This window comes from Anser brachyrhynchus, assembly GCF_964034855.1.
Source record: "Anser brachyrhynchus genome assembly, chromosome: 2".
NCBI lineage: Eukaryota > Metazoa > Chordata > Aves > Anseriformes > Anatidae > Anser > Anser brachyrhynchus.
In genome coordinates, this window is record NC_137695.1 from 93563978 (window position 1) to 93708156 (window position 144179).

Here is a 144179-nt window from a genome sequence, read left to right on the forward strand (position 1 = left end):
CGAGGAATATTTCCAAGCTCTCTGAATGATCTGTCATTATCTCTTACACTGTAGTCTCCATTAGGAAAGGGTAAACATTCATTGCCCATGTGGAAAGGAAGCACTCAGTTAGTTGTTTCTAACCAAAATCTCTTGATTGTGTTCTATTTACAGAAACCACTTGGCTAGCCAAACTAAATCATTGAAAATGGAAGTAGTGGAACTACTTCAAAACCGTGCTTCTGCTTCTAAGCAGAACTGCAATGCAGGTGGGGACATAGCAAGAGGACGTGTTCAAGCCAGGGTGGAATTGAAAGTCACTTGTCCAAGCCACAGAAAGAAGTCAGTGATTCCCAGTATGAGACTGTTGCTTGACTGGTAACACAGCAGCTGGAACGCTTCTGATTACTGCGGATGGATTCCCACGAATCAGCCAGTGATATAAGCTACGAGAACAACCGAAGCGATTTGAAGTTACGCTTCTCCCCCTTCTGCATTCAAGCTTGTGAACGAAAGAAGGAGGAGGAGAAGAGGGGAGAAGAGAAAAGGACAAGAGGGGAGGGAAGGGGAGGGAAGGGGAGGGAATGAAGGGAAAGGGAGGGAGGGGAATTGAGGGGAGGGGAGGGGAGGGAATGGGAGGGGGAGGGAATGGGAGGGGCGGGGAGTGCTACCATAAATAAAATGGCCAAATAAATGACATTTTGTCTCTGGAGCCAAATATTTATGTTGCCATTCATTCCGCAACCTGATTTATCACTGCAATCTGCATATTGCACAGTGCCATTAAAGGTTTGGCAAGCACAGAGGTGGCTGAGTATTTTCAGAAATAACCTTCCTTAATAAGTGAATCAAGACTTTTGCTGTAATGCAAAAGATCAGGTAACTGATTAACATAGGGATGGCAGCTGAGCAGGGGAAACCTCTTCAAACCTTCCAAACATTTTCTTTATACAGAACTACAACTCCTTCTTCTCTGCTCTCCGGCTATGAAAGTTTCTGTCACCTACTTAGTACGCAGAAGCAGTAAAATGGGATTTAGAGGATCCAGCTATAGCATAAGTGCCAGTTAGAGGAAGCAATCAATTTACGGGTAGTCCAGTGTTTGAAGAGAGTTTAACCGGCTTCCCAAGGAGCATATACTAGTGCAATATTCCTCTAAACAATTGCTTAAGCCAAGAAAAGTTGGGTAACCAAGAGGTCGTTTTGTTGCATAATTCTCAAAAACCCCAGGAGGTGTCATCTTGAACTACCTTATGTAGGATCTTGGTCTTTTCCAAATACATATATATATACATATATATATATATAGAGAGAGCAGTCTCAATTCGTCCTGCCTCATTTACATACATACAGCAACTACTATTTATTAAAGTGCATACTTCCCCTTGGGAGGCAAATAAAAGGTCTAGTGCCTAAAACGTTCTTATTGATTTGTTCTAGTTGCTTGCCCAAAGCTGTAATATGTTGTTGAAATATTGGTTTCCTACTTGTGTTAGATCTTCTCCTTCGTAGGGCATTTGGTAAGGCCTGCCACACAATATCTCAAAAGGGGCTTAGTTTTACCAATACATATTGGTTTCTTGAGAGATTTTACCAATCTGTTGTTTTATCAAATGGTTCATGGTTTTTCACTTGGCCACTTGCCTGTGGCCTATGTATGGAGTGTGGTATTGCCCATCAAGCCCCAGCACTTTGCTGGCTTGTTGGGTCAGTTCTGCAGTGAAGTGTGGTCCCCTGTCAGATGACATTACTGAGGGTACACCAAATCTCGGTATAATTTCATTCAACAGTACTTTGGACGCTTCTCTGGCTTTGTTAGTTCTACATGGAAATGCTCCTGGCCATCTGGAAAAGGTGTCTCGTAGTACCAGTAGGCATCTAAACCCCCCTTTTCTTGGGAGTTTGAAAGAAATCAAGTTGCCACTGTTTCCCAGGAACATTTCCCTTCCCTGTTGTTCCTCTTTGGGGTTTGATTCCTGTCTGAGGTTTACTTTTATGCCTGTCTAACAACGGTATACAAAGTAGGTCCTATCCATTTCCTACTTAAAAACTGTTATACTATTTCAGCTCCCCAGCATGCTTTCTTATGTTCTCCAATTACCCCCCGATATCATACGGTATCACAATTCTCCCATCAGTTATTTCTGTTAAACCTGTAGGTAACACTTTCCGTTTACATCTTCAATTAATTGCTTATCGATCTCAGAATCTTCTACTTCATTTTCTAAGACTTTTGTTAATGCCTGGTTTTCTGTTCCTGGTACTAGAGCCAAAATTTGACTCTCAGATGCCCATTCTGCTGCCCCTTTGGCTTCTGCGTCAGCCAATCTATTTCCTCTTTCAATGTCAGTATCCCCTGTTTGATGTCCTTTACAGTGCAAAATGGCAACTTTAGCTCTTCTGCATGTTTAATTGAGGATAAGAGTTCTCTCTCCTTCCAAATTGCCCCATGTGCGTGCCCCACACCAAAGGCATATTTCTAATCTGTCCAAATGTTAATTCTTTTCCCTTTTGCCAGCTCAAGACCTCTCACCAAGGCGATGATTTCAGCCGTTTGGGCTGACGTTTGCTACCGCATATCCTGTGAGGTACCGCATATCCCTGGCGGACGAAGGTGCTGCCGTCTGTACACCAGTCCTCTGCTTCTTCTAGGGGTGGTCGGCTGGAGTATACCGTGTCCATGGTCTTGATGCAATAAACTCTGTTACTAAGGAAAGAGGCTGGGTTCTCAGTATTAAAGCAAAAAAAATAAAATAAAATTTAAACTAACAGTCCATTCTACACATTCCTTTTCTTCTTGAGTAGCTATCAACAGGTCATTTACGTATTGCAAGTGTCCCCTTTCCCTGAAGGGGTTTTCCAAGCTTCAAGATTACAGGCTAGTTGGTTTCTGAATATGGTGGGGCAATTTCTGAACCCCTGTGGTAACACAGTGCAAGTAAGCTGAGTTTTTCGTCCTCTGTTAGGATTTTCTTATTCAATGGCAAAGAGTTTCTGGCTTTCAGGTGCCACAGGCAGGCAGAAAAAGGCATCCTTTAAATCCAGTACCGTGAACCAGTGTTCAACGGAGTGTTATATTGTGACTCACGTTCTACTCTTAGTAGATTAGTCCATAATCAAGAAAGTTATTGATTATTCCTGCCATTCCCCTTCTATCTTTCACCTTTAGTGGGTATTGCTTTTAGCATACCTTGGGAGCATTTTCCTTTAAATCCATTTTTTTTACAGGTACTACATTCTTTGCTCCCCCAGGTATTCCTGTAGCCCAAACTCCCAGACACACTTGGTTCATAATTACATCCATGCAGGGAGTCCTATCTGGAGCTTTCTCTGGGCTTGCCAGGGATAGATAGACTTCAGAGTTTAATGTGTTACTTTTATTTCCGTTTTCCCTTGGTCAAAAGAACTTTTTGCATTCAATTTTTCCAGCAAGTCCCTTCCTAAGAAGGGCCTTAGCAAACTGGGTAAGTATAAAAACTGATGTATTCCCATCATTTTTCCCCAATTCCAGTTTCCAGCATTGCAAAAAAATGCCTTTTCCTTTTGGCCAGTCGCTCCTACTACATTTACAGACCTAGTGCTTTTCCAGAATCAATTTTTGGATTAACACAGAGAAAGAAGCTCCCATATCCAACCTAAAATCCATGCCTCTCTCTTCATTCCCTAGCTTTCTTTCAACCAGGGGATCTGCTCGCATAGATGCCCCAGGTCCCCGTCATTCCTGCTCCGACTGTTGCAATTTTATCCTGCAACCTAAGATAATTTCCTTCTGATGCCAGGGGCCGATTGTCCTAGAAAGAGGCTAGCCAATTGCCTCTGTTTGTCTTCCGAAGCCAGGTCCAAATTGGTGTATTTTTTTTTCTTCATTGCATTTCAAAGCCGGTCCAAAAATTCCAAAGGGGTTTCTTTTGGACCTTGTTGGAACAGATTCTCAATTCCCAGTTTAACCAGAGTTTGGTATTTACCAGAGGCCCCAGAGGACTCACGCCTGCGATTTTGGTATCCTCTTTCCCTGCTCATGCCGCTTCAAACAGCTCTGTCAAATGCTACATGCCACACCTTTAGTACCTTCAATAACCCTTTTAACGCTTCTTTTGATCTTTCTCCAGCCTGTACTTTCACCAAAGGCTCAGTCAGGGGCCAACTTAATTCCATACCTTTTTCCCTCCAGGATGCTGAAGCAACATATCAGTATACAACATTTCATCCCATTTGCCTTCTCTCCTCAAAAGCAACACTAATTGCAGGATAGTGTTACAGCCGATTGCTCCATAAAGTGGCCATTTAGCTCCATCCTCAAGCTTGTATAGTGGCCACTATACTGGACTGCAGTACTTCAGGAGAGTCCTCTTGCTTTCTGTGCCCCCAGTTCCGACAGTATCCTTCCAATGTGGCAGTATGCACCCAAGGGGGCTTTTCTTTAAAACGTCTTTGTTCCGGGTATTGCCCATTTCCTTGATTTCCTATCCCCCTTTTTTTATCATTTCTATTCCTTATTAGTCACTGTCCCTTGTTGCAATTTCCACGCAAACCTTTTATTGCAGGTTTTTACCGTCTTCTCCCAATCTTCTTCCCAAACGTCCCAGTGATTTGTGTTAAACCTGTAGGTAACACTTTCCGTTTACATCTTCAATTAATTGCTTGTCGATCTCAGAATATTCTACTTCATTTTCTAAGACACAATTGTGCTAGCTAAGACCTAGGAATCGCCACCCTTTATCTTGTTCCCTGTCTCCCTACAGAGCTCACTCTAACATCCCTGTTGGAAGGAGAACGCTTTCTTACCTGGGAGGACTACTGTGCATGGCTGTCCTGTGTCTCCATTGGTCAGACTCACAGCAAAGTAAACCAAATGAGGATGAAACAGATGTACCTCTGGACGTATCATAGTATGTCTTGAAATGGGACCTGTAAGAACAAAGTGCATTCTCAAGTGAGTCCTTTCCCATTAATTTCCTCAGTCACTGGGAAACTCTTACAGAAAATTCAGGCAAACAACTTCCCTGCACGGAAACTTCATTTCATCTGTAGAACTAAGCATTTATCCCGGGATATTCAGTTTTTCGACACGGTATAAGCCTTCCTGCTCTCACTTCCCTTGGTTTTTCTTTTCTTCCTAAAGTTCATTTCTCTGGCAAAGCAATGCAATCTGAGAATTAAGACACCCGTGAAAAACTTAAGAAACTTCCTGGTCAATAACTTTCTTCAGACAGCGTCAACGATATCACAACAACCCAGACTTACTTAACTTTTTCTTTAAAATATCTAACACAGATTCTGTATCGTTCTCAAGCAGACCAATCCCCAGCTTGATCATCTAAACTGAATTTGTTGCATATTAAACAGATTTTCTTATCATTTTTATTACAGCAGATGAAAAAAGGGCTACCTCGACTGGTGCCTCCAGAATAGCATTGAGCTGCAAGCAGCCCTTTCGGGCTTTGATGGTCAATTAGATATACATATCCCTTCTCACAAATTGTTCACCTTTTATAATAATGTACAACTCGAGGTTAAACCCCTATATAGATGGCACCCTGTCCAAGGACAAACTGTATTCACTGATGGGTCGGGGCGAACGGGAAAAGCAGTAGTTACATGGGAACAAGGGGGCCAGTGGAATCACATAATGGGAAACATTCAAGGCTCCCCACAAATAGTAGAATTGCATGCAATAATATTGGCATTTAAACAATGGCATCAGGTCCCAGTGAATATTGTGTCAGATTCACAATATGCAGTGGAAGTGGTACAACAAATTGAACGATCTCAAATCAGGCACATTCAGAATGAAGCACTGTTTGCAAAATTCAAGGAATTGCTATTCCTTGTTGAGCAACGTACCTATCCATACTGCATAATTATCATAGAATCATAGAATCATAGAATATCCTGAGTTGGAAGGGACCCTTAAGGATCATCAAGTCCAACTCTTGATACCGCACAGGTCTACCCAAAAGTTCAGACCATGTGACTAAGTGCACAGTCCAATCTCTTCTTAAATTCAGACAGGCTCGGTGCAGTGACCACTTCCCTGGGGAGCCTGTTCCAGTGTGCAACCACCCTCTCTGTGAAGAACCCCCTCCTGATGTCGAGCCTAAATTTCCCCTGCCTCAGCTTAACCCCGTTCCCGCGGGTCCTGTCACTGGTGTTAATGGAGAAAAGGTCTCCTGCCTCTTGACACCCCCTTACGAGGAAGTTGTAGACTGTGATGAGGTCTCCCCTCAGCCGCCTCTTCTCCAGGCTGAACAGGCCAAGTGACCTCAGCCGCTCCTCGTACGTCTTCCCCTCCAGGCCTTTCACCATCTTCGTAGCCCTCCTCTGTACACTCTCCAACAGTTTCATGTCCTTTTTATACTGTGGTGCCCAGAACTGCACACAGTACTCGAGGTGAGGCCGCACCAGCGCAGAGTAAAGCGGGACAATCACCTCCCTTGACCGACTAGCGATGCCATGCTTGATGCACCCCAGGACACGGTTGGCCCTCCTGGCTGCCAGGGCACACTGCTGGCTCATATTCAACTTGCTGTCTACCACGACCCCCAGATCCCTCTCTTCTAGGCTGCTCTCCAGCGTCTCATCGCCCAGTCTGTACGTGCAGCCAGGGTTTCCCCGTCCCAGGTGCAGGACCCGGCACTTGCTCTTATTGAACTTCATGCGGTTGGTGATCACCCAGCTCTCCAACCTATCCAGATCCCTCTGCAAGGCCTTTCCACCCTCATTCGAGTCCACAACTCCTCCAAGTTTGGTGTCATCAGCAAACTTGCTCAAAATACCTTCTATTCCTACATCCAGATCGTTTATAAAAATATTGAAAAGTACCGGCCCTAAAATGGAGCCTTGAGGGACCCCACTGGTGACCGCCCGCCAGCCTGACGCAGCCCCATTTACCATAACCCTTTGGGCCCTGCCCGTTAGCCAATTGCTCACCCATTGTATGATGTTTTTATTTAGCTGTATGCTGGACATTTTGTCCAGTAGGATCCTATGGGAAACCGTGTCAAAAGCCTTGCTGAAGTCCAAAAAAATCACATCAGCTGGTTTCCCTTGGTCCATCATACGGGTGATCTTATCATAAAAGGAAATCAGGTTAGTTAGGCAGGACCTACCCTTCACAAACCCATGCTGGCTGGGACCAATGACTGCTTTGTCCCCCAGGTGCGCCTCAACAAGTTCGAGAACCATCTTCTCCATGATTTTACCAGGCACTGACGTGAGACTGACAGGCCTGTAATTGCTAGGGTCTTCTTTCTGACCCTTCTTGTAAATCGGCACAACATTTGCCAGCTTCCAGTCTACCAGGACCTCTCCAAATTCCCAGGATCGTTGAAAAATAATTGAGAGAGGTTCCGCGATGACGTCCACCAGCTCTTTCAGCACCCGGGGATGAATCCCGTCCGGACCCATGGACTTGTAGGGATCCAGGTGGAGTAGCAAATCCCGCACACGTTCAGGGTCGGTTAGGAGTTTGTCATCCCCACCATCCCGGTCCTCCAGCTCAGGGCACCCTGGGTCCCGAAGCCCATCATCGGCATTGAAGACAGAGGCAAAGAAGGCGTTAAGTGTCTCTGCTTTGCCTATGTCATTGTCTGTGAGGAGACCTTCCCTATGAAGGAGCGGCCCTATGTATTCTTTAGTTCTCCTTTTTCCATTCACATATCTGAAAAAGCCCTTTTTATTTTCTCTCACAGACACAGCCAGCTTCAACTCTAGGTGTGCTTTGGCCACACGAATTTTCTCCCTACAAACACGAACAGCATCCCTGTATTCTTTCCATGACACCTGGCCCTCCTTCCAGTAGCGAAACACTCTCTGTTTCCGCCTAATCTCCATTAGAATGTTCCTGGTCAGCCACGCCGGCCTCCTGCCCCGCCTGCCTGACTTGTGATATTTAGGAATTGCCTGATCTTGTGCTTCTAGGAGGCATCGCTTAAAGAATGACCAGCACTGGTGGACATCGAGGCCTTCAAGAGCAGTTTCCCAGGGGACCTTGCTGACTAGTTCCCTGAGCAGCCTGAAGTCCGCTTTCCCCATATCTAGGGATGAGGTTTTGGTGGCACTTTTCCTTCTGTCACCGTAAATTTTGAACTCAACCACTTCATGGTCGCTATGACCAAGGCGGCCACCAATCACCACATCTCCCACCAGACCCTCTCTGTTTTCTAGCAACAGGTCTAGGAGGGCACCTTTCCTAGTTGGCTCCGTTAGCACCTGCACCAAGAAGTTATCATCTAGGTGCTTCATGAACCTCCTGGACTTGCTCGTGTCAGCCGTGTGGCACTCCCAGTTAACGTCTGGCAAGTTGAAGTCCCCCATAAGGACAAGGGGAGTTAAATTTATTAATTTATTAATTTATTTAATTCATATTAGGAGTCATACCACCTTACCAGATTTCCTTACAGAGGGGAATGCCCAAGCCGACCACCTAGCTAACGTAACATTGCAAGTCCCAGTACCAAATACACTATCTCAGGCTCGTTTGTCACACCAATTCTTTCACCAGGCAGCAAAAGTATTGTCCAGACAATTTGCCATCCCTATAGGAGAGGCAAAAGTCATAGTCCAAGCCTGCCCAGATTGTCAACAGCAGACAGGCCCAGTGACTACCGTCAATCCTAGGGGCCTCTCCTCCCTCCAGATTTGGCAAACCGACATTACTCACATTCCCGAATTCGGAAGGTTAAAATATGTTCACGTATCCCTAGACACCTTTTCACATGCAATCTGGGCCACGGCTATGGCAGGCGAGACTAGACGCCATGTGCAAGCACATTTTTGTGCAGCCTTTGCCACCCTTGGCATCCCAAAAGAAATAAAAACAGATAATGGCCATGCATATGTCAGCTACTCTACAACGGCATTTTTCCACACTTGGGGTATCTCACACAAGACAGGCATCCCACACTCACCCACAGGACAAGCCATAGTAGAACGAGTATACCGCACAATAAAGGACCTGCTAGCAAAACAAAAACAGGGGGAGACCCAAGAGACACCACAGAATAGGTTAGCTAAAGTAATCTATGTTATGAATCATTTAACACTACCTTTTCAACACAAAGATTTACCACCCCTTAAGCATTTTAAAATAATGGAATCAGGACTAACATCAGTTAAAACAGGGAAAGCGATGGTTATGATGCGAAACTTGGATACCGGGGGAGTGGGAAGGACCACACCAGCTAGTAACTTGGGGGTGAGGGTACACTTGTGTCTCCACAGGACAAGGACCACGATGGGTGCCAGTCCGTGGCGTGCGGCCTTGGTTGGGACCACTGCCCTCCTCCACCTCTGCAGTTTCGGCGCCGCATGAGTCTCAATCCAGCCCAGACGATATTTCAACAACTTAAAAAACTGAATGAGTTGTCTGATAAGCTAACAACAAGCTCACTGGGATTGGAGTCTTGGCTAAAGGGATTAGGAATAATCGTGTGGCTAACAGAGTTGGTAAAAGATAATGATTATTTTGTTTATCGCGTTTGTTCCAATTATAATAGTTATACCATGCCTGTTGCAATGTTTGCAAAAAATGATTAAATGTTCGTTGCGCACGATTTGGCTTGTAGAAACAAAAAAAGGGGGAATTATGGGTGACCCGTTTGGTGACAAACTGGAGCTGATTGATACAGCAGTGCACTAAGGCATAGAGTGGTAACCAGGCTAGAATAAGAGAAAGTGGGAACCAATAAGAAGGAGTTGTTAGGCTCGGACAGGGCTATAGAGGGCTACGCATGATAAAAAGGAATGCACCAACCAGAAGTCTGTAACTATGTTTGGCAGCCACGTGCAGCGCGTGTAGGGGCTCAGAAAAACTATATAAGATCTGGCACTGGGACAATAAAGGGTCTCCATTTCTCAACTATCTTGGAGTCCGTGTCGTCATTCCCTTCAAATGGTGACCCTGACGTGATAAGGGGCAGAGCAACGCTGCACGAGCATCCGGAGGGAACCCAGCCGAACGGATCAAGCTCTCAGCTGGACTGCAGCTTCAACTCCGGGACATCGCCTGAAGGACAGGTGAGCGGCTGGGCATTCACAATGGGAGCCAATCTCTCAGGAGAAGAAGAAGCAATAGTAACATTATTAACGCAATTAACAACAAAAAGGTGTGTAAAATATGACCCATTTAAGATAAAGCTACTGTTAAAGTTTTTGCAAAAACAAGGGGTCACCTCGACGGCCTCAGTTATATTCGATGTAGAGACTTGGGAACAAGTGGGGGAGAAAGTGTGGGAGGCAGCATCAAGCGGGGATGCGACCGCCGCTGAGGTTACGACCACGTAGCGCCTGGTAATGGAGACTTTAAGAGCGTGGCAGGCAGAAAAGAAGGTACAGAGCGCCACCGCCCCGGCGATCCTGATAGCAGCTCCGGGATCGGAGTCTGATCAGCCACCACAGCATGACAATTTAACAGACCTGGGGGACGATCAAGAAGAGGGTCGCGAACCCGCACTGCTTAGCCTTACTCCGCGAGCCCCCTCGGCTCCCACATTGCCCCACCTTAACAATGGAGTTCGAGTTTTTGATACACGGGAGCGATGGGAGCAGGTGCGCTGGGAAGCATTAAAGGATGGGGACCCAATAGGAATGGCTTTCCCGGTAGAAGTGCGTGCCAACAGTCCAAATGAGTATCACACTTTTCAATGGGATTTAATTAAAGAATTACGAAAGACGGTGACTACGTACGGGTTGCACGCACCGTTTACACAGTCCTTGTTAGAGAACGTCATGACTGGTCAATTGTTAGTGCCCTACGACTGTCGCCAGATTGCCACAATGATTTTAACCCCAACACAAAAGTTGCTGTGGGAACAAAAGTGGAAAGAAGGCTGCGAAACAGCCGCCTTACAAAATCTGGAGAGACAGCCTGGCGACCCTCTTATGGGAGCCGGGATCCCACAACTAATGGGGACGGAGCCATTGCCGGACCCGAGATTGCAGGCTAGGCTCAATGATGCCGTCTTGCGGCAGTCTGCGTCTCTGGCTCTCCAGGCAATGTTGAAATTATCGGAAGTAGGAAAAGTTGAACCCTCATTTACGAATATTAAACAACAAGTAAGCGAACCGTACATGCAATTTATCGATAGATTGTGGGACGCTGTAGATAAACAGGTCGACAATCGCGAGGCAAAAGAGGCATTGATGTTAAAATTGGCTGTAGAAAACGCAGACACGGACTGTAAAAAGATACTCCAAGCGTTACCAGTTAATACTACGTTAGTGCAGATGATAGAGGCGTGTAACCGAGTTGGATCGGTGGAGCACCACACTGCCGCCTTAGCTGGAGCCTTTGCGGCAGCGCTTCAAATCATGGGTAAACGTTGTTTCCGCTGCCAAGCTACAGGACACCTTGCTGTTGAATGCCCTCAGTGGGGCACGGGGGGAGGCCGCGGTAACCCTGCTCCCCCCTCTGCTTGTCCCCGATGTGGAAAAGGGTGGCACTGGGCTAGCCAGTGTTGCTCGAGATGTAACACAGAAGGTCGGTCCCTGCAATCGCGGCAGGGAAACGGGAGGCGGAGTGCAGCGTGGGGCCGCGCGACGACACAAGTGCCCCGGTCCTTGACGGTGGGCAGGCCACCCTCATGGGACCCACCTCGAGTAATGATGACAGCCGGATCACAACAACAGCAGAGCACTGCTCCAGTGGCCTCGCCAAATATATTACCGTGGATTCCCTCACTGCCAAAACCCGAGGAAGCGCCTGTTTGGATGTCTCCACAGTAGAGGACTGCACCCTTTGGGACGCTCGGGTGCGCAAAATAATGCTGAACATTAAGGGACCAATAGGTAAAGGATATAGCGCGCTCCTGTTGGGGCGCTCAAGCACCACCTTGACAGGACTTTTTGTACTGCCTGGAGTTACTGATGCTGATTATGAAGGGGTCATACAAGCCATGGCATGGACTCCCTCGCCACCGGTGCTTGTGCCAAAGGATACCAGAATTGCCCAGTTAATATTATGTAAAGCAACGGTTCCCCAAGCACAACAGTGCGAGCGATGTGACAGGGCTTTTGGGTCAACAGGATCCCCATCAGTCTTCTGGGCCTCGACCATTGCCACCAAAAGACCTATATTGACCCTGACATTACATCACCCGACCATTGACCCCCTGAATGCCCCAGTCACGGTGTTAATGGATACAGGGGCAGATGTAACAGTAATAGCCCTAAAGGACTGGCCCAGCGGATGGTCATTGGATTCAACTGCAAAAGGCCTCATGGGGGTGGGTGGTGTTTCCAATACTTGCCAAAGTAAATATATGGTTACCATTAAAACTCACGAAGGTTCAGCATGCCATGTTCAGCCATATGCTGCCCCAATAGCTGTCAGCCTACTGGGGAGAGATGTGATGGGGCAGGGCAATTTCACCCTGAGCTCTCCAGAAAATTTTCGATAGTGGCCATTGACAAGTGACCACTCATGAAACTCACCTGGAAAACTGAGAAGCCAGTGTGGGTGGATCAATGGCCGCTTCCAGCAGAAAAGGTCGCTGTGCTCCAAGAACTTATTAAAGAGCAATTGAAATTAGGCCATATCGCCACCACAACTAGTCCTTGGAACTCACCAATATTTGTGATAAAAAGAAAAATGGAAATGACGACTGCTCCATGACCTGCGCCAGATAAACAACATCATGGAAGACATGGGAGCTCTCCAGCCTGGATTGCCTTCCCCTACTATACTCCCTCAAAATTGGAATATACTAATTATTGACTTGAAGGTTTGTTTTTTTACTATACCACTTCACTCTGAAGATGCTCCCCGATTTGCCTTTTCAGTCCCAAAAATCAACAGGAGTGAACCCATAGACAGATATCACTGGACTGTACTACCCCAAGGGATGAAAAATTCCCCAACTATATGCCAGACATACGTTGCAGAAGCTTTGCGCCTTGTGCGAAGGCAATTCCCTCACATGTACATTTATCACTATATGGACGATATATTGCTCTCCAGTCCATCCAAGAGCTTAGCGCAAGAAGTGCTGCCTGTTCTACAGCAGGAGTTGCAAAAAAGAGGGTTACAAATGCACCAGAAAAAATCCAGACGGAAGCACCTTGGAAATATTTAGTCTGGAAGATATTACAACAGAATATTCAACCCCAAAATGTAGCCATCACAACGGAAATCCGCATGCTGAATGATGTCCAGAAGCTTATAGGAAATATAAATTGGATACGAACGCTCTGCGGCATTGATAATCAAACCTTAGCACCATTGTTTGAACTTTTGAAGGGTTTTGAAGTTCCCCTGCGGCCTGTGCAGAGGCCCCTGGCGGAGCAGGCTGTCCCCCTGCAGCCCACGGGTCCCACACGGAGCAGATCTCCACGCTGCAGCCCGTGGAGGAGCCCCCGGTGGAGCAGGTGGATGTGGCCTGGAGGAGGCTGCGGCCCATGGAGAGCCCCCGCAGGAGCAGGCCCCGGGCCGGAGCTGCAGCCCGTGGAGAGGAGCCCACGCAGGAGCAGGGGGGCTGGGGGGAGCTGCCGCCCACCCGTGGGGGACCCGTGCTGGAGCAGTTTGCTCCTGGGGGATGGATGGAGCCCGTGGTAAGGACCCATATCTGGAGCAGTCCTTGAAGAGCTGCTGCCTGTGGGCAGCCCATGCCGGATCAGTTTGGGAAGGACGGCATCCCGTGGGAGGGACCCCGTGTGGAGCAGGGGCAGGGAGTGACTGTGAAGGAGCAGAGGAGATGAAGCGTCAGGGACTGACCGCAGCCTCCATTCCCCCGTGGTTCTTGGTGGGAGGACATAGAATAGAGTGGATGGGGGGGAAGGTGGTTTGATTTTGCTTTTAGTTTCTCAGTGCTGTATTCTGTTAGCAATAAACTAGAAATTATGTTAATCTCCCTTATGCTGAGTCTATTTTGCCCTTAACAGCAATGGGCAAGTCGTCTCCCTATTCTTATCTCAACTAATGAGCTTTTTTTTAATTGCACTTTCTTTTTCTCCTCGTTCTTTTGGGGAGGGGTAGTAAGAGAGCAGTGTGGAGGAACTCAGCTAGCCATCAGTGTGAAACCACCACAGAGAAGTTGAGAGGAAATCCATTTTCTGTGGCTCAGTCCCAACTCAATTACTGCTTTCTGAAAGCTCACACTGTGTTGACTTGCCTCTGTTCTTGCAGATGAGATTCCCAAGTGCTGAGACCTTCACACAAAATCATTCCCTCTGGCAAAGATCTCTTTGGAGCCCTGGCATGGTCTATCCCGCTGCTTCCAGACTTCAACTCTTACTAGAGTGCTGAAGATGCCTGCATCGTCCACCATTTGCATCCAAACTTGCTCTGCCTGAGTGCAGAATCTGTGACTGTAAGGTGGAAAGGGTGGAGCAGAAAACATTTGTACAGTTAACTCCCTAAAATTTTGATTTACCCAATAATTCACACCTCGCTGGGGTATTTTTTTTTTACTATGTGATTGCAGAATCTGCAGTACCAAGAGGTGAATTTAAACTTTTTTTGTTGTTCTTGTAAAAAAACCTCTTTGACTATCTTTTACACCTTGTAATCTGCATTTTCACCATATATGGGATGTTTTTCAAATGTATTCTGTTTCATTTTAGTGTCATAGAGTCATTCTGATTGAAATTTTCAGTTTGACCCTAAAAAAAGAGCTGGTAATTGGCAACTTCATTAGAGAAGGCAATATCTTTTCACTTCCCTGCTGAATCTTTCACAGCTCAGCCCCTAATACTGCAATGCCAGGACACAGTCCCAAGAAAGATACCTAACTACGTTAACCTAGGAAAAAAATGTTGGGGAAGAGTAATCTGAAAGAAGCAAGAGACACAATTCTGCTGGTAGTTGAATGTAAGAACTGTTCCTTGAGTGAAAACACCTGAATGAAATACCTGTTTTGTGTATGAACTCAATTAGCCTTTGTCACTGGGAGACTTTCAAAGACTGTGCTTTCTTTAGAAATGCAGAGGTCAGCAGAAAAGAGCGGCTTTTAAAAACTATTGTTGCAGCCTGAGAGTGGCTGTAACTGATTAACAGAAGACCCCAATCCTTTCCGAATTCCTGAGATATACGCCCAGATCCTGAGTGAGGGATTTCCCTGGCACTCCTACTAGAGGTATTTATAACCACTTGTTTAAAAATACAGTGCAACCAAGGAACATTTTCTTCCTTTCCCCTCTTCCATGCCCCAAAGGTGTGAATGCTTTTCTGTTCGCCTATTATAAGCAACAGCTGCTGCTTGAAATCTGAAGTCTCTGAAGCAACAAGTTGAAGAGGGCTGTAGTGAAGGACACGGACACTTGCAGAGTCTTGTATCTTCATGTCTGCTTTTCAAGCTGCTGTTCAGTGGTGGAGTTTGCTAGTAAGCAAACACATCCACAATGGGTTGCTGATCCTTGCACCTTTGGTTAGCTTAAGAGGATTATAGGTAGCTTACATGAGGCTACAGAGCGACGCTTCTTGCATGCCAAAAATAATGGAGTTAAGTTCTGTGATTAGAGTTTTTTTCAGATTTTTCAGATTGCATGTTCTCTGGCACAGATGTTCTGAGATCCCAAAGTTTAAATCAGAATAGGCTTGAAACAACAAAAAGTCCAGGTACAAGGTTTTTTCCTTCTATGTGTCTTTGCGACAACTTCTGGGGTGACGGAGTTCTCAAGCAAGGTGACGAAGAGTTTGTTGACTTACCAAGTGGAACACTGCTTACTTCTTTCTATTCCCACAGTCGGCACTAGGCAAGTGAAACACCTTATGATGGGGACTGAACAGGAGGTGTATCAGAAGTTGAGAGTCTCACTGTGGGAAACATAAATTAAGTTCCATTGGAAAAGTAGAGGTTATATTCCTGTAGTTCCTGTGGAAGTCAGCCCAAACTAGGTATGTATGGTATCTTTGCGATGAAGCTTGCAGGCGATGCAGATGTTGCGGGTCAGCAAGGAGGCAAAGCTTCCCATATAGGCGCTGCTGACTAGCATGAGCCCAGCATTGAGTGCTACACAGCACCGAGCTGGAGCTGTGCCAGGACTGATGTTCTGAGGGGAGTGAAAAGCATAGCTGCAATACCAAAGCGTATTCTCAAGGTCTCTTGCTTCAACAGCCAGGTGGTTAGCAGGGCCTGGGCATGCAAATGAACCATGGCAATGAAACATCTACCGAGCTTTAGGCTGCTCAACACCGACTAAGCTGAGACCGCTAGCGGCAATTAAAGTCTAATAAAAACAGATACAGTGAACTTTTCAAACTCCAAAATAGCCCCTAAGTCTTTGCAGGCTTGCAAGACCTCATTAGGGCAAGATCAGAAGGACAACAAAGCACCATAAAGACAACCCTCAGACAGCTCTCTGAAGTTGAGAAGGATTGTGGAGCTGTGGAGGACTGTGGAGAACATTAGGGGCCAGAAACTGAAAAGCTGGAACACACCATCCCCGAAAAGCTTCGAAGTTTTATGGGTACCATATGGTAAGGCCTAAAAGGACAGGGATCTGCCAAACAGAAAGCTGTGGAGAGAAGCTATCGTATTCAAAAGTTTTAATAACAGGTAGACAACATAAGCCAAAATTCCCCACTGTCAGTGTTTGTCTTTTGAATCTAAAGCATTTTATTCCCTCTGAAAGAGGTATATGCATCAAGGTTGAGGGGTTAGGTAAAAAAAAAAAAAAAAAACAATACAGGGCATTGGGGTACCCAATATTAAAAACAGCAGTAAGAAACATGGGAATTACGTAAAGAATAACTGCAGCAAACTGATTAGCTCCAGAATATCCTCAAGAAGCAGCAGTGGTATTTAACAGAGATGAATGAAACGTGGGAGTGACCACAGTGCCCTCTCTGTGCTATGAGCATTAAATGGGTCTGTAACCACTGGTAACTGGCCTTGATCCTCACAGATCCTCACCAAACTTCTCACTGGTGTAAGAAGTAAAGTAGTCAGAGATTGTCACTGGGCATCTGGGAAAGCTGGACTGACTCTGGTTTTATTTCTCAGCTCCTAGACCTAGATCAGTTCACTCACATGACTTCACACAGGATCATCAGGAAAACCTGATGAGTCTGTAAGGGAAGAAAAGATGCTGTGCTCGTACTGTATCCTCCTTGTACTGTATCCTCTTGAGGTCCTTTCCCACCTGAATTAGCCTAGTCTCATGACAATGAGAAGCAGTAAGCTGCAATATAAGGAGGATCAGCATTACTAGTAAATATGTTTCACTTAATCAAAATGATCTGATTTATCATCTGATGGAAAAAAATGGAAAATGCGATGCTTAAAAGCAAACAAACTCTACAGAATTATCTGTCAATACTTCTGGCACTGAGGTACAGATGCTGGAGCTCCTTAGAGAATCATGCTTGCTACATTACTGTATGCTATGAAGTGCTGTGCAAAGCTATATTCCAGAAGCACATGATTTTCCCAATAAACTCTTAAACAAAATAAAAACCTAAATCACTACTCTTTCAATTTTAAAACTTATTACATGCCTAATGAAGATAAGAATGTGAGATGGTCACCTAACTGCTTACCACAGTGAATCTTGCAAGGAAGTGTTTAAGTTACTCTTGAACTCTTCTATAGATAAGACTGATAATTCAGCATAAGCTGCAATACATTCAATGAAATTTTACCGAAGAAGTTTTTCTTCTGCCTTAACCACATACAAAACTCCGTATTTGTTTTAAGCTAACAATTTCCACAACTAAAGTTAAGACATTTTGTTTAATATCTCTAAAGTCACACTACTTACACAGTTTTCAGTAACATTCCAGCAACAAAAGATAACTCTCTTCCATATGCCAAGTCTTTTATTTGGAAATGGAATGCATAAAACAGTGAAAAAGGAAAGTCTCGTTCATTTTAAAGATTTAAAATTTTATATTCTTTATGACTACTGTATGGAATATTCTGAGGTTATTGTCACCAGAAATGCAAGACAGAAGATCAATAAACTCACTGTATGTAAAGTTGCAAGAGCGATTTTTCAACAGCTACGTACAAAAATAGATGCTGAAACATCAGAAATACCTGAATATGGTATTCTGGACTTTTAAAAGCCGATGACTTAATTGTTTTGAAATGGCACAAAAAAGGGAATGTGCTATATGCATCATTTGTATCAAGAAAAATTTTCACACATTTAATTACTATTATGAAATAGGAGTCCCAGAATAATTTGCTTAACAGCAAAGACCTTCTTCCAAACAAATCCAAAAAAGATACAAGATGTAGCAAATACAACCCCAGCTTTGCATAGGCTTATGCATGTTTAATGTTAACATCAACAGATCTACAGTCCTCCTTATTTACAATTAACAACATAAAGAGACCTTAAGATAAACATGAGTTAAATACTCACTTCAAGACTCCCTTCCATTGCCAGCAGCAAGTAAGAAGGACTTCAGGATAAGACAGACTATACTATGTCTGGGACTTCTTGAAGCTAGGCGCATTTCCATATTTTTTTGGGACTCAAGTATTTGTATGTTCAGACTTCTTCAGCATCAAAACTGGATAAAATCTACTTCATAAAGTAGTTAAAGACTACAGGAATAGAACTGTGTTCTTTGAAGTTACTTAATTAATATTTTCAATCAATGGCAAATTGAAGCTAAATAGCCTTGCACAAATAGGGTGCAATTTAATGAAGAAGCTTAAAAATCATTAGGATTAATCTGCAAACTTATTGACCAAACCATAACTAGAATTATGAACTAGAATTCTGCCTTTTGGATATCTCTTTCCTTTTTTTTTTTTGAATCACATTTTATTTGCTGTTGAAAGGAATGTATTATATATTTCACTCACTGTTGTCAAGAAAAGTGCTTTTTAGAAACAGAGCCATAATCTCTAGATATATCTGTGCAGTTTAGTTTAACAATTCAACTTCAAACTGATTATTTGGACTAATTTGATATAAATAGATGAAAATACCTCCCTTAATGAACTGTTCTCTTGGAATATGGGTTTTTAGTTGTTTGAAAGGAAGACATCTGTTCTTTACCAGGCTCTTTTCTTCTGCTTCCAGTTAGTTTGTTGAACTTGTATTGCATTCGAGAAAAGCCATTGCACCCAGATGATGTGTTTCATTGTATAAACAGAATAGAGAGAGAAGAGAAGGACCAAGGAATTACTCCACTTGAAGCCTGAAAGAATTGGCCTATTAGGTCAGCGGGATACCACATCATGAAGAATTTAAGATGTGTTAAGAGACTTTCCTAGCACATAATGATTTGCGTTACATGAATACCTGCTATGCCAAGAAATCATAAGGTTTGTCAACAACGCAGAAGGAATTATATAAACTTGGATACACATTGAAAGAAATTGTTATAGTTTTTTCACATCTTCATTCTGCTTAAGACAACTGATGCCCTCTGCCATGTTGTGGGCTAAGGACATGGCCACAATTTGAATTTTAACAATCCCATCTGTCTCATCCTTATTTCCAACAAAATTATCTTTAAGCTATGAACTTCAATCAAATGTCCACATACAACTTTTATAATAATCTCAATGATTTCCATTCTCAAACTAGAAAGAATTGTAATTAGTGTACAGTCCAGTAATTATACACTTTATTTTTGACAGCTTCCAGTTTGGCAGTAATGCTTGACTCTGCTGCAACACACTGGCTTGTTTTTTCACTTTTCGTAGTGGCATGGTACCACACTTCCACTTACCAAGTTGTCTTAAAAACACAGATTTGGATATTAATTACAATGGTCTAGACACTTAAGGTTTTCACTGAAGAGAAGATTAAATGCAGGAAGATTATCTAATGACATCTGGCAGACCGTGGACCTTGTGAGGACAAAACAGGATCTTCAAATAGGAGGATATCAAAACTAGATTTTGGCAATATAGAAGATGTATAGTCCATGTAGTTCTGTCATAAGCTTTAAAAATACTCTTATTAAATAAGTTTTTCCTTCCTTAGACCAGATAATACACGTAACCAGTAGGAGTCCAGGGGTCAGAATATTCTTCAATTCTTAATTATTCTCTATGAGCTTTTTTTTTTGGCTTTTCTTCATAAGATTCTCCATACTCATTCACTCTGCTCTTATCCACAGGATAAAGCCTGGCAGGAAAAAAAAGGAAGAAAAAAAAAGATTAGCTACATATAATACTATCTGCTACCAGGAGGATATTTAAGCAGTTCTGTACTACTTAATTTTAAAAGGGACTTCCTTTCTTATTGTATTCTCTATATCCATTTATGGCCTAAAAACACGACAGTCTTAAAAATTAGATACATTAGATACAGACACACAAACTTCTTCATACTAAGACTTAACCAGTTGTCTCGTAAAAAGGCCTCATGATTGCTTCCCTAAAGCTTGGCTGGAGTGTTAAGCAATCCAGGACACTTCTCCAACTTGAATCCAGGTTATAGCCCCTATCAGAAGTTGTTGTGCTTTTATTTTTTTTTTTTGGAAAAAATACCTTGGAAGGAGACCTATTTTACTACTTTTATGTGCAATCAGATAAACCTAAAAGTGAAGTTCACATTTAGAATTCTGGTATAATGTGAACTTAGCTTAGAATTCTTGTTAGCTCAGAGAAATATTTGTTCTTGGGAACAAGAATACACTTTCCGTAGCTTAACTTATGAATAATATTTTAATGACTACTGCGTATAGCCTTCTTCCCCATGTGAATTTACTTAAAGAATCAGAAACTTGCCAGATATTCAACTCACAAGAGAACCTGTTAACTTGTGTTTGGAAACTAGATAAAGAAGAAAACAAAGGAGGGCAATTCCTCACCAAAAAACATCCTTCATTAGCATTTCGCAACTTGGGAAGCGTGCCTCAGATACAGTAGACAAGTAGCCCCTCAGTGAGGATTAGAAGCTCGGAACTCCGAACCAGGTTTGTGAATACAATCTTAAGAATTGCTTTCCTCTGTCTTACTTCAGGTCTTCATTTCACAGGTTATTTATTTATTTTTACTTTTTTTTTTTTTCCTCCCAACTAGCAAACTATCTACTGCAAAGGAGGATTGCTGTTTTGGGGAGTAGGGGGGGAAAGGGGTAGCAGAAAAGAATTCTGTAAGTTCTGTGAAAAGAGGAATTTCTTACTTGACTACATTCTTTGCATGCTAGAAAGGGTCCAGAAAAATATATCAGTTATGGGAAGATGCTTTTGCTCCTCTTATTTTATTAAGTATTCTTTTCAGGCTTCCTTGCTCTAACACTCCCATTTGCTTGGCATTTGCTCAACTACCATTATCCAGACCATACTCTATACTAAAAATTCTATCCCAAACTATTTTTTTAGTTCTTATACCATTAAGACTGTAACCACCTACAGTGTTGAAAAACCTCTTATGCATATTAAAGAAAGGCATACCATCTTTGGTAAAGATAGACCAGGAACACAACATCATCTCTAAAGCACGCCAGCCTATGAGACGTTGGCATTGTGATGATAAAAGCAAATATATCATCAATAAAGGTGTTGAATGCCTACAAATAAAACAAAAGAACATTTTAATAGGCTCTGAAGAAATGAAATCATCTGTCATACAGTGATACAGGAAACAGGCTTCCTAGCGTTTTTCAGTAGGTACACAGGCTTTCATATTTATAAAGCTATTTGAGGGTTTTGCTGGAAAACTAACTATTGCAAACTTTAAGTGCTTTCCTTTAATGAAGGCCATACTGTCATACAGCACACCACTACTGTTACAAGTAAAAATGAATTATGTCTACTTCAGGTAAGTGAGTGTACTACTAAGCGAAGCGAAAAATACGGATTCAACTCCAGTGAGATCTTTACAAGAAACTGGCAAAAAACCTTTATGCAAATGATTTAAGATTTACAAAATGTTATAGGTCACCTTCATTTTCTGTGGGGAAATTGAAATTTGTGTAAAAACTTATTCATTTTATGTTCTTAAGAACATTAGCTTGGCAGCCTTGAGGAGATTTTAAAACATTTCCAGCACTCTCCTGGAAGCAATCATCCACCCCTTACCTGAGATGTAATTTTCTACGCCATTTTCACTCAACTAGGCATACTCTAGGCTCTATTTCTGAAGCAATTATGCAATATTTTCTCACTGCTTTTCCCTGAGTGAGAAAGTTTAAATTCACAGCCATTTGCTGGGAAAGCAGTGCAGAGGCTCTGAGCATGCAAAGATGACAATATTTTGACAGAGAAGGTAAGTGAAATAAAGAGTAGGGCAACTCCTCTGGACTGGTTTCTAGTCTACAAGGAAGGCTAGAAGTCAGTTCTTACAGCGTACCAGTTCCAGTACTCATCAGATGGTGCAATAACCTGATTTAACTCATTAAAAAACATTGGGAAAAAAAGTTCAGCAAAGAATATTCACTGTTGGGATAGCAAACAATCTCGTCACGAGTCAATCATAGGGCTTCTCCTTTCACTATTAGCAAGCTGTTACTTGGACTTCACTGTACATGAATCCATGCCACAAGAAGGGAAGAAAATCATGTATTCTCTAACCAGAAAAGGACTTGCTCCTGAAAATAAACACATGATGAAACAAAGCATCACTGGAACACTGGGGTGTTTGACAGTAAAAAGTTGTGATTAGTTACAACAGGAAAGTTGCCTCTGACAAGTCAAAACAAATTCATCAATCTGAAGTGATCAAAGAATACGGATGGCACTTCTCAAGCCTATGCAAAGATTTTTTGCGGAAAAAAAAAAACAAACTTGGCAAGCTGAAAAAGTAGGCCTTTCCAAGTTAGTGATCCTACCATGATGAAAGGAAGAAAAAGCTAAAGCCATCTTCCTTCAGGCATTAGGCAGTCCACAAACGCCACTGAAACTGAATACATCAAGGCAGCTCATCTAACAGTAGTAAGTCTAGCTAGTTTTCTTTTGAGATTACTTCATTTAAAGGTACACGTCATTGAAGTATACAGGGCATAAACGTAAAAGCTACAGAAAATGAAAATTTAGGAGGATTTTCATTTTTGCCAGTCTTAAAACAAAAAAAAAGTCTGAATTAGGGGAAAAAAACCTCTTATTTCAAAAACAAACAAACAAAACAAAAACCCAAATAGAACAAAACCAAAACACCACCACCAAAAATCCCAGAAAAGACCTCAGACTATCCTTTCTACAGGAAAGTGCGGAGAGCAAAGAACTTTAAATATCCACTAGGAAAAAGCAAATTACTCTCTCCAAAGCCCAAGAAGTTGAACATAATTGAAAACATCATACACTTTTTTCTACACACACAAAAGCTCTTGTTGTGGACGGCTTCTGGCATCTTTTAGCGGGAACCATAAACACTCTGCAAGAAAAGGCTGTTCAGCAAGAACGTTCTGCTTTGAAGGTGGTTGCCCATTGCTCGAACACTGTCCGTTTGTTACCTATTTAGCTGCTGATGTCTCTGCTCAGTTACTGTATTTTGTTGCCAACGCAGTATTGTGAAATTACTTCACTAATGTACCTTTTACTCCCCTTTATTAAGAGACATGCTAATTTGCCTAGTATCTGTCTAAAAAACTAGATGTTTATTTCCATATTGAATACCATTTAGTTGCTATTTTGCTATCAGCTATATTTCAATCTGTTTTTCTTAGATGCCTCATTATTCCTTAAAGATACTACAGCATCAGAAATTTGGTCTATTGCTGTAGGCTCACAGAAATGGAAAAGCTATGAAAGGTACTTCGTTTTATTTCTTTTGCCTCAGATTATCTGTTCAGAACTGGACAGTGTCCAGAGCAGCTTTTAACACTTTCTTTTAAAGTACTTATGTTCTGGAGAATTGCAATACATTGGCACAAATGTGTACTTTACTCCTGTCTCTGGTAGCTCCTGGAGCCTGCCAAAATAAGGTTTCTTAGTGGTCCTATTGGTTTGTTGAGAATTATGCTTTGTTGATATAACCCTTCTTTTGATGTAATAATGTATTAAACTGAGACAGGTGACAGCACAGAAAGCAGTATTACCTACATCCTAGATTGGATGAGATTCTCATTATATGGAAGTCATCATGTAAAATTGAAATTGTGGTTTGTTTTTTTTTTATTTTTAAGGACAGTTGCAAAAAAAACATTGATTTTACAGGCAGTTTAGTTCTTAATACAAGAAGAAAAGCACTCACAGCCTTAAGCTGTGTATTACTAAGCTGATCCACAGAAAAAATATTTCCGAAGTGACAGCAATAGCCTTCGAATGAGAGCTTTACTTACTTTGTATGTGAAAGCCTTCCATGGTAAGTGTGCAACAGATTTCATCTAGGATCAGAAAAATATCAGTTAGTAATAAAGTCTGCACAAAGAGACTAGAAAAGTTGTCTTTTATTGCTTTTCAACCTCACCTTGTAATTTACAAACAGCTGGGGCAGCATAAAGAGGAATCCAAAAGCATACACTCCTAAAGATAAAATAAGGAAAATTTTATAGACATACGCATAACAGAAGTACACCATGCAACTATACTTTCACAGTTAGAGATTTACACATAATCCTAAAAAGAAGATGCATCTAAATCCTTCTGTTTCGATTTTTCTTGGCTCTTCTCCCTTTCTCAATCACCACGATAATTTTGGAACCCACAGTCGAGTTATTGTTGTACTAGATTACACTGATCTAGCTGGTATCAGTGACTTCCTATTTTTGAGTCTTGGCCTCCATTTGAAGAAATATGAATAGTAGAGAAATAAGAAGGGACTCACCGTTGACAAAGCTGTTAATCAACCAGGAATACCAGCTACAAACAAGAAAGGCAGCCCAGTTACTTTTTCACCTCAGCCAAAAATATATGCCTGTCATACGTCCTCTACATGGCAGTATGCTGACTACTCCAAGAAGTGGCTACGTTGTGGATTACTTTATGCATGAACTAAATACTGCACTTCTCCCTTTGTTAGGGAGGGCTCCAGAGAAGCTGCTAACAGTTAAGAGATGGATGATTATCAGTGCATCCAGCAGTTCTGGAGAGCTTTATCAACTGCTTTTTATACTTTTTCAGAATGTTGTAAGACTTCTGCATGCAAATTGTCATCAGGTAATGTTGTGCACTGAACGCTGTCTCTGTTGATAGCACCATATTCTAAATAAAGACATATGACATGTAAATAAAGACACACAACACTGTAAGGAATTAAATTTCTGACAACAAATATTGTTCAGTGCAAACCACTATAGCAAGCACTTTAATAATAATAATAAAAAGAAGGCAAACGCAAGAAACCTACTTTTTTCTCTCCTTAAATCTAACAACCCCTCCCCAGACGTTCAACAAGGACAACCTTAGCTCCATTGTTAGTAGTGTTACAGATTGTCCAGATGGTCCCAATTCCCTACTTCTGCTTGCAGTAGTAAGAACAGCTAATAATCGTGATGCTCAGATTATATTATTTAAAACAAAAGTTGCACTGCTGCACTACTGACTTGTTAATAGCAACCTTACAGCCATAGCAGCATTTCACTAACTCACAAGCATCTACAAAATACATCAGAAGATGCCTGGAAGATTAAAGGATAATCCACTGTTAAGATTATCTGTTCCATCACATTCCCTTACGAAGAGATTTAACAGTGATAAACATTCTATGACATGTTTTCACTTCAAGCTACAGCTCCCAGAACACCTGGCATATAGCGTTTTGCAGTACCGAATGAAATTAAGAATTCTGCAAGAGAATCAGAATTTTAAAATGCTGTATGTTTGTCAACTTCTGAGACAAGAACCTTTTGAAAAAGCTATTTTTCTAATAGCCTGGATATTGCCCCAGTTTCTAGTACGAGTTCTACAGCCCATGTAGACAGCAACAGTTCTTTCTTGTTATTTTAAGGTACTGCACATTCTCCCTCTCATCTCTTCTGCGCCTAGAGACTCTGAAAAATATGCCTACACAGCCATCACCATGCTTGTGTTTGCAAGTTTGTTTTTTGAAACAAAGTTTCAGGTGTGTAATTTACTTCATTTACTTGTCTGTATCTCTCCAGTACAAAATGAACTAGCTATATTTTGAGTGAAAGTGGACAGGAGTTTCACCTTTTCCTGAAATGTGGAATCTTTAGTATTGTACCACAGTAAGCCCACGCCTCTAATGGAGCACAGGTTCCTTCTTTAAAAATGCTTTTGCTTTTTTGCCATCCTAGCCAACATATTTAGGAACAGGGTCCCTTCCAACTCGGGATATTCTATTCTATGATAAGAATCCCTTGGTGAGAGCAAATAATTTTGGGACAGTTTTTGCTTCTCTCCATTTTTGGAAAGGTTCAACCACTGTACACCTCTTCTCTCTCCTGTCATCTGATCTGTTCTTGAACATCAATAGCAGCCTTCTTCTGATTGACAGCTTAATCTTGTATGCAAGTTATTGAATACTACAGTAATATCAGATTAGTTCTGAAAAAGCACATGTTCCATAGCTTGAAACAGTTTGTAGCTTACAGGATGTTAAAAGACAGATAGATTTTAAAGCTTGAGATCCTATTGAATTTTTCAGTTCCTAGCTTAGAAATCACACAAACCGATTTCTGCATTCCATCATCTCCAATTAATTAATACAGAAAAAACGGGGAATGTTTCTATCCTGTTTAAGACTGTTTATAGATTTACAGTACCTTTTGTATTTGACATTCAGCAAGGAGTAACCTGCACCTCCAATACACAGTGGATAGAGCAAATATGACAAGTACTTCATAGCCTAATAGACAAAGAATATAGTTTGTTAGTTTACATTATAGATACAGTAGATCTCTCATGGCCTCAACTGGAGGCTACGTGTTTTTTTTCTCTGAAAATCTTTTCATATTTTTAAATGTCTACTATTATTTTCAGTATGCTTCTGTTTCAAGAGATAGTGAAAATTCCAACGCTGAGCCAAGGACCACCAAGGACTTTGGAGCATAAGCTGCAAGAAGCGCTATGAATATCAGTGTAAGAGTAGCTTAACACCAGTATTGCTAACTATGTTCAACTCATTCCACCATCATAAGTACAAATACTGATTTTCAAATTTGTAATGAAAATATAAAAATGGTAACCCTTTAAGATACTTCTCTTCAGGTAAGTCACTTACAATTCTATTTCTCAGAGAAATGTTTCAACCAGATTCTAGCTTCAAATTTCAAAATTTCTAGTCCTTGTTATGAATGCACCAATTCCTATATATGAACCATAGATCAAACTAATGTCATGACGTCTGAATCTTTCCAGTACAAAAAACAGATAGTGTTCCTTAAAACTGTGTAATTTCGAAACACTGAAGGCAAGGGATGCCACCCAGAGGGACCTGGACAGGCTTGAGAGCTGGGCCTGGGCAAACCTCATGAGGTTCAACAAGGCCAAGTGCAAGTCCCTGCATCTGGGCTGGGGCAATTCCAAGCACAAATACAGGCTGGGTGGAGAATGGATTGAGAGCAGCCCTGAGGAGAAGGGCCTGGGGGTGCTGGTTGATGAGAAGCTCAATGTGAGCTGGCAATGGGCGCTTACGGCCCAGAAACCCAAACATACCCTGGGCTACACTGACCCCAGCTGGAGCACTGCATTCAGCTCTGGGACCCCCACCCAGCACAAGCAGGACATGGAAGTATTAGAACAAGTCCAGAGGAGGGCCACAAAGATGACTGAGGGGCTGGAGCACCTCTCTTATGAAGGAAGGCTGAGGGAGTTGGGGTTGTTGAGCCTGGAGAAGAGAAGGCTCTGGGGAGACCTGATAGCAGCCTTCCAATACATAAAAGGGGTCTACAGGAAAGCTGGGGAGGGACTCTGTGTCAAGGAGTGTGGTGATATGACACGGGGGAATGGCTTTAAACTAAAAGAGAGTAGGTTTAGATTAGACACTACAAAGAAATTCTTTCCTATGAGGGTGGTGAGGCGCTGGCACAGGTTGCCCAGAGAAGCTGTGGATACCCCATCCCTGGAGGTGCTCAAGGCCAGGCTGGATGGGGCTTTGGGCAACCTGGTCTGGTGGAAAGTGTCCCTGCCCATGGCAGGGGGGGTGGAATTAGATGGTCTTTAAAGGTCCTTTCCAACCCAAACCATTCCATGATTCATTAGATAATTCTGCCACTTCTTTTTCTGATGATATCAATTGACCATGTTTTCTGTTCCATCAAGATAAAAAAAATATTATATATAAACTTGATATGATTGGTCAAAACATGACTTCCCCAATCTCAAGGCAGGTCCACCTACAAACTGTTATTAAGTAACTACTGTGCAATTCTTTTTATAACAATAGGCCTACTTTCTGAATAATAGAAGACTTCAGACGTCCCCAGGCAGAATGGCTAAACATAATTATTGAGAGGAACATGGAGACAATTTTGGGGGATCAAAAAGCCTGACTATCACGAAGCTTGCAAGAAGTCCAGCAACTTAAAAATAACACACAGGAGGCCAAAAAGAACTGAAGAACAAATTTCCAATGCCTGCCTCCCCTCCATCTCCATTTGTAAAGTTAATAGATGACGTCAAACAGAACTCAAAAGTGTAGGGAATCCCAGTAAAACTAAACAGATTCTTCACATCTGTCTTCAAGACATATTTCTTCATATATGACATTTATGACATGATTAAATATTAATCTAAAAATAATAAAGATAAATCATAGTGAAGTGTTTTTTTTTAATTTATTTTTTTTTTAGCCAAGGAGATCTGATGAATAACGAGCAAAATAAGTCAATCAGAAGACCAGATATATCGACTTTATAGATCAGAAGTCCCAGGATTCCTTCTTACCTGTGCATCATATTCTTCGGTTTTCTTTTCAGAGTCATTGTATGTACCAAACTGCAATACACATAAAACGTATAATTAAGTCAGAGCTGGGGGAAAAAAGCATTTGCTGTTTGACTCCCTAAGTTGAGATTTAAATAGCAAACTGAACTGCTCAGACAGTCAAAGTAACAGGAATAGTTCAAAGATCTCATCAGTTCTTCTATATAACTGAGTCATTCAAACGTCCAATGCAGCCTGCTAATACACAGTAGCCAAGAAGTTTAGTATTTTTCTTCATATTTTACAACAAACATCCTGGTCTTTTTAGCTTAGGAAAATGGTGCTGAGACAGCTCACCTTTTCAGTTTTGCTTTTCAAAGCAAAACCAGAGTCACATTGTGAAGAATTTGGAAGTTAGAGGAAGCAATTATTAAAAGACACTATCATTTCATGCATGAAGACATCAGCTATGGATTACCTCCTCTTAAATTCCACCTTCAACTACCGATTTACTAATAGTCTCCTCAAAGGTTAATAAAGAATTTAACATTTTATTTTTTTAAAGCAGCATTTTGATCAGAATTACAAAGAGTCCAACAATACTGTTTTTGAAAACACTGTTCACCACCTTTTAGGTAAAGGATCAACATTCAGCAAGTGCCAAGGTAGCTTGCAAAGTGCAACTACTGTGAAAATACCGCATCTTAAAAGAAAAACATCTGATGAATTGGTTTTTCTTATCCTGCAAGTTATTGTGTTTTGAGCATGCAGATGCTTTCAAATGGTAATATGAGTGCTAACCAATTTCTGTTTCCAGGCTGAAATAATATCGTTCTTAGCGACCTAGACAGGCAATTCAACAGTGTTCTTGTAGTCTTACAAAAAATGTCTGAATCTTAAAGAAAACAAACACATTTCCTTGAACAGGAACAAGGAGCAACCAGAGCTATCAGCTGCTTAAGATGTACAGATGTTAAGCAGCACAGAACTCTGTTCTTCTTACAAAGTAAACACTGCAGATTGTACAATTGTTTTTAATGTAAACAAACAAACAAACAAAAGGAACTATAATCTGCATTAATTTCAATCCCTGCTGCCACAGCATGCCCTGTAGACAGTCTTTAGACTTAAACTATTACTCAGAGGATTTGTAAAAGTCTGCCGCGTCCCCTGAACATGTCACAACATTCATTAGTTCCACAATGGAGAAGTTATGCCTACAGCTTCACAGAAAATTCAGTTCCTTAGTTCAAATCACAGTATCAGTTAAAGATTCCAACGCAGTGGTAGGAGCCCAGGTCTATCTGTCAAGATCTAGCAGGACAGACAGAGGAATTCTGAGATTTCTCAGATCACAAATACATACAAATTGCTGCTGCTTCTACAGAATTGATCGAAGAAATTCTTAAGTTTGAAACTATTCACCCAGTTTTTGTATTAAGCTATCCATAAAGAGATTTACACTGGAACCTTAAACAGTTTTTTAAATCTTCATATCACTGAAAGCCAAGTTGCACAGTACAGTACTCTACAGTAGCTACTGTAAGAGGCAGAAATCTCAACAGTGGTAACTGTTAAACCAATAAAGTACCTGAATTTTGGGCCATATGCCTTGCCACTTGACTGTCATTTTCAAAGCCTTCTTCACTTTCCAGAGCTGTGATTAACAAAAACAAAATGTATACGTAAAGAATTACCCAAAGGAAATTCTTACGCAAGATTCATAAAATCAGAAACAAGACCCTAGAATATATATTTTAAGCACCCTGTGTGTATAAAGCAGCAACAGCCCGATTGCAGCACCGTCTGCATGTCAATACAAACCACATGCTGTGTCACCAGATGAGTACAATATTGTGGAACTGCACTATTAAGTCCCCACACGAGCTGAGGTGAAATAACAGAGTCTTTCCACGACATCTGAACTGTGGTGCATTGGTGGGAGTCAGCTGCTCTCAGCATGCACCTTAGGGAAGGTGACTGGAGAACCCTCCAGTAACCACCCGCCAAGTAATTTTTTACATAGCATTGCTGTTTATAGTTTTTGCAAAAGCTTATTTTGTTTTATACACTAATTTTTAAGGGTCACCTTGTGGCTTTGTATTCAACAATTTAATTGCTATCTAAAAATTCAGAACTGTTTTGTGTTCACAGGGGCTATCTGCAACTACAACAGATGTGTAGTCAAAAAGTCCACCTGAAAGCCCCAAATATATTATTAAATACTGAGAAATACATAGATCTTCAAGCAGTATAGGTAGAGAGATCTCCCCTTCCTTACTGCTGACTTTGTCCCTCACTGCACATAAGCAGGCTCCTAAGCAGCATCTGCAGCCCACTGACTGGACACAGCCTGCCAGAGTAACCAGCACAGCCGTCAGGCCTTCCCTCTTCCTCAAGCACCTCAGGCATGGCCAGGGAGAAAATTGCAGACCTGAGGCATTGTCTGATGGTACATGGCCTGCTCTTTGACAAAGGGTTTTGTGAAAGGTTGCTGACACAACCTTTCACATGTATAAACATGCCTGGTCACAAGTGATGCATATCAGCTGATGTGACAGGAAGGAGCCTCAGCACAGCTCTGTGCTTGGTTTCCACCGTACCAGCTGGCCTGTCCCAGAAAAACCTGATACTCCCAGCTTAGTCGTTTGATAAAGGGACACTGACTTCTCTACCACTGAAAGCCACATGAACAATGCTGCTACAACACCATACTACTGCAGTGTTTTAACACTAACTACTTTAGCATTCCTTTTCTACAACAAGCCATGAAATAATCTGCTAAACAATGCTGGAAGACTCCAGACACAGGTGGTGGATGTTACTGAGAATATTGCTACTTGGCTCTAGAGCTGTAACAACTCACCTCAATCACGGCACCGATGCCTGCTGGGATCAGTACCAATAAACTTGTCTGTTCATCCAAAAGGAAAAGAAATATTACTACAGTACTAAAGCATCGCCAAAGTACTAGATGGGGAGAAAAAAAAGGAGATTATTAATATTTAAATGAACAGTTGAGATGACAGATGACTGTTGGCCTATTTATTGTAATTCCGTCCTAAGCAGTTTAAGCATGAACTTCTGTGGATACACATCTTGATATATCAAGCAGTCCTAGAAACAGACAGTGATCTATATATCCAGACAGATAAAATAAAGAGACAAATAAATACTGAATAAAAAAAAGAAATCTTCATCCCAAAAGATGGAAGGAAAATTGACAATTCAACCGTGTGTTTCTATTACTATGAACTAAGTTTATGAAAGCTGAAAGGCTGTGAGATAACGACAGTCTTTGAACCTCACACAACTAATTCAATGCTTGCAAATTTTAAGAACAGTATTTTAGGGTTATTTTTCAGGTTTTGCAAAATCCTGACTGCTTCTAAATGTCTACCAAGTAGTTCTTAGATTAGACTGAAGAGGGACTGGGAAGAGGAAGAGCTACAACACACTCAAACATCAACAATTACGCTGCACTATTTCAGAGCAATTGCCTGTCAGTTTTCACTCAGGGCAAGAGAGACATACAGAAAGGTGACTAAAGTTTGCTAATGAGAGAATGGAACCACCAATTACTCAAGACTGAAAGACTGACACTTTGATAGTAAGATTAGAAACCGCCTTGTCACCCAGTCTTTCCGATTTGACTTTACTCACTTATTTAACTGGCATTTAGAACTTAAATCTGAAATTCTCTGGTAGTTATCTACAAGGAACACACAGGACTTGCAGGACAAAATTACGTGACAGCACATTCTCTCCACCCACAGGATATTTCCACTCTCCTCATTCTTTTCTTAAAGCATTTTTCTGTTCCTTCAGCAAGGGAAATATGGTAACTGACTTAAACTTATTCTCTATTGCAAGACAGTCAAACCTTGGAAGTGACAGAAGTAATACTTGAGCATCACACTAACAAAGTTGGAACCAGCCTGCTAGCCATTGTCTTTTCATACATAGAACGAGTAAGAATAAAAACAGACAGTATATATTATACACACACATACCACTTTGCATGCTGGGCTATACCTGCTTTTGTAGACATCCCAATCATGCTCCTCTTCTTCTTCCAATAACTGATGTCATTTTTGAATGCAAGGAAATCAAAGAGAAGCTGCAAATAGCAAGAAAAATTCTCATTTGCTGAAAACAGACAGTAATAAAAGACTGTCAGCTGAACTGTTAAAAATGTTAATCTTAAATTTTTAAGATAGCCCCACAAGAGAAATGATTAAGTACTACAAATAAAAGCTAAAAAAGAAAAATTGTTTTAAAAGCCCAAAGCTTCAAAAGCGCTGTAAAAAGACAGGAGGAAGTGCATGTACTGCTACTACTACAATGCTGCACCCTGTAAGGAAAGTTATCTGACAGATTATGGACCACTGAGTGGTCCACCTGTCAAATTCATGTCTGTCCAATTTAGAAACAAGGATATCGTGAGGGACAGTGTCAAATACTTTGCACAGATCTATTCACTGACTTTAAAAAAAAAAAAAAAAGGCATCACAGATTCAAGAAATTCTTGGGTCAGTGAACTCTAATGAAAAAGCTTTTTTTCTTTTAAATTGGGTAAATGGTACACAAAATAAAAAATTTCAGAAAAAAAATTAGTCCCAAACTGCAGATATGTTACAATCTGATAACAGAGAAAAAAAAAAAGAATATGGCTGGGAAACGTATGACTTTCCAACCAAATTAATTTTATCTAATGGGAATATAAAGTAAAATAACATGCCCAGCAAATTCTCATCTCTCACAGACGACTGGAATTGTATTCCACATAACTGTAGATGACAAAAATGTTTAAAGTAAAACAATGAGGTCTAAAAAAATTGTTCACTGTAACAAAGAGTCACATTAAACCAACACACCCACAATGCCAATGGCAAGGGACACAGCAAGAAGAAACAACCATGCCCATAACCACAAGTTCCATGATTTACAGCAGTAAATTTGTGAAGTAATTTAGCTTGACTGATCTAAATTTCTGCTGGGGTTAGAAGTTAGAGATTCAAACCCTACTACTGGTGCTGCGTCTATGCAGCTGCAGTGGTACATCTTGTGAGAACTCTGCAGAAAGCTTGAACCACTGTTAACAGGTGATTAATTCTTAGGTCTCCGGTTGAACTCTGACTAAAAGATGTTATAATAAACTTAAATGTTGTATATTTCAGTCAAGACTGTTAGTTTATACCTAGTTATCTCACATTCCTATCTTCTATGAGATTTTTGTATTACTGGAAATAACAGCCGACTTGCACCAGACACCACTTCTATTGCTCTATTGAAATTACAACTCTTAAGAACAGTTCTCAATAAATGACAGAGCTGAAGTTCAAACACCCTCTTTTTTTCTTATATGCTATAGTATCTAAAATCCCAAGTTTTTCCACTTACATGGAATGCTGCTACGAAAAATGTCAAAGCCAGAAAGTAGAGGTTAGTATCAACAAAAATTCCTTTTACTTCATCTGCATCCTTTTCTGAAAACCCTAAGAGAAAGAACAAGTAATTATACAAGAAGTAGTTGACAGTTAATTGCTGTTAGGTCCAGTATGAAAGGAATCTTATTTCAACCTGCATGTGGTTTTGGTAAGAAAACAAATCCAGAACAAGATGGCAGCTTTACTGGTAGAACCCGATCTACATATATTTTGGCTAGTTATTTGGGTAGCCTTAAATAAAACCATCATTTACAAGCATACTGGTGTTCTCTTAACACGTTTTACAAATACAACCTAGGCTGAACAGAGACACAAATGGCAAGACACGGGAGGTCATTCTAGCCCAAGTAAGAAGAATAAGGATTACTCAACTTTCACTCTGAACTCTGAAGTTATGCAAGAAAAGTGAGCTTCACAATAAAGACTGAAAAATGAAAAAAGGAGTACACTGTGGAAGACAACAACGGTCAGTGAAAAACTTGGCCATATATGCAGCATTACAGACCCCAGAGAATGGATTAGGCATCAGCTCTTTTGCTGGCCCTCACTGAATTAACTTGGCAGCTTCTCCTTGATAAATGGTAAAAGGAAAAGCATCCTGCAGAAATCACAACCTGTAAGCTGCGTACATATTCTTTACCATCTTATCACATCAAAAAAGGAGGAATGTTGCCATCTTGTTACTTATTGGACGACCGCTAATTCAAAGAGTTAGAGCTGTCTGTGATAAATATGGTTGCCAGTATGAAGGACTGCGTTTTCCAAATGATACAGTATGCTTTTGATCTCTTTCAGTCAGCATTAAGATAGATCGCAGAACAGCTCTTGCGGCCAGCATCAGATTGTCAAGTTCCTGAAATCCATTTTGATCCCATGAGGGTCTTCTATTCCAATTATACCCTCCAGTCAGTTGCTGTGTTTGTCCAAGTTTCTTTTTCAGACCATAATGTAATGCTTTTTTGACATTTGAATAGTTTGCTCGAGTTATAACACTGTTGAGTTCAGCACCAATTTATTTTAACTTGTCACATCAGCTGTCCTCACAGCTTATTTATTTTTGGAATTTTGGATTTTGAATCAGAACATGTGTATGATATATATGACTGAATCAGAACACGTGTACGTATATATATAATATGTGTATCTATCTTTTTTTTTCAGGAATCAATGCAATGAATGTCATCCATCGTAAAATACTAACTCAGATCATGATTAACCAACTCCTCACTCTTACTAAAATGACTAAACTTTGGTGAACAAGAACATTGAGTAGTACAGATGCAGCAACACCCCTGTGTACATCACCTGGGAAACCAGCAAAATACCACACCTACCTGAATTATATACAAAAAGATGAATTGCAAAGGATTTAAGAATCACTAAGCTAATCCAGCATGGAAGCTTACAAGATCTCTTAGCCTGAAAAAAAAAGTTCAAGTTGCTGTCTAAAGAACTTAAAAAGCGATGATCAGGAAGAGCCCTACCATTTGCATACATCAACACCAGTTCAGTTTTCAGTTTTGATACAGTTCTTTACCCTAGCCTAAAGAAGCCAACCAGAGTCTAGTGAGAGAAAACTAAATCAGCGAAAATGACCTTGAAAATAAGATGTAGACTTTTAAGGAGGATGATTAGACTCCTAAAGGTCTGCATCAATGGAACAGGTATTTAAAGGCAGTAAAAGCTTTGCTACACCATCACTGACACAGAGTGTAAGAACTGCACAGTGAAAGCGTACACTTACTCCAGTAACTGGAAGCTGAAACAGTCTCTCTCTCTAGGTCTTTCCTTCATCTCTTTTTAGGAGTTTTGTTTTGTTTTAATTCAGCACAGATGCCCGTTACGATCAAAGTTGAGCTAACCAAATAAAATCAAAATGCAGTAAAAATTGTCCGACCAATTCACCTGTTAAAAAATCTAAAAAAATCCCCAACACCATCCAAATCCAAGCCATTCCATTTAAGCCAAATACAGAATTTAACAGTTTAGCCTCCAGTTTATCTGAATTATCCTATATATTTGTAACTGAGGTACTTGACCTGAGCCAAAGTGAGAGGAAAGCCAGTTCTGAAGTGTCAGAAGTAGTATGATTGCAACCAAGATTCTTTCCTTACACTCAGCTTGAGCCCAAAGTCTTTGCTATGCCTGGCTGTATTTCACCACAGGTATATGGCCAGAGTGACAGGCTATATATAGCTAATATAAAGCTTATATAACTCTGATACAGCTTTTCTGTTCCATGGATGATAGGGGAAACCTGTGGGTGAAATATTCTCCTCTATTTTGACCTGTTATGCTTTCACAGTAGTACTATCCAAATAAAATCGAAAGTTAATACTTAAACAAAAAGTTAATTAACTTCTGCACTCGTTTCCTACCACGTCAACACTTTATTTCCAACCTTACCTTATTAAGGTAAAGCAATTTAAGTTTTGTAGCACTAAATATTTTCACCAGCTAACCAAAAAACAGGCACAATTAAATGTCACCTGTATATGTACAAGAAAAAAAGGTGCTTTTTTTGATACCTAAACTCATTAAAGATGAAAACATACCAAACTGTTGGAGGGAGTACACGGCATCCTGCATGTGGATCCAAAATCGGAGTTTTCCAAGAGATATTTTGTCATATGACACTGTAAGAGGTAGCTCCGTTGTGGAACGATTTATAACCTGAATTTCAAAAAGAAATAGTTTATTTTTAATAGAAGAACCTTGCAACAATTATTTCCATTCATTCTTTCACACAACTTAAGAAGTTGACCTCTTTAAGTCTTGAAATCTTTGCTTTTGTTTTTTTTTCCAAGAGGTGCTAAATCAACAGTTTGTTCTGTTCAAGATCTTATAGCAACCTCACTGTTACTGTGTACATTAAGCTCCCTCTGCTGGTCTCAGCTAAAGTGGGAAAAGTGTGCTTAAGGTAGTTTTCCATTCTGATAGTTCTTCTCTGGATGTATATGATAAGATTATGATAAGGTAGAAGACAAGACAAGCAAAACATATTCTGAAGGCCCCAGTCACACCTTTACTAAATTTACTAATCTGTGGCTGTTTTTGAGAGAAGTGAAGATTATAACAATTCATACAAAAACAAAAGATGGTGAAGCAAGATGTTGCTGCCTGCTCAGAATGCTGAAAACACCACAGCTAAAGCTAAGCAGGATGCCCTGTGTGTAAAACATGACATACACAGTGTCACAAGTAAGTTTAACCTAATTCTCCTGTCTCATCTACCTTTTAATTACAATGAGAACTATCTGGGGACTCCTTAAGTTGAAAAAAAAGTCTTAAATTGCCACAGCTCCTTTTGTTGACTGTCTCTGAAATAGTTTTAAAACAAAAGAAAAAAATATTGTCCTTAGAGATGTTAGAACTCTCCACAGCTACTTAGGCACAAGATCACACAGTACGTGTTAAACTTTCAAGGATAGTTTAAGACTACAGACAGGCAGGCACTCTGAATGGTAACAGTTCAAGATGCTAATTACTACTCAATCATAATTCCCATTTCAGAATTGTTACTCTACACTGTGTATGTTTCTACAGTAATCAGTTAGCTGACGCTTATCAGAGATGAATGGGCTTCTTCTGATCCTAATGTTACTGAAAATGCTTTCAGCCTCCCCATACATCAGAGCCAGATGTGAATCGGGGATTTTGTTCACTCTCCCATTCCATTCCCTCTTCCCTCCAGTGTGTACAAATGATTCTTAATCTCATGACCCTATGGGGGGGGGGGGGTGGGAGGGGCAGAACACAAATGTATGTGAGGGAAAGAAATGGAAGTTGTGAGAGTTTTATAAATCCAGCAGAAAGAAAACTATCAGGCATCTCCAAACAGTCTGAAGAAAAACAGAATGAAAACAACTAGGTTAGAGCTGAAGGTTGAAGGTGCTAGCAAGATTCTAGTGCTCTTTATCAAAAGCTACGTGCAGGTCTTCCAGGCTTCTCCTTTTTAAAGGATGCCTGTAATCCCTCCATTCTCATTCCAGTTTCTCAGCCTATCAAAGTTAACATCAACATGTCTGGCAGAAAATGGAAAGAAATTTTATCTATTCAGGACAGACAGAACACACAAATTTTGCAAATACATAGGCAAGTAACATTCTGTGCACACAATGCACTACTAAGGAGATAGGAGTTGTGCAGGGAGACAACTAGATTGCCACGCAAGACAGAAATTCTTGAACACCAAAAGCAAATTAAATGAATTTGTCAAGATCAGAAGAATGAACTCTTTCTTAAGGAACAATTACAAGCCTACAAGTGTTGCCTCAACCTAGTTGAGGTGCGTGAGGCTTGCTAAGCCTTTGAAAACTAGGAAGTTTTCAATCCTCTGCAATACAACCTGTTCTTGGAGTAAGGCCTCAGAACATCACATATTACTTCTAGCACTCTATCAGTGCTACAAAGCAGTGTGTAAACAGAGCAAACAAGTTCTGCAGTATGAATTTTAATGCATTCCCTTTACTACTTCAGAATCCTGTGTAATCCCCAAACCCAGAGTACTGGGGAGAATGTGTAAGAACACAGCATCACAGAATATCCTGAGTAGGAAGGGATCCACAAGGATCACTGACTAACTGCTGGCTCTGCACAGGACTATGTAAACCATGTATCTAAGGGCATCGTTCAAACGCGTCTTGAACTCCAGCAGGCTCAGTGCCAGGACCATGTCCCTGGAGAGCCTGTTCCAGTGCCCGACCACCCTCTCGGTGAAGAACCTTTTCCTAACAACCAGCCTGACCCTCCCTGCGGCGACTATCTGCATGGACTCTTAGTGCGATGAAGTAAGAGTCTTTATTGCAACCTGGCTACATTCTTTTTATACACTTTCCTTCCAGATGTTTTCCTTCAAAAACCTTCCAACCCCTCTTTACAGTCCTTTGGTCCCTTTGTCTTGTCATCTGCTGATCTTTGTCTTGATGTATCTCTTGGGCTGTTACATACCTTTTTGCAACCCCCTGATCCTGTGCCTGGTTCTGGTACTGCTCTGTTACTTTTCTTTTCCCCTGGGCCTTGTAGCAGTCTTTGCTCTTATCTCGTTATTTATCTATGCCTCAGGCTCCACGGTGACTCTCATCCTCCACACCTCTTGTCTTCCAGAATTCCCTTCTTTGACTCTCACGTGGTCACAAGTCCTTCATCTATGTACACTGTTAATTAAACCTATTTTGTCTATAAGATTACAGATCTCACACTTCCCTCCCGTGTCCCAGCTCCATGCCGTTCCCTCGGGTCCTGTCGCTGTCCCCAGAGAGCAGAGCTCAGCGCCTGCCCCTCCGCTCCCCTCGTGAGGGAGCTGCAGGCCGCCATGAGGCCTCCCCTCAGCCTGCTCTGGGCTGGGCAAACCAAGGGACCTCAGCTGCTCCCCATACATCTCCCCTCTAGACACTTCACCATCTTTGTAGCCCCTCCTTTGGATGCTCTCTAATAGTTTCATGTCCTTCGTATATTGGGGCACCCAAAACGGTCCACAGAACTCGATGTGAGGCCGCACCAGTGCAGAGCAGAGCGGGACAATCCCTTCCCCTGACCGGCTGGCAGCGCTGTGCCTGAGGCACCCCAGGACTAAACCTGGCCCTTTGGGCTGCCATGGCACACTGCTGGCTCATGTTCAACTTGCCATTGACCAGAACCCCAGAACCCTCTCCACAGGGCTGCTCTCCAGCCTCTTGTCCCCCAGTCTGTACGTACAGCCAGGGTTGCTCCATCCCAGGTGCAGAAACTGGCACTTGCTCCTGTTAAATTTCATGCTGCTGCTGATTGCCCAGCCCTCTAGTTTGTCAAGATTTCTCTGTAAGGTCCCTCTACCCTCAAGGGAATCAACAGCTCCTCCTAATTTAGTATCACCTGCAATCTTCCTTAGTACACATTTGAGTCCTGCATCCAGGTTGTTTATAAAAACAGTGAAGAGAACTGGCCCTAAAATGGATCCCTCAGGAACCTCGCTAGTGACTGGCTGCCAGCCTGGTGTAACCCCAGTTAGTAAAACCTTCTGAGCCTGACCCATCAGCCCACTGTTCACTCACTGCATTATGTAGTAGTCAACATGAGAAACACAGTCATCATACTGTACTAAATTCTAGTACTTCTAAGACCTACAGCTGGGTGAAAATCATAGTCAGTTCAAAACCTACACAACTTAGCAGAACGAGGGAAAATCCATCTTCAGCACCATGACGAGGTCAGGCATACCAAGCAGATAACACACATACCCTATTTACAGTCAACTGCTGGCCTTACTCCACACACAAGCTGTATTACCTTCCTCCCTTATTCTTTCCTGTTCTTCAAATACCCCTCTCATTAACTCATGGGACACATAACATTAGACCAGACTTTCTGTAGGGCTTGCGAGCAGTTTGCCTCGCTACTGAAAAGTTACATAAGCCAGCGCTGAAGGGAAATTTTGCTAGTTTTGATAGATTAGTCTTCGCAGCACGTTCTCAAGATCTTTATCACTGCGAGTTGCAATAGCATTGACCATGACATGCATGACAGCTGTGGGAATGCTCTTAGCCACATGAGAACGTTGAGTTTATTTGTAAACAGGGCACATGACCGGTTGGAAACTCATATGAATGTACTGAACTTAACAATGAGCTGTGGTAAGAAACTCAAAACAAAGGACAGTGACTGCTTGTAAAGACATTACAAGAGTATCTAATGAAATACTGGACAGAACTATCTGGTACAAAAATTTGTAACTGAAATGCGGAGGAGTTTATTTTGCCAAACAAGGTTGGGATGGGGTAGAAATGTTCTTAAAGGATATTCTCCCCAGCATTCAGGAACAAAATTCTTTGTCTAAGCTGAAGTTTATGAATTGGAAAGGCGATTTATAAGGTCTATGGAAAGTTTGCATCTACCAAAGCTCCCACCTAGAAGATGCTGAATCCAGATATGCTCATTTAACAGTTCTGAGACATTCTTAAGCATTCAAGGTTTTTGTTCTCAGTCACTGATTCCTAATTTCTAGTCGGTGTAACTGAAAAACAAATGCAGAGCTTAACTAAAAGGTGCTGGATGAACATGGCTTAGATGCAGGGGGCTGCAATGTATGACTTGCAGTAACAAAACTGCATGATATCCTCCAACTGAAGAGTTGGGTAAAAGCTAAATAGAGAATTCAATTTAAATGTATGAAAAAACACCTGTTTTTACTGCAGGGATGAATGACCACTAGAACAGGTTGCCCGGAGATGTTGCTGAGTATTCATCCTTGGATATTATCCAAACCCCAAATGGACAAGGTCTTGCGCAACCTGCTCTTGGTGCCCCAGCTCTGAGCACGTATGCTGGACTAGAGACCTCCAGAGATCCCTAACAACCTCATCCTTCTGTGATTCTGTCACCGACATTTTCAAGTCCTGATCTGAGTGCATAAACTCGTTAGATGTACTGTTAGTGTATTGGCAGCAGGTATGCTCAAGTTACTCTAATATGATAGAGGGTACCACTGGAAAATTTAACCACAAGTGAATTTGTTTGAACTAAGTCAGTGGCTATTCTCTTACCCCCATGTTACTGCAGTACCAGCTGTATTCAGTGTGCTCATTTCCCTAGAAGATACTAGGAGTAGTTCTGGAACGCTAACACAACTTCATCAAACGGTTTAAAGAGTCAAACTGCTCATGTGCTTGCTCCCACCACAGCTGCTGCTGCAGATTTCCTTCATATCTACCCAAAAGGCAGGAGCGATGGAATCCAAATATCCTTTGACAGAACAGAAGGGAGCGTTTGGCAGATATTTCAAAATGCAGATTCCGACTCTGCAGTTGCCACAACTGACCACGTTAAGTTAAACAACAGTCATTGATAGTCCTTTCGTGACTTTATAGTTTTTCATTAAACAACCTATGAAGAAAATCTTAATTATAACAACATTGAAGATTACTGTTAAAACTATTAAATGTAATTAAAGGTTTTCTATTACTCACCATCAAATCTTTCACTCTGTTGCTTAGCTGATCAATAAATAATATTGGAAGGTAATGCACTGTCTTCCCCAACTGAACCCTAGGATGTTTAAACATGGATTTTATAACTGTAGTGATCTAAAAAGAAAACTACTTTTATTCAAGTTAGCACTCAATCAGCACTTTCAGATCTACCCGTGTAGGTATTTCCCACCATCTTTTCAGACACATTATTCTTTAACACACAGCATGAAAGAAGCAACTGCTAGCCTGGAATCTCTCATTGAGAGATGTCTGCATAAAAAGTGTGCGTGTTATATTTCTCTTTTCAGTTTGTTTTTACTTTTCAGTAGAAAGAATAAGCAAAAAAGAATGAAAGACAAATGAAATTAGCCGTGATGATGCTGAAGCTGTTGCATGAACAAGGGTAGAGGAAATTTAAAAGTTTGCCAAAGAGAAACACAATGAGGTTTACCACCATATATTTGTATCCTTTGTCTCAAGTATCCCTCTCCTCCTGCAATGACAACGTTCCACCATCTCCCCCCCTCCTCTCCAGCCCCAGTGACACCTACTAGCTCAGCAATAGCACATGCTCTACCTAGCATAGGACCATGTAAACACTGGCTGCTATGCACACAAGATGGCTAGATACTACTGATGAGAGTGCACAAGGAACATCTACATTCGCTGCCTTTTCCTGAAAAGAAACACTTGTTTGGATTGCTCTACCACCTCATCAGCCTGCACAAAACCAGTAATAACAACCTTTGAGGCCTTGACAAAATCGACCACTGGAAAATTGTTTTGTTGGTATTTTGGAAAAGTACTTAGCCTAGGGCCCTGAAAGAGACAAATTCTTAAAGCTCTTCACTAGAGAGGCAGCTATCTACACTATACTATACTCAGTAAGAGTCTGTGGAGCTAGCACAACTGAGCTTATTCAAGTCTGGAAATTGAATTTTAGTAGTTCACAAAAGGAAGAAGTCTCTATGTACGGTAACTACATAGTAAATACTCAAGGGGCAACAGTAATACAGAGAAGTATTAACTTGAGGATCAGAAATAGTTTGATTCTTCAACTGAAGAGAGTTCAATTTCTAGATAACAATTACAATCAAAGCTACTGCTAGTGGAATTGCAGCAGGCTATTTCACATCCAAACTACTTTCTGCATAATGCGATGATAAAACAGCACTGAAGAGCATCTAGATATGACCAGAAAAGATCCATCAACCCCTTCCTGTTTTAGGTCTGTCTCAGGAGTTGCTAAGTTTATCTATTCTGCTTGGGAAGCTATCCCAGAACCCCAGAGTCTGCTGACTAAGCAGCTGCTTCTGGATTTAACAGGATACTTGCAGAGAAAGGCATCAACATACGGCAGCACCAGCCAACACAGCGCTATTTATATGGTTAACACTGGAAGAAATTTAAGCAAGCTGTGAACAGAAGCTACTGCCTGCCTAAAATCTCGCTTTTTATGTTTTTCTTGAGAAAACTAAATTATGTAGGACAACGCATTGTCAAAGGGAAATAAAGCCAGTCATACAGGGGGGAAAAAGATGGGATGGGAGATCAGCCGTGCCACTTAAGCACTTGCTGTTTGGACACAACTGGATGTGAAGGTTAACTGCAAAGGTCAAGGAACAATAATTGCTTTAAAGGCCAGAAGTATGATTTGAGAACAAGAAGGTGTGAAACCTGCTGTAGCATTTTACTTGTGTCTTTGCAGTTCTGCTTTGTGTTACCCTGGTAACTCCCATACAAAAAGGTATTTTAAACTCTGAACTGCCCATAGCAAGACATTTCCAACAAGGCGTTCTAGCACATAATACCTTACTAACTGTCATTACTGAAATGCAGGCATTAAAGAGTGCCTATTTTTGTCTCCTAAGCTCCGATATAAAAATAAAATACTAAAGGAGGACAGGCAAGATTTTTGTAGGAAAGCCAATTAAGCTTATAATCTAGCAAAATTAAGTCATCAACTTACATCTTCATGTAACGGTGAACATCAGCTGGGAGGGATGATCCATCAAACACAAAATCTTCCACCATGACATTTAAGGTCAACCTTGACCTCCAGTGAGAGACGGGTTCATCTAAAGCGCTGGTCTGCTTTTCTGCTTCAATTTGCTTTAAAAATACAACAAACACACATACTGCTAAACAATACAGAATTTTGAACAGGATAATACTCTAACTCATAGAAACTACTGAGTCATTAGCTGTATCACAAAACAGACATTCATTAAGAAATACTTTACCTTAATTTAGACTAGACCAAGTATTTTGCTCAAATACAGCAGAACATATTGTAAATGCCAACCGTAATTTGATACTGAACAATTCATTGCCCATTCAAAGTGCCGTTCATCAAGAATGAATATTCAGTTTATTTATTTTAATTCCTTATGCATCTGCACGCTCTGAAAACAGTCACTTGAAAGTAAGAACAGTGGAGTATTCAGATATTACTTCAAAACAGTCAAAAGGATGATTGACTGTATTAATCTGGGGGAGTAAAAAGATCTGACCATTTGCTTTGAATTTCTGAGCCTCCAAATGCTGTGGAAAGCAGTGCTGAAACAGTTTCCGTAGCTTTCAGTAGATGCTTACCCCCCAAGGCATCCTACTCGCTTTTCCTTGGATGACCACCACCTGCTATCACCTTTTAATGCTGGACTCTAGCTTCAACTCGTTTTCAACTTTATTATAACAACATTTAGAAATAGCACTGATAGCTACAAGTGTATTTCAGATTCCAAAGAAGAGCAAGGTGAAATTCTCTAACTCCCCTTGAAAGTGAGATACAAGAGCCATTGCGTTTCGTTAAATAACACCGCATTTTTTCCTCCGGTGAGTTATTACAGCATTTGTCAAAGGATACTACTATCATATTCTCTTGAATTGAACTGGAAAGTAGGAACATCCGACAGAAAAAGAAGCAATCTACGCTTTGGTCACTCACCGATGTGAGTTAGTATCTCTATTTTACAAAAGCAAAGTAAATTATTTCACATGAATCTAACTCATTATAGAAAGCAGCATCATTCTGTTACAGAACAATACAGTATTTCTCCCACAAGGAGTGAATCCTTGAAGAAATTAATGTTAACTAGGGAAATGTTTTAATAGCAGACACTATTATAGAGGGCTCCACATTTGCTGTGCTGAAAGGTCTACTATTAGTGTACCAGCTGATAATCAAGCAAAAAGAGGTGTTTTGGTTGCGCCCTCCCCCCACTTTTTAAATATCATTATTACTCTAAAGATGCAAGCGCTGCAGCTGCTAAAACCACAAGTGTCTATAAAACTTGTATTAACTTGAGGATCAGAAACAGTTTGGTTCTTCAGTAAAACTATATGTATTTTTTCCCCAGTTTTTCTACAGATGGAAAACCCACGTACCTGTGTGGTTGATTCTCCCGTGAGCAAATTAATCTCTTCTGGTTTAGGGACCATGTATGTGGTCAGAGGGCTTACTATATGCACCTGCTTACCATCGTGCCAAGGCAAAACGCCAGCATGATGAAGAAATATATATGCATATAACGTGCCGTTATTTCGAGTCTTCTTTGGTACAGAGACGTTCACTGTCCTAAAACACAAAATAAGTACGTTACGAGGTGACATATGTTGGAATACCAAGCTGTTACATATGAGGATCGCTGAAGATGTTAAGATGTTCTGAAAGCAAGCAAGAACATGCTGGGGCTAATGTGCCCTACTGAGCCATGACCAGGTGGCTCAATTTATGTACTCTGGTATGTAACGTAATATTTGCATTACCAAAGTTTTACTGCTATCTTAAGACACTTTCATCTTTGTCCAATTCATCCTTTATTATCCTAAATAACACAGGACCGAGTTATCAGTTTTGTAACCCAGCCAACAGGTCATACTGCCAAATTATGACAGAACTTGTAGAAAATAACCTTCCACGCACTATGTCGACAGAGCGTATACATGATAAAAAAATTAGAAGGAAATTCAGTTATGCCAAGCACTTTGCATTAAGGACGATCTTCTCAGCTACGGCATGCCAAGCTCACAACTCTACAGAGCCTCCAACCACAAAGTCACTCCCCTTGTGCCTGCCAGGGAAGCACCCCGTTAATTTGATCAGGTTGATTTTGTCTGGATACTCTCACTGGCCCAGCAGACCGTCAGTAAAACAGTTCTATTTTCATGTCTGCCAGAGATCAAGTTTACCGTGACCTGCACTGCAGAAGTTCATGTTCTTTAATTATGAAACATGCAGAATGTGAAAGAGCCAGGGTGAACCTCTGACCTCAGATATGAGATAACAACTTTAAACAACAAAAAAAATGAAGCAGCTAATACAGAAGTTGTTCTAACCATCATGTGTGTCTCCTTATAATTAAAGAGTGCAGTGTTATATTCAGAAATTCATCTAAGGGCACAATCTTAGCACCACCATCCCTTCAGAAAATCTTGAAACAGTAAACCACCAGAAAAAGGTTTACTTTTACTATTGTCGGCACTGAAACAGTTATACCAAAGCACGTTGTTACAATACAAGAAGAGAGAACACGGGATCTACAACTTCCAGGTTCTATTCAGGGTCTGAAGCCACAGCTATTCTGGCTGCACGTTATTAGAGAAAGGTCTTAAAGATTTTCCAGACGTGTTGACTTACATCTTCACAAGGGAAAGCCACTTTTACTATCACAAGCAAAGCATGCTTCTGTAAAGTATTTGTTTGTATGATTTAAAACAGTACGTTGATTTAAACCAACCAACGCTAAAGTAATCTAGCACAGCTTGTAATACAAGTGTTTAGGGTGGGATCTGAAAGTTACAGTAGACAACAGATGACAGCATTCAAGGCCTGTAAGATATACGTGCGAGAAACATATTTCTTAGCACATCTTTGTTCAGCATAGATTTCTTTCTTGCCACTAAGAGACGATCATTCAACATAAGAGAAGTTTGTCTAAGAGGCTGCTCTTAGAACATAGTACACCGTTTCTGTCAATGCAGGTACTATACTGATCTGTGATACACGAAATATTCTAGGAATCTTCCATTAAGAAAACAAACAAACAAACAACTAGTTTTTATCTACCGTAGCGCTTTGTCCTTGGCTCCAAAGCTGAAGTCCAGCTGACAGCTTTCCTGCCTTGGCACTGAGAATATGGAAAACAAGTACAAACTGAATGGCCCACAGAGCGTGCAGCAATAGCTTCAACCCGGAACCAAAGAATGCAAAGACAACTCAGCTCCTTCAACGATACTGTCACCAAGAGTATACCTACTTACTTCATGCGTATTTCTATCTATGTGACTATCAATTTATGTACTTGATGTGAATGGCTATTATTTTGGCTACACACCCCAGAACTAACCAAAAAACTATCAGCACTGCCACTTACCTTTCGAATTTAGACTCGACATCAAAATCCTCCACGTTCAAAACCAGGTCTACGTTGCTCTCAGCTCCGATGTTCGACCGTGTGGTAGTGTAGACGCTTAGCTGGAATGAAGGAGAAGACGACCGGGAAATCAGGGCACGGAAACACAACGCTGGCACATCACCGAGGTGAGGGCAGAGCTTCGCGACCCAGCTCCACAAGCTGGGCAGGGCACCGGTGGGCTCAATAAACGGGGAAAACGCCCCGGTGCCTCCTCCTCGCCCCCCCCCCGTTACCGGCCGCCCCCCGCTCTCCCACCTGCAGCTTGGGCCGCCGCGCCAGGTAGGGCCAGACGCAGGCGGGGTGGGCGGCGGCGGCCCCCGCGGCCGGGCAGGGCCGCGTGTAGACGATGCCGTACATGACCCAGCCCGTGTGCGCCACGTAGAGGGCGAACAGCCCCACCGCCAGCCCGCTCAGCGAGCTGCGGCTCAGCATGTTGCCCGGCCGCCACCCCCCCGGCAACAACCGCAACCGCCCCGCCGCCGCCGCCGCCGCCCGCGCATCCCCCCCGCCGCCGGGGAAGGAAGGAAGGAAGCCGCTGCCCGCCCGTCACTTCCGGGAAGGGCGGAGGCGGAAGGGGCGGGGCGCCCCTGCCTAGCAACCGGCGCGGCGCTGCGGCCTGCCGGGGCCCACTACTCGGGCGATGATAGTTTTATAAAAACAAACAAATAAACAAAACAAAACACCAACCCCAAGCCTCTGTTTTCTTCAGGGTTTCCTTAAGCTTCTGTAAGCTTTAGCTGAAAGGAATAACTTCTTTACGGAAAGGGTTGTTAGGCATTGGAAGGGGCTGCCCAGGGAAGTGGTTGAGTCACCGTCCCTGGAGGTCTTTAAAAGATGTTTAGATGTAGAGCTTAGGGGTATGGTTTAGTGGAGGACTTGTTAGTGTTAGGTCAGAGGTTGGACTAGGTGATCTTGGAGGTCTCTTCCAGCCTAGATGATTCTGTGAAATACAGAGACCTTAAAGAAAACAGTGGAGATACCCCAGCAGATAGTTGGAGCAGTGCTGCCCTGCTTGCCTTCTTTTCCTTAACCTTTTATAGTGTAATCTACTCCTACAAGTATAAAACCAAAGCACTATTAATATAATCTACACCCACAAATATAAAAAACAAAGCACTATTAATATAATCTACACCCACAAGTATAAAACCAAAGCATTATTAATGTAATGCACTCCCACAAGAATAAAACAAATGCGTTATTTGCATATTGGAGCAAAAGGAAAGAAATATATTGAAGCAAAAAGGGTGTGAGGGAAAATGAAAAAAAATACATTCAAGCAAAAATGGTTCAGGTTTTAAAGCATTTCTTCATAACTAAATGTGTATGTCTATTAGGTTGTCACTGAAAAAATAAATTTTGTTTTGGACAAGTGATTATCAAAGTGTTTGATCTTTTTTCCTTTGAACAGGTTGACAATGCGTTTACTGCCCTCCACACTGTCTGTTTCTTCATGCATACTGCATGACTAACCCAGAGAACATTACTCAAAACCTGCATGCACACCATAAGTTGAAATTAGTGACTAATTTTAAGAAAAGCATTAACAAGTCTTCACTTGAACACTTCACGTCATTAAGAATGTGTCATTGGTAAACTTCACCTTTCCCTCATTCTCAAAAACATCCATAGGTTTAGTTCAAGCTTATATCCACTGGACCTAATTATACATTTTTTCCCCACCTTCTGTTATGCATTTCTCACATGTGTAGTAACTGCAGTGTCACCTCACCTCTTGCCTGTTCCCTGGATAATGAAGTAGCCTGAACTACTGCAGTGTAGTTTAGATAGTCTTGTTCTCCAAGCCTCTAGGAGCCCCTTTTCTGAATCTCTTTTGATCTTCCAATACTCTTCTTTAAGCACAGATGATAGATAGAATTGGATTCAATATATCTGTCATCCAAAGGGGAAAAAAGAGACACCCCCCCAAAAACAAAACAAAAAACAAACAAAAAAAAGAACTTAAAACCCTGCCTTTCTGTATTTCGTACTCCCACTTGTCAGGTAAATGTTGGTCTCCTGTACACGTGGCCAACAGAGGACATGCATCAATAAACCACATCTAAACTTGTATGGACTTGGTTTTATTCACAATTATGATTGTATCCTTTACCTTGGTGTTTATTGAAATAATGTCTAAGAACAAAATCCAAAGGAAACAGAGCATTTTTTTCTTTCATTTTTAATTTGGCTTCACGCTGAAAATTCAATTTACAAGCCAGTCATAAAGAAAATGTCCAGTTGGGCAGAACGAGCCGTGATTGTATACTGCAACATCAACACTTGTAGTGTATCATTTAGTTCCCTTTCAGTAAATCACACAGCTTACAGCAGAGTTGAAGCTTTTACGTCATTGCTATTTGGCTCAGTTAGTTCATCACACACTGTAGTCCATTTCAACTTATCAACAAAAACTAGCAAGAAAAGAATACTCAAATTGAGGTATTTCCTTTAAGAATTTACTGATCACTGGTATTCAGAGGTAATGTTAAATCATATAGTTTTAAACATTGAAAAATGTACAAAACCAAGTTCATCTTTTAAAAATATTATCCGTAGTCTTCCATGCATGTTAATAAAAAATATAAAAATCAAAATTTGTAGCACTGAAGCTATGCTTTGCGTTTTGTGAAAGTATTTCCACAATCGGAACCACAAGCTACAGTCATCTTTAGTACACTACCTGCCTTTCAGTTACAAAGTATAGTCAGCTCAGTGCAAAGACAGTCTATATACACATACCTTAGGAGCCATAGGAGGGAAATATACAGCAGAAAAAATGCATTCAGGTCGTTATCATCATCCAGTAGCACTATATATTGTTACAGGTTTACACTGCATATCCAAGGGCTATAAGAAAAAGCTTGCAGCCAATATGCATCTTTAAACCGACTGCTTGAGCAGCCTTGAAGTCAACAGGAGCTGTACCACTGATGGAACAAGCACATCATACCTTGCGAACGAGTTCCTACAAAACTGTACTTCCTGCTCTATCAGCACGGGTTTTCAACTAAAAGCATCCTCTTCATGGCAGTGCCTAACTTGGATTCAGGAGCGGAGAGAGAAAATCCCAAACTGTGATCATTAAAAGGTTAACTTTTTGTTTTTTTTTTTTGCATTTAAATTCTCAAGTGTGTTCAAAAACATAGCAATACTTTTTAAAAAATGTATAAATTATGTCCTCAATGCAAGTTTAACAGTAATTCAAGAGATCAAAAACTTCTTATGAATTATTTCTCAGCTTGTTGATATTGCATTTTATTCTTTCAGAAAAGATGAACTAGTACCTGTGATCAAATTAGAAATGTCTTGCACACCTGGGTAGGTGCTGGGAATTACAAAAACGTTTAGAAAGTGGTCCCATTGAACAGATGCCTGATACTTTCAACACGATGCTGAACACTGAAGTTATATAGTACATAATTAAACGTAAGCAGATGCTTAGTCTTGGTCCCCCTCCAGGATACAAAAAAAATCTATCACTTCTAGAGATTTACTTCTGACTTCTATTTCTAACATTACTGATTTACATGGAGCTCTTAATACCCTTAGAGCAATTACAGAAAGCAATATAACAAATCACCAACACAAACAACTATATAGACAAGCAGCCGCAACCGATGCGCTTTTTGTCTAAGTATATACAATCGCTAAGGAGAGATGTTTAAGTTAAGGGATTGTAATCCACATACTTAAAATACAATTTCACCTTTAGATGTTTACTTAAAAAAAAATGCTTTTGTAGTCTGGAAAGTACAGTAGGGGTTAACTTAAATTTCCCTTCTGAGATATAAGAAATATTTTGTTCAAACTTTATAATAAAAGAAAACATAGGAGAAAAATATATACTTAGGGCATACCGGGTTTTCACAAGTTTATTTCTTTAGTATTTAAAATAAAATTGTCTTGATGCGGGGTAGTGAATAGAAGACATGTGTTTCAGTTTTCCCCATACACATTCATAAACTTAGAAGTAACCTATCATCAGATAATTTCATTTCCAGTACCATGGTAGGATGAAAAGTGCCTAAACTTCAGCCTTCTTCAGTATCCGTGAGGAGAATTTGTTTACTAACACATTTCACATACTGCATTCTGAACTTAGAAGTAAACAGACACACTAAGAGTGACAGTCAGAAGTCAATGCAAATTAAGATTTCATCATACTGTATTTCTAAATTTAATGTCTTATTGTTCATAAAAACACTTGAAGTCTCCAAAGTACTAACAAACTTGCTAACACCTGGGCACCTTTGCAGTGGTTTGAGCATGCGCATGAGACAATGTGATCCTTTATCTAAAGGCAGACGCAAGCTAAAGCAGTACATGGAGCCTTAGCTTTGGGTGGCATTACCAGAATGCAAATTTAATGTTCGCCTGCCCTTTACTGGTCAGGTAAACGTGAATGGTCTGTGAATGTCACTTGATCTTAAGAGGTCTCCCTCATGCTGCACTCAGCCTACAAAGAACACGACAGAACAATGAAGAGCAAGGGATACCAAAAACTAAATTCTCCAGTCCAAGAGATGGAAAATATCCTTCTTCAGGGTGCAAAAAGACCAGCTGTACAGCGAAAGCTCTGCTGCTATGCTAGCCTTAATGAATTTACTACTTTCTAGTTCAGGACCAGAAGTTCATCTTGATTTTTCTCCAACAGGTTCTTTGGCTCTAGATTGGCAATCTGAAGTAACACCATTCATAACATCAAAATAGAATATTACAAAAGTCATTATGACTTTTCCCTTGCTTCCAGCCTTTTTTGGTCAAAGTGAAAGAACTGAGACTTAACATTACATCCGTAGATTAATGTACAACACCTTTTTTGAGATCTTGAAGCTGGCCTCTAACGAGCTGGGCTGTTCATATGGCTGTGTACAAATAGTAGCTCAGAATCAAGAGACACGACAAGTATGTTGTTAAAAAAACACACACAAATTAAAAGAAAACTTTACATACAATCTGTGCTGAGGTGATTTAACTGTTTCCATCTCTACTGTTAAAGACTGATCTTTTCAAAATTATACATACCTTTTTACCAGTTACAGATTCCAATGTTAGCCTGCACAAGAGTGCCATCATTACACATCATAACATCTGGGGGAAAAGAAGCTATTTTCTACACAACAAATCACTCCTTCACTCATAAAAGAATAATATCTTGAAATAAACCTGAGAGATTTCCTAGAGAAAAAAATATCTTGTCTTGACCAATATGAGATGCAGGAAATACATATGCAAATCCAGGCACGCCTAACAGATGTTCTCCTTGCTACTGTATTCTCTGTAGTTATACCTCAGTATTAAGTTAAAATGCATTTTTTGATCATGGTGTGTTGGTGACTAACTTGTATACTCACTTCACTGCCTTAGCTATAGCACAGAATCGTTGTGTTTGTTCATTTGAGGAAGTGCTGGAGGATTTTACCTTTAAGGATGTCTTTAAAGGTTCCCATCACAGAGTACTTTTTTCTGGTCTTCATAGGAAAAAAGAGAGAGAACTGATGAAACAGCATTGGCTGTGCTGCTAGTGACTTAGACATTACTTAGATGACAGATGTCTACTTAGACATTACCTTCAGGAAATTGTCCTCTGGCTGATGAACAGCTGGCTTAATTGCTACCTGCAATGCCATGTCCCGGAAAGCAAGATTACCTGGATGACTATCTCAGTCTTCCTGCTCATCTGTGATCTTGAGGTTTCACTTGACTGACTGATTGAACAATGGAGCTTATTATGAATTCTTACCTTCATTTTCCTGTTGGACCTAGTATTCCTTTTTGTCTTGTAAAGAAGCTAGCCACATTAGCTGAAGTTCAGATACTTAAAAATTAACAAATCATCTGCAGTGCTTTGTTCACAGGGAACTTCTATGTTTCAATGAGTTTAGGAGCCAAACTTAAGTTTTGCTAATGCAAAAACTCTCAGCCAACATATCTGTAACACCTGGGCTTGATTACAGAACACTGAAAGTGCTGCTAGAAAAAAGGACAGGCCTTACATCAAGTAGAATGCAACAGCGCAACATAAAGGAAAATTAATTTTACTTGATCAGATTTTTTTTAAAAATCATAACAAATGCATGCAAAACTGTGGTTAAATAGCTTTTCTGAGATCGTGGGATCTATAGCAGATGCCACTCGAGTTCTGCAGCTTACGTTCTGTAAATCCCTTCTCTACCGTTTTTGAAGGAGCAGAGAGCAGAACGTGACTAAAACTTGCCATGAATAGCTGTACTTACCATGCAATAACAACGTAGAAAAATTCATTTAATGACAACACCAAATATGGCCTTATAAAGGAACTCAGAAATTAATAAAAATACCTCTTAAAAAAATACCAAATTATACCAATGTTAAAGTGCAACAATTCCTTTTCCAGAAAAATATTTTCTGCATATTATGAATGAAAACATTTTCCAAGTAGGCCAATGCTTAAACTAGCTAACAAGCCTATTCAGCGTGCTTGAAAATATTATATGTACAAAACAACTATTTACTTCCTGTGGCTTTGCCTCTAAAGAGATTGCATCACTTCCTTAATGCACACATCTCCTTTTCAAGTAAGCCTTGTGACCTGAGGTTTTAAACCTTTAAAGCAGGATTAGCAAACACACAAGGGTCTGGTTGCCTTTTTGTCATAGCAAGAGGATTCTAGAAGCAATAAATGCATTGAAATACGTAGTGTAATTCATTGGTATAATGTTAAGTGCACAACCTTGTTTCTCCATAAGGATCACAAATTCCCTATAATACCTTTTAAATTTATCTGCTTACAGCACTGGACTCCTGAGAAATCTGTAATAGAACTTGCCTTACTGTGGTAGAAACAGTGGTTTAGATGAGCTTTGTACCTCCTAAACTTTTGTTTCTGTTTACTTTTAATGTGGTTTTATCATAATTGAAGAAAAACAAGTGAAGCAAAAAAAAAGACACTTTTTAGGTATCTCAGATTTCATTGTTTTGTGTTAAATGCATTCAAAACACACAGCTACTTGTTCAACCACATCAGAATAACAAAGCTTTGGCTGAATCTCTCTCATACAATATATGGAAATTCAGTCTGATGCGAGAGCTCTGCTGTCAAGGGATGGCAGTATTTCACAAAAGCAGCAAAACGATCATCAGACAAGTGTCAAATGTCTTCACACCTCTGCATTTTGTGTGTGTAAGGATCATGTATTAAATAGTCGTAAAGAACTGAAGACATTTATTTATGTCTCCTGTCCTGTCCTGTAAATTTAAGGTTTGTAAAACTGGTAATATTGTAATTGAAAGCATTTATATGTTATTGTTTGGTGAATGGGAAAGGAAGCTTTCACTTCTGTCCTTGCAGTACAGCAAGCCACTGAGTGTCACAACCCAGCTGCTCCACAGTTGGATGCCTTTTACGTGGAACTAGTAAACATTTCATCAGTGAGTTCACTAGACAAATTGTAATGAATGTTGTTGCAGTAATGCTACGTGCTACAGGTCTTAGCCCCAACAAAGTCTGAGTTTACCACCTGACACTACTGGGCAGTCTAGTACGATAGCCTTATATACTGAAGATACTGAAATCCCCTGGACTGTATTAATTAATCTGTTTGTGCCATTATGTGTGATCTAACAATGTTTCCATGCAGGCTGCTCAGGACTTCGCTATATCTCTACCTAGATCAACAATCTCACAAAAGAGGGAATGCTGCAAGTCACTACAGAAGCAGGATGCTTTTTAAACTAGTTGCTTCCACCAAAAGTGCTTGCTCACCAAGCAAGCGAGATGCTGGTCACCAGGCTTTCTCAACACTGAACAGCTTAGTCACACTAAGTGCAGTTATTACATTCACCCTGATTAGAACACATCTCCCTCACCAGAAATAACTAAGAAACCAAATGAACTCTCTGCCTTTTAGGTGACAGATCCCCAGGCTATATGCACCATACATGGAAGGGAGGCACGCTTATATTTAGCCAACTTCAATCAGCTTTCATTGTTCTTTCACAGATGTGGAACGAGTACTTTCTTCCTCTGGAGCTTCTCCCACACCAAGGGTGTCTGTCCATGGGACACTAAGCTTTTCTTCCCTTCAGACATGTGTCTTAGGGAACCCTGCCTCATGCCCTGCACTTTGAAATCCTCAAATTCCCAAGCTCACATACAATGCAAAAGGTAACTATCTCAGTCAGCCAGCTTGGGCCAAGTGTTATTAAAGGTCTTGCAGAGGAGGTGTGATATGCTCAGACTAAGTTAATGTACCTTACCCTTACATACTAAAATACATCCTGTCTAATCACAGAAAAAAGACCTCAGGAGATCTATCCCTACAATCCTGTGGGTTATGATCAACAAAATCAGCGTCTTCATTGTCTGTCTGTAAGGGACACCCTACCGTCAGCATGGAGAAAAGATTGTTCCCATCTTCCCTGTAGTGACAGTTTCCACTCTTGAAGACCGGCTTCATAACTTCCTTCAGTCTCCTTCTCTGGAGGAAACAATTCTTTCAAACTCTTTACCAAATATTTTCTTTTCTCCAGATTCTGTCCAGCTACTCCCCATCTTTCTCAAGTGCCCCAACACAGACAACTACTTTAGGTAAGGCCTTATCAGTCCTTGGCAACCTGGAAATACCATCTCATTTCTCACAGGCAAGAAGTGTTTATGCATCCCACTATAACAAACATCTTTTTTGCAGCAATACTTGATACTATCTCTGCCCCAAGATCTTTTGTGCAGTTACACCCACTCCCTCTGTTTGTGCAGCTGACTATTCCTACTTAAGAGTAGTTTCTCATATGCCTTATTTTCAAACCAGGTCTTCTATTTTTCATGATCAGTTTTAGTTTAAATCTTGTTTGCCAATCTGCTGCAGCCCTGCCAGCATGGCATGCTAGGTAAATCTAGGTAAATAAAAAAACTTAATTACTACCTCCAAATAAGAATGTACCTCTGCTACCCCACAGAAAGCATTATTTTTCACATTTTGTTTCCCCATATCCACTCTATATTAAAGCCAGTTTCAGTTTGGAGACTTGCCATATACAGTTAAGGATTTTTAAGGACACATTCCAATACCCTAATGAGCTTAAAAAATCCCTCCTGCTATTTAAAAATAATAACAAAAGCATTTGGTATAAACAGATTTCCTTCTGCTGAAATGTCATCCTTTCAAATCTAGTTTTACTTTAACAAGTGGAAGATTCAAATCTCAATGACAGTTCTTCAGTTAGGAAACCCTCACAGTTCTACTGCAGCCTTGCAGATTTAGTCACATAAATGATTCGAACATAGTTGGTTTGAGCACAGTTGTTTTGCAACGCATTTCTCCTTCCTATTCCATGAGGCCTTTGGCTCATTTCCTAATCAGTAGAGGTCTGTGGTTTTAGAGTAACTTCAATTTTTCTCTGAGACCCTCAATGGTAATTTAAGGCATCTGGCTTTACAAAAGGAAAGGTAAGAAATGTTACCGAATAGAAATGTTTTCAAAATTTAAAAATAATTCTAAACTATTTTAAGCTTCATATGTTATATGCAGTATATGTAATGTTGATATGGAGATTTAACTAGCATTCCTTCAGGATGTTCTGCAACTTCTTGCTGGCTTGGCTTCTGGAGTAACTGCAGCCTTTTCAAATTTGTGTTGATATAACTAAGTTTTTATAGTGTGTTCCATGCTAAGCTATCCGTGTATACAGGCTTGCTACAAGAGAAACCGTGATTCCTGATAAAACATTTGTAAACATCTCCGTATAAATGTTAGGTGGACATGATTTGAACTGATTGTAACAGAAAAGCAGTTTTGTCATGTGTTTGCAAACAGTATGTGGCATGTCAGTTGAAAAAAAATCATATTTAGTTGCATCTGGAAGATGAAGGTATAAAAGTGTTAGGGTAAGGGACAAGGAGTCTTTCCTTTTCATTCTACCATGGAATAGAGTGAAAGAGAAACAATTTTCTCATTCAACAATAAAAAATAATCCTTAGCAAGTTTTTGCATGACTGTTTCTAAACTGTTCACTGAAACCAAAACAAAAGGGCCAAAATGTGCTTGCCTTGCTCAAGGGAATAATCCCACTGAAATCAACAAAACTGACTACGCAAATATGAGCAGCAAAATTTGGCCCCATATAAACATCCCTGTAACTAGGGAAAACACTAATCACCAAAGTGCACTTAACACCATAGTAGCTACAGTTTCTTTATACATGCGCAATTGTGCGACACTTTGTACATGAAACTAGCCAGTGGAATATAAATAAGTGTGCCGCTTCCTTTTAAATATGAACATTAATAATGAAGCACATTCACATTTTTGCCTTTCAAAGAACTTTTGGAAAAAAAAATAAAAACACCTTCCCCAAAGTAACCTGGAACATATTGTTAAATATAGCACGTATGAATCAAAGAACGGTATTGAAGTAGAAGAACTTTCACACACAAAACTGGTATTTGCTGTGTAATTGGAGTGACTTATGAAAATCCCAAGAAAAGAGAATCCTCTCACCAGGAGAGGAAGTTTACAGTTGTAGTGTTAATTCAGTTTCTTCTGCAGGGGCTTGTTTTTATCTTCAGCGTTTTCCGGGCTGAAGTCAGTACAGATACCATTAGGAGCAGAACGAGATGAAGTCTCCAAACCATGCTCAGCTCCCATCTGATCAGGATAGAGATAGTCTTCTGCAAAGTGTGGGTGCAATTCAGCAAATCTGTAGAAGTCATCTGAAAAAAAAATATGCTGTTACACAGAATCAGCTCTTTGAAATAGAAGGATGCTAAATTTGAATACATACAGGGTATAATCACATGATGAATGGAGAAAATAGCAGCAGTTAACATAGCGCTATCCCCATAGCTTGTTTTAGCTTCTCTGAAGTTTACCACATCCACAGAACTGAGATGCCACAAAGGGTTATCGAAGTCCTCTTGAAACATTTCAGAGCAGCCCTTAGCTTGCATGGCATAGGGGTAAACAGGCTCAGATTTGAATTAAAATGCATAGGTAGTACCACACGCCCAGACATCACAGATTGCTATTCACTGGGGAAGGACAGAAGCCCTTGAGATGAGGAACAACAAACAGCAAGAGTGGTCACTTCATAAAATCTGGAAAGCCTTTTTGCAAATACACTCTTCAGTACTTTCTGCTGATAATTCTCTTCAACCTAAAAGCAGCTGTCACTGCTGCCTTCCACTTTCAAGATTTCAGCATTCCAAAACTCCTGATATTTCAGAGGACGATAGTGTGAGAAGATAACTTATTTGCTTGCTTAATTAAAACATCTGTAATTTTGTAACATTCTGAAAAAAATGATTTTAATATTTTTTTATTTTTATTTTTTTTTTTACCTATAAAGCAACAGAAAGAGCAAGATTCCCGGGTTCTTGGAGGAGAGTGGATTTCTTAACAACAAGAAATTTTCTTAACAACAAGAAATTTCTGTATTAAACATCCAGCAATGAAGCACTGTCACAATGTTGCCCCTATAACTGTTTATTCGGACCCGATTTATACACAAGGTACTGTACAGGAGGCAAGTCATCAGAAGCCGCTTTGTAATGTAGACTGACACTGGAAGAAGCCAGATGTGAACATTGTCACTAACTCACCCCGTCACCTACAGCACGTGGCACGCTGCCCACTCCAGTTCACCGTGTTATCCTGGAAGAACTCGTGACCAGTCAATGCTGTGTGTGAGCCCCCTGGCATGCAGTGCAGGTGACAGCTGAAGTGACCTTCAGCAAAGTCCAGTTCCTCCCGGTACAAAGGGGCTGGCATGGAAGAAAAACTACCACAGCTTTCCCTCTCCACCACCCTTCTCTTTTTGAGAGGGCACACTCTTTCAACATTAGAGAGAGCAAAGGAATGCCACTTGGCCCAACGGGGCACTGAACTTGTAGGTCAACACTGCCTCTGAACTGTTGCAAAGGGGTAGGTGGGGAAAATGCAAAAAACATAACATATGGATAAAGCATTTTAGATCCTGTAACTTCAACAAAAGCTAATGATATTCAGAGCATCAAAAACAACACTATTGTTTATGTCAAAAGACCTATATTTACAGCACAGGCTGATATATCACAAATGATATCAAAGTCTTCAGGAAGAAAAAAATCTTAAATGCTTGAAAATGCACAAAGCAGATTTTTTTCCTTTGATAATATTTTCCAATGCAAGTTCAACCTGGCTTTTTTTTTTTTTTTTTTAAAATCAAAGAATCTGACATATCTGACATTTTCCAAGAAGGAAACAGAAAATTTTTACATTTAAAAATTTTAAAAGTGGTAGTAGTTGCAGTAACACATCAGAAACACTTGAGTGCAAATCAATTCATCAGATTGAAAGCATTTAAGCACATTCAGTGAATCCAACTGAGTACATTATTTTTCTGCAGCTAAGAGACAGCTACCAGCCTTAACTGGGTCTGGCCTGCAGGAACACAAAAACATTCCCTTTTTTCAAATAGAAGCTTTAAGCCTATGCCAGGGATATATACATCTTTGTAACAACACGTGTGCCATACTAATGACCATGAAAAAATAGCTTTTTTGAGGAAAAGGTAATTCAGACAACTAGCCCAGCTCAAGTAAGACAAGTATAAAGATTAAACCAATAGTACCAGAGATGTTCTTACAATCATATTAAGCATAACACTTTTTGCTTGGGAAAGACTCGAGTATTTACTTTGACGCCATTCTAAGTAATTCTTCAAAAAGCTACTGCATCTTTTGAGAAAATTAATGCAGAAAATGATGGAAACACTTCTTGACTCAAGTCTATATCCAAACCAGCATCCTGACGATTTTGTCATGATTTATCCCTCAATGTTCTGTCAGTTCTGGATCAAAATGAAAAACCTCATATTCCAGGGAAGACTGAATTGAACAGGATAACGTTTCTGATAGACCTGAGTATGTAAATGTTATGGGTCTTGCTGGAAGAAGTCCTGAAGATATTTAAGAACAATGACAAAACTTTTTCACAGAAGAGGCCAAAAAAAAGCTCTTGGGATCCCATTTGCCTCACACCCCAGAAACATGAGACAAGGTGATGTAGAAATAATGACCTATTCCAGCATTATTTCTAATCACAGGTCTCATTTTGAAGTTCAAGCTTAACGCAACCATGAAGAAGACTGGAAGAAGATATCAACCTTAGTCATTTGCTTGAGGAAAAAGTCATTTTGCTTTCTACTGTTACTATTAAAAGAGGCAAGAAACAAAGAAGGGGGGAAAAGAACCCAGAGTGGAGTTCATTGGTACTGTTAACTATACTAACAAGAATTAAGTCTGCGTATGAACTACAGGAACATCAAATCAAAAGGCTTTTCTCCTGCCTTTACAATACCTTCCCACTACTTGATGCTCCTGATGGAATCTCTATGTGCAACCTCCATAGTTCCACTCCCCCCACCTACTCATACTCTTCCACAGGATACAAATGTTTTCTTTCTCAGAACTTGTCTGGATAATGCCTTCAGAAAAGGTAAAATTTGCAAGTTTTCTGCCTCCTCTTCCTCACTATTCATGTGCAACAAATTGAGCATGCGGAAAGTTACGCACATTCCCAGGCAATCCAAAACATCAAATATTTATTGCAAACAACTTTCAAGACAGAAATGCAATACCAGAAGTTTACCTTCATCTTTCAGTTCTTTACCACAACAAATTGCACATTTATTCTTACTAATGATTAAACTTTCAGATAAGTTAAAATCTCTGTGCACTGTTTCTTAGCACTCAGAAAAAGATCCAAGCAGAATTTCAAAGAAGTGATGTAACCACCATCCTACTTCATGTAGCCACACAACAGACTACTTTTGAATGCAAAAAAAAAAAAAAAAGAGTAAAAATAGTGAAACTAAGAGCTAAACGTTGTGGCTCAGTTGTCCAGGTTTTATTGCGGTGCGAACATACTATTACCAGTCAGGGGACATTGCAAGTAAAAGTGCAACTTGGTACTATTAAAGATGAATACTAAGTATGAATTCTTGGGTAACTCACATGAGCTGGTTTCAGTTCACTTGTGTACTACTGTAAATTTAGTTTTCCCTCAAACAATGAGATGTGCCAAAATTAGAGATCAGCTTAGATTCTCTGCTGGTATTTTTGAAGCTGGTGATAGGGGGGGAAAAAAGAGTTGAGTCACCACTCGAATGAGCTGGGAGACAACAAGGAGTGCCAGATAGGAGCAAAAGGGATCAAAATAGAAATGCAGGGGATACGACAGATGAGAAGTACAGAAAGGAAATGGGCATTGGAGCAGGAATCAAGGAGGCAAGTGATAAGAGGGAAAAACAGGAGGATGGTGCAATGATACTCATTTCAATGAGTCTAAGATAGTGCTGTAGTTGAGGCATTACATAAATACTGTTCAAACGGAAAATATTAGTGTAGAAATTATGATTTACTAACATTGATGTTTTAAATGAACATTTTTTAAACTTGCATGCCTATGAATTATCCTGATGGAAAACCACTACAACAGAAACATATCAGAAGCACTTCTATTTGGGGTATGAGCTACATTGTCTATCAACAACAGTTAATACTTAAATAATACAACTAAATTTAGAACTTTACTGCATAAAAGATGAAGAAGCTGAAGTAACGCACAAGTACTTTGATTCCCAGCATAATCTATTCACCCAGATATCCCAGTTTTTCAAATGCAACTTTCTCGCCTCCGTATCACCTGCATTACAGACTACGTATCGAGCAGCCTTTTCAATACCCCCACATTTCCCCCGCACACACACACGACTAACTTTCAAACAGGCTGATAAATTATTGAAGTAGAAAATCTCATATTAACCTGTATTCTGGGAGGACAGATATAGTGAGGAACAGATACAAGAGACAAATCAAGAGGGCAGAGATAAGGCTGCTTTCTTAAAAATACATATTCACATGCATGGAAGCCAGAGAACAGAATATGCCAAAAGACTCAGCCTAGGTATCACCTGACAAAGTAGAAGGGAAAAACACTGAAAACGCAAACATGATATTTGGTATTAAAAGGTGAAACTCAATTATTTTTTTTAATGTAAGTTTACTTTGTCTGCAGTGCTTTTTTCATTATGAAACCAAGCCCACTAGAAAGAAAGTCTAATAAAATATAACTGCTTTGTATATCAAATGAGTTTAGACAACTTTGACATTGTAACAGTTCAGATCCACTTAAAATACTTACCATATGTAATCTTTCCTTTCTCTTCTTCATCTACAGCTCTAAAAAGATGTGTAACATTAATCTGTGACACACCCATGGCAGTCTTCAGAATATGAGCTAAGTCGTCTTGTGTTATAGTTCCATTTTCTGACTGGTATAGCTGTAAGACAAGACAGAAAGACAAATCATTCCGAAGCTGAATATTGACTCCTATGAACAGCCCTACATTAAGAAATTATGCAAAATTAAAGTTTGGCTTGAGAAAATCTAGTCACTCAGATTGATGATGGATTACTGAGTAGTCTGGGTAAAAGATAGCATTGATTATTAGTTCACCTATGTATGGTTACATAGTAAAGCTTGCTATATTGAGAAAAACTCCTCCCTGTGTTTACATGCCTAAACACTAGAATTTCAGTGATGTTTCAGAGATAATACAGTTTAACACCAACATGTTTTGCAGATATGTAACTAAGAATAAGTATTACTCTATTTAGCTAGGTGTTCAAACTCCCAGAGAGCCTGTGGAATCAGAACATATATTTAGGTTGGCTTAAGCAGAAACAATTTTCCACTTGGTCAGATATAAAACTCAAGATTCCCTTGACCAATGTCCAGCTGATGGGACAGCCAGCTTGCTTATAGATTCCTGCATCTAAATTATTAGATAGAAGCTATATTAATCAGAAGAATCCCACTTTAAACAGTGATGAACCTATGATTTTCTACAAATACTTCCTCCATTTTCTAGAAAACTGTAATTTGCTTCAAGTCCTGAAGAAAAGAATTTGCTCATAGACAAAAACTTAGCTTTACTACTGACAGATAATAGATAACTAAAAATAATCGTTCATATACTCATTTTATCTTTGTATATGTACAGTGCTTTCTCCTGACAAAAGAACTCGAGTATTCCATAACATCTGTAACAAGCTTCATTACATTTTCTAAAATAACTAATTTTGCCAGTTCAATAGAAACTGAAACAAAAGAGTTTTTGAAATATCATTGTCTAATTCTAATGCATGACATGGCTACAAATATTTAGCTATGTTTAAAAACAAGCTACTTTGGAAGCTGTCTTTTGGTTTCTCTACAGCATTAAGAAGGTGGGAACTGATGAGGATGAACAAAACAGACACATAAGGAAGTGATTTTCACAGAAGCAGAAGTTACTGTCACAGACAACACACCTCGATGGAATAAAAAAAGTCAGTGGAATACAAAAACTAAAGTTCTGTGGAAAGAACTCAATTTATGCTCAATTCAGTACTCTTGAATTTTGTTCCCTAGCTCCCAACTTGCATGCTGTTTCACAAGTAGGAGCAAGGACAAGACACCTGTTTATTAAAACCTGCTATATTCTCACAGATCAAATACTCAGAAGGTGATACTTGATGGTAACGCTCACAAGCATCACATTGGCAAGACTTGCCACAGCCTTTCAATTCCTTAGCGATTAGGAAAGGAGGCCACCTAGCACATACACTGGAGTGCTGCTTCTGAAACTGGTTGACATAATCCCCACTTCTGCTTCTAATTACCTACCACTTTAGATCTCTGGTGGCTCAGTAAGCCTATTTTTCAAGTTCTTCAGCCATAACTAAACACTCCCACTTCAAAAACTTGTTCAGCTATGTGAAACACTGCACATTATCCCTAAAAACAAATGACATGGTGGTTTGCAAGTAGCAGCATGTGGCAGAGGACAGCAACTATTCTAAGTCATGCATTCATGAGCCAGCTAGATCTTTCGATGACTAACAGTAAGCTGTGTGAATATCTCAATATACATGATCCCAGGAAACAGGGCATAAATGATTAGAAAAAAAAATCACTTCACAGTTGTTTTTTCTCCCTAGAATAGTGTCAGCAAAATTTCCTCAGCTCAAGCCTTTTTTTTTTTTTTAGCCTTCTGATCATCACTAGCAGGATAAAGTGAGCTATACCCGCTTCTCCTTGCTGAATTCTTCCCATTCTTAATGTGTAGAAGTTCTGCAGTTAAGTTTATATATTGCAATTAATACATAATTTTAAGTTCCCTGGTTATGCGTTTCCAAGACTACAGCAGATAGTGAAGAACTTTTTTTAAAGAAACAGTTCAATTAACTTGAAGTTAGGTGCTTCCAAAAAGAAATCACCTAGTCTGTGGTCTTTTCTTCCTCAAACTAAGGAAGTATGTTGCACATTTTGCATCATGATAGTGAAATTTCACTGAAATACTGCCCCAAAACCACATTCTACTTTAGGGTTGTTAATTTTCAGAAGATGACAGAGATAAACAGCATATTATCATTTCAGTTGCATTACTTTGATCAAACGGAATAAACAAGGACAGAAACCTCTCTGCTTTTCCCTCACGTGCAAGTCAACCCCTCCGACAGCAGCTTGTTTTCCACAGAATTTGTAGGAACTGAATATTTTTGTTTCTTCCTCCTCTGTCAGATTTGTTTGACACTAGCCAAAGGGTGAGAATGATAGATCTGAACGCTAAGCATTGACAGGAGCCTCATTTCTTTAGCCAATATAGTTGAGAATAGTACAAATTTGCTGAAGAACCTGAGAACAGCTATGCTCAGAAAATAAGGCTACCATGTAGTACCATACAACTCAAAGTTCTCAAGTCCATGCATTCCTCCGTGATGACAGCATCAAGTGTTAACATCCTCAGTTTTCAGTAGCACTAAAGACACAAGACCCTATGAGTTCAAGGCAATATGAAAAGATGATGTAAGCTGCAGCACAGCTTGAAATAGCAATATGAAAGAAATTAGTTAAAAGTACCAAATTAAGGTGTCAGACAAACCTACTAGAGAGGCTAACATTAAGCATTGCTGCTGTCAGTTTTCCAAAAGGTGTGTAATAACTATCTATGTTGATGCTGCAACAAACCACTGAGTCTAGAACAAGATCAGGAGCACCTATGGGAAGTATAAAATCTGGGCAGAGACTGCAGGACCTGGGGAACTGCAGGACTTAAAAAGAGACACTGCAAGACTAAGAGGGAAGAATGAATATTTTCAAGAAGATAAAGGACGAAAAAGTCATCTGTGTTAACATGTAGAAATGAAAGTTTTGACTTTTTTTTTTAATTTGACAAAAAAAGATTTTGGTGAAATATTTTAAAAGCAGCAAGCACAACTCATTAGCCTTCAGTCTACAGTAATCAATGCAAAGGAACAGACTTAATGTATTGAAAGATTTTACAAGAACTCCACAGAACAATTTCACTTTGCAAGACTCCAAGTTTGTCATGTAAAACGATGCAGTTTTTCTCTCTGAACACGATCTCCTAATCTAACATTTCACCGATGTTATTTTAATGTAGTTAAGTATCAAAAAGGCGTGTGAAACAAGCTTCTGTTAAATCTAATTGACAAGATTAATTATTTCTAAAAACACCCACAAAATTTAAGTAAATTATATAAAGGAAGAAAACTCTGCTTACCTGAAATGCCAACTGAATTGTTTCCAGAGTTTTGGATGGCTTACAGACAACTGACAAAGCAATGACAAATTCCCGAACGTCAATTACGCCATCTTCATTCTGTGAAGGAAAACCTCACCTCTGAATACTGCAGTTTGCCTCAGAACATTCAAAATAACTAACAGCTAACAACTAAGATGCAGAATATTCAGAAAGATCACTGCATGTGCCATTGCAAAAAAAAAAAGTCTCACTGAAATGGAATTACATCAGTGAGAGAACTAGGGTTGCAAAAGCTCTGTAGGCCCTTTTCAGAGTCCCAGTCAGAATTCCTAATTCAAAGATTCTCGAAAGACAGTGCTGCTATTGTTAGCCTTTACTTGCATATTTAAGATTTTTACATTAAATCATCTGACTTAATAGGCTGAAATTAAAATTAGAGAACCAGAGGTCAAACTACTCTGATTTAAGCCCTGAACTCATGACATTTTAATCTTCTCTCTGGTCTAGGAGAGAACACTGTGAACATATGCACCTCCTGGTTCAGATAGTATCTCATCAAGACAAAGTTAATGGTCATTTCCCCATCCTGTCTGATTGCCAGAGGATAGAAAAACTGGCTCATTTAACATGTTCCTAGGTCTTTCAAGGTTTGCTTCAGGTATCCTAGAAGAATAATTTATTTACAAGCCAAGTATTAAGTTTGTAGCTAATATACACCACATTCAGTTGCGACAAGCAGTAGTAATAGTTTGGCTTGAGCCTACCTTCCTTCCTCTTTGTATTTTGCATCTAGAAACAAAATGAGTTTTGTGCAACTGATATGCTTTTTACCTTCTACCTGAATGACTGCTTCATTTAGTTGATGATGGGTGTCCTTACATGTCAAAAGGGAAATGCAGTAGGCAAATACTGTGGTGTAGCAGTCAAATACTGTAGTGAAGTGCTCAAAAGCACTTTACACTGGCCCAAATCAGATCTCCGTGAATTCGACAGGAGGAAAATCAGGCTAGAGGAGAGCTTATCACGAGTAGTACAATTTGTAAACATGATATTGTTTCTTACCTCGTCAAAAAGGGCAAACATACTTTCTAATGTGTGGGAAACTGGAAATTCCAAATATGCTGAAAATTCCTTAAGATCAACCTTCTCTTCTTTCATTTTCATGGCACTTGTAGCATATTTTTCAAGATCATCTTCAAGTGTTTCTGGTTTCAGCCTAGAAAGCACATTATTTTTGCACATTTTAAAAATAAACCTGGTTTTAAAATACAAATATCAATATAGTGAATGAAGCAATGAGTGACAATGGTGACAATACAACGAAATACAGAACCAGGGTTATGAAACTGCTTTATTGCAAAATAAGTACAGGATTCCTATCATTTTAAGGCTTACTTTAGTTCTTGAACTATGTTAGGAATTACTGGTAAGCTTTAGGAGCCCTGGTCACAAAGTTGTGTTCTCTACCTTGGTTATAAGACAGATGTATAAGCAGTCCAACATGTGCAAGAAACACGAACCTAGAACTAGCCAATAAGAAATACCAGGCATGGAGAACTAGGTAGGATTTAGGTCACCTGAACACAGCTGTGTTGCAGGACAGTAACATAAACCAATTACGATTCCAAATTTACTAATATCACTGAACGGGAAAGACCTGATGCATCTTGTCTAAAAGAAATCAGGGATTACATAATAGCGATTATACTGCTAATCCTGCTTGTCAGTTCTTATTTTTCACATTCGGTCTGTAGTTAGACATCATGACAAGACTACCCATCAAACAAGGCTACAGTAGTTAATACAGCTACAAAAATTACATCGTTCCTTCTGATCGCAAAACCAGACTGATGATGGAACAGGTTTCTATTACTGCAGATATCTGCTGCATGGTGTTTTTTTCTGCTAAGTCGAACTTCCTGTTTTTGTTTTGTAAAAATAAATTTTGCTATGAATATACTAAACATAAGTAATGCTGCAGGTATGTGGGGTAAAGTAAACTCTCCCTAATAAAACAAATCAAATCTTGACCAGTAGATTTACTCTGAACTGGTTTAGGGTAATGGTAGGCACCCAAATTTTTCAGTCTGGAGACAAACAGAGCCAATAACATTTTCTACAGTATTCTTCTGCGGTTATCTGTTTTGCCATTTGCTGCTGCAGACAAGGGAAAGCAGTTATTTACAAAAACCGCAAGCTCACAACAGAATTGTCTCCAGACTGCAGCTGGACCTCCTCAGCAGCTTTCTCTCAGTGAGACTTTAATCAAATATTTAATTAATAATAACATACTCAGAAGCTTTCAAAAAAAAAAAAAAAACAGAAAAAAGGAAAGGATCCCTGGTAGGAAGATTATCCTATCCTATACTTAAGCTCCAGACCTCTATTGCTAGCTGAAATGACTGAACAATCCTTCCCAAAAATTACACTAAAATAAAAACAACTACAATGCTATCTGCCATTACCTAGATTAACCTGCCAAGAAAGGACCAAACAACTCCAAGCACTGTATTTCTGAATTATAAGCCCAAGTATGTACCAGTTCTTTCAGAGATCGCATACCCTACAGAACATTCATATGTTCTCCCTCCTGGCAGGAAAGCACCTGCCATAAGTTTCAGTGCTACGAAGTATAAAAAGAGCAGCGAAACACTCCCCTGTAACATTCGTTTTCCATGATGTAGTAAAAAAAAAAAAAAAAAGGAGCAGGCACAAAGGAATCCATGGAGGGCTTGAGATGCATACAGAACTCAGCTTCTAACATGCAGCATTACACATAAAACCAGTCCACAGATAATAGATCCTCACTGTAGGAGCTGAAATGGATTTTAACTGTAGGATGAGGCCAGCTGGCATCTGAATACTCCCTTGAGATAAGCCAGCACTGACACAGAATATGCAATCTAGCATCTGTCTCTAAACCAGAGAGATTTGACTTGGAATAAAGTGACTCAAAATTCACTTTCTAAAACTGAGTAAGCACTTGTTTGGTGAGTAGTATTTGAGGCTTGTTGGGATCAAGTCTTCACCAAACATGTAGCTAAGTAGTCTGAAAAGCTAAAAGTTTGACAAGCAAAACCTTGTATCGAAAACAGACATAACACAAATCTGATAGGCATCTTGTGGTTTTGGATTATAAATATAGAAAAAGATGCGAGTCAATCTCAAAAACAGTATGTGGATCAGTGAGATGACCATTTTGCTTCAGCTTGAGTCTGAATGCATTCTACTTCCCCAGAATCCAAGGTGGGTTCACTTCCCTCTAGCCCCATCAGAATCAGAAAGTAACTAGTGTGTGGATGACCATGACATACAATGCTGAGGTCTTTTGAAGCCAAGTGTTCCAAATCCCACAAAAGGCTGTAGTTCCAAACCGATATGAAAAGGTTTGAATGTCTCAATTCCTTTACAACTGTTAACTGTTATCCCAGTGGAGGCTATAAAAGCTAGAAGGCCAATAGCGGCTGTCTCTGCCCATGAAATCATGTTTGTTTGCCTAATGGCTTCAGTGCAGCATCAAGGCTTTAAGGGACATAACATTGTTTGCTACTGTGGTGTTTTGCTTGATTTTGTAAGCCAATCCCTAAAGACGGAAAGAACATTTTTCAGGATGAACAGCTCTGAACATTCAATCCTTCACAGCAGACTTGACAGGAAAACCAGATCCCTGAAGATAGGATACTTTCAGCAGAATTACCACTGTTCTTAGTGAGTGAAATGTCTTACCTCCTTAAAGCTAGTTTTAGCTGCATTTGACCATCTGAAAACAAACTCTTTCCTAGCTGCTGTGGCTACATGGCTTCTGGATTGCAATTGGATGCCCCAACTGGAGTACAGGCTGAGCAAATTCTACAGACATGTAAATGGTAATGAATCCTGTAGATACATCATATGAACAGAAACAGTTCTGCAGTGTGGCAAACCGAGATATAACTTGACTTCAAAGAAAACAGAAGAAAAGCAAGTCTGGATTTGCCTTATAGAAGTCTTGCATTTAAAAGTGGGTGTTACCTAGAAGGTATGTTCTTGCTCAAAAGCAAGTATTAAGACTGGAAGCAAAATCTATTTGATAAAATTTACTGTTTGAGTTATTCAGGGATATGACTAGATGATCTTAATGCCATGCTGGCCTCAAAGCCTTTGAATAAGCAGCAAATGACTGCATTTCCATCAATCATGCATTAGAGGTGAAATCATATTACAAGCTTCATCCAATTGTGCCAGAAAAATACCATGGTAATAGCCTTCTTCGCTGGCATGTACCCAAATCAAGACAGGTTGATAGTTCAATGTACAGTTGCTCAAACCAGACAAAGAACTTCTGGGTTGTGGAGAACCTCATTTACAAATATACATAAATCATTTTAGAGGCCAAAGCAAAGACATCAAGAAGTGTAATTTAAAAACACAGCTTTAAATTGAGCAGACAGAAGCCAGAGAATGTTACAAGGAGATTAAACTGAATCCTGGGATTATCAACTGCATCATAAGAGTGGGGCTTTTTTTTTTTTTTTTTTAAATATGCTGGTGGTTTTTTTTTTTTTTTTTTTGTACTTTAAATTCTGAGGTTTTGGAAAAACAAAGCAAGAATCTATCTGGTTCCTCTACCTCTAGAAGTCTCTACCATCCTACTGGAAGCGCTCTCCTACATTCCTTTTTCTCCAATACATCCTTGCCTCCTTTTTTTTCCATTTATGTACACAAGCTGGAAGATGAAGGGAAAAAAGTGAAATAAAATGAAGTATGGAATTGAAACATTAAAACTATGCTCCATACTTTCAGGTAAGGAGACAAAAAAGGAAAAGGGTGTTTATGTCTTATAGTAGTTAATAGGCTGAAAATGCAAGTTCACTTTGTAGTTGTTTAACAGGATGAGAAGAGATACAGAAGAAAAGCTGAAAAACAGCAATAAGTTCTATGTGGTTTGTGTTTCGCCCCTCCCCCCCACTGTTTGCTGAAGCTTTTTGGTAAGGTAGAGCCAGAGGGAACTGATGTCATAAGAGGAGAGAAGAGATGAGCCATACTGGTTAAAAGAAGCTACAGTTTCATTATAAAGTACATCTAGCAGTAACCCACTCAAAAGACCAACCACTTCTTTGTGCTTCCTGGGAAACAGTGACCCCTCTGCCCCCTCTATTACAACACTACCTCAGTCACAAGACTGTGCTATGGCAGCACTGTTCTCCTTCATAGATGTCATGGGGAAATGGTAATTGACTCTTAGCTGTATCAAATGTTACAAGTCCCACAGTATTCCTGACCCTCTCTGGGAGGGGTCTTCCACTTTTGTGCAGGAATGAACTCTCCATATATACACTGCTCACTTGTTAGACTGAAAAAAAAATTCAATTTTACAACCTATTCCACACATTTGGGTCTAGGGGTATTGCTTGCAAGTGGAAAAAATCCTGTATTTCTCCATGCACAGGCAAACTCCTTTCAAAACGTGTTCCCATTCTCATCTTAAGTGCAGAGAAGAACGCGAGCCCTTGTTTATGCACAAAACAGCTTCCCCAGTGAGGGGGAAAGGCTTAAAGCCCTTGCAAGTATGCAGTAAACAATAATTATATAGTTTTCCCGTTCAGATGACCAGAAAAAGGTTTTCCACTTTTCTGCAAAAGAGAAGGCTTGATTCCCCAATACATGAAGAAAAAAAAAAACAATGAAGGAATAATTTCAAATGCATCTAGGGCTGTTGTTTTTTCCCCTGATGGTTTAAGTAATTGTCTTGACATCTGAAGTTGGCTTTGAGACATTTGCTTCTAATACAGTATTGGTTTAATCCTTATATTAGTTTCCCTGACTACAATATGACTACATTCCATATGTACTCATAAATGCAATATTGTTATATGAAGAAAGACCATACATAGATATATAATAAAGATGCACCTTATGTATAAATATTGTATATGCTCACCCAAGGCTTCTCACAAGCTTTGCAAATTCTAAAAGACATGTGTCTGAAGGCAGACGAAGTTGTCCTTCAGCCAAGGCTAGTTGACAGTCTTCAAATGTATAGTCTGTCACTGAAACTCCCAATGCCCTTGAATAAACCAGAGAAACACGGGAAGCAAGTTAACCTATGAAGACTGAGCAGAATGTTCATTATTTCATTTTGTACAGCAAGAAATTCTGCAACAACTCTTCTCCTTTCTGAAGGAATAGGGGAAATCCCATAAGAGAAAGTTCATACACAAAGAATGAAATATTGTACACTATGAGCCCACTACAGAACATATATTTTAACTTTATAAGTACATGAAAATATAAAAGAACAAGGCAAAAAAAAATCAGTCTTTAATACTTTCAGAGAAGTAACAAAAATCATTTCAAAGTTATTCATCTATAATTATGTATTTTTTCAAGTTTTAATGTGAAACATTTATAATGTTGTTACACTAACATGAATAAATCAATCATCACCTGAACAGGTGATTGCCTTCAGATATTAAAATTATACAACAGGCAATATTTTTAAGAGTACTCCATAAAGAATGGATAGAACTTAAAAGAACAAGTAAACTCTAAGCAAACATGACATATTTAAATGTATGCAACAGATGGAAGAAAAAAAATACTCCCAAGTGTTTGTGCGCCAAACAATTAAGTATTCATTTTTTCTTCAAACTTGATGCTGTGTGGTACAAATAGCATCAAAGATAGTTCACAAGGAAATCTTGATAAAGCAGTTACATTATATTTGCTGCACTGAAGTTTAGAGAAAGACTGGTTTTTAAGAGGCCTTGAAGAATTCAGTGCACAAATGTAAAAAGCAATTTAGAAAGCAAACAGCTTCACATAAGTTACTCATCTGCCACATTTTCCATTATACTCGATTTTACTTGTACTAGTATAGTACTACTACTATATATTTCTGCTGTGCAGCCTTTTCTAGTCTGATCAAGTCCTCACAAGATTTCCTAACTTACCTTCATTCCTTTCATCTGCAGGTTTTTCTACCTCATTAGTAATCACCTTTTTTGTCTATTAAATTAATATACATCAATGGCAAGACCGTTAAAAAAATCCCGAGATATATCACAGTCATTTTGGCTGTGATGAGAATTCTGCATTTAATGCTGCACTTATTATAGCCATTTTGATCTGTAATTGTAGTTTCATGTAATAACCAATTAGTTTCTGTTAAGTAGCCTCTTCCTTAGAACCTCTTAAAAGGCCTTTGAATGGCAGTGTAAGGTACACAAGCCAGATCTTTTATCCAGTGATTAACTTCAGCAATTCTAATACAGTAGTGAGATATGCACTTAATATTAAAGCTACCGATCGGGGTTTCTCTCTTCTAAGGATAAGAAAGTCAAATATTCATGAAAAACATCTCACTGATATTCAAGCTCAAAAGTACTAAATATGTTAAAAGTTAGATATTATTTATAAGCTACTTATGAATAAACAGGACATACACTGTAGTGTTTCTGGACGAATGGCCTCAACCTTGCACAAAAAACAACAAATAGGAAGGGAACAAAAAGAAGCAGCCAACTAAACCAAAAAGATACAGGTGTATAAAAGAGGCACTGGTATTATACCATATGAAAATAATTTTCTTTGGAAGAAGAAAAAGGGAGTGTTTATCGTGCCAGCTTAGACTACTTCCTATTCCCTACTTTCATTCTGTGTATGCACTAGATCACCTTGTTAAAAACTTCCCTGTCAACTATCAGGCAGGGAAACAGATGAATTCCAGGGCTGGAAGAATACAATATAACCCACAAGGAGTACTACCCAGAGTGGCTTACCTAAAGGAATGTGGTAATCACTAAGGTCACGTCCAGTCAGGCACATTACACAAAATTTAATTAGATCTTAAGGCAACAGTAGGTGTAGCACGCAACAGAAATATGGGAACTTACAGCAGAAGTATGGGGAAAAGACAAAGAAAAGGAGAAGCTAGTTATGTTAAAAGAAGAAATTGAAAGGGTAAACATTCATTTGTGGTATAGAATGAGACACCATATTAGGGAATCAGGATAAAAAACTATAAAAAAAAGTTGTTAGGACAAAAAAAGTCCAATATGACTAAGCAACAGATTAAAGGTGGCAATTAGAATGATTTTTTTTTTTTCTTAAGAAAATTTCAAGGAAAACAGAAGATGACAGACAAGTTAAAACAATCATAAGCTGGCAAGCCAAAGCAAGAAACAATAAACTGTAAAAATAAATAAATGCTGGAAGCTTTTCAAATACCTCAAAAGGAAGAAGACTAAGAAAGATCAGGCTATTCAAACTCCATGGTAGGTAAAGGCCTGACATACTAGCATCCCAAAACCAACCCCAGATTTAAATACCAATCCCTAAATAATGGTCCCTAGAAGCCTTTTGAAAGAGGAAGAAAAATCTTATGACAGAATAAATGCTAAAAAAAAAAAGAAGTATGATCTGCTCTTTTAATAAATAGCTGTGTGCGCCCCTTACAGAAGGGGCAGCATTTCAACTAGACTCAGTGCCATCGGTACAGGAAAATTGCTATTACAGCTAATGCCTGCATTGTCAACACAGACACAAACAGGCTTGAGGAGGGCAAAGCACCTTCTCTTGCTCATCTGTTGGCAGTTTTCCAGCCTTTGGACTTCCAGAAAAAGCAAAACAAACCAAAACCCTATGTTTATACATACATCCAGACTTTTAGAATTACAAAAATCAGAAGCAAAGAAGATGAAGAAACAGCTTTTGTTCAGAGTAAGTTCAGTTGTAGGATCAACCAAGGCCAGATAAAATTAGAGTTCAAGGGGCTCCTGAGTTCAGAAGATAAATCACAAGCCGTACAGGGCTAATGCTTTAATACAAAAAGACCTTGATTTCAGCTCACAACACCAAAAAAGCTGAAGCTAGGGAATATACAGAGTTCATTATTTCTGCTACAACTTGCAATTTTTTCAGTTTCTTAGAATAAAGACAGGCATACTAGCGTTCAACGTATAAACCTTGGATGCAACTGTAATTCACAGGATTTTCTCCAGAACTATTTCAACTCATCTCCAGCGAGCTCTCTCTACTTCAATTCAACTTCTAGGAAAAGAAAGGTTATTTCAATTTGAGATGCAGATTGCAAGTGCACCATGTTTTTTTTTTATAAACCAGGAATGTAACAGCTTTCCCATGCCTTCACCTTCTTCCCCCCTCTTTTCTTCATATTACCTCTACTTCCACAGTCAGTTAACCTGAAATTGGTCTCTTCAATGTTCAGCAATTTTTTGTGGCCAGATACGCATGTCTACTTGACATACCTTAAGACTTTTTCCATCCTTGCCTTCCCTGAAATGCTGGGTATTTACCTTTCATATCACCACCCAACATGGAATTCCAACACCAGCTAGTCAGTTCAAGCAAAACAAAAATACAAGAGTCTTCTTGCAAACCCAATCTGTTGCAGGGGATGACTTTAAGTGTGCATCAGTAGTTGTTTGCATTGCATCAGTGTTCTATTTCTAAAACACAAGCAGCTCTCCTATGCTTTACTATTTGAAATAATCATGGGTGAACTACGAATACATGGAACTATTCTTAACTCCATTAAAAAGTCATAGCTGAAAACGCAACCTCAATAGCACACAATTCAGTTACATTAGCTTTCGTACAATTCAACTGTACCTTCCTCCCCAGAGGACTTAAACACCCACAGCAGCAAAAGAATTAGATTGTTATATAAAGACTTATATAAAGATGTTAAAAAAAAAAAAAAAAGCAATCCCTACAGTTCCTGCTGTGTTTGTGCCTCCCTGCCTTCCTCACCGAGGAAGACGAGTGCTATGTAGTTTTGTACACACTACGGAAATTACAAGCTGCTTTGCCAGCAAGCAAATACACTGAATTGATTTAACACATTTCTTCAATAGTAAAATTAAATCATACATCTGTTTTTATTGCATATTACAACATACTTACTCTGCCATTACACGTCTGACATTATTGGCGTATAACACTGGATTCCTTCTTTCTTCTTCTGATGGAATATACACAGGTAGAAACTGCATACAGAAAACTGAATTATACCAAGAACATCTAACATTTTAAGCAACTTGTATTGCAGTACTGTAGTGAAAGATGCATACAGTTTGTTGCTATTTATAAAATTATATTAGCAAAAGAACTATTAAAACAGTAAAAAAAAAAAAAGAACTCAAATGCTTAAAGATTCATCATACCTCCAGAAATTCATTTCTTACCTCATGGAACCAAAAGATTTTTAATCTTTTTTTTCATTAAGTGGGAACAGGAAGTTCTAAATCATTTGGAAGTATTAGCATTTTCTTCCATGAGCCCCTTACATTAAAATTATACTTCTTTATTGTTCAGCTCTTCACAGATAACCAAGAAAACCATCTGCTACATGAGCTTTGTTGAAAATTAGCTTAAATATTGAGAATTCAAGTTCCCAGGACATCAGATATTTACTGTTCCCATCACATATTTTGTAATCATCCAATTTGTACATTAAACAGTCATAAGCATTTTCATCCTTCTGTTGCTACAGATTTTTCAAAAATTTCTCCTTCAGATTGGACGCTAGGTATTAGTACTCAATTAATAGGAAAACTCTAAATGCATGCAGATGACCACACAATTAAACCAGAGCTGCTGGAGACCTGTGATAGAAGAGGCAGCTTTCAGAATGAGATGGCCTACGTTCAAAGACATTTGAGCTTTTACCTATGACTAAGTATTTATTAAACTATGATGTAGGCACCAAGATCATTCCTAGTTTCACCTACAAAAACCCTCAGAACATCTCAGTTCCACTAACTCACTCTTCAGATGTAAGGAACAAGAAGGAATCGCTGACTCCTCCCCACACCACATCAGTACAAGACAGACAGTTCCTTTGGTCGTGCAATGCCGTGAGATAATTTATACACTAACTGATCAAAATGTTTATAGTTCTGTGGAAAGCTTCTGAAGTAGAAAACACTTGTAAGAAGCTTAGTTATATTTAATATGGTTACCTATGGGTAGTACAAAACTGGAATTATGATCCAGGAATTTCACACTGGTCTTTAAAGAAAGAAAAAAGAATTGGGAAATAAACATCTATTTTATCATTTAAGCAAATAATTCTTAATAACTGAAGTTAGCAGTATTTTCAGTATCACATAATGGTACAGTAAGCAGAACCCAAAATGCTGGGTCATCTAAAATCATTAGAATTTTGTCTCTTAGGAGTATTCAATAATTGAAATAAAAAACTGAATTTACTTTGCGTTTTCCTAGTTTCTCTATATTCACCACTGTAACTGAAAACACACTATTCTTGTCTTCTAGGTTTACAAGTAGTTATGTTGGCCTAGTATGATATAATATATAAAAGGACAAAGAACATGAAGCTAACAGAGAAAGATTGTTCCTTCAAATTCCAAACCCAATTATATTTCTTTTACTTTGAGTTGCAAATTGCTATCAAGTAATTCATCCAAACGCAGGACAAGTTTGAATATGAGGCAATTTCAGAGGTGTTCTATGTACCTGTGCCTAACGAGATGGAAACAGCATTGTCATTTTGGCATCACGAGCAAAACCAGCAGAACTCTGAGCTACTGTGAGGCGATGGATGTTTGAACACTGATCCTGACAGGCCAGCAAAACAAACTGACATGAGCCAAAGCAAGCTGCATGTGCTGATGATCACATACCCTTTTATTCTTTAAGAGATTGCCTGCCTGCTTGGAATTGTTCTAGCATGCAAAAGATGGACAGCCCACTCTTTATAATAACCTATTATAAAGCCTACACTGATGTTTGCTTTTCAATATACATGCTGGATGACATGTATGGTACACCACAACATTCATTTTATACATAGAAACCCAGACCAGGAAACCTCTGATTCTGATTGCTTGGCAGTTAGACCTTACCAGCTATTATCTAATCAAAACCATACTAATACTGTACTGTCTGGCTGTACACCTCCCTGAATAACTGGATCTTCAGCCCTTACTCTGCTATCAAAGTTGGTTTGTATTTGCCAGTACCCCTCTGTTGATGGAACAAGGCAGGAGTAAAAGCCAAAAGCCGACCAGGGAAAAACCACACAGAACAACCCTGTGAACACAGAACAACTCCTTCTTCCACTACATTCCTCAATCTGCAGCACTTCCTTTACAAAACCAGATTCAATATGTAGCTCTCAAGCATGCTGCCGCACCCTTGCGAACAGCCTGGCAAAAATCTCTGCTCCTCTACACTCTGCCAGTTCATGCTCTAGTACAGGGTATTTCATTTATTTAAAGAAGACCAAAGACCATAACTTGACCTTGTGCAAGATCTCCCTGAACTACAGCAGCTCACCAACTGCTAGCAGCTGCTGCCTCAAAATCAAGAAAGCTCAGCAGTGTTCACTTGTGTGAAAAGACTCGTTTTACTTGCCTAGGGCAGAAAATCATGTTTCCAAGAGAGTAAAAATCCTGCTCATCAGCTGGTTTGTCTTATACTTGCAAGAGGCAGTAGCTCCCCAGCCTTTCTACCTCATATATACCTTACTAGAAGGCAAAATATGAGTTTTGAGATAAAGTCTTTTACACAAGTAGAGAATACTGATCTTTGCAATGGAATTTTGCAAGCATTAAGAGTACTTGAAAAAATGTTACAAGACAAACATGGGAAAAACAAAGTATTATAAACAGATATGAAGTGAAATAATCCAGTTGTTACACACTGTATAAGCAGGACAGCAGGAGCCTGGTAGAAAACTTTAGAAGCAAAACATATCTCCACTGTGAGCAAGATCTTATCTGCTGTGGGTTACCAAAACACAATACAGAACAGGGAGTAGTTTACTGTAAAAACATTTTCAGATAACTTTATTATCCCTTCTGTAAGCCAGCAGTTCCTATTATCTTACATGAAACTTTTTTTTTATTAAAGTACATCTACCTTTCTTCTTTTTGACACCACAATCAGACCATTATTTTGTGATTAAGATTTTTTTTAAGCTGTTAATTGCCAAAAACTTTCAACTGAAGTGATACTGCCAATCACAAGTTTCTGCAAGAGATACAATAGTTCAGTGGCCAGTATTCTGTGCATTCACTGTTTTCCAAGAATTTAACAAAGAAACAAAACACAGAACATTGCAATGATTACTGTGATTAGGATATGTTGTATATTACAATAGTGATAGTTCTTCCTACTAATTTACCCTGCCATCAGATCCATCAGTCAAAGATGAATACATTTTCACATTTCCACTACAATAGCTTTCAGCCTTAAGACCACAGTGTTTTCCTCAAAACAATGTTAAGAATACACATAAACTCCAATTTTGTGTTTTCTGATTTCACATTCAGAACATTGCAGCTTAATAAAGGACCTATTATGCAGGCATTAAATAAGCTAACTGTCCTAAAAAAAAAAATCACCGTAAGCAGTTTCTCATTCTTTAAAGGATAGTTCTTATTTTGTACATCGGCATTCACACACTTAGTTATCTAACACATGGTTGGCATTTCAGCCAGAATAGCAATCACACTGTTACAAGACAAGAACTTTATTCACAATGCTAACTCTAAGCATAGTTAGAAATATATCTACTCAATTTAAATAAGCAAGTCTTAAGGCAAGTGAAAAACTATATATATATATATATATTTATTTTTTTTTTAGTTTTAGGTTACATTTTCAGATACAGATATATTTGTCCAAAATAAGAGGTATTTATTTATTTATTTTTTAAACAGTGTTAGCAAAGTTTGAATGCAAACTTTTACTGCAGAATTAATGTATACTGATGCTACTCTGAATACACTTCATTTTACTGACCTCAATTTCCACGGAATTGTGAAACTGACACAAAGTAAGCCACAGAATTTCTAACCTAAAAGGGAGAAAAAAAAAGGAAAAGGATGAAGAAAAAAACTAAACATAGTGAAACAGTAGTATATTATGCTCTGAAGTCTTCAGGTAACGTTCCTACTTGCAGGTATATAGATACAATCATATTCAAATACAAATTTAACAGAAAAGGTCTTTGAGAGTACTTCTACACATTACGTTCTATAAGGGGGGACAGAAGCATTTTATACTGAAATTGCATCTTAAAAGACACCCAAAAGGAAAAAAGACAAATAGTAACATATACAGGTACTCATACAGACAACAACATGAATTATGTATGCAGCGTACATAAAGAAATGGCAAGTCTGTTTCAGGAAAATGCTGTATTCAACAGAGTTGACAAGATAAATTAAAACCACTATGATTATATCTTTACCTTTGTTTAGAATCAAATTATACTTCAGAAATCTGTTAATGAAACGCAGTACATGTGTTTCAGTAGTCTAAGACACAAGATACTGCTTTCTAAGGTCGACTTGATTCCAGTAGTGATCAAATTCAGGAAAGGAATTAGTAAACCTAAGTTAGGGAGCAGTGTTAGTAGGCATACTTTATACAGTATTTGGGTACGTACAGCAGCCAATCACTACGTTAGAAGTGCAGATAAAAATCCTCTTAGGCAGATAAAGTGCTAGAAGCAGTACTAATTTGCTACACACACATTCAGGGATGCAGCATGTTTTTTGCCTCCTTTCCAATTTAACTTCCAATACATTAAAACAAAGAAAAGGTACAACCACCACTATACAACTTATGACTTCATGTTTACACCATCAACAGTAAATGTGAAGATCTGATTTCTACAACCTACTCCAAGAATATTAAGAACAGCTAATAATTTACAAGCACACCTTTCTCACTTCCAACTCTATAATCCTCTAAGATACCTAAAAAAAATCTGCCAACTTGTTTTTATACACTAACCTTAAAATGAAAACATTAATAAAAAGTTGATAGAAGCCATATTTAACTCAAGTCTGAGGTAGAGAAAATTTAAGTTGTATGTTGTTGACAAAGTCTTTGTTTTCAAGGTGCAGTCAAGTTAATCTGTGCTGAATAGCATCAAACTAGTAAAAACATTACTTTCTGAAAGTGTTCAGTTTCCATGAAACACATTTTCAATCTATTTTATGGGCCACATCAACTTTGAATATCCTGCCAATCTTCTGTAAACAGAATACGCCTGGATACAGCAACATTTTCAGATTAAGTTCTGGCTGACGCCAAAACAAAATGACATAAGACAACAGATGTTTGAGACAGTGAATGTAGCAGCCATAACAGTATTTTCTGCTAAGACATCAGAAATACATTTCAGGCCACTCAGGAGAATTAAACCTAATTAAGTAAAACTGTAATTTAAATGGCCCAAGTGAATTTGCATAACATTACATGCTACTTCAGAATTTGATTCAGCTTTCATTTGTTTTAAATTTATTAGTAGGGGTCAACACTTCTGAATGAGAGTATTGTGTTGTATACATTTAAGTGCTTTGAGGTAACACATCTACAAGTTCCTCCCCAACTCCTGTATGTTCCTGACTCCTCAGATAGGACACTAAAGTTGGAAGTTTGGAAGTTTTTAAAGCTGCAAGTTTTAATTGAAAGTTTTTTTTTTTTTTTTTAATGATTTCAAGTCTCCAAAACTGTGTCTTTAATTAGACCTGGCTCCTAGTCCAATTAAAGCTGAAAAAATCCTAAGTTACTTGAATTCTGGCTTATCACACTGGTTTTCTCATTCCTACTAAAATGCAGGATCTCAGGTGGGACATTTAAAACAGTAGCTCCAAAGGAAGAAGCTAATGGCAAACTATTAACCACGGAATCCAATTGCCCTTCACTTAGGGTTGAAAATTTCTGGGTTTGATCTTCATTTAAACATTTCAGAACTTCTAAATTGACTCCAATGTTGAAATAGTGTGGAAAAAAACACCACCATTTAAACAAGCCCAAACTCCTCCATTTTGTATTTTACTTTATATGAATTTGCTAAGGAACCTCTAGAATAACATTTTGTTTTAAAATGAGTCAAAGTTACAAATCAGGCAAGATAATGGAAACAATATTTTCAAATTCCCTAAGTGGGATGACTGTCTCCATGGGACTAGACCAATTTCAAACAATAGCCATACAGACTTCATACAGACACTCCAAATCAACTTGCAGGCAATAAAATATGTAGAACAGAAGCATCTTGTTTTACTTCAGGCTCAAAGGAAAAAGAAAAGAAATAAAATTCATCCAGCAAGCCATCAAAACCATAGTATCAGAAATACACTGTTTATAACTGGATTCCTCTAACTGAACATTATCATAGTTGGGGAATAATGCATGAAAGACAAAAACCCACAGCACAACGCAATAGCCAGCAATTACTGCTTGACTATATACTTCTACAAATCATGTAAATAGAAAACTAATTAAGGAAAGCAATTATGATGGAAGCAATAAAATATAAACCACTTACGCTCCTGGGCCTTGCCATGTCCATGTGATTGTATCCTTAGAAAAGAAAGCATAACAGTTTTAATTATTGCACTTTAAACTTCTGTTAAATTATAAATAGCATAACTGATGACATACGACTAATAGGTTTTCATGGAAAATTCAATTCAATTTCCACAAGTTCTTAGTCCCAACATGAGTAAGCCAAAGATAGCAGGAATCAAACTCTTATGAAGCTCGGAAACACCCACTAACTCAGCTCATAAATGTGGTATATCTGTATCTGTATTTATAAGACATTTAAAGATTCAGGGAATTCTTAAAAAGCTGTTAATCTTGGAAAAGAGTTTTTTTTTTTTTTTTAAACCACAAGCTGATGTTCCTTGAGATTCTCAGTCCATGTGCATTTTCCTGACCCACCCTGCTGGACAGGGTGTCCCTCAAGTGTCCCCACACTGTAGCTGGACCTCCCAGATATGAGCTCTGTGACACTTTTCAAGTGTCTGAGACCTGTAGAGATGATTTAATGGAAACCCTCTCAACTGAAAAGAACTAGTAGGACCAGTAAGACCACGTGTTTTACCTCAAACAGGATTTTTCCACTTGCCTTTTTTCCCCTCACAGATGGCATCTATCCATCTGCCATCCAAAAATCAAAAGGTACAAGACATCTAAACCCATCTAGCTGCTCTCAGGGAAGACCAGCAACACTTTTAGATGGCTGACATGAAAAAGTTCACAACTCCAAATCCCAAAGCCACATGGAAACATTTCTTGGAATCCACAATTATAATCCTGCTCAGAAAAGAGAACTGAACAAGTAGGGGGTGATGCCTAGCAGGAGTTTTAACCTCCCTTCTGCTACTCAGAAACTACTGTCAACCGTTACTGAATTCTAACTGATTTTTTATTGCAGTAAAAGGGTCCTGAAAAAGATGGAGATAATGCCTTTATGAACTGTCAAAAAAAAAAAAAAAGGAATTACTTGTGTGTAAAACACTAACAGAGTGCAAATAGCAGTTAAAGAAGTAAACAAGATGCAACTAGCCAAAAGAGAACAGAGACCTTGAAAGGAGTATATAACAGATCCCAAAAAGGAAGATGACAAAGGTCACAAAATTTTTAAACTGTAAGATTAAGAAATAATGTAGGAAAAAACTGCAATACTTGGATACTTGATTTACATGTAGGAGCAAGAATGCAAACACCTGAAAATGAGTTCCAAGTATTTTGTTTGTTTGTTTTTGGTTTTTTTTTGATTAACTGGGAAAATCATGAACAAGTCACTACAAAGCCAACAGAACTCAGGAAATTCATGTTTCTAAAACCTTGGAAAGATTTCTATTAACCTACTGAAAAATTTCTAGGTTAGTTCTATGCTACCGCAGAAAATCTTTTTAAAGAGTTTAGGTGATCAATCACGTGCCATGATCGTGAAAAAATCAATTTAAACTCATTTTAATTACGACTTAAAAAACGTGACTCAAGGAAAACTGAAAGAAGGCAGTACAGGCATGAAAAGTGAAAAATACGACTGATGTGATAGATCAACAGCCTTAAATAAGGTCAATGCCTCATGAAGGACTACTAAGAATTTAAATTTTTACTTTCAACAGTTATTTTAAAACCAAAAAAAATATCATTAAAAAGTATTCCATTTCCAGCAATCAACATGGGTGCACGAGTGTAGACTTCTCCACTTAGTGATCTTGTAGAACTTGGTCTATAGTTCTGCTGTGAAATAAAATTCTTATGGCAATTTTGATGTCTCTGGTGATACTGCAAGTAAACTCAAGAGGGGCTTTGTTTTTCCCATAAAGAGCTTCCATTTATAAACCCTGACCACTGAAGAGTAGATGGCTGATGTTCTCTCTTACCAGGGACTAGATTTGCCATAATAGAGCACCAAAGTACTACATGTATCTCACTCATCTCCCTAAATTACGACAGTGCAGGAGACAAAGAAAAAGCCAATCCCCCTGCCTTTGGCTGGGCAAAGGATCCCTGAAAGAGAGTAGATATTTTCAGAATTCAGCCCTCGATAAACTCAAATAAGCAACATATCTAACAACAGTCTTGTGAGAAATTCCCAATACAAATGTCACGATAGATATGAAGGCTTTTTCTCATCGAGAACATTTGGATGCAACAGTGAAAAGGAGTAAATGCCAGGGAGCGCAGAAGAGGATTGCGTCCTTCAGGAGGGAGAACTATTTAGTAGTAGGCTCCTGCTAACATATACTTTTATAATGAAAAGAGCAAGCAGAAGACAGTAAGTGGTGTTTTCCATACCTGATGTAAGATACTTCACAGCTACCAACTTATGCTCACAGACAGCACACACTCTGCTAACACTGAAAGAACACTTTCAAACTTTTATATCTATTAATGGCCCTTTGGATGGTGTGGAAGTTCATCTTTCACATAACTGTATTTGACATAAGGAGATGCTGAGAATCATACCAAGCTATAAACATAAGAGCAAACATTGTAGCAGAAGGAGAGCAAGCATGTAAAAAAATACAACCACTCAGCTCTGACACAGTAACACCAAAGAGATGCTGCCAAACCACACAACAAATAGCACAGCTAATTTCAGAAAACACTTGGACATCAAAATACAGTTAAAATAGATCTGTAATATTTAGAGAGGTACATAGCCTTCCATAGTTAGTAGCACTCTGCTAGAAGATTCAAATTAAGGAAGAGCTATATGCACAATGAAGGGAATTAACATAAAAATGAATTGCAAAACAATTACTGTAGAACCTGTGGATGGGGCATCTGAGTGTTTCCTTTAAATGGAATATAATCAGTAGCTGTCTAACATCTTACATGTAAAATACTACCAGACAAACTAGGAGAACAAAAGCAAATTTTGAATTTCAGGTTTAAACAACATTTTAAGGCTTTTAATTTCTTTCTGATCATGCATCAAGAGGAGCAACAGAGTAACATACTATTCCTAAAGAAACACTGACACAGGACCAGAGGCATCATCTGGTGCGTAACACTGACAAGCCCTAAGAAGAAAGTTATTTGGGACAACACTGACTGGAAAAGAAGTGACGTTAAACAGAAACAGATCTATTTGCTAGAGGAGAACTGAATTTATATCATTTTTTGACATGTTTCAGTCCCTTGCAGAACAGTAGTACTTTACATAGTTCTTGACCATGTAGGGTACAAGGAAATAAGTATGTAAGAGCGGGCGCACCTGCTATATTCACCCCAGGCTCTAGCCTCCAAAACCCTCCCTGAATGGTCAGGAGCACTCAAGTCCGATCCCTCTTTCAGAAGCTGGAGCTCCGAAGGCAGAGCACAATGGCTAGGCTCAAGCTAAAAGCAGTGGAGTGACTGAACACAATGCCTGACTCGAGTTTGCTGGCTAAGAAAAGAACTTAAATTCTTCTGTAAACCCAAAATTATACTACGCAGTGGTCAAACAAGTATACAGAGAAGAAGCCAGAAATGTAGTCCTACCCTATGAAAACCATTATCTCCCTACTCCATTCTTTCTTGCTACTTAACTCTTAACTGCAGCCTAGTCAAAATTTAACCTTTATATACCACTGTATCGTACTCCTCCTTCCTCTCGCATTCCAAATTTGCTACAGGTCTTCTGCAGACCCCAAGCTAATCTGAATTTAAGTATTAATTGCAGTTATTCTCCTCCCCTTAAATTACTCAGCAAGGCACTGAAACCTAGCAGTATTTTACAGTAAGGAACAAGTAGGAACAAGTGAAGTAACATACACAGATTCAGGCCTGTTGGATATCTACAGGTTTAAGACATTTTGCAATTAAAAAAATAATAATAAAAAAAAATGCAATAATAAAAAAATTACAAAAGCTCAAAAATCCACATTGATTTACTTCAATGTGAGAAGTCTCAGTCTCTTAATACAGTATTAGGAGCATTTATATTAGCTTACAAAAACTGCATATTATGTACTACATATTTTTAAGATACTTGCAGATTAATTTTGGTAGCCTTATTAAAAATATGAGAATATCAAACAATGTATTTTTTATATTTTATATATTATAGTTTTATAAATATGCATATTTGCATTTTAATGTGGCAGTGCAATAAAGGTTTTAAAAGCTACTCAACTTTTTCTTGGAAATAATTATGTAATCAAAAGTCATGGGCAACCCGTTACAACGCACTTAATTCTACATGAGCTTAGCAGCTGCTACACTTGTCACAGCATCCCCGAAGATAATCAAGTTACTGCTATCACACCTGATCTCAGTCAACAGCAAGTGGTAGTCTATGCAAGTTGAATAAAGGACCTAAGAAAAGTTATTTATTTTTAAAAATCAAGCATATTTGATATCAAGCTGTAAATTGATGGAAAGATCAATGCACGAAAAAACTTCAAAACATAAGCGCTCAGGAAATGAAATTCATCCTTATATCAAGGGGTTGTTAACGGGCTAGTCAAGGAGAGATGACATGAGACCTGATGTGACACACATCACCAAAGAGGCAAGGTAGTCCTTATTTTACTTCTGACACTCCTCCCACCTTCCCCTACATAATGTCCATTTTAATAAGGAGACAGACTGGACCTGAAAATAGCCCCAGAGGGCTCAAAAAAAGAAGTTCAATTATAAAAGCTAGCAAAGTTGACTGGGAAGTATCTAATTAACTGAGGAATGCAGAAAGACAGGATTCTTGCTGCAATAGGACAAGAAAGTATCCACAACAACAAAGCTGAAATAAAAAAATGTAATCCTTCGTGATCTTGAGGTAGATCTGGTGAGCTTCATCTTCATTTGCCTAGACCTTTACAAACATTTTTAACAATTGTTGATTTTAGATATTGTAAAGAAACACACTGCATTTTACCTTAATCTGACTTATACTGAAGGACTATTTCAAACTAGCTAGCAACCAAGTGCAAAGTGAATGTAAAACATGGACAATGAGACACTTTATAAAGGTGCCAAGATCCCCAACACATTTTTCTATTATCATTTACCTAGTTGTGTTAATTTGTGACTAGCATCCTCACACTCAGCAGGTGCAGATGTACCTTCCAGAAATAAATGAAGAAAACTCCCCAGCACACAGTGCAAGAATGGGCAGTGCCTCAGAATAAGTGTCAGTTTCTGTCTAGGACCTTTATGTCTTGTCACATGTACAGTACTTCTCACAACAACCTGAATAACTTTCAAAGCACTGTTTTAATGGAGTAACTTAATAAAAGAGGAAGCATTTAAAGTTTCAGAGTCTATTTATCCTCCTAGAAGCTTAAGGAATGCATACTTAGCGAATAAGCGTTTATTAATACTTTCCAAATTTCTAATTTCTAATTATCTAACCTACAAGGTTACAGAAATACCAATGAATTTAGAGGAAAATGCCCCACGTTTCCAATTACATTGCGAGCTGAACTTACCAGTTTGTTTGGGTAACGTAAAACCACTGGCTGTACAGGAACTCCAGGAATAAATGCTCCTAGAAGGAACAAGACACATCATTACCTTATAGCATGTTTTGGTACAGAGTTTATTGCAGCAAAAGATTTTATGATTAATGGTCTGATAACGTATAAGGATTAGTTGATAGAGAAAAAAGACCCAGAAGTAGCCTCAGAAGTAATTAAAAAAAAAAAAAGGAGAGTGACAGTGTATATCCACCTTTTCATAAGGTAAGACTATGAATGTTTACTTGCATTTTCTAAATTATCCTTTACATAAATTGTCATGCACACATCTCAGAGCCCAGTACCAAATTCAACTTGATAAATTATTATGAAAATTAAGAGAACATGCAAGATAGTTAAGTCAAAAGATTCCTCATGGTCAACAGTATTTTTTCCATGAAGAATCTAAACTTTCTTATGCAAAAGAAGCTCTCTACATTTAGCTAAGCAACACTGGTTTAGAGGAAATGTATCATCTCTGAAGTAACAGAATGATTTTCTTTTTTTCCCCCCACCTTAATTCCCCCCAGAGGGTCTTGTTTTTAGTCAGTTATGTAAAATGCAATAGAGTATTCTGAACCAGAGCTATTGCATAGAAGTGTCACTTCATTTCATGTGAAAATTATGGTTCTAATAAGTGGCACAAAATCTACGTGTCATTTGCTAATCTTTTTCTTTATAATTATCTTACTCAACATTCTTCTAAACATCTCTTTCTTGTGAAAACATTTGGTTTGAAAAGAAAACTTAAACTAAGTTTTGTATGGTAATTTACTAAATACTGCTGAATATTCCAATTAAAATTAAGAACCAAATGATGAAAGTACACTGTATGCTTAGCATTATGTTTATTTTACAAAATGAATAATTACATAGACGTAAAAAGAAAAATTGCTAGTGGTGTATAAACATCTTTAATGAAGGTTGTTCGAATGGACCTTGCAGAGATGTGGTTCTTGGCCCAGTGGTACTTTCTATTATGTCTCTAAGAACAGCAGCCTAAGCAACTTCCGAAGATGACAAAATCTGAGTGGTAGATGACAACACTACTGTTTAAACAAAGCTAGATATAGTTTGCCCATGTGACTAGCTTGCATGAACACAAACAAAAAACTGCATAATAAGTATACGGAATGTAGGCCATAAAAGCAGAACAGGGAAAGCCATCCTGAAAGCAGTTATTCAGACCTAAAGTTACTTGATATCAAAGTGAGGTATCTTGAAGCAAAGGAATTCTGGGAGGCTGGACGGATACAGAATGAAGTTGCAGCAGGAAAAGTGAGATAGTCAAGAGGCAGACAGCAGCATGTACTAGACCAGAGGAGAGGAAGATAGTGGGAATTGGAGGCAGAAAGTATATGGCATCTGGTGGCTGGAATGCCTATGGAACAGAGGGAGAGAAGGAAAACAGGGTTTTAATGAAGAATTTGGATGGGTTTCCAAAGCATGGCCAGGATTTGGGGAAGAAGGAAAGGGAAGGAATAGAGAGCGAAAGAAGCAGATGTTCTCCTAACCACCACTCATTCATCTAAAAGGTAAGTGTTAAGAAGGGTGAAGGAAGAGCTTTTTGAATGTTTGCTCAGTATTTCCTTCAGCCAAATGAATTAGCGCAAGGAACCACAACGCTGACTCACTGCATGATATTCCAGCAGGGATATGTAAGTTGCAAGCAACATAAAATGAGACACTCAGTAAGAACAGAACACGGTAAGCTAGGCAGAAGCCTAGGAAGAGTCAAAAAAACAAACAACATATATCACAAACGACTTGTTCACCGCAGCCTGCTCATTCTCATCTTCGTACCTACACCAGGATGGCAGGTTTTTATTAAACATTGGTTGTTCACTGCAGTGTTGACAATCCCATTATAACCACAATTCACATCTGCAACAATGTTCAGTGTTATGTGCTCTACTAATTTGATAAGCTAACAGGGTGCTACTAACTGAAAACAGCCTAGAATGCAGACATTTGATAGGAAATTTTTTGGGAAAAAAAAAAAAGACAGCCTCTGTGACAGTGCTATACTGGCAAGATTCTTGTGCTATCTTCACCAGAATGCAACACAAAAAGGAAGTTCAAGAAGAGAGGAATCAACCAAACACTACACAGCAGCAAATGCAGCAGCAGTCTGAAATGGATACAAGCTGTTACCTTTATCGCATGTCAAAATGCTACAAGACAGACCCAAAAGAGGAAATGGAGGATGCATTAAAAAAAAAAAAAGACAGCCACAAACAAATACCCAGTGAGAAACCTCCTTCAGCTCTCATGAATTTCAGAAGTCAAGAAAATAAATCTAATTATCCAAATCAACGTTTTACATAACAGTGGAACTACAATTCTACAAAAGAATTGCAGTTCAGGAAATTTCTATTTCAATCCCACCCTACTACAAAATTTAATTCAATTTCTGCAACAGCAAACAAATTACAATGCAAGTGGTATTTCAGAAATTGAAGAAACAAGAACATTCTGCAGAGAACAAAGAAACAAGCATCATACCTACCAGGCTTGAATGTAATTAGACAGGATCGGTTTGTGCAAGTGCCCTCTGGGAATATCATTATCTTGAAGTAAAAAAAAAGTTAAGAAATATTTGAATGTGGATTTATAAACGCATCTTTTAAAATATAAAGTTAACTGATTACAGTCGAAAAAACAGAACTACTTTTCCTTGGTAAAAGAAAAATATTTTTGACTATTGAGACAGAACCATGCTTGACTTCTTCATTGAGGACTTTTTTTTTTTTACACTCTATTAATTTTTTCCTCTTTCTTGGCCTCTGATAACAATGTGATTCTATCAGAACATTAACAGGGATTAGAAAAACCTCATGAGTTTCAGAGAATTTTCACAGAAGTCTTTGGTGCTTGTAAAAATATTGTACTCTGTTCTGCACCAAAACAAAATTCCAGCTCCCAGTCTACCTGCTTACAGGCTAAGAAAGATTGATATCTTCTTTCTCCATTTATTACTGGGCTTGCGTACAGATATGAGAATGCCAGAGGCTGAAAATATCTAAACAGAATCCTAGCAAGGAGAAAAATGCTCAAGTTGAACCAAATTCATAGGAAGAGATTAGATTGAAAAAAAATGCACAAAAAATCTTGGCAAAAAACCACGAATTGCTGAAACTGCTGCATTACAGAACTAGTCATTTAAATGAAGTAAAAAGAGAAAGTAAATAAATAAGAAGAAAGCAATGGACTAAAATGATCATTACTGGTTTTATTGCCTACTTTTGTTATGTTTGTTAGATATTCTGGAAATCATTTCAGCTCTGTAATTCGATTTCATCATCTGTAAATATGAATATTTATTTGTTTTTAAGTGCTTTGAAATCTATTGGTGAAAGTCATTATGTGAAAGCTCTGTATCGCCTTTCTAGCGTTGTTTAGAATGTTTCAGTAGTCCAATATGTGGACATAACCACTGTAGTAGTAACGATGCCATTAAAAAAAGTAATACTTTTTATTTTAATTTAAAAAAAAAATCACAAGAAAAGTGCTTCAAAATTTGAGACACATTACTTGCTTCTGTAAAACATAGACCTTCGGCATTCATCTCTCCCTTCTCATTACTCTCTTCCAACGCACATTATAAGTGGTCATATTTTAAGTGAAGAAAAAACCCCAAAACACGATTATAGAAATGTTTTCACGATGTGGCCCAACAGAGACATACTCCAGTTACTGGAATATTTGAATTGCTTGGATTATCTCCAGCAGTGACAATATGCCAGAATACCGAGAAGGGCAGGAACACACAATACTCTCCAGGTATTCTGCTGAGCACCTGATGATTTTCTTAGAGGTCTTCCTAAACCTCACACGGTTTTGTCCGCTTAGTATCACTTAAAACCTCTCTTCCCAGGTGCTTGTCCAGTCTCCCCTTGAAAATACACTGCAATGAAAAGCTAGGTTACTTTTTTTTTTTGGTATAGATTAGGATCTTATGTTTGATCTTCCAAAAAGAAGGGGGAACCTCACACCCCACAAACCACCTAAAGCATCCTGCAAGGAAATGAAGAAAACTGCATATCCAAAGCCTTGAAATGCCAAATATCATCTGACACACAGTAGGAGCATACAGTACCTGTGGCCATTTACCATCAGATTGAGCTCGTCTCTTTATCTCTTCAACAGTTTTCCTGCGAGAATCCTGGTCTGACCGAGACACAAATACTGGTCGGATGTATTTGATAAGAGCTAAAGAGGAGGAAAAACAAACAAGCAAACCAGCCTTTTTTTCTACTTGTTTGAAAGAGATCCATCTCTACCCCTATAGTCCTCTGGACAAATATTGATAAATGTATATAACTACTTTATTATACGTACTACAAACTTAAATTTTCAGCTGAATTACTGGAGTTTTATTCAAATACTTTCATGAATTCCTGCGAGGGAAACCATTTTCACAATTTTGGCACTTGTTCAATCTTTAATAGACCATTATACATAAATCACAATATTAAACATGATTGTGCATATTACGCATTGTTTTCTGTAACTAAGCAGCTGTGGCTGACTATAGCCAGTTTCCTCCTCCTACAAAACCTATAGGACTCCCCCCATACCACTCCTAAAAGCAGCAGGAACCTACCTAGGCAAGCAAAAACATACCCTATGGCTTGAACTGCCACTGTCTTTATTTCCTACGACAGCTCAGCTTCACTGACGGTACTCCATCAAAGATATTGCATGCATGCTTTATGTTATCTTTTCTGGGAAAATCAGCACACAAAAGAAAATGCATGCTTATTTTCTAAGCTGTCACCTGTTTGCCTGTTTCTCATACTAGATGATTCAGATCTCAGGCATTCCTTTCCTGGCTCAGTGGGAAAATTTTTTATACACAGGAAGACACAAAATGTGAATCAACAAGAGTCAGAAATCAATCCACAATACCCTATCCATGCATGTCTGTCAAGGATACTGAAGCTCTCTTTTTAAAACAAAAAACCAAACAAAACCACCCATATACAGATCTGCAATGTCAAAGAGCATTACGAGAGGAGCATCTGCAAATATACCACTACATGTTTTAACCTCAGCAGGCTGTCCTTAAATACCTTTGTATCACCTTCATATCTTCTAGTCTTACTTAAAGGTTTAAGTCACTAAATCATTAGCTATTCTAGTTGCCTAAAACACACAAATAAAACACAGTTTTCATATTTGCAACTACTGTAAGATGAGTTCACTGACACTAGTTGTATAATCTTCTTTTGTCAAGGATAAACTTGCTGCATTAATGGATCAGCCAGTACTTAAAGTGTGAAGAAAAAAAAAAAAACCAACAACAACAAACAAATCACATAATAAAGAACAACAGTCCTATACTCAGCAAAAGCTGCTGGTTCTGCTGGCGTCCTACTGGCAGTTTAGCCAGCACTCACCAAGATCGTCCTATGGTTGTGTTAAACTAACCCATCGCACCTTGCAGCAAATTCCCAGACATCTGACCAGCCTCTGAAATTGCTTTTATCCCACAAGTTGCTGAAGCTTAGGAGACAGTCTATTAGAGAAAAGTTACCAGACAACACGCTTGCACTTTTTCCTACATGCCTGCTCTTGACCAATATCCACAGAATGGTGCTGACTAGGGGAGCATCGAAGGTCATTATGGGCCAGCTGGAGCTACTGTTGTGGGAAGGTTAAAAACAAAAATAAAAAAAAACAAAACACCAAAAAAAAAGAAAAAACAGAACAAGCCAAAAAAAAGCAAAGAAAACCATACTGAATTTCACAACTCTTTCTTATTGATGGTAGTCATGAGTTTCTCTTATTACTGAAAAAAAAAAACACCCATTAAAACAGAAAAACCTCAAGCATCCTCAGCTTTTCCCCGAAAACTTCTTTTGCGTTAAGCCCAGATGATGAAATTCAGACTGTGGAATGAACAGGAAAATTTCAGAGCTCTAAGGCTCTTAAAAAAGTTGACTTCTTGTTACAGGACTTCTTTAAAATAGAAGAAATTAGGCTAGACATCAGGAAGAGGTTCTTCACCGAGAGGGTGGTTGCACACTGGAACAGGCTCCACAGTGAAGTAGTCACTGCACCAACCCTGTCTGAATTTAAGAAGTGTTTGGACTGTGCACTTAGTCACATGGTCTAAACCTTTGGGTAGACCTGTGCGGTGCCAGGAGTTGGACTCAATGATCCTTATGGATCCCTTCCAACATGGGATATTCTATGATTCTATGATTCTAAATTAAGCAAGCAGGTTTTACTTTACTATGACAAAGACATCAAAATATAGACAGACATCTATGAAATGGATAAGCTCGACAATAAATTCAAGATACTCTGCAGAACAGGGGAGTTCATTCGTGCTCTCCAGACAGGCTAGAATGCCAACAAAACGTGGGCTGTTGGCACTCGAGCTGTTGACCTTAATGGTGTTGTAAGCTGCTGATTTACAACAGAGAGAGAAGAAATCTGCAACATTTTTGAAAAAAAAAAACTGCTGTACGGTGAAAAAGGGTTTAAGGACTGTTTTGATGAGTCTCAGCAGTATTTAAATGTGAGATCCTCACTGAAAAGCCATGGCTGTACAATGGTGCTTTTTCTTGTGTGCTCTGAAATTGGGATAGAGAACTGAATGATTAAGTTGCAAAACTTCTCACAGAGTTGATGGGGAAGTAATTTAGTATCTTTTAAGTTCTAAGATGAAAACATGTCCAGCTGCCAGGGCATATTTTTTTCTCTATTTAATTATTTATTTCTTACTCACGATGCGCAAGAAAAGCCTATCAAGCACCTTCAAGAGATGAACTTGAACGGAAACTCGTAAGTTTACTATGGGGGGGGGGGGATAAATCAATTGATATCAAAAATTGATAGTTTTTATAGCACAGTATGATTCTCCCTGCCCCTATAGCTTTTCTGTATTCTGCGAAGTACAAATTACCTCCTCCTTCACAGACTTCAGCTAACATATTTCCCCATTCATTTCAAAGGTACCAACTTCCTCTCTTCTCTTCAGAGGGTGAAGTTACACATGTGGAGTAGTTGCTTAAAGTTTAAATCGGCTTATCAACTTAAATTCAGTTTCAAAATATTCAGACCACAGAAGAGTTTTGAATCTCAAAAGTTGCCTAACAGCACCAAATCACATTTGCTGACAAATCCCCTTTCCTTCTTACTGAAATATTTCTGCACTAGCACTGACCGCTTCAGCTATGAAAACTAGCTGAAAAATAGCTTTTATCCCAGCTGTTTTACCAGTCAAAAATAAGAGAGCTGAACTTGAAGTTGGATCCAGTAGACTAAACCTGAAAATGTAAGGACCTATGCTGACAGATGAACGGATCCAATTTCCTCAGCCCACGTAAGATGATGCAACAGATTCACAGATGTCACCCTCCTTGGGCCCCGATCTACCAAAGCTCTGGAAAGCCATCGTGCTAAAAAGACATTTCCTACTTCAGTAGCATGGTGATGTGCTCAGCCTGTTCTGGCACTCTCTACTTACCAGATGCTGGTTGTTTATTTTTTTTTTTTTGGTATGATCACTGAAATTTCATGCATATTTCAATGAATCATAGAATGGTTTGGGTTGGAAGGGAACTTTGAAGGTCATCTAGTCCAACACCCCTGCAGGGAGAAGACGGGAAATTTTTGACTTGATCAGGTTGCCCAAAGCCCCGTCTAACCTGGCCTTGAACACTTCCAGGGATGGGGCATCCACAGCTTCTCTGGGCAGCCTGTGCCAGCGTCTCATCATCATGAAAGATTTTTTTCCTTATATCCCATTCAAATCTATCCTCTTTCAGTTTAAAACCATTACCCCTTGTCCTGTAATTAAAAGCCCTGGTAAAAAGCCTTTATCCATCTCTCTCATAAGTCTTCTTTATGCATGTTGCAGGCTGCAACAAGGTCTCCCAACGGCCTTTTCTTCTTCAAGCTGAAGAACCCCAGCTCTCAGCCTTTCTTCACAGGACTGCCATTCCAGCCCTCTGATCGTTTTCGAGGCCGTCCTCTGGACCTGCTCTAACAGGTCCACATCCTTCTTCCACTGGAGACCCCAAAGCTGGATGGAGCCAGGTGGGGCTTCTGGGGCAAGCAGTTCCTCCCTGAAGTTTAAGCCAGTGTATGTGTGCTAAGTAGGTGATTTTCCTCACTACTAATGACTAACTGAAGAGGTCATAACTCTTGTTAGAGCCAAAAAAGGGTTTTTGTTTGTTTTATTCTTTGTTTGCCTAAAAATAAGGAAGTTGTCCAAAGGAGTCACGAGTTAAGTCTGATTCTGAAACTGGATTTTGTGGTCCAGGAGAATTGCCTTCAAATTAGAAAGCAATAAAACACGTATATACAGACACACTTGTGGAATACTTCCAGTGCCATGAAGAACAAGCTTTTAATTATCAGGAATAAAATTGATCAAAAGCTTAATATCCCATGACCAGCAAACCAAGGGTACAATAATACAGGCAGCTTCTCCAGAAACCTATTAAAATATTTCCAGAACCAATCCTGGTAGCCATTAGCATTCAGATCTTCCCATGCCTGCTAAATGACCTGATCCTTCTGTTAAACAATTATAATACCTGATCAACACTGTCATTACATTATTTACTACATATATTTGGAAGACATCCATACCTGTCTAGACAAAGATCATCTCTTCACCCAAAGTCCTCACCAATGAAAATTACCTTAAATTTTATCTGTTGCTTCATTTGTCACCTGATGGAAAGTCAGCTCAGAGTTAAATGGATGTACTTTATTCAAAACTTCTCAGAAGATTTTGAATGACCATTAAAAAACCTCAATTAAGAGATAGCAAGCTTAGGATTATCAGTGGCTGACTGCAAAACTCCACTGGAGCCAGTACAAGAGGTTTGCAAGATTTACAAAGCTGAAGAACATAAAAAACGATTCTGACTGCTCTGAGAAATTCTAGATGAATATCTGGAATGTTGACAATTCACCAAGCAATCCAAGAAAAACACAACCACCTTTTTACAGATAGCACAAAAGAAATACCAGTAGTCTAGTAGTATGAAATATATCTCTACAAAAAAAAAGAGAAAAAAGTATAAATAACATTAGAATTAAAATACCAGATTCAAAGGAGGAGAAGATTGACAGTTGCATCTGATCCACAGAAAACCTCCTTCAAGCAATAATATATATATATACACACACATTGTATATATATATAAATATACAAAAACAGAATTTCTTTCTACCAGGAAGTTTTCACCAAACTTTAAGCCATTTATCACAGTGATTCCTTACCTCTCTTCTAAGGCGCATTTACTTTAACACCACAAACTACTGTAAATGATGTCGCTCATATAAAAGTATTCTTTAAAAAAGTGTTTTTTTGAATTCTGAATTCCAGTTACGACCTTTACCACGCTTAATTCCATGTCATTTTTCTGAACACTTCATAAAGGACTGAATCATTTTTGTGGCTTCACGATATAAAATAAATGCAGCCATATAGGAAAAAAATACTTAGACTGTACTATAATATTCCAGTAATAGTCCATCAAATCTCTATATGAAGTTTTCTGATTTTTAATTTTGTAACTGTTTTTGCTCACGCATGAAAAGAATCAAGTGAAACATTTTTAAAATTGATTGCAATAAGGCTACACTTTCAGCTGAGAGCTTTTGAAATTACCCTAAAATTAAGTATACAGAAAGCTGTTGGAACTTCTCAATATGCATTATTTGTGTTGTTGCACTGAAGGTAGCAATCTCCATATCCCTACAGATTCCACTCAGATTTTTCCACTAATCCTCACTGAATCCAACGTGGAATAGTTAAGTGGCAAATACAGTGTTCTGTTAAATGCCATCCTGCCACCCATCACATTTCAGTAGCACAACATGGCCTGGAGTTCCCTCATCTAGTTGGGGTCCTGCAAGGCATCCCACTAAATGCAAAGAAGAGCTCCACATGGAGCTCTTCAGCACAACTGCACCAAATAAATCAAAATCACAAATCTCATGAAAATCTACATTGGTTGTTTAAACACTACTGACTTGGGTATCTGCAACAATCTGCTTTTGCTTCTCCCTCACAAACAAACTCACTGATGCATGAGGAGTTAGCAACACACCCTCAAGGCAGGGTACCATTCAAAGCAGACACCACTCCCCGAAACACTCCTGAGACTGCACCCCTACCCATGCTAAGAAAGAAGTTTTGGTAGACTATCTATAGCCTCATGCTTTGCTTCTATAGCCTCATCCTAATTTGCTTTTCTAGTTACTGGGTCTTAAGACATTGCAATTTCAGCAGAAATAGAACCGTGAGTTCTCTGGAATTGTTTTGACTTAGTACAATAATTCATCTTTGGAGAAAGGACAGTTCCCCTTCCACCCCCCTCCTTTTCCTGTTAATATTCAAAATAGACCAAGAAAAATAATCTCACCACATATTATACCATTTTTTTCTTTATGCTTCAGACCTTCTCATCCACAACCACTGAAGTTACTAAACAATCGTTTTTAACATTTCAAGAAAACTTACTTCCCCAAACAGGAATATCTTTGCTTTCTGCTTTCATCACAATGGAGGCGAAGGTCATAGTTACTGGAATGGCATCGAAGTAGGAAGAATGGGGAGCCACCGTTAATATCGCTGCTTCTGCTGGCAACGCCCGCCTGCCTTTCACATTTATCCAGTGGAATCCACCAGCAAGCCACATCATTCTCATGATTGCTTTCAGCAAAACATCCACTATCCTGAAAAGAGGTAAGATAACAGTTACACTGCCACAGGGGTACCTTCAAATAATGAAAAGAAAAACATTACATAAAAGCTATTAGCAAGACAAAAACATAGGATAAACTGCTTAAACAGGAACACTGCATAGACCTCCTGCTTTCTTTTTCTGAGCAGGTTTAATGCCACTTAAGGTAAGACAGTATTCAATTTAATTTCATTCCTAAATATTAATCCTTTTAAATCATAGTAACATTGTCACTTATTTTAACATTAATTCTGATTCAGACTATGACTGTTGAGCTTCATATATACAATGCCTAATAATGCTTTCTATTAATACCAAATAAGCTCTAAAACTGAGTCCTAAAAAACAAAAAAAAACACTATTAGAATGTTGTTAGAATGCAAGAACCCTGATTCCTGGGTTAAAGTTTACCCAAACAAACCACTGCAGTAACTTAGTGCACAGATTCTCAATCAGGGGGATGCAAACAGAACATATCTGGGAGCTTCGGAAACATTTCACTTTCTTCCCTCTTCTTCCCCTCTGCTTTTATAGCTTGGCAGCAGTGAAAAGAGAAACATTTGTTTTGAACCAATAGGGTGCAAAGCCTAACCACCACAAATTGTTATCCTCACAGGGATCGGAGGCTGGAGAGCTGGGTGACACGAAAGTAGATGAAATAGGAGAGGGCCTTCTGAAAAGCTTGAAAATTACTGTATGCAAAATTGAAGGCGGTCCATCATTTCTTCAGTCATTATACCAACATCATTCCAAATTAAGTGTAAAGTGACATGCCTCCGCAGTTCCAGCCTCCTTCCCTCCTGCGATACAAAATGCAATCAGCTTCCCTCACGCTAGTGCCAGCTCATACTTTTAATGTTCTCTACAGGATAGGCAATACACTACGCTCCCTGCTCACTTCTCGAGCGGCAGTTTTCATGGATGGGTGAGCACCACCTTACATTCTACCTTAATTAGCATTCCAATACGAGAGCAAGCACAGATTTATTAATGAGCGCCAAAGCACTGGGCAAGCCCTCGGAGAATCAACAGAAGTCTTGTCGATTCATCACAGGGTAGGAAACAATGGGGTGAAAATTTTTGAAACAATTTAGAATATGAAATCTGGACACGTTCCAAAGCGTCAATCTTCATAACTGCATGGGAATAATTAAAATTGAAGGATGGCACAATGAAGCTTCATAAGACATCCTCAGTATATCCTCAGTAAAGATACAATGCTAGCAATGTTTTTTCTGTTTTTCTCCCTGTAATTTTGGGGTCATTTGGTAAATCAAACATTTTTAAGGTGTTTTGTTAGGTATTTTTAGTTTCCCAACTGAGGAAAATGTGTAAATAATATTTTTCTTATATTTTTCTTTTGAATAGGAAAGCAGGTCCATGGGACAGATGTATCATGAGATATTTCCAATCTTCTCTATTTCAAACTGCTGAACTAAACACAGGTTCTTTCAGTACAGTACTACATCAGCGACTCACTTTCGCCACCAGGAGAGGGGCTTTTCAAGCTCTTGCTCGTCAGATCCCATTGAGGCAATGAACGCAAAAGGCCAGGCCAATAACATCATAAAAGCAGCAAAAAAGAGTCGGATAGGAAACAGAGTCAAGGTCATGAAGGCGATCTGCAAAACCCAAAACAAGTGAGTTATTCTAACACAATTTCAGACTGAAAGAGTAATTGCTAGGAACCGCAGATTTAAATTAAAAATACCTCATGTTAAAAACAGATGAGTATGTTTCAATCCCAAGCAAACAATTGTAGTGTAACAATTTTGTACTCACAGATCAGAATCACAGCTGAAACACAGCGACGCTCTTAAAAGCTAACACAGTCAACTTTCTGCACTTCTTCAGATCCAGTGTTTCCTCTTTCCTTTCTGCAGCCTCACATTAAGTAAATATTTAGCATGGGTGTGTTGTAAATCTTACTGCCCTGTCGAGGAGCGAGTCCGTCACAGCACACACAGCCAGTGATGTGCACTTCTTCAGCAGGGCGCATTCACAGGCTAAACTTTCCCAGGACTGGGCGGGTACCAGATGCTCTGCAGTATATTCCTGTACCCAGAAACTGTAGGGAGCACTGTACAGAAATACCCCGAGATAAACTCATACGCGTGTCTGGATATTTGTGTTCCAGGCACAACCCCCTGGAAAGCTGAGGTTTTCAAGAAGTTATCCTCCCTCTGGAAGCCATGGTGAACCCAGCTGCTTCTACAACCCCTTCCACCACTCATTCTCAGAGTCCAACGTCACCCAGCTTGCCCCCTACCTTCAGCTTTGGTGCAAAACACATCACATTGGAACTTCTCCCACAGTCTTTTGAAGAACGCTCCTAAAAGCTGGGCCTTTCCTGTGCTGTTTGGAGATGTCTGGAACTGTCCTACACAAAACACAACTCAGCAACCATCTGTGCAATGATCCACCTGTTCCTGGAAACAGCGCCAGGAGTCGCATCTTTCTCAAAGAACAGGAAGAAAAAACTAAAACCATACTGAAAGTGGATGGGGTAAGGCTTCAGATGGCTGGCTAGGGGAAAGAGTGAGAACCAAAAACTGTTTGATGCTGACTGGGGCTGCACCAGCGCTGCACCAGCTGTTCAGGGGAAGCGGGCAGAAGACAGACAAGACGCTATGGAATGATATAAGGGACATGTGAAGAAAGAATTCAAAAGGAAATATGTTATACATCCACAGGTGCACCAGATGAGGCAGAAAAGTACTTCTCAACGTCATCATGGCTAGACAAGGATGAGAAATGAGGCATACGGTGCTGTCTCACATTGTGCTTCATCTGATGCATCCCAGGGTGCTGTGGAAAACATCATTCATATTCTGCTTCTCTTCCCTGATGCAGCCCTTGTCATCATGCAGCTCAGTTTTCCATTGACCAGCTTCCTCTCACTTCCCAAAAGAGCTCACTAAACCACCGCACTCTGGCAGCACAAACCTTTAAATCTAGGGTAGGGGCAGGGAACACAGCAGTAGGAAACCTGAAGCTACCGGTTCCCTAGACAGCCCACTGCAATGCCAGATTTTACGGTAACAGTTCAGACTGGCACTGTCACCTCCCAAAGACTACGGTCTCACTTCCCAGAACAGGACTCCAGTCCCCCGGCAGACTGCTTCTGTTTGCCACAGTAGAAGAAAACTTTTTTCTTTCCTCTTTGATATGACAGTTTCCCAGACGAACCAGTCCAACTGAAGTGGCAATGGTCAGATAAGCCCTGAAGTCATACTAACTCTAGCAACTTTGCATCCACTGACTACCACTTCTGGCAGCAACAAGCAATTGAGTCACATCAGCTGTTTAATAAAGCTTCACTCAGACTATGGAAAAAGAGGGGAAAATAGTTTAGCACAAGGGGACATGAGTTCTGGCAGCTGTATCAGAAGAACGATAAGCACGAACTTCATTTGCAAATGAGGCTGGATGAGAAGCATGAGGAACACAGATGCAAGTATCGATTAGAAGAAAGAACAAGAAAAAAAGTGAGAGACAGCATAAAGGGTTCAAATGTTTCAAGAGATCAGAGAGAGAGAAAGCAGCAGCCCCAAGAAAACTCATAAAATAGGGGAGTATTCATCTACAAACTGGAGAAGAGAGAGCAGCTGCTTTCTAGGCTCCTCAGAAGGAAGGGACCAGCTGTGGAGAAAAAAAGGAAGGAGAATGCAGGTGAGGACACAGCCTCTGGGATTCACACCCTCTCCCCCCAACTCCTCGAAGTCTCCTCCTACACCAGGGCAGACGACTGGCTGGCGGTGAGCTATCCAGTCCTTTGCATCTGTGCAGCAATCTGTTATATCATGACCACTTCACAGCCACGTAGCAGAACAGAAGCAGCTGTTGCATCCACAAGGTTTTGAAAGATAGCAGAAACATGCAGAAAAGGCCCCTTGGTCTTCTGTGTCCAGAGATAGCAGGAAATAGCCAGCTGGAAACAGGCAGCGAGCAGCAGCTCCAAGCACCCACCGTGACACCAGCCTCTTGTTTAGCAGGTGGGAGTGCAGGACCTGCCAATAAAAGCAGTTTGGTAGCAGAAAGAAGAGGACAGCTATGTTTGGTCCCTGAAGAAGGCTTGGAATCAACACGGACATCTGGAGGTACATCTGGACCTATACTTTGGGAGGTTGAGCTCATGACCAATTTTCTCAAGAGGGCTTTGACTACAGCTCAATTACTTTTGTGTTCTGCGGGATCCTACTTAGCTTTTCAGAAGCTGACAGGTATGATGTGCAAGACCCATGGGCAGCAGAAAGGAAGAGGGTGGTCTGAGAGCTTGTAACAGAGGGCTGCCTGAGAAACTGGATCCCACCCTTCAGTCAGAAGGCTCCAATCTGCTGCAAGGCAAGTCACTGAAACTGAAGAGGTTATCATGTTTTCCTTGTCCAGAAATGCCGCATTCTGATTTGAGTATGAACTTTCAATGATGGTATAAAATTTGAACTTAAGGCCTTTGTAAGTTCTTCAAAGCTTCAGGTCTGACGTATCTAAACACTGACCACAAGAATCACAGAGTAACTTTGCTTCTTATGCGTGTCAGTTTCCAGTCCTGAAAGTCAGCATCATACCTCTCATGCAGGGAAGCTGAAAAATGCATCTTTGAAATTAACAATACAGCGCGGATCATCCTCATAAGCAGTTCATTTACAACAAAGTTTCCATGACTTACAACAAAGTAATGGCCAAATACTGAACAAGGAAAACAGACCAGTGAACTGCACGTTTATAACACGGTAGAGCTTCTAATTTTTCTTTTTAACATAACAGACTATGACTTGCCCCACACTTCTTCACTATTCTCACCTCTACGACCCCAAGTCACCAATATCACAGGTGGCTCTGCAGGAGCAAGAAATTCATCCACCAACAATCCACCTTACCACCTGCTTTCCCACTCTGCAAGTTTCCCGACTGCCACGTTTATGGAGATAATTACGGGAGTGGAAACGTTCATTTGTGACTAAGCCAATCTAACAGATCATTGCTGCTAAAGAGGGTGGCCCTGTTCACTCTCCCCTCGAGTCCCTTCTAGCGCTTATCTGAGCTCGCAGTGAGCAATGCAGCTCATTAAGCTGAAGAAAAGCAATCCCGGCAAAAGAAAGGAAAAACCAATCAGAACACAGAAAAACCCAACAATTGGCTGGTTTAATGAGCCAAATCAGCTCACCGAGGCACCAAAGGAACACCAGCACTGGTGCAATAAAAAGGCCGGAAACACTGAAAGCAAGAAATATGGCACCATATCGTGTTTTCAAGTGGCAGGAGACAAGGCTACAAATGCTCTGTGACAGCTTCAGCAAAGCTTCTGCCTGCTCTGCAGAGGTAACCAGGAAGAAAAGTTTTGACTTACGTGACAGCTGCCCAGAGCATGTTACGATGATGAACGAAACTTGTGGTTAATGAAATCATGTCTGCCTGTCTTCCAGAAAGGATCTTTCTATTATAGTATAAAAATAAAACAGGTAGTTTCGGGAATGATCCCCATTGTTATCCTCAGATTAGTGCCAAATAGCCGTAACTTCTACAGGAAGCACGAGACTCAGTTCTCTGTACAGCTTACTGTTTTTACACTGGTACCTTCCAGTTTTTATGAAGTCAACAAAAGATGTGAACAGTTTATTGGGTCTCAACGGGATTTATTTTTTTTTTTTGCTGTTTTTCTTCCTCTTTGTGGTTGCTTTGTCCACGTACTTTCTACTTTTTTGCTTCCAGTCTCAGGCTGAAATTTTTTAAGATGCATTTACTCTTAATTGCAATAACAAGCAAAACAGAAAAGGTGTTAATCTAACCTCTTGCAGAGTGCAGGATGAGGGAGGCATGAGGTGGCAGTGAAGATAATGGAGCTATCTGACAGACCATCAGCAACAAACAACAGTCCTTCAGACAAAGCAGCGTCATCTCCTGGTCCCCTTTGCTCGCCAACTTCACGTACCTCCAGTTCCTAACTTGGTGAGGCCGTGCAAACCCAGAACTCACCCCTGTTAGACTCACAGGGCTGACAGAAAAACCTGTGACACAGTCTGTGCCTCCAGCTGAACAGGAAGTGAGTTCAGCTGTAATACTTCATACTGAACTCTTAGTGACAGGCCAGGACTGCATGGAAGAGAAAGCACTGCTGTAATCGACCGTAAAGGAGCCTCCCCAGCCCAGAAGCCTCCCTTTCTGGGATTGCAGCATTTCACATAAGTCAAACAGTTTCACAGCTCTCCTTTAACAGCTTCTAATCCAATTATTCTTTTAATTAAAAAAGAGGTTAGGAGAACATCATTAAGGCAAAGAAGAAAATCAATCATAGTTCTCTATGTCAGCTTGTGTGCTTCCTCCTTAAATACTGCAGAAATACGATTACAGGAATGGCTGGGCTAAAGAACTTTGTGCCACTGTACATCCACAAAGCATGGTTCATTTAGAAAGCAAAACTCAGCCAGACTTTGATAAGCTTATTCCTTTTGTCTACACACTGTAAAACACTACACAGCTTTAAACGCATCTTGCAGTTTTCATTGGAAATAACAAATCTTTGAGATCCAGCGGCAAAGTTCACGTCTGATACAAATGTGCAGAGCAGCCTGCATAGAAGATGGGTACACTCTACAGCCAGTCACTGAGCTGGTGAAGAGGATGAAGATCAACAACACTGGTAGCTTATAAGAGCCTGCAAAAAACTATGAAACTGGTGTTCCATCCTTCTGACAGTATTTTGAAAATTCCTTGTAAATAATCAAGTAGAAAGAAAAAACATCAAAAAGAGAGATTATGAATGCAAATAAAACATTGTTGTTGTTATAATGAGATACAATCAGAATGCATATGACTACATGCTATCTTTTCTTCTCATTGCAAGACTTTTGCCTCATTGTTTTTGTGTAATCAATGACATGAGGAACGAAGCAGGGTTACATGGAAAAGAAATCATTATGACTACATGATTTATTAAGGAGGCTCTCGGCATAAATTGAATGAGGCAGATGACATGAGCCTTTTCTCTCATCTCCCATTCAAACAATTTATCAGCAACCACTGAATTCAACCCTGATCTGTCTCATGTTGAGAAAGTTGATTAAAAAATAAGTGAAAATCTCTGTTTGTCTGGAGAATTCCTTGGCTGTCAGGTACTCAACATGAGGTGCACTTCAATATTAGGTATATCAGGCCATGTGCGTCTCGTCTTCGATACCCAGGCAGCAACAAGGTAAGGCAACAATGAACTTCCACCAAAAGAGAAATTACATTACAGCTGGATCCGAACAGCCTTGACCTGGCAGGTTCGGTGTTAGCGGGTCTTGATTTCCACGCCGAGGGGTGTTGCAGGCTGTGGGCCCCCAAAACAGCAGCTTGAAGTGAAGGTTTCCCCGCGGGGACCCGCAGCATCGGTGGGATGAAGTACCAAGGGGCAGCCCCTGGCTAGGCGAGCCCTTGGTGGCATTTCTTCACCCAGCGAGTGCCCCAAATCCCACAGCAAGCTTGGGACGGGGCTGAGCACCCGCCTCAGCACCCTTCGAGGCGAGGCAGGGCCGGGGGTCCCCCACACCCCTTCCCCCCGACCCCTGCCTCCCGCCACCTGCAGGTTCTAACCCAAACTTCCTTCGGACCAGCCCGGCGACCGAGATTAAATAAATATATGAATAAATTAAACCGAGAGGCTGAGGAGAAGCGCGGAGGCGGCCGCGCCCCCGCCGCCTCACGGAGCGGGGGGGAGATGAGATGGAGGGAGGGCGGTGAGATGGAGGGAGGGGAGACGGAGGGAAGGGGGCGCGGGGAGATGGAGGCAGGGCGGCCGTGCCCCTACCTTGGCTTTCTGCAGGGGGCCGAGGCGCAGCTGGTGCACGAAGGGGCTCCTCGGCGGCGGCCCGCGCTCCCGGCTGCCGGCCACGCAGCATCCTCGGCCGCGGCTGCTCAGCTTCATGGCGGGGCCGGGCTACGGGCACGGCCCGGGGGAGGGAAGGAGGGAAGGAAAGAAGGACGGAGCGGGAAGGCGAGGAGCGGAGCGGGCGAGGGCGCTGCGCTGCGCCCGCCGGTCCCGGTGCCGGGGGCCGCTCGCTCCCCCAGCAGCAGACGCCGGCCCCCGCCCTCACCGCGGCCCGCGCATGCGCTCTGCGCGCCGGCTCCGGCCGTTCGGCTCGGCGCCGGTTTCCGCGTCGGTTGGGAGGATGGCGGGGGGGGCGGGTGGATGTGAGGGGGGGGAGGTTCACTCGCCTCATGGCGCCGCTCCGCCCGAGCCCACCCGCTCCCTGGCGCCGTTCACCCCCACAGGCATGCACATGGGGGTCCTGGGAGACCCCCTCCGTGATCCAGGCCCCTGGCTGGGGGTGGGGGGCGATGTGAGGGCGCCCTACAAAAGACCCCCCACCCTCATTCCCAATGGGTTTTGGTCACGGGGAGGTGGTAAACGTGCTGCAGGCTGCAGGAGAAACCCTGCTTGGTGCAGCTGAAGAGAGAGAGAGAGAAAAAAAAAAAGATAAAGGGAACCCCCCTGAGACCACTGAGCTGGGTGAATGTCTCCCACATGCAGCGTGATGTGAGGAGGTGTTTTCAGATCTGTTGGGGGGGGGGCCTTTGTTCCAAGCAAACCTAGACTTATTTATTTATTTATTTATTTTTAAACCAAGGAGTCTAGCTAATTTGCAGCCTGGGACCATAACAGAGTTGGAAGGAAGTAGCTAAGGTTGGGTCTTAATAAATCTTTGGATATAAAGGAAGTTCTTGATTATTAAATAAGCGCTGGTGTTCTGCCAGTTCTCAGGAAGCCTAGCCGAGTGACTGACACAATCCTGGCCTGTTTAAATTAACACCAGCCACAGGCCAAGCAGTGCAAAAGGTACATAGGCCATTTGATAAAGAAATACGTGCAGATATCATTAGTATTGATCATCTCACAGGTCTTGTAAGGCAATTCTGATGGCCTTGTTCAGTGAGATTTAAAGGTAAATTGATAAAAGCAACTACAAAAATTCATTGTCTCCACAGTTCCTAATCATTAGGCTTAGAACTGCAAAATGGTCCCTGAGTCCTATGGTTAATACCATGTATACTTCTAACAGTTAATGCTATAGCTACAGTATCAATAACTAGGTGTTACCCGAATAGTTTTTGACTTTTGAAAGTTCAGAAAAGGTATCAAAGGTTAATCTTCATAATATTGGAGTTTCCCAGGCTCTGCAGGTCCAGAGTCTTTCAAGATTTTAACCAAAGATCTGAAATAAGCTCACTGTTAGTAAAATCTGTGGACGTGCTAAATGGTAATCTGCTAAGCTACGGTGAGAGCAACTGCAAAATCACCTGGACTGCCTGGTAAAATTAACACTTTCAAACACGCTTTTACAGCTCAAACCATATATATTTCCAAACCCTATAAGATATGCTTCTGGAATGAGAGCCTGTACGATTGTTGGATGTACCAACAGGAATTGTGTCTTGGAAGTCAATCACTCTGTGTATCAATGAGACTGATACTAGAGCAATGTGTGTAGCTTTCACTTTAAAGATTAGGTGGTGCAGAAAAGACCTGAAAAAATATTAGAGGACTGGAATAAATATCTTACAACAATAAATTTAGAAAGCTACATCAATTTAATTTATCAAACAGATCTTTTAAGAGTTACTGCAGTGTTTAAATACCTTCACATGGAACAAGTACCATGTGCTAAAGCTTTTTAAATACTAGAAAAACATGTAAGAAGTATCAGTGGTTGGGAACTGAGGAAATCTCAGTCAAATTTGACATTTTTAATCATACATAAGCTATGCAGTCAGGTTTGGTACTGGCAATGTGGCTTAATGGCCCATGACATAAAGGCCAGAGTACATGATCCAATGATCCCTTCCAACCCTCAGCTCTCTAAAGTATTTTAGCTGTGTTCTGGAAGATTTGGCTGCCCTCTCCTTTGCTCTCTTTCCTATGACTAAACCAGTGATTAGTTCGTAGGGGCTGGTTTCAACAACAAATAACAGAGTTTGTGAAGAGTTAAGTGAGGCCAGCAGGCAGAAGGTGGTGGCCACCGGCTGCTCAGCACACAGCCCATCCGAGGGCTCTGGCATGTGTGCTTGTTCCCAGTCCAGTAGGCACGGGAGACAAGAGACGAGGGTGTTGGAGCAGGAAAACAGGGAAAATGAGATATGAGATGCAAGCAGGCTTCCTCAGTTCTGCTGGTTGTGTTGTATTAGCTTTTTACAGTCAGATTCCAAAAGTGGAAGCCGTCTTCTGGGTGGTTTTGGGTACAATATGAACATACCTGAGCTGTTATGGAGTTATCAGGATTTTGGCTGTCATTTGTTTTCCTTAAAATTCTGCTGTGATCAGTATAACTTAAGACAGATAACTTAAAATGTCCAGCCTCGCTTTCTCAAGTTTCTGGGAATGTGTTTCCCCATCTCTGTAGTCCCCTTCAATGGTATCTGTAAAAATGAGCATGAACCTTGGAGTAGGGGAAATCTCATGGCACAGCTTGAATGGGAAAGGCAGGCTAGGACTCTGCAAGCAAACCAGTTCAGCATATGGTAAACTGGGGCAGTGAAGGGACTGGCAGGACAGAATAAAGCACGCTTATATGGCACTATTCCTTTCTGTGCAGTGAGCTGGAAAGCTTACCTGGATCCTTTCAGAGACGCATGATGAGACTTGCTCCTGGGTTGTTATTATATGACCCTGAGAAAAGGGGGTTAAGACTGTGCAACCGTGCATTTAGAAAGAGCAATATTTTATCAGTGCATGTACTGGGTTGCTAAAGTGGGATTAAGTGTTTAGTTATTCCATAGTCCAAATTTTTGTGAATTAATTAGGAGATTGAATGAAGTACGGCTGTGGTATTGGGGTGAGATTGCTACTTTTTGTGCAAATCACAAAACTGTGATGTCGCTGTCAAGGCTCACATATGTTATATAGCTCATCTAATAACCACTTACAAGGACATAGGAAGGGTTGACAAATTTATTGCAGGATTTATGGAATCTACCTTGCTTCACAAGAGAAGAAAATGTGTAATACATTATGTTGCATGTAAGTGTATTATGATACAATTGGAAGAGGAAATGTTGAAGCTGACTACCATGAGAATATGTTGCGGTAAGCTCTCAAATAATCTCCTCAGGGAAACTGTGGAACCTGAAACTATTGAAATGAGACTGCACAAACATATAAGTGCCATTCTACCCCAGCGCACAAAAGCTCTAATTGGTCCTTTCTGTCATTCATTCAGATGATTTATAGGGAGCTGTACAAATAAGATGACTCATATAAAAAGCATACAAATATTAATTATGAAATATGCTTCTGTGAACCCTGAAGTAGGAAAAAGAATATTCAGTATTTAACAGCTGAAGTGGCTTTCTCTAAAACAAATCAAATAAATGTTTATAAAAGAGCAAATAAGTTGACCACAGCACTAATCTTTAAAAAAATAATATTCTTTCATGCCTAGAAAAAGTCCTTGCTTTGATTTTTAAGACGGTCCTTGACCTTGATGGCCATTTGGTAGAATCAGCTGATACCTATTCAAGCACAATTCAGACACGCCTCTGCCCTTGAAACAACTGTTTTACAGTTGATTTAAAGTTCTGTTTGTTTTTTCTTTTCGTTTTTCTTATTTTTCCCTCATGATTCCTGTTGCAAATCTATTCAGAGTTCAAGCCAAAACAGATTTAAAGCCAGACAGATTTAAAAAAAAAAATTGGAAAACAAATGTACTCTGTGAAGAGAAATATCAAATATATTCATGTTGAATTACTAGCAGTAATACAGATATCCTAATGAAAAGTGCTCATGTTTTCCTTCTGACGTGTAGAAAGCAAAGTAGAATCCATTTGACTTTCTTGAATCAGGAAAAGAACGGCTGGAGCTAATGGCAGGTTTGTAGGAAGAACAGTAATTTCTTGTTTTGATGGTGCTGTATTATCTTGGATGTGTTAGCCTGAAGAAATTAGAGGTACTTGTGACAGAAAACAAAACAAAAACAAGCAAACAAAAAATAACGATGAGATCTCATTTAGGATTTGTTAGGAAGTGTAATTTAGAGTTTCCAATAAATAATTGTTCACTTGCTTAACTACGTGCTCTCCATCTCAAGATACCCAGTGTTATAATTCCCACATGACCTTGGCTTCAGCAGCTGCAAAAATATTTGCAGCCCAGAAAGCCAGCCATATCCTGGCCTGCATCAAAAGCAGCATGGCCAGCAGGTCAAGGGAGGTGATTCTCCCTCTCTGCTCTGCTCTTGTGAGACCCCACCTGGAGCCCTGCATTCAGCTCTGGGCCCCCAGCACAGGAAGGACATGGACGTATTAGAATGAATCCAGAGGAGGGCCATGAAGATGATTAGAAGGCTGGAGCACCTCTCCTATGAAGACAGGCTGAGGGAGTTGGGGTTGTTCAGCCTGGAGAAGAGAAGGCTCCAGGGAGACCTTACAGTGGCCTTCCAGTGTCTAAAGGAGCCTACAGGAAAGCTGGGGAGGGACTCTGTGTCAGGGAGTGGAGTGACAGGACAAGGGGAAATGGCTTTAAACTAAAAGAGGGTAGGTTTAGATTAGATATTATATATATATTTGTATTATATATATATATTGTATATATATTGTATATATATAAATAAGATGTAGATTAGATATAAGGAAGAAATCCTTCACCCAGAGGGTGGTGAGGCACTGGCACAGGCTGCCAGAGAAGCTGTGGATGCCCCATCCCTGGAGGTGCTCAAGGCCAGGCTGGATGGGGCTTTGGGCAGCCTGGTCTGGTGGGAGGTGTCCCTGCCCATGGCAGAGGGGTTGGAACTGGGTGATCTTTAAAGTCTCTTCCAATGCAAAACATTCTGTGATTTTATGAACAGAGAACAAACTTGACAGCACTGATGGTGTCCTCTCAGAGCAGGAGCAGGCACATTAGATGCTGCAGAGCCTTTGCCAGGTGCTAAATTCTCCCCCTGGATGCCACAAGAGACAAGCAGTGTTAGGAAGGTTACTGAGCCTAAGGAACAGTGTGTGCTGCTTCTATCTTTCACCAGTTAATGGAAAGAAATTTGGGGCAACTGTAGCCTTGCTTGACTTTTTCAAAAGACAGTCCAAGACTAAAGAAAATTGCTCTGGGATCTGAGATCTGCCTCATACTCAAATCATTTTCCATTGCCATTTCACGTCATGTTTTCAGCTTGGTCTTCAATGCACTGTTCATAGAGAAGGACAGAAACATCAGTATTCAATAAAAGGTTAAGTCAGTAAAACTTCAGGAGGAGTTTTGTTTGGGAGTGAAAAGAGCAGGAGAATGGCGTGTAAGTGCTATGATATTGCTGCTGCAGAGTGATTAGGCCACCCAGGGGTGAAGGCATTGTGAGGGCCTGAATAGGAAATGCCAGAATTACTCAAGAGCATCTAAAATCTTGTGTATTTTATTCCTCTTTGTTGCTCTCAAACTAAAACCGAGGAAGAAGAGACCGTAGTAGCTCTGGCAGTATCTCACTGACCTTTAAATGCACTGGTTCTTAGAGATGGTTCAGATCTAGGCTCAGTTCTTACTTCAAAAACCACATCCTTATAGATGGCCACACAACCAAGGTATATGAAGATGAAAGTAGGGCACGGATAAAGTGTACTAGGTACAAATTAAAGCAGCATATTTTCAGTGCTGTACTATGCTTATAGCCCTCTACGTCTGTGTTCATTACTTTCTCATCTTCATACATCTTCCTCTTCTTCCTCTAAATGTCTTAGCTGAAAGCACTGTTTGTTTCTAGTCCTAACAGAAAAGAACAATCCTGAGGGAATGAAACAGGCTCTGTCCCTAACATAAGATAATCTTGCAAGGTAGAAAATGAAATCCTGAAATTATTTTCTGTGACTTTTCTGGTATGTATGTCATTAGCAAGCAGAATATGCACGCTCATCAAATTCTATACTTATGCTCGAAAGAAGCAATTTTTCTCTGTCCGTATTTAAAACCCATGCCCAACCACACAGCGGCTAAAGCTCTGTAATACTGTCATGGTAATTTCTGCGAGTTGGAATACTAAGCACCGAGTCAACATTTTCCATCTTCCTGATCACATTATATAAACTAGATAAGAACATCTTAAGCTTTCTGCAGACTTCATACTTGTATCTTTGTGCAAATATTACAATATCATATGAAAATACCTTCTGAATTCCAACATGTCTGAACTTTTAGTTTGCACATGTTCTTTTCCACCTGCTTCCTACGATTTCTCATTTCGAATTTCCTGTATGCATTTACAAAGGTAAATACATACTTTTGTATTAGGTAACCTTTACTTAAAGAGCACTGAGTTAACGTTATTTAGGAGATGAGTGAAGCAGTATACCAAAGATTTATTTTAGGAAGCTCTGTGCGTTATTCATATAGCAAAATAGCGAGAGAAATAATTATGGACATTGCTGGTAAGGTGCATCAATTCGTATAAATGAAATCACTAGAAGCTGCCCTGATGAAATTATTGCCGTGATCCAATCAAATCCAACACCACTTTGCGATCATATGAAATGCTTCAGTTACTTTTTCTGAGGTAGTAAAGCCTGTTATTTAATATGTTTCAAATATTTATTTACTGTAAGTCAGTAGCAGTTGTTAAATATGCAAAACATAACATACAAACATTTTATGCTTTTGGAAGTGCAATCAGGATGAGCTGCCAAAAGATCCCTGGGCAAGAATGTCCAGACCCAATCTGTTGCCTTGGGAGGCAGATTTTAGGAGAGGCAAAATCACAGCCTGTAGTGAAAAAGAGACCATATGGGACTCACAGCAGCGCCAGTGGCTTTATGCCCAGCTCATGCCCCTGCCCACACCAGCTCCACAGCAGCTGCAGCCCTCAGATGAGACAGGGCAAGGCAGGAACATGCAGCCACGTCTTTCTTACCTGTGTGCCCTGCCCCACATTGCTGGGAGAACAGGGAGGAAAAGTAAATAAGAAAGTCAGAGAGAGAGGAAAAGAGGGATAGAGAGAGTATATATATGTGTATATATGTATGTATATATAGAGAGAACATATATATATGGATACATAGAGAACAGGGATACACTGTCTGCTCTCCACATACAGACGGATGCACAGGTCTTCCCTGGGGTCAGTGAAATCCAGGGATCACGCAATACAAATACAAAGTATGGTTGTGCAACAGCAAGTGTTTTATTCCGCTTGTACTTGTCCTCCACAAATAAGAACCACAAAGGGCTGCACCTCTGTATCCGCCGGTCAGGATAACCCAGAGGCGAGACAGGGCACAGAGAGAGCAGACGGTGTAGCCAGTAGCACAGAGTAAGACGATAAAGAACTCCCAAATGCAAAGATGTTGCTTCAGGATGCGTCATCAGCTGCGTCATCCTGTGGAATAACCCATCTAAATCTGAGCATATTAAGTTCTCCAGTGAGTTTATTAATGTGGGCTAACGCCATCTGTTTGTGGACGCAGGGCATTATATCTCTCATTAACATGATACAGTAGTTAAATTTAGATAGGCTCTTGGCTGAGCTGAGTATCATTTAGCTGTTCTTATTCATGCTCTGAATTATTTCTAGGCACTGGAGAATGGAGTGGTTAATTAATATGGCTGAACCTAACTTTTCTACAGCTTAGCTGAAATTCGCCTAACCAATAAAAAGGCAATTCTTTCAACAGAACATTTTCTGTTAGTAATGTTTAAACTCAAATGTTTTACAGAAATAAACCACGATGATGAACAATGAGGATGGTGAAACTGAGTACAATAATTTAATGTGAAAGTTTATAAACCTGTCAAGTAGTAATAATTGTTTTGAACGGTTCAGTTATAAACTGCAGAGGCCTTTTCTATACTGTTCTTGTGCTCAAATTTTAACACTTTTTCATTGGCTCTTGCCAGAAGGTAAATTATTATTATTTTTTTTTAATGTCAGTTATATAAGGTGGAAAAAGATGGCAATAGGTACCCAGTTACTGGCTAGCAGGAACTCCCTGCTAGTGACTCCGGCCTCATAGCGTGCTGCTGCTGGCTAGCTCAGGCTGTTTTCCCAAAGCTTTGGCCAGGATGGATAGGTCCTAGAAAATCTACTCAGTGGCAGAGAAGAATAATCATACAGATTCCTTGGTCAACTGAGCAGTCCCTGTCAAACACAGTGTTTTACATGAGGTTTGAGCTCAGCTGTGTGACTTTGCACAACTCCACAGCCATCAGTAATCACAGGCCAGCCAGTGGAGGATTTTCCAAGGCTATTGGAGCAGCAGAGATTATTGTCCCTGCACGTAGCTGTCAATACAGAGCTACTCACACGCTGTGCTCAGGAAGCTGTGGGTGTTGCATGCCTGCATGGCGGTTGCAGTGAATTTGCCCTCAGTGAATTTGCCCTGTCTGTACCCTTTAATTAAAGCGCCGTAGTTCTTTGGCTTGCATCACAGTGAGCCAGAGAGAAGGGAAACAGTTATTCAGAGATGATGAATTTATTAAGAGGGCAAAGGGATCATCAACCCAGCACTAGCATCCTCCCAGCACAATGTTCAGGCTCCCACTCAAGTGGTAATCATGCAATTACATGGCTCTCCTGTTCGGATTGAGTGCCTGTCTGCCCTGGCAGTCCTTTGCTTGTTGCAGGAGTGAGATTGCTGCCAGAGTATCACATCCTCCCTTCATAAATGACACTGACCTATAAGTGAGGTTTCAGACAGAACACAAAAGAATATTCCACGGTCTGGTAAAACGCATCTGGTGAGAAATTTGGAGCCTGATTTGGAGCCTATACTTTGTAGGATCCGTAGTTAAATAGACCTGGGGAGATTTCTAGTAGCAGCTAACTCTAACCCTGCAGAAGACAATACTGTAACAAGATTAAGAACTACAAGTAGAAGCTAAAAACATCCAGCTTCAAATTCTGTTGGAGAAGAGGTAATCTGAGGAAGGACTAGTGAAAATGAAATAATTAAACATTCAAAGACCTCCTTTCAGATGCTTATATCTCTTTTGCTAGAAGCTTACTAAAAAGATAGATGTCCTTCTAAATCAAGTAGAAATTAATGCGAAAGTTACTTTCTGAGATTTGGGGCATAAGTTATAGAGATCAGCCTGGACAATCATGTGGTTTTTTTTTGCTTGAATGGCCATTGCTCCAGAAGTTGTGGACTTTACCTCTTTGGCTAGGAAGTTAAACTAGTGAACTGCAGAGGAGGTCTGCCAGCTGCCAGAGACTCTGGGAATGGTTGAAGTCAGCATCAGAGAGAAGAAGCAAAAGATGACAGTAGCCAAGCCGAAATGTATGTAAGGGCTCAACTGCCCTAAAAAGTCTCAAGTTCTGTAACAGTGGTATCAGTGAGCCTGTTATTGTCACATGAAGTGTTTGTGAAGTCAGGGAATGATAATAACTTAAAAGGAGATTTCTCAGAGCACATCCATTTCTTCAGATAATCTGCATCATTGTAAAGATTTTTGCCTCCCCTCATTTTTAACTGCTTCTTGGGATTCTTCAGAAAGCACTGGGAAACTTTATTCACGTAACTTTTCCTCTTTACTGCCACTGACCTGCTGCCTCCTGTGATGTGATATGATGAAGAGAATCTTCTGTACAGCTTTTCCAAAAATGAGTCATGACAGAATCCACAACATGCATGGAGCTGTTGGCTTAGCCCTCTCCCCTGGGAGGAATGTCGAATTCCTAGTCATCATCTTGTTCTCCAGGTTGCAAGAAATATAGCTGGATAGCCTCCCACTTATGCAGAATCTTTGCAACTGCATCATATATACATAAATAGAATATATAATTATAATTCATATATATTGATACACACACATGCATACTTGAGAGGCCATCAGGACCACTCTGAGCGCATGCCTCTTCCTGGGGTGCTCTGCTAGGTAGCAGTGGGACATGGGGCAGGGGATGAAACACTCAGTGAAGACCATAACTCTAGACGAGGTGGTAAAGCTGAATTAATCTGCGGTGTTATTCTGAGCATTCAGTGTCCATGATGATTTCCTTTAAGGACACTGTTTATCTAGGTGCACAGGCTGTGCACCTCTGTAGCACGGAGTCAGATCCTGAACAGGTAGGGCAAGGTGGGCTACCCCCTTCGGCTGCAGGATTTCATAGAAGAGCCATCTTTTGCAGTTCAAGCTTCTAGCAGCTCTCTCTGTTCCTTTCTTCTACACATCTTGCCCACTCAAAACAGGTTAAATGGATCTGTCAGCCTCAGCCTCAGATTTCTTCATTTGTCTGTCAGTGCAAATTCCTAGGGCCAAGTTCAGCCATTCCTCTCTTCTAGCAAAGTAATTATTAAAGGGATTTGCAACTTAGAGAAGCAGAAAACAAGCTGCCTTTTCCTATTAGGAGTGATAAGCCAATCTTACTCTAACTACAGACTTCACTGTGACTCTGGCAAACAACAGAGTAGTATTTTTTTCTGTGAACAAACTCAATATGTTGGGTACATGAATCCTACACAGGTATGTGGTATTTCTGGACGTACTGCAACATGGGGTAGTGCTCCTGCACAATGGCAGTGTGTGCTACTGTTGTTACAGTTGGTTTATCAACAGCATTGTGGTTACAGCAATTATAAACGCTCACCTTTCAGATGTCGGAGGAAAGTCTTACAACATGAAGAGAAATCTCACTTCAGTGAACTGTAGCTGCAGGCTTAAGGCAGAAATTTGGTGGTACGGTCAGGTATTGTTCTGTTCCACCAATCAGTGCTACATATCACTGCATCACAGAATGGTTTGGGTTGGAAAGGACCTTAAAGACCATCTGGTTCCAACCCCCTGCCATGAGCAGGGACACCTCCCACTAGATCATGTTGCCCAAAGCCCCATCCAGCCTGGCCTTGAGCACCTCCAGGGATGGGGCATCCACAGCTTCTCTGGGCAACCTGTGCCAGTGCCTCACCACCCTCTGAGAGAATTTCCTCCTAACATCTAATCTAAATCTCCCCTCTTCTAGTTTAAAACCATCCCCCTTTGTCCTATCATTATCTACCCAAGTAAAAAGTCGCTCCCCATTATAGATATATAAAAGTGTCTGCTGAGTTTGTTTCTTCCACCTCACAATCTTTGCCATCAGCCCTTCAGATAACTGCACAACCTGAGTTGAGCACCTCTGACCAGGCTTCTTTCTGTGTGTCTGGAAAACCTTGTCAGATTGTGGCCCATGTGCATGGTCTGTATGTGACATACAATAAGCCTGGTGCTTTCAGTGACCGCCTGGTTTGCTTACAATGCCTGCTTGCTCTGCATCAGCGCAGCCAGTGCAACGTCCCCAGGAACTGCGTGAGGTGTCCCCAGACACATGTGAACACATTCATTTGTACACAGATAGCACATTGGGCATGCTATGTCTGTAACTTTTTGTCTTCTCTTAATTCTTCCTTTCTTTTCCATACTTGGGCCCTGATGGTGCTTAAGCACTTTTTAACTGGACAGAGTTGGACTCTTTGAATGTCTCACTGGGAGACCCTCTCTCCTACCTTCAACCACCTTTGTAGCTCGCCTCTGAAATGTCTTCAGTGTTTCAACATCTGTCTGAAGTAAGTTTCTGGTAACAGGCTGATTGATGAAAACGCTGCTCTCCTACCGAAGTGGAAGAGAGTGCATAGGAAGCTATCAGCAGGTGTTACCCAAAAAGTCAAACACTAATGCCTTCTTCTGGATTCAGTCTTCACTACAGTGTCTGCCAATGGAATTTCAAAAGTGAGCATCTGTGTAGAGGATTGCTTGGGAAAAGTGTTTTGTTTGCTTGTTTGTTTTGTTTTTGTTTACCTGGTGAAAATGAAGATGGTAAGCACCAGTGGAGGAGGGAAAAAGCACAACAGCCAGAATCAATAAGATCAGATAAGCGAACTGTGGAATATACATGTATATAAATCCTAAAGAGGCTTTCTGAGAGAAGGTGTCTCTTCATGAAGCTGCTTTGGCATGGCAGAAGACATCCTGGCGGCCTCATACAGGCTCTTTTAAATTCTGAAGCTGAATGAAAAAATGGGACAGCAAGGCCAGACCCTGCCATGGGAAGGCTGGAGCATGGGCTCAGAGGGCCTGTGCCTGTCAGCAGAGGCTGGTGGACACACACACAGCGTGGCCAAGACACAGCGCCAGCTCACAGCTAGGGACACAGGCAGGGGACGAGAGCTACTGGGACGAGATGTTGCAAAAAGAGAATTAAGCTGTAAAATTTTATACTTATGAGTTCTCAGGAGACATGAGGAAACTGTGAAATTATTGCAGCCTGGGAACCTGGGAAGGTGGCTGAGATTTGCAAGAAGCTATCATATATGTTGGTTCACCAGTTCGTGGAACAACTCCTTCCTCCCCTTACACAGCACGTTAATGCATTTATGGCTTTCTAAGGCTGGCAGCACCATCTAGTGGCAGCCTATGCTGGCACAGCAAATAATTCACGTTTTCAGAGGACAGCAGATTTTTACAGCACTCATTTGCTCTTTAGCACCTTGCTCTTATCCCTGCTTGCAAACACAAGAGAATGAAAATAGTTTAAGTGTAGCAATACAAATGAATTGAATTAAAAAAAAAAGTGGTTTTAGTCCATCCTCATTTTTATCTAGCCATCGTTACTATCATTTTTCCTGACCATTGTAAAAATACAGCTTATCCCTTTATATAGCTCTTTCTTTTTAACTGCTGTGCATTCCCCACTACTACACTTGATGTTTGGTGTTTTCACCTTCGTATCACAGTGCTCAGTGTCCTAACCTACTCCCTTAGCTTAAATTTATGTGCCTGTGAACGTCTGAACTAGGACAGAGGGGCGCAGAAGTGTCTGGTATAAATGTTGAGAGTCTATATTTAGTGAAAACTCGGCACAAGAGAAGACCATAATAGGAATTGCAAATCATCTATAGGAATAAATGTTTATTCTTTAAATCCCTGTGCTTACATTGTCTGTAGAAGAATTTAATGTTACACTCTCCAAGATTCTTCCGAACATACGTATTTTTTAACATTTTATGAGAACAGTTTTGCACTGAGTTGTAGATAAATATAAATAAGTAAATGAACTTCTCCAAGCTGGAAAAAGAACTGTATGAGCGCATGAGAAAGAATATGATATCTCCTACACTTTTTTTACCGTTTTCTCATAACATGGCAAGTAGAGAGCTTCCAATGACTGTGCCAAGTGGCATGTTTAAAGTAACATTCATTGTTATACTGTCACAAGATGATGTGGAGATCAGAAACAGGTTAAAAAAGGAATTAGGCATATCTTTGGAGGATAGGTCTAATGATGGCTGTTGTACTCAGCAGTTTAGCTGCAGCCCTGAGCTTGGAAAAGTCCCAGGTGCTGATGACTGGAGACTGGTGGGATTTATCAGTCTTAAAGACAGAGGAGTGGCTGGGGTGGCATAGGTCATCAAATCCACTGCGCTGTCTCCAACAGCCTCCCAAAGCAAATGGCTTGGGAAAAACAAAAACAAATATATAAAATAGTTCCCTTTGGGGACTTCCCCACCTGCGGGTATTTCTCAAGTCTGCTGTGATCTCTTTTATAACATTCAGCGGAAGTTTTAAGAGCTTTTGCAGCTTCCACTTGAGCCCCACTGGAATTTTGCATCTGCAGCCTCCGGGGTGAGGAATTTCCTAGCCCTAGTAGCTGCTATGTGGTGAGCCATTTCCTTTTGTTTATTTTGAACTTGACTTCTACTAAATTTTTTTGACGGCCTTTGCTTCTTATTCTGGAAAAGACAGGGAACAGCCTGCAGCAACTGCAATGATGCGATTTGGAAGCAGCACCTGTAATAACACCAGGCTTTGTGCTGCATGTCCTGCATTTGCTGTCCCAGAGACCTGGTGCAGGGATCCCTGGGCTGAGATTTCCTGGAATGGGCTGAGAGGAAACCAAACAGGATTAAGAAAAAAGCAGATGGGCACTTGCCCAACACCAAAGCTCATCTCCTTCCTGGGGCCAAATAAAATAAATTTGTCTTGGATCCGGACTCAACCATTCCTGATTTACACAGACATGATGGTACCAGTTTGCTTGTTTGCTCTATTTTACCATCTCTTTATAAATTTGGTGTCTTCTACCATTACCAAAGTTATGTTTTTAATAACACAGAGAAAATTCTAGATCAAGTAGTTTGCTGGAGATATGCAACCTCAGCAACAATGTTTAGGGTTAGGGTTTAGGTAATCCTTTTTTTTTTTTTTCTTTTTTTTTTCTCCTCCAGACTCTTTTCTTTCTTTCCATGACTTTAACTTACAATTTATTTCCTTCCAGGTTTATAGATTTGCATCGATGTTAAGTATACAGCAGAAAAGACTACGTCAGGGACAGGAAAAATCATCTTTTGGTAAATTTGGTGTATCCAGGTCACATATGCTATCGCAGCTGAGTTGACTGCCTTGGGAACTGAGGCAAGCCACTTGAAAAAGCAGCTGCTCCTGTCCGAGCCCCTGACCTCGTACGTATGAATTGTGCCTGTGGCAACAAAGTTAATAGCTAACACAAGAGGAGAAATAGAAAGCAGGTGGCCTCTTGAAAAGGCGGCCACAGCTTCAGGACCATGTTTGTACTACAGAGCACATCCTAAGCCGTGCATTTTCTTTACCCAAAATATTTTCTGTAACCTTTTTCTGTAACCTCAGTCCTTACTTGACCCACAGTCCTCCCAGAGGTCTGGAAAACTTGATATTAAAATATACCTTAAAAGAATGCATTCAGACCACAGTAAAGAGACTGCAAAACCCTGCAGTGTTGCATATGTCTATTAAGTTATGGTTAGTGCTCAGATGGTTTCATTTGTAACAGCAATCAAGTCACGAGCACTAGTACCTTTAGAGGAATGTAATGCCATCATGCAAGGTGTCACAAAGCTGAAGTCTAAATCTTGCTTTCCTAATTACAGCGAGTAGTGTCTCTTTGTTCATTCAGCTCCATCTTTTGCTGAACTTCATCAAACGCATTTAAAATACCCTTTTGAGAGTGGAGCTTGAGGCATAGAGATCAGGCAGCGCTATGGATCTGGCTCCTTAACATTTCAATTTCCTTTTTTTTTTTTTTTTTTTTCCCAGACCTGCAATCTGATCCCTTGCACAGGAGAATCATTCCACAACAATGGCAGAAGAAGCAAAACTCACATTTCTAAAGACATATCTTTAAAAAGCTGCCTTTTAAGACTGGCTAGGTGAGCTACCTAGAGGTTCTTATGTGAGGAAAAGCTGTCAGACTGGGCCAGCCGTTTGAATGGGTAATTAATTCACACAAGTCTATGTTGTGAGGTACATACAAATACTACAGACCAAATAATTTGTAACATTTTGTAAGTACTAAAATTAATGTTGTATGAATTTGTCATTTCAACAAAAAAGTTATGGATTGTTTGTATTATAATTTTATCTTGTTAATGTAAAAGGAGAAATTTTGCTTTCCCTGGCCTCTTGGGAAGGAAAAAAAAAAACAACAGTGTTTCTAATTATCCGAACGCTCAGGAACATAAAAGAATAGCAAGTGGTGAAATTATAAATCTGTTGGAACAAGTCCATGTTTTCTGATTAAACTCTATTTCTGGTGGCTCTCAGCAATCATGTTCCTCCTATGTTCATAGTAATTGCATGTGTCAAAGCTGAGGCCTTGTGTAAACTGTACCAAATGAGTTACAATTTTAATTTAGAAGGAGATAACTGTATTTGCCCCTGCAGGCAGATTGCATCGGGTTAGAAGTATAAAAACGAATAAGAAAGAGAGCAGGGAGGAGGCTGGAGGGCCTCCAGGTTAATAATAAGTAGAAAATCTAATAAGGCTTACATTACAACACTTGAATTTTAGAGAAAAAAAGAAAAAAGAAAAAAATACAATTTGCAAACATGAAGTCAAACTCTGTTACTTGCATCTGGTCCATGTGTATGAGTGCATATTACTATATGCATGTGGGTATGTCTGGTTTGGGTACAGACTTATCTCTGATTTTTATAGTTTAAGGTTATGGTGTGCTTTACCCTTGGTACTACACTGATGAAAAAATGAGAAAAAAGTTTTGAAAAATTTGCAAGCTCTCAAAACCTGATATATTTCCACTATTAAAAAAAAAAAATGCGCTCAATCCCTATAATTGCATATTTCAGATTTTTTCTATTTTAAACAATACTCTAGATAACTATCTTATATTGCATTTTGAAAAGGTTGCTGTTTTCATGAAGAATATATATATATTTTAAATCTAAACTCTTATTTTTCTTTTGAAATTTTAATCAAGACCATTAAGATTATGTATGAATACAGATACGAAGCTGCAGTCATTTTGTGCATATTTGAAAGCGGTCAGTTCAGCAAAGACTAGATGCTGTCAGTAGTTTTTCTGAATACTCTGGGCTGTGGAAATCATTTCTGCCTCACCTTCTGTACAAAAGACCACTAAAACCCAAAGGTTATTTGAAAAGAATGAGCTCATACTACTACTTATAATTAAGGTTAACACCTTTAATTTGTCTACAACCTTGCAAATTTCCTCCTTTAAGGAGCCAGCTTCCAGCTGGCTCTGTGTTTATGCATATTTGATTTTCACCTGAAGTAGTCTGTTCATTTCCCACAATGAGATTACAAGAAGAGGTCTGTTTTGTACCTGTTAACATTTTCTCTATAATTACTTCATTAAGAAGCCATAGTTCCCTCATGTTTTAGTGTAGGATAGTTAATCTGAAGACCAGGAAAGATGCGTAATCTGCTACTTCTTCTATTACCATGTTTCAGAGGTAAACTACCCTGCCCATTAAAATATTCTGCCTATTTAGTAATGTGAATATGTCAGGTTTTAGATTTTCAGCCTTTAGTTCTTGTTGCACTTTTAGCTGCCAGTTTTAAAAAAGCTTAATCCCTGTATTAGTGTTTTTCCCTCATGGAGATAATTGAACTCTGTAATCATTTCTCCTCAGTCTTTTCTTTGATAAGTTAAAGAGGCTGAGGTCTTTAAATCTCACTACTTCTCTCTCAGAGGCATTTTCTGCAGGTTTTGAATAAGCTGTTGAACCTTTGAACTATCTCCTTATTATGCACTGCAAATGGCAGTGTAATAATTTCATTGCATTTCTTATTATAGAGGAAAGATAGATCTTGTGATTTTTTTTAATATCTTTTACTATTCATTGAATAAGCTTCTGAAATGTTTTCTGTTCTCACTGCAGTTTGAGATCTGTTCTTCAAGACAATGGAGCTACCTGATTTTTGTCAGCACCAACAAGTCTTCCCTCTTCTATAAGGCCCTGTAGTACCATGCACTCTGTACCTGCACCTCTTACCCATATTGCACTCACTGCTCTCTGACAGTCTTTGGGCTTCTTACAAGTTAGGAAAAAAATTATTAGTAGCTAAACCTCTAGCAAGCTGCTCTCAAAATATTCCTTCCCCCCCCACCCCAGTTTTGTCTGTGATTTGCACTCAGGAGACAGGTGTGGACACCACAAAATCTGTGGCCAGAAAGGTCACGGAGCTTACCCAGTCACCCCACGCTGTCCTTCGTGGCACGAGCAGAAAGGAGAGCACAGGAGTTTTTGCTGGCTGCTTCCCACCCCTGGGTCATTGGCATGTACTGCTGACCTGAGGACACTTACACCTTACAGGGGGCAGATGTGACTGGGGATATTTCCTTCACAGACACGTTGAAGAGAAGACAGCCTTCCTAGGCAGGCCTGTCATCATGATTGTGTCTGGAACCAGAGATCAGTTTTTGATAGTGCTTTCCTGGGAATGAGGGACAAAGGAAAGGAAATGGGAAGAGAAGATACCTTTTCTGCATGGACATCTAGGCCTGTGGGGCTGTTATGGGGCTCGTGATACCATAGTCACAAGAGGGTGTGGGGAATTCCTAGAGGGGACCTTTGGGCCTGCTGTGTTCTTGCTTGCTTGTGTGGGCTGTGGAGCAAGTGCTGAACCAGGTTTTGGCCCAGCTGATGGGCAGTGTGTGAGAGTGGCCTGTTCCCCGGGTGCCAGGGGCAGAGCTGAGGTGAGCCTGTCCATGTCACCTGGCCAGGGACCAGGGCCTGCTCCCTGGGACAGGCCACAGACACACTGTGGGCATAGGCCTCGCCTCTGTTCTTAATAACATGCACCCACTCCTCATGAGGTACTATGCTGTTGGAGAGTTCTCCTAACACCTATAAGCATTTGTCTTTTTTGGTTATCCTTTTCCAACTCCTTCTAATTAGCTTTCGCATTTTTATACTTGTCCAGGAAAGATAATTTTCTGTGTTTTACTCTAAGCTACAGGGATGTTGGGTTTAAGTCCTTCATGATCCCAACTACAGCGCAGCTGTCTGACAGCACTGTTTTGAGCTTGACTCTGGCATAGCTGATGATGAAATCAGGAGCTGTTTCTCTTCTCGATTCTCCAGATAGGTTGCTGTCAATCATGTGTTACAGCAAAGGACGGCTTCAACGCGAGTGTTTTGTGCCTTGCAACTGTGTGGCTTTGTGATTTAACATCTTTTAAATGGAGGAGATGGGATTTATGTCTTACCAACATTGCGTTCAGAGCTCTGCACTGAGTAATATGGTCAAGACATAAAATATTTTAATAAAAACTTCAGGACAGAGCTGATTTTTATCGACTTATCTTAATTTGTCATTGTTCTGATAGTGTAACACCAAAACACCTTCTACAGACATATACAGGATAACTGGAATCTGCAAACACAGGAAAAAGGAGCAAGGGTACAGGAAACACTGTAATATCATTCTTCTTCCCACAAATGACATTCGTGCATCTTCTTTTTTGGATAGGGTCCAGGCTGAGGACTCAAGGGGAGAACAAATAATAACAAGGAGATTTCCTTTTGTAAAAAATTGGTTCTGCATTATAGTGAAGTCAAAGCTTACAAGTGCTGAATGGGCAGATTTGTTAGATCAGTAATTATTTTAACAGTGTTACAACAATTCCAGAAAACTAGTATATTTAATCTAAATTACACTCATCTTTAAAGCTTTCTTTGACTTTACATCATCCATGATTATAGACTTCAAAAGGCCTAATGACTCTTGATAACTGAACACATTTTCCACCAACATATTTGCTTAAATACATCACATTTATTTATCCTGTGCATTTTTTGTGTGGCACTTTTGAGCAGGATGACCTAACAATCAATCAAAAATACTAAAGTCTATAACCTAAGTGTTGGAAATTAATTGTGTTACTGAGTTAATATTGTAAGAAGGATGAGAAGACAGTAAGTAATGTGGGCTGAAAGCAACTTCTTTTTGGATAGAAGCCTTAGTGGAATTTTGTGCCAAAATTAACCACAGATGTGAATGTGCTCATGCATTTTAGATAAAGGAAAGGATTATTCAAATTTAGGGGAGTCAAATCAATGATAGGTTTTATGTTCCTTAGCAAACAGATCTATCATTTCTGTTTCAATGTCCTATAAAAAATAATCCGTAGGATAACTTCTGAACGTCTTTTGGACATATGAAAGCACATGGAAATACCTTAGCCTTTTTGCAAAAAACCCTAGCTCACAGTAGTCATCTGGGGTATTTCGTAAACTGATTGTTTTTGGGAAGCAGTAGTGTTTCCACAGAAAACTTACTCCCCCACCCCCCAACTTCTAGAGAGAAAATCCTTTTCGGTGCTTTATTACTCCAAAGCAAAAATGCCTTTAATGCGAAAGCCAACATCGATTTATATAATCAGACAGTTTACCATGAACTGTTCAAAACCAGAATAACATGACAAATTACAGCTTAGCTGATCCTCTTGGAGTTTCACAATGACATAATTAAATGTTTGTTCTGTTCCATCTGGTCTGTTAGCAAACATATTTCCACTGAATATGGACCTTGTATTTTCTCCGAAATAAATAGTTGTCTAACATTGGAGGAAGTTTAATAACAACTATGAATAGGTGCCTAGAAGTCTTTCTGTGGATTGTAGCTTTCATTTATACATTACAAAGAATGATATGAAATAATCACATACACAAAAACTTCTTGGTTTAGCGCTATTATATACAGGCAATGATTGCTTATTTTGATGTTAGTAGTTTTGAAAATAAGCATAGGGATTGATGTCCAGGAGATGAGAATTTTGATAAAGGACAATGGTCTATCTTTGTTCTCTACTATTGTCCAACTTGAGTGGCTATATTCAAGCAATCAAAGTTACTGCAGATTTATATCAGTTTAAAAGAAATGGGAAATTTTCTCAAAGTAATGAAATGACTTCCTTCATCCTGCTTAATCCTATTTCACTGCAGCAGTGTAATATGACTTGCATGCTGTTAATTACTGATTCCTAAACTCTATTAGTGAAGCATACTAGACTTTGATTGCTCTTCAGAGTCCTGTTCCCTGATTCCAAATGACTTGGTGTGAACTGGAGATATTCTCTGATGAAAAACAAAATGAGCAAAAAAATGACATTGTATGTACTTTTATTACTGCCTTAGACTGTCAGTTAGTTCTGTTTGTTTCACAAGATTATTTTTTCTGGAGAACTATTGTAGTAGGGCTTCATTCTTTGTATGAGTGAAAGCCAACTTTTTTTTTTTTTTCAAAATCTTATGAAAGTTGGCTAAAAAACCCCATGACTCAACCTTGAAAGAATTGCAAGTTAGGTTCTTCAGTTGTTTTTTTTTTTGTTTTACTTTAAAAAAGAATCTATATCAGTTAATACAACTTTGTATAGTATAATTACATATATTACTAACATTTTAAATCATTGTGATATAACCACAGTATGCAAGTAAGTATACAAGTTAAGTATTGAAAAGTTTTATTATTATTTTGAAGAGAAGATCTCAGTGTGCTTGAGTTTGTGGTTTTGCCATCCTGTTAATGCTGATAGCTCTGCCCTGTTCATGAGACTTCCTAGTTTCTTACTACAAAACAGAAACAATCCCTGCCTTCTTCATCCAAATATTCTTCTTTGAGATTTGAGCCCACTGGTGAGGAAAATGTTACTGATTTTCAGAAGTATCAGGCCTTAAGACTGAAAAAGCAGTAAGGCTTTAAGACTGAAAGCATCCTCTCACTTTGCACTCTCTCCTTTTCCTCTTGCACTCAATCTTTTCTTAACTTTTCCTCAGAGCCAGCAAAAGTATTTTCGCGTTGTATACAAACCTTTCCTCCTTGCCCATGATTCAGTAATGGTGCCCTCTGTATAAATGGGCAGTCCTTTTCACTACTGCTTGACTCTTTGCCAAACTCTCTTTGGCTTCCCTGCATGGGCATAATCCTCTTGTGTTTTCTTTCAGAGTTGACATGGAAATATACAGTAATATTTTCAGATGTATCCTGAGAGACTTTATTAGGAAAACCCTTCTTATCGATGAGTCCTCATTAATAATTATGTTTGGGCAATCATCACTTAGCCATTTTACAACCCGCCTAATGTGAGTAATGATTTCTGTAGCAATCTTGTATTTAAGATGCTGTGCATTGCGAAACAGAAATCTTCAGAGGGAAAGCTTGTTTTTATAGCTATGCTGAACATTAATACTAATAAAAATATAACTATATTCAATGCAGAATGAAATTGGATGGAATTAATGTGTTGTGATGACAGTCTAAGGAAATCTCAATATCTCCTTTGTCATAAGGTCATCAGTGCCTGAAGTCAGCTTTGTTGACCCTAGAGGGAGTGAGTCACCATGACAGAAAATTCATGACCATGGGATTCTATCTTTTTATACAAAAATCCCTAGTCAAAATTGCACAGCTATGTGTACAACAAATATAATTTCATCATGCATGTCAAAAATTGAAGTGAAGGCTAATCCACTTTGGTGACAACTCTTCAGAGTGATGTCAAGTTTTGATCTAAAAGGGGACTCATGCCACTCATTTTGATTTACCCTAAGATCAAAATGAGCAAACAATACAGAGTCAATCACAGTGCTTGTAGCAGTGATGAGGTTGGCAGTAAAGACCCTTCTCCTTTTCTGCCTGAGATTGTTCAAATACTGACTCCAAAGAGCTCAAATTGTAGAAACTTCATTGCTGTGTTTTTAATAACGTATATCTCCAACATTATCATGTGTTGGGAAATGAAGGCAAGGTTTTGTGTACACAAGAAGAGACTCTGTGCCCCAAATCCTCATATATATATATATATATTTTCTTTTTTTCCAAATATGAATTGGTCTAGTAAGGGGTGATTACAAATCTTGTCCTGCTTATGTCCTTAGTCCATCAGGGCTACCAGAACACCAATATACTCTGTGTGGTGAGAGACAAGAGTATGTCTGTAAAGAAAAGTTGTATGGAAACGTATCTTTTTTTTTTTTTGGTGTGTGTGTGTGTGTGTGTGTTCCTCTCTGAGAACCTGTGAGCCATACAGTGAATCCCTCTTTCTCTTTGCTCTTCTATTTCATTAAATAATAATTTATGAAAGCTGTTAGGGTTTAATGCAACACAATATATGCCAGTTAGCACAAATTAAAACATACAGTAAAACACTGTCTCTGGAATAAAGAGCCTCCTGATAGATGATGCAATGATACTTTCTCCAGATGTTTTCAGCAAAACAGGAAAATCATTATGCATGTCAGTTGTGATACAAAGACAAACTCATCTGCAGTAATGAAGTCTAATATTTTCAGTAATTATCATAGATTTGGTCTATTTGTTTCAGTCGCACTATGGACTTTTCACTGGCAGGGGATGACAAAAATATTGCTGAAGGTTCATCTGGAGAGGGAGTTGACTCAACTGGTAACATTCTTATAAAGCTTACAGTCTTTTTCTGGCGGTGGCATTGCTCCTTTCATAGTGGTCTCAGTGTGAAAAGGGCTTGCCCATCCCTCTTGGGTGCCTGGAAGTACTGTTGTTACTCCAAAATTAGGCCCAGGGAAGTATGGTTCCATGCACTACCCAGCTGCAAACATAACTTTCTGATAGTTTTCATGATATACTTCCTTGTACAGGGGAAGGTGTTGATATTCTTCTGGTCTTCTAGAACATATTCAGGTCTCAGTTAGGGTCTTATGGTCCCTCAGGCTGCTGGAGTAGGTGGCAAGATATTTATTTTGCTCACATATTGGTCAGCCAGCTCTGTGGCTTCCTTCACTGAGGCAGGTTAGTCAACTGCTCTGCAAGCTGATATCAAGGGGAATATTCCTGAAACTTTCTAGATATTTGCAGTAGAAAGGACTGAAACAAATACATTCATTTTAGTGTTTGGCTGGCTCAAGCTCAGTAACATTTTGTGCTCACCTTAAACGTAAGGTTGAATGAGAAAAACGTCCTGAGAAATAGAAAGCAACAGAAACAGTGAGGAAACTCTTAATCCAGACTAACTGCAATAACACTGCTCAGTTATTTCCCCCTACTAACAGGTCTTAAAGCTTTTTTAACAAAAAGGATGTGAAGAGACATGAATAGCTTGCTGTCATAACAATCTAACCTCTGAGTTCAGGAGCAAATCCATCATTTCTAAATTCTGGGTGGGGGTAGAGCTATTAATATAAAATAAGTAAAAATAGAGATATGCATAGAAAGTAAGGTAGTTTGGGTTTTATTTTTCCACAACTTTTGATATTTCTGAATCTATCTAGTTGGAATTGTTAATTTGAATATTTGAGTACAGCAGGATAATTAAGATATATGGCAATACGTGAGCATAGATGTTTCAATATAAAATTGTCAAGGATTATGTTTAGGTTCGTATATTTGCTTTCTATTGCCCTGGGTTTGCCTCAGGAAATGGAACCTTATGAACAGTTTTAATGAACAAACAAACAAAAAATCCAATCTAGGTCAAATGACATTTGTTTTAGGTTCAGTATTTCTCAGGTTAAATTCTTTAGTCAGGCAATGGTGTTTATTACAACAGAGAATTGATTGGGTCATGTAGGGCACAGAGTACAAATAGCAGTGTCATTCACCAATAGGTACCACAATTTCCTCTAACATGTACCGAACTCCTACCGGTCCTTCCAGCAGCAGCAGAAGAGAAACAGGAGAGAGTATCGGTAAAACACACTTCGTTTTCATTTCTATATCTTAAATAAGCCTTGAGGGTAAGGCTCAAATGAGTGACAGCCTGGCTTATGTTGTTTTAGTCTACAAAAGTGTTTTATCAAATCGGTAGTGCTGTGTGTCAGTCGTATGTGACCTCTGTATGGAAAATGTTTACACGATATTATTAACTGTTTTGCTCCAGGGCTTCCTCATGAATCTACAATATTCTCTGCATTAACAACATGAATAGCTGTTATGTGTCTGTAACCGAGCCTCCCAGATCTCCAACCAACTTTCCGGAAACAACTGTTTGAAAATGCACTCCTACATATGCCCAGAGTCTTATCAAAGACCTTTATTTCAAACTTTTTAGAAAAATTTATTACAAAATTTCAGCTTGGGGTTTCTGTGTAGCTTAATGGACTTTCAGCCACTGAATAAGTCACCAGTTTCCAGTTCAGCCTCCCCTACTTAACAGTAGACAAAACCCAACAATAACAACAACAAAACAAACACCAAAACCCCCTAAAAACAACAAAAACAACCTCAATGACATGATTCTCTAATACAGTGATGTGAATATGATATTCCCTATTTATTTCATTATTGTTACAAATATTAACATTTCACAAAAGAAACATCATTTACCCAAATAAATTCTGCATCATGTCCATTTTTCTAGGAAAATGACATTTCTATCAAGTTACTTTTCAAATCCTTTTCAGACACATGCATTCCCTGTCTCCTTTTACAGCATTATATACACCACTTCTTTGTCTATATTTTTCTCTTTTTTCTTTCTGTTCTGTCTTATGAAACCCGTTTTTCTTTGGCAAGGTTATTTCTTCAGACCAAGAAAAAACTGCTTCATGAGTGACCGGTGATCCACTCTTTCCCAGTCCCAGGAAGGACTTGTATTTGAAAGCTGCATCTATCAGATCCTTCGTACCCTTAAAGAGAAGACAAGGTGTGTCAGGTAGAGCCTTGCTCTTAAACTGTCTCATGTTTTCAAATAAAACAGGCTCTGCAGACTTGTGGGTGAGCAAGGGAGCTGAAATCTCTTCATATAGATGAGGGTGTTTTTTACCATTGTCACCTGTTTTACTCATTAGGTCTTTTTTTTATGATACTGACCCACAACTCAGTTTTGTCAGTAAAGCTGTGATCCCACTAACTGTGCCTTATGAGAGGTGACACACTGCTGTTCCCCAAGCAGCAAACTGCTCCTTATATCAGCATGTTTTGCCCCTTGTTTTGCTCCACAGCTCTGCCTCCTTGATGGCTTGTGCTGCATACATCCTAGAGCAGTAGCATTCTCATCTGTAGTGAACCATGTGGGGCTGTCTGATGGCACCCAGGCATTCTTGAAAGAACAATTCACTGAAGTCACTGCACCCTACAGAAATCATAGAATCACAGAACGGCTTGGGTTAGAAGGGACCTTAAAGATCATCTAACTCTAACCCCCCTGCCATAGGTAGGGATGCCACCCACTAGATCAGGTTGGCCAAGACCTCATCCAGCCTGTCCTTGAATACCTCTAGGGATGGGGCATCCACAGCTTCTCTGGGAAAATCAAAAGCACAGATTTAAGAAGTTTTTAGGAATAGTCCTTCAGCACACCACCTCGCTTTAATCACTTGCATCTCACTTTGACAGACTCCATACACCCTCATAAACATGCCCCAACATTTCTGCCATTTGCTTAAGTGGCCAGGTCAAGTGCAGGAAGAAGCAGTTTATGCTCCATCATCTCACAGGTTTGGGGTCAGTGCTCCCTACTAAGCCTTGGAGGAGCATATTCTGTATTTTGGTCCTCTTGGCCCCTGAAGGAGGAAACAAGGATGCAAAGAAGGAGCTGTATTCTGGGATGCCTTATTGACCTTCTTTTCCTGCCATCATATCCAGAGGGATTTAGGGAGACGCTTGGAGTGAGCGATGCCTCTGGTGCAAGACTGGAACCTGGTGCTGGCGCACATTCTCCTTTGTCTACTCTTAATTCACGCTTACAGGAGAAGAACATTTATTTCCATTCATCCACCTCACGCTGCCTCCTGTATCCTGACAACTCCGAATCTTTGCAAGGACATTTCCGTGTAGCAACTCACTGCATCATTGCTCAGGTTTTAGCTCATCAGGACCAGGGAGTGTGAGCCACTCCCTTCCCAGGCAGTCCAGATGGGCAGCCAGGTGCCACTGCACACAAACACACCTCTGTCTGCCAGCATAGACCAAATGGCAGAGCATTGCTTTTGTCCTTGTGAGGCTACAAAACCATGCAGATAATGTATAGATATATGCTGAGGAATTTTGCACTGCTCACATCATGAAATTTGGCCATTTGTCCAACCAAATTCCATTCAGACTTGACAGAGATACAGTGGTACAAAATCAAGCTTTCCTAGATGATTTTTCCCCAGAAAAAATACAGGATGTCAGGTTAAATTGATAAATTTTGCATGCTAACATGATAAAAAGAAGAGTTCTGGTTTGGTGTGCACAAGTTCCCAATTTACAGTTGTAGTTTAGCTTTCACTTCAGCTTGCTTGCACTTCTGATCTGTACAGTATATGACATGGGAGTTGTTCAGGAGGATTTGCACATATTTACACATAGTTTGTGAGTCTTATTTGTCTCTGGGATAATTCACCACTACCTTACTATTGTGTCAGCTTAAATGCTGTGTTACAGGCTGCAGAAACATGGAGGATTTAAAGCCCTCATGTCACTGGCTATGTTAAATCAGATGGCAAGCAGTCAGCAGGGCTGATATGAGCTAAAGATGTAACCTTTTAACAGCAATCGGGATGAGTGGAAAAGCTTATCTAAGTGTTAAACCAAGGCAAAAATTGGAAGCTGAGCAGGAGATACCTACAGATGAGTGATCTGATGAAAGAATCTAGTGTGCTGTGCATGGCTTCGACTGAGAGAGCATCGTGGTGCAGTGCTTGGTTGAAAACCAAGCGACTTTTTGAGCTGCTTGGAGCAGAATATACATGGCACTGAGCAGCCACGTGGAGATGTGCTTATTCAGGACCTGGGCAAAGCCTGCACGGGCTGGCCATCTCTGCCAGGTCTGGAGGATCCTTGGCCTCCTCCTGCACCTTGGCCTTTCACTGCTGCTGGAGGAGGAAGTTGTAGGGTGGAAATGTCACATTCGTGGTGCAGAGAAGACGGATCTTGTTTATAAAATGCCAGCTAAAGCTAGATGCAGCTGAGAGGTGAGGAACACATTGCTGGTGTGGCTGTTTGGCTTGGGAGGTTGCAGTGTGGGGCAGTTTGGGGCAGGCTGTGTTTGGTATGCAAGTGCTGTTGGACAGGAATCCTCTGCAGGGAGGGGAGGCTGCTGCTGCCCGAGGGCAGTGAGCCTGTGCAGGGGGAGAGAGGGGCAGGGTGCAGCCAGCAACAGCCCTGAGGGACTGACCTGCCCTACATGGATGCCAGGAACCAGAGAACTTTTTAAAGACACGCATTTAACAATTTGTGTCATTTGTTTAGTAAACTTTCTCTACCTGACAAGTTACTCTGCACCAATATTTTAGGCTGAGTTCCAGTCAATCCTGCTTTAAAAGCTGGAGAGAGGCAGTCAGTATCTTTGGGCTGGCTGACCCCACTGAAATGTGGAGCAGGTCCACGTCAGGGCTCAGGCTGGTTCAGTCCCACCACTGGACCTGTGCCTCTGGGTAGGGCTGGCGGATGAGCACAGTGTGAAATCTGCAAAGGAAGGGGTTTGCACCTGGGAAGAAAGAAAATCCAAGTGCCTGCCTGTTTCTTATATAGAAAATAGAAAGACCTGATCTGGCAGCGCTGTCTTCAGGGTGTTTGTCTGAGGTTCAGATGCTCAGATGCCCTCTCAGGGAATAACAATGTCACTGAGGATAATTATGTAATTTCAGTGGAAAATATCAGTGCTTGAACTTGATTTCTTGTCACCTCACACCACAGCCCGCAGGCAAGGACACCCACTGTTTTCTGGGAAGGAAGGTCTTGTCAGCCAGTGGTGACGAAGGACATTTTGAGCAAGATGTTCCAGTTTTGGCAAGCAAGCTAACTCAAAAGCAAGCTTGGAGCTTGGTGCAAGCCTAACTGCCAAGAGTTGTCATCCTGCTGGATTCACCCAGCAGGGTGAAATATCACCACAAACCTATCACACACAGATTTTATGTGCAGCTTTGAGAACTCAGCATCAATTCTTCAGGCAGGTTTTTATGTCAATAAAAAGCATTTTTTGTTGTTTGTTTACTGAAGTAGTGCTTCTGATGGAATATGTTCGTAACAGTCCAGTGAAACACGGCGATGGTGGTTGTGACAGCTGAGCAAACTGATGCTTGCAAACATTGGATACTTTTCAGCTTTTCTTAACCTGGCAAGGTCCTGCCTGTCAAATCTTTCATTTCACATTATTGTCTTGTATGTTGGCACTGAGCATATGTAAGAATGCAGATTTTTTTTTTTTTGTTGTTATAATATATTATACGTTAAGCATTTACTCTCTACAATTTGCTCTTGGAATTTTGTTAATGATAACTTTGGAGTCATTAGAACTACAAAAGGACTTTGGATTTCAAAAAACATCCCCTGCAGAATGATGAAAATTGGTAACACATGAAAACTAGCCACTTGTGGAGAGACAGTCAGATTTCCCAATCTTTTTGGAGTGGTACAACTGTAACTGTAAATAAAGATTGCTCCATGATGCTCACACTGACATAGATTCTCCCTTGAAATGTTTGGTGTTCAATCACCATTGCCTGATAATGCCAAAATGATCAGAACAGCAAAAATGTGACTGGAGGATATGGTGACTTTTAACAGTTTGTATCTCAGTAAAGGTAAAGGAAATATTATGAGGCAATGGAAAGGCACCCCTTCTGCCTCATGGCTCTCACCTGAACACAAACTGGCTGCTACAGATGGTGCAAACAATTTATGGTGGAAAAATAGGGAAAGATTCCTCTTAAGTATGTCAAGAAATGCTCTTTAAATTTGGAACATTTATTTATTTGTATTTAAATGCAGGCTGAATTTGAGAACCTAAAGCAATAATTTATGACACAGTTTACAATTACACATTTTTTTCCCTAGGTCCACTGCCTCATCTACTGTACAAAAGTATTAGCTCTAGCTGAGTAAAACCTTTAAAGTACATTTTTGTTTTTATTAGTCAGCAGATGGGTAGATCTGATTTTACTTGTTGAATGCTGCTCAGTGTTTGCACCAAAAAGGGATGCTGATTTGGCTTGCTAAGGAAATAATCTGTAGGCATTTCCAGCATGTGTGCCCATTGCTCTGTTCTAGTGACTGACTCTTATTCCATGCAGTGACATTCAGTGATGTAAGTGGTCATAATTTTTGGATATTGAGGGTTAAATATCATCATAAGAACACATCCAGCAATTTTATTTGGGATGTGGATGCACTCTAGAAAAAAATTGTGTCAAAACATGGGGTTGGGCCCAATTCTGTTGTGCTCATTGTCACAGGCACAGATCTGAGAAAGCTGACCTTCAGCCTGTGGGTGGCCCTGAATGGATCTGATAAAATGAGTGATTTTAAATGTTCATTTTTAAAGGATTCATGGGTTGATCTATTTTTGTTAAATGTCTGTTAGCTATTTTTCCTCCAATTAATTTTTAGGGACAAGGAAAATCACCTCAAAATATTATTTTAGCCCCTGTGCCAGGATGGTACCCAACAAGAGTCCCTGCAGGCAGCTGCCTAAAGTAGAAAACAGGGTGTGCAGGGCTGTTTGTAGCTTGATTTATTTAACTTTAAACACCAGCTCAGGACTGGTAGTGGCTACAGTGTGTTGAACAATATTTCTTTCAGAAATCTTAGGTCCGTGTGAATGTATGGCTCCCAAGGAACAAATCCACCTCAAGAGGTGAGCATAAGCAGAGGCAAAAGCAGGCCAAATAATTTTATTTCTGGTTCCTTAAGGACTTAATATTGACAAAGATGGCCACCACACCTTATACCAAGCCTGAACTAGTTATTGGTTTAAAAGAATGGAAAGGGCATGTGAAACAGCATCTTGGCATATTCCCTTAATCTTAGCAAAGACCAGGTCAAATTCATTAGCATCAAAAGGAAAAAAGAGATATCTGTATGGAAGAGAAGTACTGACAGCCGTGAGTACACAGCAATTCACATTTCTAGTCAGAGCTTCTCAAGTTGTGATTTCTAAACCAGTGCTTAGCTGAAGAATGGAGAATAAAATTTATCACTGTAATCATTAACAGATATGTTTCTTCTGGCTGAGTAATTTCTCTTACAAGAGCTTAGACATAGCCACCCGCAAATACTTGTGCAGAAACAGGGAACTGTAAAATATCGTGGCTGCTACAGTCTGGGGAACTGCCCAGGTCTGGGCAGCTTCTGCTTTATCTATTGTCTCTATTCTGGAAATCCCCTCATTGGTAATTGCTTGCCTTATGTATGGCCTCCTTTTTAGAAACATATTAGGTATTATCGTGTTTTGTTTTGTTTTGTTTTGTTTTATTTTATTTTATTTTATTTTATTTTATTTTATTTTATTTTATTTTATTTTATTTTATTTTATTTTTTAAATGCATATTGAAGTCCTTTGCATCCTCTGTCCATTTTTGAATGCAGCAGTTGGTTCTTTCTCAAAAGGTTCAGCATGGCCCTGGAGCAGCGGATCCGCTGAGAGAGATGTGGTATATGTCCCTCTCCTGTAGAAAAGACCACAGGCCACTTGGCACCAACAGACATGATGAGTACACCAAGGTCATTACTTTCCATTGCCAAAATTGTTGCCTTCCCTTGCCGTTTACATCATTCAGTTTGCTACTGCACTCAATTTAGTGCATTTCAGAGCAGTGGCTGCAAGTGTTGGGCAGCTGCCCATTTGTTAAGGGATGATGTTGGCAACGTGGCCATGAGGCTGTCTCCTTCTCACCTCTTGACAGATCAGATGAGGGTGCAGGCTCTTTACTAGGGAATTATATTGTGACGAAAAGTACAGTGACTTGAACTTCTGTGGCCTTTTATTGCTCCTGGCAGCAATCTTAAGATGATTTCCATATTTTTCTCAGGTGTATCCGGTTTCATGGGGACATGTAGAAGGCTGGTGTGTGTCCCATGCACTCTGGCCACTTCCAAACTCATGACACTCTCAAAGCATTCACAGAAACACTCTGTGGGAGTGGAAATGGCAGTCATAATACGGTAGTAATAATGATACCTCAGCAATGGCTTTGTTCTTTGGAATAGAAGTTTTGGCATTTCTTATTTTTCGGTCAGTGCTCCTACGAATGGTTTAGTCACAGGATCCAAATACAGAGCTGAACATGTGTTGCTCTTTAAAGACATTTCCATGGCTTTGCCAGCTGTACTCACCCTCATGCACGGTCACAAAACCTGATTGCTGTAAAAGGAGAGCTGAGAGCTGTGTACTGCACTGGGTGCAGCAGGAGCAAAGGCAGTGGGCTCCTGCCTTGGGGCTTTGGCAGCTCTCATTCATATGAACAATTTCATTGTTTTGTATAAAGCAATACCCAGCTGTTACCGAAACTGATGAGAGAGATTTCCTTTTCACTGATTTCAACAGGAGCTGTTGTAGCTGAGCCTGCTTTTGTAACCTGCTGGTGTTAAAATCTTCCAATTTATTCTGACATATAACTGGGAAAGCTACAAATGAGTGACACAAGCCATTTTTCCTGCAAGTTCATACGTGACCACTGGAGACAGTCAGAGAACAAAACCAGAAGAGATCTCAGTTAATATATAGCTTTGTATAAGTTAATAAGCTTATATAAGCTTTATATAAGTTAATATAAATTAGACAAAGGCATGACTGTTTCACATGTTAGCTCCCAAGAGCTACTGTACTATCAAACATGAAGAGAGGTCTTCACCTGCAGCAACCTGCTGAACTTTACATCTGTGTTAAACAGGAAACTTAGAGAATATAATTATACCTGAATGTGATGTGATCACTCCTTTTATTTTCTCTTTTAGATCATTGACCATTCTGTCTCTGTTAAGCTTATGGAGTAGTCACAAGTAGAAGTCTCAACCAAAATACTTAGATAGTAACTTGCATACTTGCACGCTTTTAACATTTGAACCATGCAATACTAGTTGTCTGCTGACCCCAGTAAAAACCTCCGGTTTTCACGGCTTGCCATCTTTCTGGGCTTCAGGCACTGTGTTAGCACTCTTTCTCTGGGCCCAGCTGGACTTGGGATCCCTTCCCCTGTGAGACCTGGTTTGCTGGAGTGTCTCTCCACACTCAGCCGAAGATGCCCTGCTAGCCCTTGCCCCTATAGCTTTATATATTGATACATAGCTGTATAACCACAGAGCCGAGAGTGGCCTCAGCTCCCATGGTAAGCTGAAATTTTGGAGCTAGCAGCAGGTGGGAACAGATGGAAACAAGGCACAAGGCCAAGAAAATGATACTGAGGTGTCTTTGCCCTAAAGGAGTGTTGTTGGTGGTGGTTAATACTCAGTGAGGACATTCCTTGGCTGTATGTTTAACTGCCCCTATGTAGGGTTGCAAAGGAGGGAAATAACACCAATGGACACACTGTATAGTTTTCTGGGATAAAAGCTGATAGACACATGGTGCTTGGGGGTGAGAAAATTCAGATTTACATGGGGATAATCAGGAGAGTGATGTGGTATATGGTAGTTTTATCCATTTGGGCAGCCAAACTCTACCACAACCGCTCTCTCACTCCCCCTCCTCAAAGGAAAGGGGGAAGAAAATACAATGAAAAGGGCTCAAGGGTTGAGATAAGGACAGGGAGATCACTCAGCAACTATCGTCACGAGTAAAACAGACTCAGCAGAGGGAGATTAATAAAATTTACTGCCTATCACCGGTACACTAGAGCTGTTAGAAACTAAAAGGAAACTAAAATCACTTCCCTCCCATACACCCTCTTCTACCTCCTCCCCGCAAGTGGCACAAGGGAACGGGCAATGGGGTCTGCGGTCAGTCCCTGACGCTTCGTATCTGCCGCTCCTTCATGGTCACTCTCTGCCCCTGCTCCCCATGGGGTCCCTCCCACGGGATGCCGTCCTTCCCAAACTGATCCGGCATGGGCTGCCCACAGGCAGCAGCTCTTCAAGGACTGCTCCAGATATGGGTCCTTACCACGGGCTCCATCCATCCCCCAGGAGCAAACTGCTCCAGCACGGGTCCCCCACGGGTGGGCGGCAGCTCCCCCCAGACCCCCTGCTCCTGCGTGGGCTCCTCTCCACGGGCTGCAGCTCCGGCCCGGGGCCTGCTCCTGCGGGGGCTCTCCATGGGCCGCAGCCTCCTCCAGGCCACATCCACCTGCTCCACCGGGGGCTCCTCCACGGGCTGCAGCGTGGAGATCTGCTCCGTGTGGGACCCGTGGGCTGCAGGGGGACAGCCTGCTCCACCAGGGGCCTCTGCACAGGCCGCAGGGGAACTGCTGCTGTGTGCCTGGAGCACCTCCTGCCCTGCTCCTGCACTGACCTTGGGGGCTGCAGGGCTGCTTCTCACTCCTCTCTCCCAACTGCTGCAGCACAGCAGTTTTTTTTTCTCTTTCTTAAATCTGCTCTCCCAGAGGCCCAGTGGGGTTGCTTCCTCTCTCAGCTGTGGCCAGCAGCAGGTCCCCTTTGGAGCCATCTGGAGCTGGCTCTGATCTGACATGGGGCAGCTGCTGGGCTCTGCTCACAGAGGCCACCCCTGGAGCCTCCCCCTACCAAAACCTTGCCACACAAACTGACTGCAGGGGCTTGAAGTTTCCCCAGCATAGCAAGGTTGCACTCTTGATGTGGTGGAGGAACCCCTCAGTCCAAAGTAAAAAGTATCATATTAAAAATAATCTTGAAAAAATAGCCACTGAAACCTAAACAATACAGTGGCTGAAGTCCAGCAGGAGGTTCAGCTCATCCTAGAAAAAAACACCCAGGGCTCAGATCAGGTGTCCTGAGCCTGTGTAAATGGATGCTGGCTGTTTGTCCCGTTGGGGCTGTCAGGTGCAAGCACAGAGCTAGAGGAGCAGTGGGCCAGGCAAGTCCAGCCACAGAAGTACTGGCCTCAACTGGGATATGACCAAAGCAGGGCTGCAGAAGGGTTTGTAGGGTTGTATGTTGTGTGGGTATGCAAGAGCAAGGGCTAGAATAGCTTTTCCTGGGACAATGAGATGGGCTGGTGTTGAGGGTGCACTGTGTGTTTCAAAGTATACCCCGGAGCATTAGCTCATTATGCACATCACCTTCTTTTTTTCCTATTTTCATAGACATGTTAGTAAATCAAAGATTATAACCAACATAAAAAGTGCTGGATTACAAATAAGTTACAGTCTGAATACAAGTGTGATTTATAATTCAAAAGCTCAAGCCATAGATCAGTTCAATGACTCTTAAATGAATGCAATAGCATACAAAGTGGCATGACTTATAAATCAGGTTCGGACTTCATATATCAAATTGGTGGAATGCAGATCCATTATTTGACAAGGTATGTCGACAATACAGGACATAAATAGTATCATAAGTATATTTTGACATGGGTTGCCTTGGTTATAACCAGCCCTCAGTAAGGAGAGTAAAGAGCAGATGCTACTCCTGCATTTGCTACACAGAAGAGCTGAGAGAAGTCATTTTGCCACTGTGAGAAGGCAGCACAGACACTTCTGTGGGGAACACCTGCTTTGTGCAGCAGAGTGAAGATTTCAGTGCTAGCCCTGACCCTGCAACTCCGGTGGAAAGAAGCCATGTGTGTGTAACGCTGAGCTGGAATAATCCATGTATGTGCATGGCTGCACCACACTGGGGACTTCAGGTCTGTGTGTTTGTGGCATTCTCCCCCATCCTGTGTGGGTGTACTGACTCTCTCCAAGCCAGGCCAGCATCTCTGGCACTGCACTGAGTTGTGCTGTGTACATGTGCCCTCTGCTAGCTACACACTCATGACTAGTGCTTGTGGAAATCCCAGGGCAACATAGCAGCCTGGCTAAGTAAATCATGGCTGAACGACAGCCCCACACAGCTGCCAGCTATTGAGCTGGGCTGGATCCTGTGTGGCATGGCTGGATGTGGTGCCTCTGGAGTGCAGGGCTAGTCCCTTGCTGCAGCGGAGCACCAAGAGTTTTTACGTTCATAGAATCACAGAATGGTTTGGGCTGGAAGGGACCTTAAAGATCACCCGGTTCCATCCCCCCTGCCATGTGCAGGGACACCTCCCACCAGACCAGGTTGCCCAAAGCCCCATCCAGCCTGGCCTTGAACATTTCCAGGGATGGGGCATCCACAGCTTCTCTGGGCAACGTTACCTCAGATTTATGAGGCATATGGCTGTTGGCTGCAGTCACCCAAGAAACAATTTCTTACCACTATAATTACCTGCTCTGGAGTGACTTGCTGCGTTATGAATTGACCTGAAATATAAGACTTGTCAAAAACCAGCAACTGTCCAATATATTTATATTGCATTCAGCAGCACACATAAAAATGCAAAAATGAAAATCCAAAAGTTAGTTACCTCTTTTTTCCAAGCATTTTATTTTTTTTCAGTTTCATGTACTTTTATTCTTTCTCTTTAGAAAGATGAATGAGGTTTATCTAACTCTCTGTATCTCCTCTGCTTCTTGCAGATATTTTACTTCTCAAAATCTGAATGAGCTAAATTTTACTACTTTTTTTTTTTTTTCTTGAGATGAAGCTGACAGATCACATGGAGCCATGCGAAACTTGTTTAAAATTATTCACAGCTACCAGATGAAAAAAAAAAAAAAAAACAGAACTTCATTATAAAAGCAGAAGTTTCTTAGGAAGTGGTGACTATTTGTCATTATGGCAAACTACTTCTTTCACTGTTTCAGCAGAGGAGGCTGAGCGACTGCCACATTCACCAAAAATGTTCTCTTGCTGAAACCAATCTTTTTTATGCAGCAGGGAGTGAGGCAGTGAGCCTCCATACCCAATTATAAAGAAAGGAAGAAAACACCTGTCTTGAGGACCACGATGTGGTAATTAGCATACCCTGGGTGTATAAGGGCATAAGGGCAATGGTGGTGGGTGAGTTCTACCACCATCTAGTGGTACACGGGTTCCCAGAGGAATAGGTGTAAGGATCAACCAGATGTTGCTGAGGGGTCCCAAGGTAAGGTAGCAGAGATGCTGCTGAGCAAGCAGTTATTGAGGCTCAGCTTTTCACCCCATCAGTACCCCGTGTTGCACATCCTTATGAACACTCATGGTGGTGTTGGTTGGGAAAGGACCAAAGCTGAGCCAAAATGACTCTGAGTCTCTGGCAGGAGCAGGACACAGAAGTGGAGGCACAAATGTTGGTCCTGTCAGTCTCTGCAGTCACAGCAGGAAAGGAGGCATCTTGCAGACGAGTACACAGTTTCAATTCTGGTGCTGGCAGCAGGTTTTCGGGGTTTTCCAGCAGTGGGATACTGTTCTGAAAGCTGAGGAGCAAAGATAAGAGTGCCTCACACAAAAATGCACTCAAAAGAAGCAAGCAATTTTACATATCAGCTTGCTAATCTAGTGGGAAAAGCTTTAAAATAGGATAAGGAATAGGTGCAATAATCCTACTAGTAAGTATGATTATAAGTGAGCCAGACAAGTGCATACAAATGCTAAGGCATATGTTTACTTCAGTAGGATACTGGAAGCAATAACAAGAGGACAGTGGACCCATCTTAAGATGCTTGTAAACTAATGTGAAACATCTTACAAATAAACAAAAAAATAGTGAAATTTTAATAAAGCTCCAAAATGATGATTTAGTTGGTGTTACAGGGTTGCTGGAATAATTCACGTAGTTAGAACTGGATCCAGTTGACTCCCTCAGTAGTACAGGGCAAGTCTTATTTTGCAGGAATAATACAAGGCTTATTTCCCCCTTATTCATGGAGGGTTAACAAAATCTGGTTTTATGAGAGATTTACGAGAGGATTTTATGAGAGAATCGGGCCATCATGCTCCCTGGATGGCGATGTCCCTGACATACAGCCCAGCTTTGGGTGTGCTCCGTCTGCCTTCATCTCCGGCCTTGCTGCTAGCAGCGACTGGCAGAGGCCTCCGAGTTGGTGAAGGATGGTTCAGAGCAGCTCCTGGAACAGGTGTGTGAGGAAAAAAAAGGGGAATGGGACTGGCTGAGGGGATACTGTGGCAGTGGGGAGGATGGTAGGAAAGGGTTTGGCCATTGGCTCAGTATGAAGCCGCAGAGGTGGCACTGCCAGGTCTCAGGCAGGAGTCATTCCCATTGACATTCGGGCCCTGAAAGCAGCTGCTTGGAGACAAAAGGGTAAAGAGCTGTGAATGTATTAGATCACCTCATGTTTCTGTCTCTGTCTTACAATGGCATCAATTAGCCTACTAATACAAAAGGCTTGTCCTGTAAGAACAGATAAGAGAAAGACTTAAGCAAGACACTTCAAAGCCCTTGCTCTGAAAGCCTGGCTGCCCTGCTGTAAGCAATCTCTGCCTGGTGGCAGAAGGGACAAGCACACGTGTACTGTCACAGAGGAAATCTGCTACAAGCCACAAAACCAGGAATGACATGAGCTGGATGAGCAACTGGCAAAATCACTCAAAGCAGCAATCTGAAGATAACTTTTTTTTTTTTTTCAACAAGGCAGATAGTTACAGAGAGGACTAGAAGAGGGCTCAGACCACCCAGCTGTCTTTGAGTGCACGAGCCAGATGTCTTGATTTGGATGCCAGAAAAGACGGGTGTCAGAGGGATCTCCAAGGACTGATCCTCACCAGCAGGGAGGAGCTGGTTGTGGAGGTGATGGTGGGAGATGACTGCAGCAAGAGTAAAGGGGTCTGTAATCCCTTGAAAAGGATGGAGGAGGAGCCACAAAATGAAAACAGCAGTTTTCGGGAAGGCCAGTGTCAGTGGCAGAGATAGCAGCTG

The 144179-nt window shown here is 40.2% G+C and overlaps 2 protein-coding genes and 1 long non-coding RNA gene across 4 annotated transcripts in view; 1 reads left to right on the top strand and 2 right to left on the bottom strand.

The window, feature by feature from the left end:
- The window catches only part of LOC308191079, a 1446-nt gene extending 890 nt beyond the window's left edge, over positions 1 to 556 (top strand). The window contains exon 3 of the long non-coding RNA XR_013947688.1: positions 154 to 556. This is a non-coding gene — a long non-coding RNA (uncharacterized lncRNA). The remainder of the gene's footprint in view (positions 1 to 153) is intronic.
- Positions 557 to 17714: 17158 nt separating this feature from the next.
- On the bottom strand, positions 17715 to 47965 carry CLPTM1L (CLPTM1 like). The gene is made up of 17 exons (XM_080583060.1): positions 47663 to 47965; positions 47366 to 47466; positions 45378 to 45567; positions 43960 to 44102; positions 41988 to 42066; positions 36600 to 36717; positions 33998 to 34092; positions 32630 to 32714; positions 31461 to 31564; positions 30186 to 30251; positions 28616 to 28666; positions 26494 to 26576; positions 24594 to 24628; positions 24237 to 24292; positions 24109 to 24153; positions 21284 to 21399; positions 17715 to 20010 (listed from the first exon to the last, which is right to left on the bottom strand). Exons 1-17 carry the CDS (start codon positions 47837 to 47839, stop codon positions 19926 to 19928), a joined length of 1629 nt encoding a protein of 542 aa, XP_080439186.1. The 5' UTR covers positions 47840 to 47965; the 3' UTR covers positions 17715 to 19925.
- Positions 47966 to 54340: 6375 nt separating this feature from the next.
- Positions 54341 to 106571, bottom strand: LPCAT1 (lysophosphatidylcholine acyltransferase 1). 2 transcript variants are annotated; one of them, XM_080583062.1, is made up of 14 exons: positions 106219 to 106571; positions 99909 to 100051; positions 98207 to 98421; positions 91811 to 91923; positions 90221 to 90281; positions 87685 to 87743; positions 82296 to 82330; positions 79754 to 79808; positions 75887 to 75969; positions 71901 to 72026; positions 67043 to 67196; positions 65999 to 66097; positions 62572 to 62710; positions 54341 to 58100 (listed from the first exon to the last, which is right to left on the bottom strand). In XM_080583062.1, exons 1-14 carry the CDS (start codon positions 106333 to 106335, stop codon positions 57916 to 57918), a joined length of 1584 nt encoding a protein of 527 aa, XP_080439188.1. In that variant the 5' UTR covers positions 106336 to 106571; the 3' UTR covers positions 54341 to 57915. The 2 variants fall into 2 exon arrangements, with proteins under 2 accessions (XP_080439188.1, XP_080439187.1); XM_080583061.1 differs by lacking the exon at positions 71901 to 72026 and having other exon boundaries at positions 106219 to 106528.
- Between the last annotated feature and the right edge of the window lie 37608 nt (positions 106572 to 144179).

Excerpts from the sequence above, each read along its gene's own strand:
- CLPTM1L (XM_080583060.1), bottom strand. The coding sequence starts at position 47,839 with ATGCTGAGCCGCAGCTCGCTGAGCGGGCTGGCGGTGGGGCTGTTCGCC. Across the intron at positions 47,467-47,662 it reads CGCGGCGGCCCAAGCTGCAG|CTAAGCGTCTACACTACCAC; the intron begins GTGGGAGAGCGG and ends CCTTCATTCCAG. Across the intron at positions 34,093-36,599 it reads GTACTCCCTCCAACAGTTTG|GGTTTTCAGAAAAGGATGCA; the intron begins GTATGTTTTCAT and ends TCTTTCTCTTAG.
- LPCAT1 (XM_080583062.1), bottom strand. The coding sequence starts at position 106,335 with ATGAAGCTGAGCAGCCGCGGCCGAGGATGCTGCGTGGCCGGCAGCCGG. Across the intron at positions 90,282-91,810 it reads CTGATGGTAAATGGCCACAG|ATAATGATATTCCCAGAGGG; the intron begins GTACTGTATGCT and ends TTTTACTTCAAG. Across the intron at positions 82,331-87,684 it reads TACGTTACCCAAACAAACTG|GATACAATCACATGGACATG; the intron begins GTAAGTTCAGCT and ends TTCTTTTCTAAG.